At 40.6% G+C, this 121,896-nt stretch overlaps 2 protein-coding genes across 5 annotated transcripts; one reads left to right on the top strand and one right to left on the bottom strand.

Annotated features, from left to right (window-relative positions):
* Positions 1-695: 695 nt before the first annotated feature.
* ANKDD1B (ankyrin repeat and death domain containing 1B) lies at positions 696-52,504 on the top strand. Its single transcript, XM_053918182.1, is given in 21 exon segments — positions 696-925; positions 3,049-3,406; positions 3,408-3,444; positions 8,461-8,580; positions 9,863-9,872; positions 11,095-11,164; positions 16,928-17,026; positions 17,126-17,230; positions 24,264-24,328; positions 24,330-24,357; positions 25,102-25,109; positions 25,334-25,424; positions 30,480-30,578; positions 38,655-38,753; positions 41,165-41,258; positions 41,343-41,347; positions 44,891-44,989; positions 48,931-49,026; positions 49,375-49,576; positions 51,319-51,444; positions 52,437-52,504. Coding segments are annotated over 21 exon segments (2,109 nt in total).
* Positions 45,741-91,669, bottom strand: POC5 (POC5 centriolar protein). 4 transcript variants are annotated; one of them, XM_024563627.3, is made up of 13 exons: positions 91,281-91,669; positions 88,025-88,120; positions 85,775-85,916; positions 83,724-83,810; positions 77,457-77,662; positions 75,850-76,026; positions 73,301-73,405; positions 69,580-69,759; positions 68,275-68,428; positions 62,031-62,293; positions 58,522-58,698; positions 55,417-55,565; positions 45,741-49,791 (listed from the first exon to the last, which is right to left on the bottom strand). In XM_024563627.3, the coding sequence occupies exons 2-12, from the start codon at positions 88,106-88,108 to the stop codon at positions 55,422-55,424; spliced, it is 1,719 nt and encodes a 572-aa protein (XP_024419395.1). In that variant the 5' UTR covers positions 88,109-88,120; positions 91,281-91,669; the 3' UTR covers positions 45,741-49,791; positions 55,417-55,421. The 4 variants fall into 4 exon arrangements, with proteins under 4 accessions (XP_024419395.1, XP_045053836.1, XP_045053835.1 ...); XM_045197901.2 differs by lacking the exon at positions 45,741-49,791 and adding an exon at positions 90,470-90,605 and having other exon boundaries at positions 53,655-55,565; XM_045197900.2 differs by lacking the exon at positions 45,741-49,791 and having other exon boundaries at positions 53,655-55,565.
* Positions 91,670-121,896: the final 30,227 nt, after the last annotated feature.

Here is a 121,896-nt window from a genome sequence, read left to right as displayed (position 1 = left end):
GTATCATTACATCCCTACCGGATTTGCAAAAATGAAAAGGTCCATTGATAATTAAGTTCTGGTGAAGGGGTGGAGCGATGTGAACTCTTACTTTGAAAACAATCACTTTGGAAAACACTTTGCCCTTTTTTAGTAAGTGTGAAGGTGTGTACACTCAATAACGCAGCAACTAGCCTCCTAAATATACACCTTGCTGGTGATTTCCTGTTTGCCCTCCAGATCATTCTTCTCCCTTCAGTACATCCGCCTTATGTTCAGCAAGGTGCCATGGCAACGGGTGGGGGTGCACCGCAGAAGATTTGGGGAGGAAGGACGATGACGTTGAGCATTTATGCCTTCATGTACCTTTATGTTAAGTCCCTTGATCAAAGGTCACGACTTCTTGTAGGTGGCCACAGTCACACTGCATTCTCTGCTGTCTCTCCACATTCTGATAATCCTTTCCTTCCCTTACCTCTTCAGCTAGGAGTGGCAACAGAGGCTTGCTCTTAATAGCCCTGGGGTGCTGCACTCTCCTTTATGATTTCCCCATACCCTGCCCGCACCTGTGTAGATGGTCCCTTTCTTAAACTCATCTTACATTACACTTTTCTTCTGCCAGAACCCTAACAAATACATGTCTTGTGGAAACTAGTGACCATGTCTCCTAGGCAGCAGGTATAAGAATGTTCATGGCAGCCCTGTAAGAGCCGAGAATGGGAAATAAACCAAATATTCAGCAATGGGAAATGGTTAAATGCTATCATTGTATACTCAAACAACAGTTCTACACAGTGGTGGAAATGGAGGACATAGCTAATCAGAATGTGCATGAATATCACGAAGATAATAAACCAAAGAAGCAATTCATAGAAGAATGCAATCGGCATGACTCCATTTATATAAAATTCAAACAGTCAAAGCAATACTATATTGTTTTACAGACGTAATCCATATGAGATTAAATTATAAACAAAAGCAAGTGTGTTAATTGTCCTAATAATTAAAATAATGATTCCCTCTGAGGAACGGTAGGGGAATGTGATCAGGGAATGGCACATGGAGCTTCTAGGATGCTGGCAACATTCTGTTTCTTTTCTTGGGTGGTAATTGCATATATATTCACCTGAAGCTGTACAAATATATTTTACACACTCTTGTTCATATGTGAACTGTACCACAATAAAAAGTGAAAAGAAAAAAGTAGCAGAAACTTCTTTGCTTAGCAAGATATTTTCTCTGTCTCTGTAATCTACTAGTGTTAAGAGAGAAAAAAGTACATTTCACTCTTCTAGGACTTTGCTGAACACAGCAAAAGAGAGCCATCCTACACCAACATTTTGAGTTTTTTTCCTACTACTTCCCCTACTCCTACAGCTTCAATCAACATTTGGTCTGCTTTCCAAAGGACAGCAGTTGACAACTTGACCAAATACTTTGTCACTGCCGAGTAAGTTACCAGCTTTTCAGCCAGTGATATTTGTGTCCGCACTCCCTAAAATTCTCCCTCAAATACCAAGTCTTTTATGCATATTAGGTTTTGTTATTTGCAGCACCCTACTTTCTGTATGAGTCCAGAATTTCACATCAGCTGTGTATTACAAAGACCCAAATCAGAGTCCTTTGTGGTTTTGTTTCTCTATAAAGACACTGAAACATTCTTTGCTGTAGCTTTGCTATATGTGCCCAAAGAGTGGTGTCTATTACTGTCTTACTATTTTTGCCCTGGGAAGAGAGGGTGGTGGCTGATGCAGGCGGCTGTACTCAAGCTGGGCCCTAAGGGATAGGCATTCCAGAAAGAGGGAATTGCATTTCTTTCCTTTTATTAGATAATGGTTTGCTTTATAAATGTTTTATTCCTTGTCCTTTTGGGGTGGCTTAGAAATATTCAGAAGAAGACTCAAAATATGACAGTTAACCTAGAGCTTAAAAGTGCATTTTGAGGAAATATTCCATTTTGAAAACAATACCTGATGCCTGGTGCTGATTTTTTTTTTTTTTAAGTAGTGCTCCATTTAACAGCAGTAATATGTTTAAACATACCTGCCAGGAGTTCGATGAACTTCACAGAGAGGTGGTGTTTACTTCCCTGGAGCACAAATTTTTCTTCCGTTGTGCAATTAAAGAATAATCACTTTTCTTTAAAATATACAGTTGGATTAACAGTTCAAGAAAAACTCAGATGGTAGGGTGAGAATTGGAAACATGATTCCATTTATTAAGCAAACCATAATATTGAACTAATCCCCTTACAAGTGTGAGCTAATTTGGTACACTATCTCCTTGTTGCTGTTTACACAAGGCTCAGGGAGACAGAAGATAATTCAGAGGCAAATGGTGCTAGTCCTTTCCTTCCCACTTCAATCTCTTAAATTTACTATTATTTCAAACTCATACATACATACATACGTATACGTAGGTAAACATACATCACACACACACAAACATGACATACTAACCCCATATCTGCTATTGAATTCTGTCTACTCTGGCGGGGCCTCTTGAAAAGACCTGCTACTTTCCATTCCTTTTGTCAAGCCCTTGTATCAGGTGCTTCATCTCTGGCCTTCCAATTCATCTCTCAGCTTTCATCAGTTGCTTTCCCTTCTCTAAACCGTCTTGTGCATTTTACAGACCGTGCATCCCTAATAGCACTTTCATGTCCGTGTACACATAAAACATTACGTCAGTCCTGGGGCAAATCTAGTTGCATTATGAGGGGCCTCAAATTTTTTTCCCTCCTAGAATACGCAAAACTTCCCACCTGACTGCTGAAACCATCCCACAGGTTTATTTCATTTTGCTGTAATCCGTGGTGCGCACTGTGGAATCAGGGCAGAGATCCGGGTTGACCCTCCGTATTCTACTTCTCTTGCACGTGATTAGAATTTCGGCGAGGCACAGGGCTGGCCAGAAGAGATTGCCGTGTTTCATCAGTTCTTTATTTTATAACCCACCGAGAAAGCGGTAAGACCCAACACGAGGAGTCCCGTAAGTTACAGCTGCATTAAAATGGGACACCGAGGTTGACCGCATCGGGGAAGAAATTGAGTGTCACTTTATTTAAAGAAAATCCCGAAGCGCCTGTAGAAATGGTTTCACGTTGAAGTTCCAGCAGTGCTGGTTGGCAGTCCAGCCTCCACAGCCCTCAACCTTGTACGAAGACTCCCGGGTGGAGCTGGGCGTTTGCTCAGCACGTGCTTCTCCAGGTGGAACCAAGCCCTGCCCCGCGCCGCCCCGCGTGCCGGCGGGCGCGCTGCCCGGAGATCCGCGGGGCCGAGCGCCCCACGTGCGGAGAACCGCGGGCCCGAGCAGCCCGCGCCGCGCTCCCGGGTCGCGGGGCGGCGCCGAGGGCGAAGCTGCGGCCGCGAAGGGGGGTCGGCGAGACGGGAGAGGCCCGCCCGGCGTCCCCACGCAGGAGGGGCCCCCCCCCCGAGGAGGAGGCGGCGGCCGGACCCGAGCTCCGTGAGTCCCGGGGCGGCGTGTGGAGAGCGGGGCGGGCCGGGGTGGGGGGGGCGGAGGGGATGCGGCGGGAGCGCTCGGCGGCCCGCACTCTGCCCCGCACCCTCCGCGGGCCGCGCTTGACTCCCGAATCCACCCCCACCCGGGTCTGGGGCCACGTTTCGCAGGGGGTTTACTTCGGGTTAAACCTGCGCTGTGCGGTGGGACAGACGTGTTGCTCTTCCCGCGTGAGGAAGAGGATGCTTATAGGAGCGACTAAGCCTTTCTACACACAGGGGGCTTTTGTGCTCTCGTCTCATACCCTGACTCACGTACTGGTTTATTGTAGGACCTTCAGTAAGTCACTTAATTTTTCTGTATTTACGTTTTTAAAGCACGGAACGGATCAACTATGCCTCAGGAATACATTTATACTATATACCGAGGCGGGCTGTTGAAGAGTTTCCAAAAATCAAGAATGTTCCTCTTTGGTCCATTGACGTCTTTTTTCCTATTTGTTTTCCTGATGACTTTCCAGAGTTCTTTGTGTGTTCTGAATACAGTTCATTTACCAGATGTGTGACTTCCCCATGTATTCCTCCAGCTTGTCTTTTTTTTTTCTCTTAACAGTACTTTTCTCAGAGCAAAGTTTTAACTTTTGGTGAAGCCCAGTTTATCACTGCTGTCTTTCTTGGTCATGCCGTTGGTGTCACGTCCAAGCCCTGTTATCCTCACCCCAGCCGATGAAATTTTCCTCCTGTGTTTTCTCCTGGGTTTTCCATTTACATCTATTATCCATTTTCAGTTAACTTTTGTATGAGTGTGGAGTTTACATCAAGATTCGTGGGGTTTTTTTTCCATTTGGATGTCCAGTTATTCAAATACATTTTATTGAAATAATTATCCTTTCTCCATTGTCAAGGCCTTCAAATCTTTGTCAAAAATCAGTAAGCCAGCCCTGGCCAGGTAACTCAGTTGGTTGGAACATCCTCCTATACTCCAAGAGGTTGTGGGTTCGATTCCTGGTCAGAGCATAGGCCGCAGGTTCCATCCTTGGCCAGAGGGTGTGTCCCGGGCAAACCAATTGATGTTTTTTCTCTCTCTCCCTTGTTTTCTCTCTAAAATCAGTGAACATATCCTCTGGTGAGGATTTTAAAAAATCTAAAAAAAATTCAAAAGGGCCAGGTCCTGGGAGGGTAGTTCAGTTGGTTAGAGTGTTGTCTGATATCCCAAGGTTGCAGGTTTGATTCCCTGGGCAGGGCACGTACAAGAATCAACCAATGAATGCATAAATAAGTGGAACAACAAATCGTTTCTCTCCCCCTCTCTCTCACCCTTCCTCTCTCTCTCTCTCAAATCAATAAATTAAAAAAAAAAAAAAAAAAGACATGAGCAAGTGGTTTCACATTTTCCCCTCCTAAGTCTCAGTTCCTTATCTGTGAGATGGGAGTGCTAATGCCTACTCCATTAGGTTGTCATTTTAAGAAACCCTAGGGTGCTCCAGCATTTGGAGCTCAAGCGGAGAAGAGCCAGTAAAAGAGACTTGGAAGCAATAGGTGGTGTACCAGAAGCCCGGAGAAGAACATGTATCAAGGGAAGTGTCATCTTCTATGTCAAATCTGCCGTCAGTTCAGTGCACATGATGGAGAAGTGATGAGTATATTTTGACAAATCTTGATCTTGGCCTGACAAGAGCAATTTCAGTAGAGTGATGAGAACAAAGTCTAATTAACATGGGTTGAGATAAGACTGTGAGATGAGGAAGTAGAATCGGAAATTTTAGAACACTTACAAGTTTGGGGGTAACAGGAGGTTGAGAAATGGAGTGGCAGTTGGAAAGCAATGTACAGTTAAGAGATAGGTTTTTTGTTTTTTGGTTTTTTACACTGGAAGTATAACATTGCTGCTGGGTATTTTGAGGTGAATGATTAAGTGATGCAGAGGAGAAAGAAGATAATTTCTAGGAAACTAATACATGAAATAATTGATGAGAAGGGGCAGGATCCAGAGCCCAAGTGGAGGGGCTGGCCTTGGTTAGTCACAGGGGTTTCCATTGACTGCAACAGTAACACAGGCATAGGGTATGGTATAAATGCACATACATGGGTAGACTTACTGGTGAGAAGATGTGTGAATTCCTATCTGATTGCTTATACTTTCTCCATGCACTATTATAAACTGAGAATTAAGTGATGGTAAGGGTGGCCAATAAGGTAAATTAGTAGATTAGGATATTTGAAGAAAAAGAAAAAGGCATGAAGTTTTGGAGAACGGAAGCCTAGGGAAATGTGGTAGGATTGCTGTACTGAGATCCTACTTGAGAGTAGTGGGTAAAAATGTGGGAGTATGTTTGTTATGTGTTGCTTGTTAGTATGTGTGTCAGTCAGGATAGACTAGCTTTCCCTGCAGTAACAAATAACCCCTAAACCTGAGTAAAGGTCTATTTGTGGCTCATACAACATGTCTTATGTGGGTTGGGAGGGTATCTGCTCTACCTAGGCTCTCAGGACCCTGCATGTCAAGAACCTAAAAGGTCTGAAATTTAATCTACTTGAAGGCTAACAAGTTAGCCTACCATGGTATCAGAGATGCTGGCAGAAGACACTTCTGGATACAAAGGATTTATTACCCACAGCAGAAACAGTAGCCAGAGTGCCAGCATTTGTGTCAGTTTTATCAAATTTCCAGGGAGATGCAAAGAGCCCCAAGTATTATAGAAATAATACCTACCTGTGCTTGCAGTGAGTTGTATTACAGGAGGCTCTTGACTTAGGAAACCCAAATCTTTTATAATGGACAGTAAGGATGCCTTACTCTCGCTATTTTTTTTAGGCTGTAAGCAAAGCTGCCCCTCGCTCAGAGGAAGACATTATCTCTCTCTTCCAATGAAGTCCACTATACAGAATCCTTGGGAAGAGAGTCCAGAACAAAGGCAGTCAGTGATTCTGCTTGTAAGATGTGCAGAAGTGCAAGAGACCCATGGAGGATGGTCTCCCAATACCATGCTGATGGAGGCGCCACCACCTTGTAACTTGTCGTCACTTGCTAGGGCTGCCATAACAAACTACCACAGACTAGGTGGCTTAAACTACAACAGTTTACCTCACAGTTCTTCAGGCTCCAAGTCCACGATCAAGATGTGAGCAGGGCTAGTTTCTTCTGCGGACTGTCTCCTTGGCATGTAGATGTTCCTCTTCTCCCCCTGTCGGCACATAGTCATCCCGCGGTTGTGTCTGTGCCAGACTTCTCTTATAAGGATTCTGGTCGTGTTGGATTAGGGCCCATGCTAATGACCTCATTTTTACTTGATTACCTCTGTGAAGAACCTAGCTCCAAATAAAGTCACATTTTGAGGTTCTGGAGGTTAGGACTTACTTCAAAATATGAATTTTGAGGGGACACAATACAGTTATAACACCCCTACATTTAAACGCATGGCTTTCAGGGTTGACAAGACAGGGCAAGAGAGACCTGGAAGGTGACACAGGCTTTTCACTGACTTAGCCCCATAGTGACACACCATCACTTCTGCTCTCAGGTCACTGGGCACACCTCACCCAACTGCATGTAGGCTGGGATGTGTACTCCTCCGTGTGTTCAGGAAGGGTAGGAGAACCAGATTTTGATGAACACGAGCAGTGTCTACCACAGCATGGTTGTGTGCTTTTCTCCAGGATCGTTTAGGTGTTGAAGTGCAAAAATGGGGGAGATAGCAGGTGGGCTTAACCTCAGAATCGGGATTCTGACCAATGTGGTGAGGGGAGTAAAGGTGTTTACATGGAAGTGGTTTCAAAGACAGACTATGGGGTCTAAACTGGGTAAGGAGGGAAGTAAGGACATAAGGGATGAATATGAAATGATGGGAGAACAGTAGATTGGAGGACTTGATGAGGTTGCAGAGTTTCTGGACTGGGGGAACTTGAGCTGAATGGGTGAGCTGGTATTCAGAGAATGGGAATTTTGAAGATGTCAGAGGTAATGTAGGTTTTTGAGGCTGACCAGGTCGGGAATATGACCCTGAAATTGGATGGCTGAGGTCAGATAAATTATTAGAGGCAGGGGAGGCAGGGAACTGAGAAACTGAGGTGCTGGATTAGTCATCTCTGTGAACATGGAAGTCACAGAGTGGTCATAGTAGGGCAGGTAGAAAGGAAAAGAGGGATCTAGGGTAGGAAGAATGAAGATGCCCCCTGGTCTTTGACTGGACTTCATGGTATTCTGAAGAGTCTTCGGCAGATACTAGGGAAACTACGCGGGAACATGTCTACGAAACCTCTCTTAGGGTCCGTCCTTTTTGAAGATGGTCTATTGTTGATTTCACATTGCTCCAATTCTGACTTTATCCTCCGGTGCTGAGGTTGTCCCCCGTGAGCCCGCTCTCTCCCCTACATGACAATAAATAAATGAATCCCCAGTCTTCTCTATGCTAGGTTATGAAACCTACCATCTGAATGTGTATGTGTATGTGATATATAATGTTTATTATAGTAATTGTGAATCTACTTTTATCTCCTTCCATATAAATGAGAATAAAACATGTTCATCTCTTTTAGACTTTGTATATATTTATGTCACGTGCTGCATTTTAAAGTTTTGTTTCAGCAGGCCTGGCATCTGTACAGGGTTCTGCAGACAACAATTTTATCTCTGTATGGAGCATTTGGGCTCCTCCCTGTCTAATCTTATACAAACATTTTACAAACAACATCCCCTGGGAAGTCCTTGGCCACCTTACAACCTCCTGGAGCCAGATATTACATTACCGACTTCAGGGTGGTCCCCGGGAATAATGTTTTGTTTGGGACCAGGAATATTTTTAAGTACGTGAAAACACTTGGACAGCGAGGAGAAAGTGGAATCTTAACAACACAGCTTATAAAATACTGAAGCAGAGTTCCCTTGTTCGGGATGGCAAAATGAGAAAGGCTCAAGGTTGTTGATTCAAGTTTTTAGAGTTAAAAGGCTTACCAAACGATGTTTGCTTTTTCTTCATCCCCCATAAATTCCCTCAGTCGTGCTTGCTCGCTTGCTCTCCGTCAGTATTGCCAAATGAGAGAAGCTTCCAGAGTGCTAAAAGCAGTAATTTGGATCTTATGGAGAAACTGTTTGAAAAGAAGGTTAACAGTGATGCTGTGAACAGTATGAGTGGAAGTCACAAACGTGACAGTGACTGCTCTAAGGGTGGCTTGGATTTACACAGGTCAACAAAATATATTAAAAAGGATTGTGCTGGATGAGGTAAGGGAGATCGCCTTTGTTGGTAATTCGAGTGTTTATGCTAAAAGTGAAATCAAGCATCGGAATAGGCTCCTAGTGTTTTAATTTATCTTAACAGAGGGGAAGTGCACGGGGTGTTTCGGCACATCTGTGCAAAGTCTGTGGGTGGGCAGTAAAGCCAGCTGTCAAGGTTATGGGCCTGGACTTGGTCCTAGTTTATAGTCTGTGGATGACTTTGGCTCCTACATTCTGGGAAGGCAGAACATCTTTTGCTATACAATCTGGGTTGTTTTCTCTCCAGTTATGTCCTTTGTGGTTGGTTCTTCCAAATTTAAAATCTAAAAGAGAATATGTGTTTTCATTCTACTGCTTTTGAAAATGCATCTGCATGTTGGGCAATGGGGCCCTTTCAGAAACCTGGCTCTTAGTTGCTTTTCAAGTGCTTGGCTTGGCAGGGGAAGCCCACTGCTAGAATACGAATTTCCTATGGCTGGGTTTTGTGGGGATTTCCTGACAGCCCCTCAAAGCAGAGCTTATTAAAGTGAACTGGTTGGGGTTGTGTCAGTTGTTGAGGACAACTAGTGGCGTGGTTCGAGATAGGGGCGTCAGAGGTAGATGTAATGCTCAGTGAAACAGAAGTTTTAGGGCCCCTGCCTATATAGCCCTCTTCCAAGGCACTTGAAGGGTTCTAGGATTGTGTTCCCGTAGTTATATGACTTTGTAAAATCTGGAAAAGTGAGAAATTTTAACTACAATCTGTTAAGTTTTCTGACTCTGGTGTTAAAGAGGGCTCCCTAAAGAGTGTAAACTTCAAGTTCCACAAAACCTGAATCTGTCCCAGGTGGCGAGGTCATAGAAACTGAAGTGTTGCATCGTGTGCAGTAGAAGGATGTTTAGCTGTTGTTCATGTGTGTATTTGAAGATGTGTTTATGTGTAAGTGGGAATTTACACATGTATGTGTATATTATGTGCATGTGTGTGCATGTGTGTCTGATGTGTTATGGGTGTATATAGTATTCATTGTCTATAGACATCCTAGAAAGGGTAGAAAAATAGCAAATTTTGCAGCATAACAATTTTAGTAACAAAAAAAGAAAAACATCAAGGAATCAAGGAAGAAAGGGAGAGAAAAGTAAAAACTAAGCAAGGACTTTTGAAGCTATTATTTAGAATGATGGTTGAATAAATAAAGCAATAATCATTTTTCCAAGTAGCAGGAAATAGATTCTTCAGTGTACTTTTATAACCATTTAAAGTTTTCACATACAAGTTGTTGATATTTTAAACCATGTTTTTATGTTAAATTACTTGGAGAAACAGTACCACCTAGAGCACTTTAACTTACACTCAGCATGGCAAGTTATTATAAACTATCAATGAATTGTGTTATGCTTTCTAATGCCATCTCTTTTAGGCCTGTTTACAGCAAATTATTGACATGGTTACTTGTAATATTCCTTAAAATCTGTGATGACAGAGATGAAAAAAATGCAAGTGATTTTATTGAATTATCTTGGATGTTGCTTTGGCTTGCATTTTTATTCAAAGTAAAGTTAATGGGGAATTGTATAAGCCCAAATTTGACATACTAGAACATAGTTCTAGATTGCCAACGATGTCAGGGTAACTAATGTTTTGCCAAACTTAGTTTATCACCAGTTTAGCTACCAAGGAAATCAAATATTTAATTTAAACATTTCTCATATTTTTGCAATAAATTATTTATGTGAAACAAAGGATGGTAAATCCATGCCCAGGCACCTTCTTTGGGAGCAAAAACTGTGTCTAGATTATAGGAAACATGACATGAATTTCACTCATAAGCAAGACACCCATCGATTGGAATGCTTTAGACTGTCTCTGGACGTCTCTAGAGCGCCTGGTGGCTTTCCTCTGAGGCCAAAGATATCCACAGCTTTCTTCTTCGGTGTCTGTTTCATTCTCCTCTCCTCTTCCCTTCGTTTCAGAGCAGTTTGTTTGCTTCAGTAAAATTTGCAGTCCAAAAAATTACAGAAGCAGCAGCTATATATGTATTAAAAATGTAGGAAAAATTTTATTATAACATTGTCAATATATTCTAACCAGAAAATATTTACCATTATTAATGATTGCCTATGGGGAAAATACAACTTTTGCTCCCTAATTGAAATCCATTATATCGTTATCAGCAATGGTAGGTTGTGCAGTGGATGTCAGCTTGGGGCATAGCCTCTGGTGGATTGCGGAATTCTCTGATATTACTAGTAGTAAATGAAGGCAAGATTATGCTAGACCCAATTCTCACTACTTTCAAAGACAAGAGTAAAGAGTGGATAAATAATGAAAAATATAAGCACCTGATAGAAAATTGTGATCATTCAAGACATGGGAATCTTAAAAAGGCTAAATAACAATCAGATGATTGAGAACACAAATTCTGTTTCCTCAGATGAACTGCAGGGCCCTGCACTTTGCAGTGGGGCAAGTCACTTATCTGCAGTGGATTTCTCGCTTAATCTCCAGGCCAGGGTGGGTGTTGCTGATAAGGTTAGGTCTTCCTCCTTTGGTGAAATGGATTGGGACAGAAGGAAGGTATGGGGAAATCTGGACACTTTGGTCACCTTTTCTTCACATACTCACAAAATATTTCCATTGGAGTACTCCTTTCAGAAAGGTCTCTTTGAGAATATACGTATTGTGTGCTCTTTGTTTTCGGTGACTAAGTTCTTTACCCATTACCTATAGGACTTGGGCTCTTACTTATTTTCCCACGTTGACCTTATTGTCACTGCAATAAGGCCTTGTTGGCATGCATTTATAAGAATGCGATGGTTGCCCAGAATATAACTTGGGGAAATGGGAGACAGAAGCTAACCGGCCTCAAGGACTTTGCCCTGTGAACTCTGATAAATAAATGGACTTTTTAAACACATAGTATATGCTAGGCATCAGTCTTGGGTCTTTAATATTTAGCCCCTCAACCTTGAAAGAGAATTGATACCCAAGTTACAGACGAGGAATCTGAGACAGAGAGGTTAAATATCTTGCCCCAAAAATTACATCTAAGAAAGGGTAGAAGCAGTATTTGAACCTGGCTTAACTTCAAGAGACTGTACCAGTAGCCACACATTAGCCTACATCCTGAGGATTTTCCGCTACTTTTTCCAACTTTTTAAAATACTTTACTATGGCACAAGGAAACCATTTGGGCTGTAGAAATTCAACATCATGCTTATCATCTCTAGTTGCAGAAAGAGATGATAGCCTTGGATTTTAGTTAATTCAATGGACTATGGTTCTTAAAGATAAACCATTCAGCAGATTCCCACAGAGCTACTCTATTTTCTCTCTGAAATGACTCTTTTGAGGGTGAGACTCAGCATTGCTCTACGTTCATGTCTTACAGGGCTTGGATTTAGTATGTGCTTAGTAAGTCTTTGGAAGATACATGAATGAAGTCAGTTCAAACCAATTGGTCATTTTGTTAGTTTTGTCGGCAATTATAAACATGATCTAGACTTGATAATGATGAGAATTTCTCCGTCTCACAAGTAGAGCACACCCCTCTCTGTCTATTTTATTGCCCTGGTATTGGTGGGCAAGTAGATTGATCCATACAGAATCAGAATGAAGAACTACCGCTTTTTAAAAATCAGCACCAAAAGCACTCCAATGTTGTAAGCGTAATAAGTTGTACTATGGTAATGGTACTGAAGGAACATGTTTTTTAGGTTATTTGATTATTTTTTAACATTAGCCTACAAAAGATGCTTTGATCATAGACCTGATTGCCAAGAATCTATTCTTATTTTGACATTGAAAAGCTGATATAATAACTTTTTATTTTACTTTAATTTTTAAATTAACATACTTACAATTAACACTCTTTTTGGCATACAGCGCTATGAATTTTAACATATGTATAGCCATTCTAATAACTTTGTATGGGCTTCTTGTTGTGGTTTAATTTATATTTCCTTAATGGGATATTGAGCATCTTTTTTGTAGTATTTACCCTTTGTATGTCTTTTTTGGTGATGTATCTATTCACATCTTTTGAATGATTTTTTAAAATTCAGTTGTTTTCTTATTGTTGAGTTTGAGATTATTTATGTATTTTGGATACAAATCTTTTATCAGATATGTCACTTGCAAATATTTCTTGATATTCTGTAGCTTTTTAGTGTTTTTCAGAGCAAAAACTTTTAATTTTGGTGAGATACAATTTACTTATATTTTTAAAATGAATCTGGATATTGGTGTTATATCTAAGAAACATTTGCCTAACTTAAGGTCATGAAGGTTTTCTTTTTTTTTTTTTCCAAAATTTGTATAGGCATGCTCTTCTTCTAGGGAGCAAACCTCGCCATTCCCTTCCCCTCTTCCCGCTCTTCTTCCCCCACAGGCACAAATCTCCTGAACTCTAAGGGTCCCCATAAAACTTTAACCAGGGGAGCAGTGGGCATTGCAGCTTGTCCTGGGCTAATGCCCTGAACCTGTCCACAAGGCCCTCTTTTCTCCCACTTCCCAGGGAGTTAAGGCAGCCCAGCCTAGGCTCTCTCTTGTTGCTACTTCTACCCCAGGCCCTTCCTTGTTTCACTGTCCCCATCTTCAATAAACATACCTTCATAGTAAAAAACAAGCAAACAAACAAACTTTTATAGCCTTGTGTTTTACATTTAGATCTGTTGTCCATTTTGAGTTAATAAGGTGTGAGGAGTAGCTCCAGGTTCTTGTTTGTTCATTTGTTTGTTTTTTCTTGTGCACGGATGGCCAGTTTCACCAGCACCATTTGATACCAACGCCACTACATTTTCAACCCCTTTACAGTGCTCTTTGGACCTGTCCCACATGCATGCCATTCGGGGGCCAGTCTGAGACCTGGGCAGTGACCTAGCCCCTAGTGCAGTTCTCCAAGCCTTTGTCATGCTGTTTAGGGTCAGGTCCATATATGGGTCAGAGGTGAGGCTAGGAATTCATACACAGCTTAATGGGGCTGCTATCTCAACCTCCCACCTCTCCAAGATTATCCCTCCCTTATTCTCCAGCTCCAGGGCCCCTACCCACGTTTTCTGGTCCTCTGACTAGAGAGCCAACGGTGTAGTCTCCCAGCTCCACTGTATACTTTCCACATTTGGTTCTCTTTTTGAGACTAAGGAGAAAAAGCAATGGGTTCTCCATCCCCACCCTCATCCCCTTTTCTGACCACAATCTCTCTGGTCAGAGAGAAGGATTCCCACTGTCAGAGTTTTAGTTGCTTGTTCAGTCACAGCTTCTGTCCCTCCTACCATAGGGTTGCAGCTTTGGGAATGAGGCTTGCCTGGGGCAGGGCCAGAAGGGAAAAAAGAAACAGTTTCCCTTCCCTTCTCTGTGTAAAGGGTCCCCCTTCTACTCCTTAGACCAGAGAGGGATCCTCTTGGAGCTCTTGCTGTCCATGGCCAGGGTGCAGTTCTGTGATTTGCGCTGCCACGCGTTCAAGGAGGAAGATACAGAAGGCAAAAACAAAAAATCAGGAAGTCCTTACTGTTTATAGTCTGGGTTCTGGTTTTCTTTCCCAATCTACCTGTTACCATTTACTTCTCAGAGTTCTCAAATAGCTGCTCTATGCATTCTGCCCAGAGATTTTAGTCGCATTTGGTGAGAGAGACAGGGTGGAGTATACTTACTACATCTTACCCAGGACTGAAACCACAAATCGTTAACATCTATAAAAGTGAAGAGAATCATACAACAAACACCTGTGTATCCATTGCCCAGGTTGAATAGCATCTTTTCTTTTAAACACCATGTTTCTAATATATTAAATATACTATTGGCTTATGTTAGAATGTAAGTCAATTAATACCAAAATGTTTTTACCACCTTGTTCTCTTTGAGGCTTTTCCCATCTGGAAGCCTCTTGTAACTTACCTTGTGAGATTGAAATGCTGTCAGTAATTTCTGATGTATCGCCATATTCTGCCTTGAAGGTTCACTAAGTTAAGTATTTCTATAACTAGTTTTATTATTCATAGTGACATTACTACATAACTAATAAAATTATTTTTGTAATTCATGCAAGGCCATGTTTGGTCAGATGTGGAAGCTCCCTTATCTGGGCCATGAGCCCCGAGTTTGTCTTGGCAAATAGATCTGTCTTGTAAGTTCCAATACCTGTTTGCAAAGAGTCAACAATTGAAGCCCTTCACCATCAATATTTATTCAGTGACTGTCATGGGTAAGTCTCAGTGCCAACTACTGGGGGTTCAACTATTGATAGATATTAGTTCTTGATACTCAAAGTGTGGTCCTGGGACCAGAAGCACTGGCATTACCTAGGAGCTTCTCAGGAATGCAGACTCTCAGGCCCACCCCTGACTTCTTGAATTAGAATGTGCGATTTAACAAGATCCCCAGGTGATTGTGTCTGAAAGTACCGGCATGAGATACAGTTCTTGTTTTGAGGGGCCGATAATCTACTGAGGGAGCAAGGACCAGGACTGTAAGAGATGTGTGCCATTTAGGACACTGCATAAGGATCAAATGCACAGCCCAGATGCTGAGGACTCCAGGTTCAAAGTGGACAGCATCCCCAAGGCTTGGGAAGAGGCAGCCTAGTAAAAGGAGGCTCTTTCTCCAGATGTGAACAAAGGATCCCAGCTGGAGGGCAGATGATGCTCAGAGAATAATGACAAGCATCTGCTCTCAGAGCTTCTTATTTTTGGGAAACTTCTTAAGTACAAATGTTCCCCAGTGGAAGTTATTGACCTTTTCACCTGTGACAGATTGTACTGAGGACAGGCTGTCAGTGGTGTTGGGCATTTAGCACTTTACAGAGCATCGTGTACCAACCACTAGTGTGATCTGTTACACATGCTCATAGACTGTCTCAGGCATGTCACTTCGGTATCAGAAGACTTATGACGGTTCTCACAGTGGAACCGACATCGGTGAGCAGTGACTCTTTGTCTCCGAGGAATAAGGGCTCCACACTGAATTTATGTTTTCAGAGACTCAGGTTGTTTGCAGCTTGAATTTCTGGCTTTTGGATTTTATGATCAGTGTTTGAAATCTTTATGTGTTTGTGCCTTTGAAATTAGGAATGACCTCTTAGGGAAAATTTGAGCTCCTATCAAAATGTGATTTATCCTCTATCCCAAATATTTCTGGCCTCTTCTTTGACCATATGTGAAATTGGATTTAGTTTTACTGAATATATAGCATTGATTTGTAGAGAAGGCTAACCTCAACTAGTTTTTGTACATTGTCATTCCTTGAGGAAAAGAGTACAGAAGTTGGTAAACATTTTCTTTTTATTGGAATTATAAATATTTAAATAGAGTATATAGGCCTAACTGTGCAGTACATGTCAGCAACAATGTAACATTTTTTTCCAAATATTTTAAATTTACAGTTTGTTGAACACACAGATGTGGAATCTGCAGATGTGGAGGGCCATATATATACATACGTACACATATGAGGGTTTTTCTTGGTCATTGCTTATTTTATAACAATAGGATTATGTTACATTTTATCTGCGCCTTCTTTTCTACATTTTAACAGCCACCTCGTGGAAATTGCTCCAAGTCAACTGTTGCAGCTCTAATTCATTATTTTTAATGGCTTCCTGATGTGTTTCCTAATTCGTTCAGCATTCCCGTGTTGAAGGACTTTAACCTTGCTGCCAGTTTTAAGTGTTAAAATTAATATCCTTGATTATATAACATTAGGCCCTAAAACTTATTTTCATGGGGTAGATTCCCAGGAGTGGGATTGCTGGTCATTTAAAAAATTTAATAGGTTTTGCCAGATTGCTTAAATTATGATGGTATCATTTCCACTGATACCACTTTTGGTACATTTTTCAATTGGTTTAATTGCCTTTTTCTTGTTGATTTGTAGGAGTGCTTCATATATTAGAGAAAGTAACCGTTTATCTTTATTAAGAAACATTTAAAGAATCTATCCTTTGTTTATTGATTTTATCATCAGTCTTTCCTTTTATAACTTCTGGATGAAGACACTGTACATTGCAGTCTAGGTTTTCCCATAATACATGTATTGTTAATGTGCATTTGTGTGTTTGCGATATGGTATATAGGACTTAATTTTGTTTTCTTCCAGATGGAGAGCCACTTGTGCCTGCATCATTTGTTAGATATATTTGCTTTCCCCATAGAACTGAAATATCACCTTTGCTGTATATGAAAGTCTCTCTCTATTTCTTAATTTTCAACAGTGGACTGTCAGGTAGGCTTTTGGTGACTTAAGATTATGTGGTGTGGCTCATCCAAGTGATGGATTCTTTTCTCTCTCTTCTTGGGGAAGCACGGCTTGACAGTAATTCACCTTGCAGCCTGGTCTGGGAGCCTCGAGATCATGCTCATTATGGTTAGAGCTGGAGCAGACCAGAGAGCCAAGAATCAGGTAGGTATGTGGGTCATACCTGGACAGAAGCTCCCACCTCACAGTGCAGGAGGGGGAGGTCCTGAGATTGCTGCGTGATTGTCTCCTGACTTTCTGCAGGATGGAGTGAGTGCCCTCCACTTGGCAGCTCAGAGCAATAATGTGCACATTGTGGAGTACCTCATTCAAGATCTGCTCCTGAAGGGCCTGGACCAGCCCGATGAGGTGTGCTTGCTGAGGTAGCACAGGTGTCACACACACCCCCACCAAATTCTGCTTTCTGCCCCTGCTGGAGATGCCAACATCGCCAGCACAAACCTGCAGCAAGCTCCTCCATCATCCTAGAGGAGCGAGGAGCAGAAGGAAAGTGCAGGTGCTGGTGGTGGCTCTGGCACCTGCATGTGGGGGTGCAGGCAGTAGTAAGGAAGCCCCCAGATTCCTTCTTCCCTCTCTACTCCCTCATGCTGGCAGGGGTGTGGACAGCATCCACCTTGTTTGGTGTTCAGAATGGGTAACCGCATTTTACTCTATTATGCCTGACCTTTTTGGAATGTATTTGACTCAAGGCTCTGCAGCAATGAGCCATGAAATATAATGCAATTTTACCATATTTGTCTATTTTCCTTTTCTTTTCATAGGGAGGTTTATAATAGCAGGTACCACTTTTGAGTATTTATTAGTGAGCTAGGTAGAGAGGAAAGCTACTTACATTCATTTCAGTGAGAGGCTAGAGCCTGGCGCACAGGGATGTTAAACAGTTCATTGCTGAATGAATGAATTATCCTATCAATCTGCACAATAATCCTATAAAGAAGGGAGTATTTTGCCTATTTTTAGAGGTGAGGGAGTTGAGGCTCACTAGGCTAAGGACCTGATCCAAAGTTCCAAAGCTAGAAAGTGACAGAACCAAAAATTGAGTTCAGGTCTGGCTGACCAGTCACTGTGCTGCACTGTCCCCCTTTCCAGGTGACTGTGGGCATTGCCCATGTGCTAGGGATTGTTTTTTCTCTGCAATATCTCTTAGGCTTTTTTCACAGGGCACTGTTCTCCGTGGGATTGGCAGTTGTTTTTTTGAATGGGACCACCATTTCACTGTGCCTCTAGACCATTACTTTCCATAAGTCTCTAGAAGTTAATTAGTAGCATTCATTAAAAAAAACAAACAACTTTTACATTGTTTTCTGACCTCAGACTTAAAGTCAACAATAACAAAAACTACTTCTTCAAATAAAGTCTATAAATTTCTTTTTCGTAAAGATGTTATTTATTTTTAGAAAGAGAGGAGGGAGGGAGAAAGAGAGGGAGAGAAACACTGATGTGTGAAACATTGACTGGTTGCCTCTTGCATGCCCCCAGCTGGGAACCTGGCCCACAGCTCAGGCATGTGCCCCGGGTGGGAATGGAACCAGACTTTTTGGTTTGTAGACTGAAGCTCAATCCACTGAGCCACACCAGCCAGGGCTATAAATTTCTTTTACTTCCTCTGAGTGTGACTAAGTAACTATTATACATTTATAGCTTGGAGGCAGAGACTTGGGCAGTGGTCTGGGCATGTACTAGCTATGTGGCTTTAAGCAAATTCTCCAATTGCTGAAAGCCTCAGTATCTCCATATGTGCACTGAAAAAAATAAAACCTACTTCTGGTAGCATCAAGGGAATGATTGGGGAGGGTAGGTTGACTTCACTATAGTTCTTTTTTGGCAACACCTCCATTCTTTGATATAGAAAGTTGATATTTTGTTAATATTTTGTAGAAATGAGGATGCCGATGAGCTTCATGGTAAGCTATTCTGTCACCCCTTTCCAATCAGATACCACCCCTAAGCCATTCTTACGTAGAAAATGTTGGAGCAGCCACTCACGGGATGCCTAACTGGGTTCATGACTAAAGCACTAAGCAAGGAGCCTGGCACACAGCAAGTGCTCACTAAATGATTGCTGTTATAACAGCTATTACAGGATAAAGTACATGATCTGATTTCCTCAAACTGATACATAGTCAAATAGCATCTAGTGTCAGGGTGAAGAAGTTGGATCATCCCAGTCCAATTGATCCTGAGTAGGGAGGTAGCCTCCGAATAGATTCCATTCAGTTCAGTTCGGCAGATACTTGTTCAGGGCCTGTTATACCTACGACACGGGGCTGTCTTCCCTTTCAGTGGACTCTGGCTGCTTTCATGGGAGACAGCAGTGTGGGGAAGACCAGGCAGGCTGAAAGGGCTCACAGACCAAAGCACGTTTGTGGGGACCCTTCCTTTCTTTTGGGGCTTCTGCCAGCCAGCAACTTTCTTGTCTCTTCAGCTGGTCTGGGTTTGTCCTGTTCCACTCTTCTTCCTTATCCTCTGACTATCTGTTGGGTAAAAGGCCGAGGATTTCTAGCAACAGATTGTGCCAGTCACATGTCCTGCTGAGAGATCTTAAAATAGAGATGGGTTTAGAGACATATGAGGAATGAGCAAATAATGAGCCTACTGGGGCGTCTAGGGAGAGAAGAGTCTCTGAGTTCACTTTTAGTCCTGTGGGAAACCTGGACTGATCAATGCAAAAGGCAAACAGAGTTTCTTCTTCCTCTGAAATCTGTGAGTGGGATCAAGGATGCTGGCATAAGCCAGTAGGAACTGGGAGTTCAGGGTCTATTAATTTCTCGTTAGGTGCTTTGTCAGTGTTCGCTTAAAAGTATCGTGGAGCTCCTGAAACACATATGATAGAAGAGACTGCTCCACCTTCCCAGTTGGCCCTCTGGCCTACTGTCTTATCAACAGAAGCCACTGAGGTCCTGTTTATCTGCCCAGGGTTACTGAAATCTCTCTGTAGCCTGGAGGGGACTCCAAAAGCTAGGAAGGACAGGCCTGCTGTGAGGTCTTTATTAATAAAATGGATTTAACTAGACCAGGAGAGTTTGGGTAGCCTTGTTAAATAGAAGAGATGGAAGGCACTGGAAAATCTTTAAGCTTTCTCCCAACCCTATAGCTCTAGAAATCACAGTAGCCTTTCCAGGTGACAGAGATTAGAGCAGCCAGAAAAAGTTATAGGTAAATTTGGCTACATATTTTGAATCTCCATGTAAACTCCCATCTAGTGATCAAAAATAAGTACTCTGACTCAGGGGGACACAGAAAGGTATGGCCTCAGAGGCCATTCATATATTTTTTGAATATTTACAAGAATTCTGGGGTACAGTGTTAGCTTGGTTTCAGCTGCAGATATATGGAAACTTCTGTTGGTTTAAAGGAATCTACCATGTTTTTTGGACTATAAGACGCACTCCCCCACCCACAAATTTGGGAGGAAAATGGGGGTACGTCTTATAGTCCTAATGTATGTAGCTTGCCTGGCTCGCAGAGGGGCGGGGCAGGGGGGTGGCGATGGTGGAGCATTTTCCCCCCCCCTATTTTCATCTTCTAAAACCTAGGTGCGTCTTATGGTCTGGTGGGTCTTACAGTCCGAAAAATACAGTATATAGGAACTCTCTAGAGATCCCAATGCAAAGAAGCTTTTATTTTTGGAGTGTTGGGAATAATGATCATGAGGGTTTTGAGAAGATATATCTTCTTATGTGAACATGAGAGCAGCATTTAACAGCCTTAGAGTTAGCAAATCTATCGGCTCCAGTGCATAAGGGAAGAACTAACCCCCGCCTGCACCAGGTCCATGGCTTCATACTCATTGCCAGCTCTTTCAGCACTTTCTACCTTATGGCAACATTCTTTTTCCCTCTCAGATCTCTGCTTATTCAGGGACCTGCTGGTTCCCCGCTTCTGTTGGTGTTCTGCTGTGAATTCCCGATCCCAGCGGAAGGGGAAATGTGTGGTGTCCCTGTGCACACAAGGCACTGGGCACTCTGTGCTGGGTTCCACCGGCCTCCTTCCCTCAGAGGCTGCCCAGAGCACCATCTCTGGGATCCCTGTGGGAATGGATGGTCAGTTGGGACTTTGGGTGCCCACTTAATGACTGTAAAAATTTTTGCTGAATTTGGTAACTTGTCAAATTTGATAACCCTGGCAGTAAACTTAAAAATGAAAAATGATTTCTGATAAACATTTGCTACTCCTCAGGTTTATTCACATGCAAAAAAAATTTAAATGAACTGAATTAAAACATACTAGGTTAAATATACATTAAGTGAATAAAAGAAAAAAGGAACAGGAACTCTGGGGCCTCCTTATTTTTGTTAATTAGGAAAGGGAATCAGGATCCTGAGCCGGGAAGGCATTGTGACTTGTCTGGGACCCTGAGTCTGGGGCTCTGACACCAGGCTCCGCTGTTCTCCTGGCTGCGATGTCTTCCTGTCTCCTTGTCTCACGAGTGACAGGCAGTCCTATGAGATTGCACTGGGTAGCAGCCTACCCATTAAAAAGGGTTGGGTGCCTAAAAATGAAATAAGACATGATAGGAAACCGTATTTAAAAACATATTTTTGAAATTCCTGTTGGGTGCCATGTATTTTCCTCATGTTTTGGGTGGGAGAAAAGATTTGTATCTCATTTTACTGTTACTTCATCTTCATGCTATTTCGGATATGTTCATAAGATATGGGGAGTACCTTTCTATTTACTGGAGGAGGTGCTGCCCAATGCAGGAATTGTTGAATAAAGCTAATGACATGTTTAACTTCATTTATTTATTTATTTATTCTTGACACTATTACAGATGTCTCCCTTTTCCCCACCTTTGCTCCCCCCCTCCGGCCTTCGCCACGTTGTTGTCTGTGTCCATGGGCTATGCACGTGTGTGTACATGTTCTTTGGCCGATCTCTTCCGGTCTCCCCCTCTGAGAGCTGTCAGTCTGTCCCGTGTATCCGTGCCTCTGGTCCTGTTTTGTTCGTCAGTTTATTCTGTTCATGAGATTTCACATGTGAGTGAGATCACCTGGTATTGTTTTCTCTGACTGGTTTCTTTGGCTTAGCATAATAATCTCCAGGTACATCCATGCTGTTGCAAACGGCAAGAGTGCCTTTTTTCCATCCATATAGTATTCTATTGTATAAATGTACCACAGCTTTTCTGTCCACTAATCTACTGATGGGCACGTGGGCTGTTTCTAGATCTCGGCTATTGTAAAGAACACTGCTCTGAACACAGATGTGCATAGGTTCTTTCTGATTGGTGTTTTGGGATTCTTAGAATATAGTGCCAGGAGTGGGATCACTGAGTCAAACGGCAGTTCCATTTTTAATTTTTTGAGGAAACTCCATGCTGTTTTCCACAGTAATTTTAACTTTACAAAAAGATATATATTACTTTATGCTATTTTTGGTATGTTTATAAGATATAAATTACTTTTATAATTTGGCTATAACATTTTGTTGTTGTTGATGATAACTTTTTTAAAGGGCATCCAAAGTTTAAAGTAACAACTGTTTTTTTGGCAAGGAAAGATGTTTCATTTGTGATAACCTCCTATTTCCTCCCAGATGAGAATTTCTTTTGGGCGGATATCATTTTGTTTGGATATGCGGAAATGCAAGGCTGCGTAGCAAGGGTGAAAGAATAAGGCCATTTTAAAGTTGAACAGACTCTCTGATACTTCTAGTAGTCCCCAAACTATTAAGTATGTGTTGGAACACTTTCTGTTATGAGTGAAAAAAAAATCAGGTTAATCTAGATTAAGCAATAAAGGTATTTTTTAACTCCTAACTAAAGAGTTTGAGGGTATATCTGGCTGGCTTCAGGCATGGCTGGATCCAGTTCTTCTTCTTCTCCATGGCTTGGCCACCTGTGTGTTGGCATTATTGACAGGTATAGTCTTCACAAGGTGGGAAAGATGGCTGCTAGCAGCCTCAAGTTTATATTCTTCTGGAGATTTTTATGGATTTTAATTCATAAGGAAGAAAATTTCTCACTCATCTAATGCTCACATATAAATCTCAGGAATAACTCTTTTTGGCCTTGCTGGAATCATATGCCCAATCCAGAACCAATCACTGTGACCTGCATGGGTTATGTGATCACTTCATGGGGCAGGTGAGCCCTGGCCATTGACAGCACTTCGAAGGGCTGGGAATGTAGGCTTCACTGGCAGCCTCTCCGGCTTCAAAATGATTTAGTTGAACTTTTTGGTGCCAGTTTGTTCCTCCAGCCTCTACATGTGCATGAATACAGAGCCCGTAGAGCTGATCCCTGTAGACATTATTTTTTCCGTTTATTATATCAGCATTTTTCTTTCCTTTTCCTTCTGGTTACTGGGAAATCATGAGCTGTATCTCAAGTTAACAGTGACCATGATCTTTTCATTACCTCGCCTTAGCAGGAGATCAGATGACAAATCTCAAACTCAGGGACCTTCTTATACAGAGGCTTCTATCTTGTTTTTCATATCTCAAACATCTTGCTAAGCTTTTAGTTAATAACACACCAAGCCGATATGACTTTTCTTTAGTTGAAAAAAATACTTCTGCCTCCCTTTTGCTGCCCCAGCTTCCTTTTTCTCCTTTTAAATATGTTGAGTTAGAAAATTAAAGTTTCTATGGATCTTTTACTTTTGTTGATGACATTTTGGCTGTTACAAATGCAATCTCCATTTGCAATGTGGAAAATTGGAGAAAGTACGATAATCAGAAAATTCTGCACTGAACTTTCCTTCCCCCAAAATCACACCTGAACATCCCTCTTAAGCTGTGTTCTCTCCGTGATGCCTAATTTCTTGATTCCATTTCACATAGACCACTCTCAGGAGTTTTTCTCTTGATTCGTAGTGAATGGTAGAGATAAACATATGAGTAAGCAAGCAAGGCCTGAAAAGGAGCAGTGGCTAAAGGTCCCGTCTGAATGAGCCATGTAGATATTGAGCCCTGGAAAATTTCTGCTTCAAACATTTTTGTCAGAAAGGCAAGGCTTCATGTGTGATATGCAGATGCCTGAGACAGGTCTGGCATATAATAAAATACTTGAGTGAAAGAACTATTCAGTAAACACAGGAAATTGGTAAAATGGCTGCATTTGAAAGGGAAACTTGTCTGGCTATGAGATAGCACGTTCCCAGGTGCTGGGGAGCACCGTTTCTGAGCAGTGCTTCCCCCAAACGATTCTGGGCTGATGGGGAACTCCCAAAGTTTTGGGTGGGGAATAGCTCAGAACTGAATCTGATATAGGGTTAGAGAAATTCTTGCCACTCTCCCCAAGGAGGGCCCCGAATGCTATGACCAGAAGCACCATCTTGGCTTCCGCATCATCCTCAAAATGCTGCCTACCTTGTCAGGTGTCTTGCTTGTTCAATAAGTGTGTAATATACACTGGAGGTTTATGATTGATTTTCAGAAAGGAAGGACACCGTTTCTTTTGGTCGCTGAGAGGGGCCATGTCGAAATGACAGAAAAACTTCTTTGAGCTGCATAATTCAGAAAAGGACAAGGTGAGTTGAACTTTTATTTATTTATTTATTTTTTGACTTTTATTTCTTTAAAGAACATGAGGAAGGGGAATGAGAGTTGGTGTATATTTTGGTGATGGCATTTTGATCATCAGTCGCGTTCATTTTTTTAAAAAAAAGATTTTATTTATTCATTTTAGAGAGAGGGGAAGAGAAAGAGAAAGAGAGGGAGAGAAACATCAATGTGTAGTTGCCTCGAATGAGCCCCCCACTGGGCATGTGGCACATAACCTAGCCATGTGCCCTGACTGGGAATCGAACCTGCAAACTTTTGATATGCAAGCCTGTGCTCAATCCGCTGAGCTACACCAGACGGGGCACCTGTAGAGTTCTTTAGTTGTTACTACAGTCAGAGAAAATCATGGATTCCCCAGTTTGTCAATTTTTGATCCATAAATGGCTGTGAAATTAATAGACTGCCTGGGTTTTCCTTCTGACCGTCTATTCCACTCCTCTCTTTTCTTTCCCTGAAGTCTGTTGGAGGCTCAGCCCCACCTGACTGGGGAGGGAAACCTCTGATGGACATCTATATCTATGTCACATCATTGATTATTTTCTTAGGACAAATTCCAAGATGTGAAACTGTAGGTCAGAGAGTTCTGTACATTTTAAATATTTTGGTGTACATTGCTAGAACTTTCACCAGTTTACCTTCACAGAACTTATATGGAATTACTTTTGTTCTACTTTTTACTACCAAATTAGCATCAAAGGTCAAACAAAAAGTATGGGGAGTTTGTTTTTTTTCTATTAGTTCCAACTGCTGTGTATTTTCATTTAAAACTTTAAAATATTATAAGTTTCACTTAAAACTGTGGATAATGTGGCCCACACCCTGAAACACAGCTTTAACCAAACAAAACCTCCCAGAAGCCCCATTGCAACCTGACCAGAGAAGGGGCATGTTCCCTGCATGGTTTCAGGACGCTGCCTGAGTGTGTCTGTGTTGCAGGAGGAGCACGGCCCTGCACCTTGCAGCAAAGCATGGTCACAGCTCTGTGGTGTGGCTGCTGCTCCCCTAGTAGGAAGAGATGAGTGAGACCAATGAGGTGTGTGGAGGTGCTCATCACAGTTGGGCATGGGGCTCACAAGCGGAAGGGTGGCAGGGGTAACTTTTGAGAAAGGAATGGGAAGAAAACAAAGATGTTCATGCCACAGGGTATAAAATGGGATGCTGAAAGATTCCTACTTTTTTCTTTTAAGTAACCTATAGTAAGTTCCTAAGTAAGGAATTCATTTGTTAATCCATTCATTTATTCACTCATTCATCCCCCAAAAATGTACTATATGTGCTATGCTAGGTAGAGTATATATACTTACTCTAGAAGCCTTTAGGGCAGGAAGGGCATGCCGAAATAATATATTGGACTAAATTAGATAATGCATATCTGTACAGTTTGCTGTGGGGACACTGAGGAAACTGTGTTTCAGAAATCACCCAGGCTTCACAGAGGAGGTAATATATTATCTAGGTCCATTCTAATAGACATTGAGGAGGAGGTTTGAGGGGAATGCAGGCAAGCACAGAGTATTTCAGATAAAGGAACAAGAGCCCCTATAAAGAAACTGATGCTTGAAAGAGCATGGTGTGTCCTGGGGATTACAAGTTCAGTGGGGCACAAATAAAGGACAAGTGGGCCAGGAAAGGTGGGAGCTGAGAGGGCCAAGGCAGAGAGGTGAGGAAAGGCTACACCTACCAGGCAGGGGGTTGGCTTTGACCTGTTGGCAGCAGAAGGGTTTGAAGCAGCAAAGAGGGATGGCATCTATCTTGGGTGTAGGCAGGTTACTAACTGTCATGGTGCCTGGAGAGGTTGCGGGGGTGGGGGCCCCAGTCAGGTGACTGTGCAATGGCTAAAGCAAGAGCTATGGAAACCTCATCGAGGCACTCACGGGCTACAAACAAGATGAGGTGATACGCGGAGGCAGGGGCCACAGGAATTAGGACCAGAGATTAGGGAGAGGGGAGACTTTCTGACCTCCAGCTCTCTGGCTCGGACTGTTGGGATAGTGGGGTACCCATCCCTAAGATGTGGAGCACAGGGGAGGAGCAGGTGAGCAAGGGCTATAATAAAGGTTTAGATGGGTTCACTTTGAAGTACCTGGGGTGGGGGCAGTGGGGTATATTCAGGTGGAGAGCGGTGGGGAGAGGTAAGCCAGGTCTGCGGTTCAGTGGAGAATAGGGAGGTAAAAGCTGGGTCTGAGGCTCCGTGGAGAGGCTGTGGCTGTGGCGGTAGATTGTGTCATTCACTCTGGATAGTCAGTCACTTTTTAACCTTTGGGTCACTGAGTTTTGGGCTGGTTCTCTGGAAACTCAGATGAGTGGCATCTTATTGGACTTTAATGTTCTGATAAATTCTAAACTTGGCACCTCTCCTGAGAGATACTCTAAGGAATATTATATAGTAATCATTTAATTTAAGGCACAGTTGATGGTAAGGCACATCAGTATTTTATATAATACTAAGAAAAAATAATCCTGCCAATTAAACTTGACACAAAAAACTTTCTTGTCTCTTAGGATATATTATACTTATTGAAAGAGTTTTTTAGACTTTTATCTTAGATTTTTTAAATTATGCATATATAAAGGAACAAATAAGGGAGTTAAGTATTTCTGTATTTCACACATAGAGTCCTATTCTTCTAAATCCCATTCTTACTCAGAGTGTTGAGGTCCTTGCTTTTCCAAACAAAATATTGTCCTCTGTGTCATCAAAGGGTGCCCCACTATTGTTTCTGAGATTGTCTTCTAAGCCAGGGACAGCCATTCTGCACATAATGAGCAATGACAGCTGTGTCACCCCTGCTGCCTGGTCAACAGAGTTTGTGAGATGGGCCCTGATCTCAGGTAGGTTAGCATATGAAAGAACATGTGACTTAGAACTGGTGGGGTGTGGTCATAAAAACAGTGGCCGTAGGTAACATAATGGAAACTGAAGGCTATGCAAGTGAGCATGTGTGATGCCTGGGACAGGGGTATTCCCTTTGGGCCAGGGAAGCCCATCAGCCTGGTCTGATGCTTCACTGGACCTGTGCATGCAGAGGGTGAAAGCAGGGCTTTGACTGCTGGTCCTGGCTCCATCACTCTTCCAGAGGGCTGATCTTGGGCATGTTACTTAGGCCCTTTCAGCCTCAATCTCCCCACCTGTAAAATAAGGACCACAGTGTGCTTTAAATGGAAAGGCTGTGGCACACACGTGGTAAGTGTGCAGTGAGTGGTATCTGCTGTTACTGTGGTGTTGTCTGGGGGCAATGAATGGGACTGTGGTTATTGTCGGTTACCAGTGATATGTACTGTTATCACCTTCATTATTTTCTCTGCCAGTTTCTAGGATAATGTAAGCCAGGCTTTTAGCTGAGGACTCTGGCCAAAAATAGAGCCTCCATTTGTTTAGTTTTGTGTGTGTGAGTTCACTTTTTTCTGACCATCTGGCATGATGATCAGGTTTAATTGATTTAACTCAATTAAAGGAGACCCCAGGAACTTGGTCTTTTTGAATGAAAGTCAGGGCCCATGTTTTAGAAACTCAAAACGAACATGAATCACCTTGCGTATGTCATAGGCGTGATTTGTGTTCACAAATCAATATAGAGATCGAGTCCCGCGGTTACAGGATTTAAAGTCTTCGTCGTGCCTGCCCTGTTCTGTTTTAATGCTTTACCAGTGGAATGTGTGCGTTTGGGTTTCATCCACCGAATAGCTATTTTCGACTCAGGGTGCATTGGGGAGAACTCATAACATCCAACAGAGTGTAATCACAGATTATGATAGGGTTCATTTGCACAAAGTGTCTGTTGATATTATTAGCCTTTTGGATAAGGCCCACAGTATTCATCGGGTTTCGGGCTGCCTCTGCTTCTCAATAGAAGCTGTTGCCAGGGCAGCTGGAGTGACCCATGTGAATATGCGCTAGAGCAGCTGTGTCCAAACATTTTCTGGTGGCCAACTCGTACCAGTAAAGAAAGTCTGTGCATGTGCCTATCACATATACATTTATAATTAAATCAATATGTTACAAAACATATGCCAGTATAGGGAACTGTTCCACGCGTGGGAAATGTGGCCCAGCCCCCACTCGGAAAAGCCAGTGGGGAGCGAGGTTCGGCGGGCAGGACCCACACCCATGGATAGATTCTCCTGTGGGTGGGGAATCAGGCCTGCACTGTACCTAGGCTTCTATAAGACTTGCTTTTGCTAAAACTCCCTCACCCTGGATTGAGGCAGCAAATGCTTACTGACTATCTTTAACTTCCTAAAGTCTGAGCTAAACCTCCCAAGTATGGAGTGTAACCAGTTCAACCACTCCCGCGCCCCAGCTGTAATATCCTTCTCTTTGAAGTAATTAGCAGTATTCTGTCCTTTGTTGTCTGTAAAAGGTAATCACCTACAGCGAACCTGTGCATAGTAAATGAAGACCATCCTCATGTAATGTGCCCAGAAAAGCAAGAAAAGCCTGTCCAGGCAGGGGTCGGCTCTCTCTTTTGGGCTCTCTCTAGCCCTCTTGCCCTCTCTCACTTAGAGAGTGGCCATGCCGTCCCTTTTTCTCCACAGGATTTCTGTAGTTCATATGTATTTGTGTATTGCAGCCACCACACAGGATCCTGCTGGCCAGGATCTGTGTCATGCCAGAAATAGACATTTTAAATTTTTGAGATAAGCATAAATATAAATGGCAGTTCTCATGTTTTCCCCACACTCAAGGATTGTCCTGTGAACATCTTATGTATTTTTCTGCCAGTTTCCTTTGAGTTCCTATGCATTTATACATTGTAGTGGCTGCCCCAAATTCATTTAGTTTATTATGTATTTAGTTAGTTTATTTCAATTTTTCTTTGTTATATGCCATCATGAACCTCTTTGTACATACCTTAGTTTAAATTCCTCACTGTTTCTTTTTGGCATATTCTTAGAGGTAGGATTGTTGGATCAAAGATATGAACATTTATTAGGTTCTTAATATGTTAAAGATGTGAATTCTTTCCTTCACGTTTTTGCAAATATTTTTCCACTGGGGTTTGCCTTTTGGCATCTCTTTTCCTGGAAAAATGAGAAGGTAGATTATGAAGAGAAATTCCATTGTAACAGATGGCTGTCCCAGGCACTCAGGTAAGGCAGCCTGGGATACAATTTTTCCATCTTGTTGGAACGGGACTATTGGTTCCACGCTCTTGCATCCCTGTCAGTGTGACTGTTCACAACCAAATAGCTACAAGTGAACCCTTGTGAATGTGTGCTAATGCAGTCTTTAAGGATGTTTTTCTTAGCGTCCAATGGGGGAAATGGTTGGGGAGTGAGGAAGCAATTCTGCATTTCTTCCCAATATTTATAGGAAAGAATCTGCACAAGGAGGGGAAAATATCCAAATAGCTATTATGTGAGACCAGTTCCTTCTTTTCTGTGTTTTGGCCTGCTCTAAACTCCCTTTGTCCTACTAGTGTTTATCATGAATTTCAGGAAACTCAATTACCAAGACAGCATATTACTTTTTGTTTAGTGACATACACCATTTTAAATCAGTTTTAAAGGTTAAAGCTATACTTGGTGCAAGTGTACTTCTATTTTTGTATGTTTCACTGCATCGTAATTCCTTATTTCTGCAATTATCTTTCTTAACAATCTGTTACCATCTGGTGGGCAGGGTCTGTGTCCTGTTTGTCTTTCCAATCCCAATGCTGGTAGTATCTAAGAGGTGTCTAGATAGTAGGTGTCTAATAAATGCTTGCTGGATAAATTGATAAAGGTTAAGAGGACGGATGGTGGAGGGAAAATCTGAAAGGAGGTCGCATAACAGAATAGTTAAGAATGCAGGTTTGGGAGCCAAACAGCTGGACTTGCATCCCAGTTTTACCACTTTTCTGCTGAGGCTCAGTTTACAGATCTGTAAAAAGAGGGTAATATTAATCCTGATCTCATGGGGCTGTTGTGCAATTTAACTGCGCCAAAGCATATAGCCTTGGCAATGTGTGCTGGCACATAGATGCTTAATAAACACTATCCATTATTAAGAGTTATGCACAAAAGATATAGAGAAAGCTCATTGTTTCTCAAGTAATTTCATTCCGTGCCAAGAGGTAATTAATTTTAACATTTTTTCTTTTGTCAGAATGGAGAAACGCCATTCTTCCTAGCTGGTGCAGGCGGCCATGAAGAATGCAGCAAAGTGCTGCGGGCAGCAGGAAGTGATGTCAGCATTCCCAGTAAAGTATGTGGTGCATGCCGCCTTCACTCACACGGTGAGGGGGGACTCGGGGCGCGCTCTGGGCAATCTGGACCTGTGCCGATCCACTCACTGGGCTTTTGTAGAACTCATATTTATAATTTGCTTGGTTTGGGTAAGAATCAATGATTTATATCTAATATTCCCTGGTTAATGTCTCCTCAAAAGCAATGCCATTCTCCCTATTTATTTGGGGAAGGAATAATTAAAAATGGGGCAAAAGGAGCAGATATTTGTTAGTTCTCAAATATGGAGACACTTTTATTCTGCTTTGTTTTCCCCCTAGCAAGTAGTGCATGCCTGGCTTATTCATAGTAGATATTGAAAAAATATAAATATAGTAAAATCCCAGGGCTCAGTCTGGGGCCTGGAGAAGACAGGATGGAGAGGCTTTTTCTAAATACAAAATACTTCGGTGCTCAGATCCTTTGACACCTACCTTCATTTTTTTATTTTTTTAAGATGAGAAAACTTGAATTTAGGAGAGTTAAGAAACTCATCCAGGATCATACAACTAGTTAATGGCAGTGCCGATTTAAGCTCAGTGCCTGAGCTTCTAACCACTGCTATGGCCTTGTCTTTAGATGGTTTTATGTTCTTTTTCTATTTTTCTAATTAATTTAAAATTATAATGACAACAAAAAAATTTTGAAGAGTACCAAAGGATGTATGATAGCAAGTGTCTTATTCCATCTCCACATCTCAATTTCACTGCTTCAGAATTAACATTATTAACATTGACTTAATCTTACACGGAAAATGGGATTAGACACGCACATATACGCACTGGTGCCACGTAAGTGGTAGCCGTATATGTTGTTCTGCACCTTGTTTTTTTGTTTTTTTTTAAGATTTTATTTATTTATTTTTAGAGCGAGGGGGAGGGGGGTGAGAAAGAGAGGGAGAGAAACATTGATGTGAGCGAGAAACATCTCAAATGCACTGGAGACCGAACCTGGAACCCAGGCATGTGCTCTGACCGAGGATTGAACTGGTGACCTTCAGCTTCGTAGGACAATGCCCAACCCACTGGGCCACACCACCCAGGGCCTTGTTTTTGTTTTAACTGCCAATATATCTTGGAGATCTTTCCTTATCAGCACAATGTGTAAACAGTTCTTCTTCAGAAGTGTTAAAGAATAAAGTCCCAACTGATCATGCCTTATACTGTTGTATCTGCTGGCAGGAGTATACATTCGTTTAATCCTCTTGAAAGGCACTTTCCTTTTACCCACCTTGGAGAAATTGTTTTAAGGGAATACTCTAAGAGTGGGGAAAAGCTGCATGCTTTAGAAGAGATGTTAAAGTTTCCTCCAGTAGCCAAGAATTAGGTACAACCTGTAAGTGCAATGAATGGTATTTGAAAGGCTGAATAAAAATTTGCTTCACCTATTTCATGGAAAATTGTATGCCATTAAAAATATTAATGATAAATACTAAATATTATAATATAGAAAACTGCTCATGATAGAACACTAATTGAAAAGAACAGTATATGTTTACACATATATTTTCATCATATACAGTTTATATATACACGGACAGGATTGTGAGAGTGTGAAAAATGCAGATAGTGTAAAGTGAGTCGCGCTGACGTTGCAAGGGCACTTATGCAATAAATGAACACAAAGTTAAGAATTCACAGGGCCCAGGAAATATTCAGAATGCGTACCATCCCGCCCTTCTGGACTTAGTTATTTGGCCCTCAGAGGTGATTTGCTTTGTAATATCTTTTACGAGCTCTCTTCTCTTCACCTGTCTAAGACCACAGGCTCCGTGTTGTCCATGTCTTCGTGGTCTTGGCCTAACGCAGGCAGCCTGAGCCTGGAAATTGGCCTGAGTCTGTTTTTCAGCTCTTTTGTTATCTTGAGGTTTCCCCCTGAGTTCATTAGCATACTCAGGGGATCTACAGCCTCAGCCCCCAATGGCCGTCACACCTGTCTCTGCCCAATCTTGTGAGGACCCCAGGGAAAGAGGATGTGTGAAGCAAGAGGCCAGCCGCATGGACACACCTTACCCAGGGGACACACTAGACTCGTTTTGCTTTCACATCTGTGGTGATTACCGTGTTTGATGGTGGAAGTGCTCCACCTGCTGACATTGATTAGACTTGGTCTCCAGGAGATTGCTTTTGTGTTCCCACCCCCAACCAAGTGGGGTGGCAAAGGGTTGAGTCATTTCTGAGGAGGTAATTGTGGTAGATTATGGATTTAGCTGATGGTGGAGAGTTCCTCCATTAGTGCTGGGTGGAGAGACTGCTCAGACTCTTGGGCAATAGGCTCTCTTCAGGGCCCTACTAACTGCTTGGGTCCAGTGAAGCCATTTGTAGACCAAAAGAATTCATATTTCTGGAGGCCCTATCCTCACATCTTATTAAACCTGTTGAAATTTCCACGCTTTTCAAGTTAAATAATATTTTTTTGCTGAAAATTATTTTTAAAGGATGTTTTTAATTTGTGCTTTCATCATTGCTTGAATATGATAAACTCCCCTAATTTCTGACTGACTGATTTCTTAGACCTCTGTTTGCACTTGGGAATTTCAGGAAGGTGAAAAACTTTAACCTACAAATTGTTTACAAATGTAATGTCTATTTTGTGACTATTATATTTAACTATCAGTGAAATATGAATATGTCATTTAAGTATTTAATTTCTTTTGGTATCTTGGAAACAATTTTTTTTAAAGATTTTAAATATTTCTATGGCTCAAAAAGTCTGTAGGCCCTATGCACTGAGCCTGTAGTACCTTGTGGGTAAAATGCCACAGAATCCCACAGATCGTCCTACTACAGGGCTCCTGGCATTGGGTTCTTCACAAACTTGTTTCCACTTCAGACCTCCTAACTGGGGGCCCTTCTTACCATTCTGATCTCAGTCTAAATGGCACCCTATCCAAGAAGCCTTGCTTGATTACTTGCTGGAAAGTAGTCATCTGGTCCTATTTTACTTGTTACTGTGGCACTTATCACTAGCTGACATTATTTGTTTAATAACATCTGCAGTATAATAAATTTATTCTAAATCTACTGATTTAATGAACGACCAGTCTACAAATCTGTAGATCAATTTGTTGTTCAAGCCCCTGGAATACAATACCAGAGGTTTTGTCAATCTAGTCAAAACCCTGGCACATAATAAATATTCGATAATTTTTTTGTGACATGATTAAGATGATAATATGATTACCCTACACATTTACTAGCTCGTTTATTATCCCAGTATTTCTGTGTTTTGAGAGAAAGAGGTCGGATGGTATGATAGGCAGAAGAATGGTACAAAGATGTCCACGGCCTGATCCTTGGAACCTGTGAGTGTGTTATGGTACATGGCAAAGGGGAATTTAGGTTGCAGATGGAATTTAGGTGGTTCATCATCTGATCTTAAATGAGCTTATCCTGGATTATCCAGCCAAGCCTAGTGTAATCACAAGGGGCCTTTAAAGTGCAAGAGGGAGGTAGGCAAGGTCAGAGGCAGGCAACATGAGAAGGACTCAGTGCACCCATGCCAGCCTAGAAGTTGGAAGGAGGGGGCTATGTGGGTGGCTTCTGTAAACTGGAAAAGGCAACTAAATGGAGTCTTCCGAAAGCCTCCCAAAAGGCCTTCCTTTTAGCCCAGCAAGGCCCATTTCAGACTTCTGATTTCTAACTTCCAACCAAGATGGAGGTGTATATAGATATGCTTTTCTTCCTCCTACAACCAAAAGAAGGACAACAACCAATTTAAAAACAAAACCCCAGAACTGCCAGAAAATCGAACTGTATGGAAGTCCAACAACCAAGGAGTTAAAGAAGAAACATTGATCCAGACTGGTAGGAGGGGTGGAGATGGGCAGCTGGGGTGGAGAGGACACACAGCAAGGCAGTGTCTGGAGGACCGGGTCGGTCGAGGCAGTGGCTAGCAGACCACAAAGTCCCACATTTGCATACGGAAAAGTCAGGAGGATCAACTGGGGAGCAAGACAGACCACGTAACCCAGGGTTCCAGCGTGAGAAAAAGAAAGCCTCAAAACCTCTGGCTGTAAAACTCTGTGGGGGTTGCAGCAGCAGGAGAAACTGCCAGTCTCACAGGAGAGTCCGTTGGAGGGGTCCTTGGGGTCCTAAAATGTACACAAGCCCACCCACCCAGGAATGTGCACCAGAAAGGCACAATTCACTTCTAGGTAGCAGGGGAAGTGACTGAAAGTGGGGAAAGAGCCGAGCAGAGAGGGCATTGTACCCTCTCTGTCCCATACCCCACATATAGCACCACAATGCAGTGAAGTGGGTTGCCCTGCCCTGGTGAATACCTAAGTTTTGGGAACCACCCTGCCTGGTTTCAGAAGCTGTAACCTCCCGTGGCTAAGGCTGAGTCAGACCTTGGGACCATAAACCACTAAGGAGACAAAGCTTATCTCCCGAGCAGGGGCACCACCTCTGCCCACTATACTTTACCCTGTTTGGCCCTGAGCCTGACCAGTTAGTGAATGACGGGTAAGATTCCTCAAGGGAGGGATGAGCTAAGACAGGCATGGTCACAAAGAGGCCCTCAGGGAAGGATTTGGGGGGCTATAGGAAAAGGGGGTGATGGACCCTTGCCCCTCGTCTTTGACATAGCCTGAGTCCTCATTCTGTCTGCAAGAAGTCTCCTAATCTCTTGGCTGCCTTACTTCTCCTGCTCTAGGTAAGCCTGAAACAATGCCAGAGGTGGGTGCGGCCCTGTGCTGGAAAGGGCAGGTTCCCTGGGGAGATCAGGCCTAAGGAAGAATGCATAAAATCCTGTGAAACCTGCTTTGCTAATACCCTCAATTTAAATGATAAGGGTCCAAGCCTGAAATGAGTTTGTTTCCCAAAGTCTTATAGCCCTTTGGCTAACTGACCCTGACTGAGAATAAGTCCTCAGAGTTCCTTGTTTGTTATCTACTGTTGGATCCTTACTGCCTATGATTGATGAGCTTTACCTGTATTCCTGTGCAAATTGAACCCAATAAAACCCCATTGAGGAAAAGGCTCTTGGCCCTTCTCATTTGAGAGATCAGCCACCTTTCCTCCCCAAGCAGATCCGTGGCAGCTGGGGGGGCCCTGTGGGCAGAGCCCCCCCACACCTAAAGGTCTGCCCCTTATGACATAATAGGTGCACCAAGACAAAGAAATATGTCCCAAATGAAAGAACAGATCAAAAGTCCAGAAAAAGACCTACTCAATGAAGAGTTAGCCAACCTATCAGATGCAGAGGTCAAAGAACTGGTGATCAGGGTGCTCACAGAAATGATTGAATGTAGTTGCAAAATAAAGGAAGAAGTGAAGGCTATGCAGAGTGAAATAAAGGAAAATATACAGGGAATCAACAGTGAAGGGAAGGAAACCAGGACTCAAATCTGTGATTTGGAACAAAAGAAAGAAACAATCAACCAGAACAGAATGAAGAAACAAGAATTCAAAAAAATGAGAAGAGGCTTAAGAACCTCTGGGACAACTTTAAATGTTCCAACATCCGAGTCATAGGGGTGCCAGAAGGAGAAGAGGATGAGCAAGAAATTGAAAACTTACTTGGAAAAATAGTTAAGGAAAACTTCCCCAATCTAATGAAGGAAATAGACATGCAAGTCCAGGATGCTCAGAGTCCCAAAGGAGTTGGACCCAAGGAGGAACACACCAAGACACATCATGATTAAATTAACCAAGATTAAAGATAAGGACAGATTCTTAAAAGCAACAAGAGAAAAGGACACAGTTACTTACAAAGGAGTTCCCATAAGACTGTCAGCTGGTTTCTCAAAAGGAACCTTGCAGGCAAGAAGGGGCTGGAAAGAAGTATTCAAAGACATGAAAGGCAAAGACCTATCCAACAAAGCTATCTCTATCCAGCAAAGCTATCATTTAGAATGGAAGGGCAGATAAAGTGCTTCCCAGATAAGGTCCAGTTAAAGGAGTTCATATATGAAATGTTAAAGGGACTTACCTAAGAAAAAGATCAAACCTGTGAACAGTAAAATGACAATAAACTCACAACTATCAACAACTGAATCTCAAAAACAAAAACAAACTAAGCAAACAACTATAATAGGAACAGAATCACAGAAATGGAGATCACGTGGAGGGTTATCAGTGGGGAGGGGGAGGGAGGAGAATGAGGGAAAAGGTACAGGGAATAAGAAGCATAATTGGTAGGTACAAAATAGACAGGGAGAGGTTAAGAGTAGTATGGGAAATGGAGAAGCCAAAGTCATATGTATGACCCATGGACATGAGCTAATGTGGTATGGGGAATGCTGGTGGGAGTGGGGTGCAGGGCAGAGAGGTTAAAGAGGAGAAAAAATTGGGACAACTGTAATAGCATAATCAATAAAATATAATTTTAAAAAAGATTTTATTTATTTATTTTTAGACAGAGGGCAAGGTAGGGAGAAAGAAAGGGAGAGAAACATCAATGTGTTGTTGCTTGTCCCGTGCCCCTACCGGGGACCTGGCCCACAACCCAGGCATGTGTCCTGAATGGGAATCAAACCAGCCACCCTTTGGTTTGCAGACCGTTGCTCAATCCACTGAGCCACACCAACCAGAGCTCAATAAAAAATAATTAAAAAAAAAAGACTTGTGACCTCTAGACCATTAAGGTAATATATTTATACTGTTTAAACCACTAAGTTTGTGGCAATTTGTTATTAACAGCAATAGAAAACTAATATAGGTGGTAATATCATTTTTAACTGAGGAAGACAAAGTGGCCCATACTTGAGAGGCTGGTTATCCAAGGTGATAAAGGGATTTCGTATCAGCTCAACTAGACCCCAGTTGGTCAGAATATGTATTATTCCTGTTAGCCTTTGTTTCACTTATCTATTGCTTCATAACAAACCAACCCCAAAGTGAAGTGGTGTGAAACAATGTACGGGTATTATTACCTTCTGTGGCTCTGAGGGTTGACTGGGCCCAGCTGGGAGATTCTTACTTTAGGTCTGTTATGTGGTTGCAGTCAGATGCCAGCCAGGCCTTTAGTCATTTGAAGCCTTAACTGAGGTGGAGGTCCACAGCAGCTCACTCGCATGCCTGGCAGTCGAGGCCAGCTCTCAGCTGGGGCTCTGGAGCACAGGACCAACATGTGATATCTCCATGTGCCTTGGCCTTCTCACAGCATGGCAACTGGCTTCTGTGAGATAGGGAGCAGAAGCTGCCAGGCCAGGTAGGGGCCCACACGTGGAACTGGCACACTGTCACTTCTGCCATGTTCTATGGGTTAAAGCAGTTACAGGGACCACCCAGATTCAGGGGGTTGAAGAAATAAACTCCATTGCTTGATGGGGGAGTGGCAGGGTCACACTGCAGAAGAGCGTGTGGGGTGGGAGATACTTATGCAGCCTTTTTAGGAAAACATAATATCTTACAGTGTCCTTATTTGGAGGACCTGAAAATACTTTGTAGCAATCTTACAATGAGTTAATCCTAACTATTTGTTGACCTTGTATTATTGCAAGGCACCTGCTTGACCTTTTGGAGGATGGCAGGATCATTAAAAGCAGGCCCTGACTTGAAACACTTTGGCACCTAGCGTGGGCACTGACTGAAGACACCTGAGCACAGGGAGCTGTAGGACACAGATGCTGGCAGTGAAGGAGAGGAGGTGCTAAAGGAGTTGAGAAAGGGGGCCATGAGGGAGCACTGCACGTAGGTAGCAATCATGCTAAGCTAGGGCAAAGGGGAGAGCTGCTAGCACAGAGTCAGGGAGCAGGAGAGCGCTAGGGCTTTTCTTGGGACCAAGTCAGCTATTTTGGCTCAAGGAGGGGGTTTGCAGGGTGTATAGAGACTTGTCTCTAGTCTACTTTGTACTTCCTAGACAAGAAAAACAGATACGGAACTCATGTTTGCCTGAGGTATGTAATACCTAGGACTCTGACTCTTTAATGGGAGGCACTTAGAAGCAACAAAGTGCCCGACCCCCCGCAAATTACTGAAAACACATTGGATTTTCTTTATTAAATAGTTGTACTACTTCATTGTATTATTTGATTGCCATGTGACGAACACCAGAAAGCATGCTGGATTCTAACAGGAATCCCTCCGTGCCCTCTCCACCTGTCTCGCAGCTCAGTGTCAGTGCTTTGCAGATAGCAGCCCAGAGTGGCCATGCATCGCTTGTCAGCTTTCTTCTCAGTGAGAACGTTGATCTGCACCGGAATGGGAAAGTGAGTCTATTCTAATAACTCGGGCTTTGATCCTGGCGCTGGGAGGCGGGCTGTGCTGGGAGATGCTCCTTGCAGATACGCCGTGGGGATGAGGTGTTCACAAAGGAGGAATTCTTTCTGGGAAGGCCAACTGACTTCTTTCGGAGGCTGAGTCTTAATCTTGAGAAATAAAATCCCAGGGTTGAATTTTAGAAAGTCATTGAAGTTCCTGAAAAAAATGAAATCTGTGTGCTTTAAATATTTATATTTGCTGTAATAAAACTTTATCATGTGTCTGGAGCTGCCATTATTCTTGGATTAAATTTATCAGTCTGGGAAAATGATGAAGCTGCTGTCAATAGGAAGGAGAATGATTATTTTTTTCCCCTTCACTGAACAATCTTGTTTTTCTTTTGAAAGTCAATCCTTTATGCTGATTTAGGTTTTCTGAAGTTTGACTTTGGTAAAAGTTTGAAGTTTCTGAAGTTTGAAGTTGGCTTTGGTAAAATGTACAAAAGTTCTCTGTGCTGGAATTAGATGGGAAACATTCCTCTATTTTTCACTCTATTTTCATTTCTCTTGGGAGAATATTATTTCCTCTGATCTTGCTTAGCCATTACTATTTCTTGTATGAACTCAAGAGAAGGGATGTGATTTGAATCACGACTGGTAGTTGTCAGAGAATGGCATCAGGGGAACTGGCCCTGAACTTTCCTGGCTGGTCCAAAGATGCCTCCTGTGTCTCAGGAGGGGCTGGGCCCCAGCAAGGCGGGTGGTCCCAGCAGGAAGGACACTGCCCACTTCCTGGGAGGAGGGATGCCTGCTCTTCCTTCCTCCCTCCCTTCCTTCCTTCCATGCTTAGTGTGTCAAGAGAGAAGGTCTTCCTGAGGGGTCCTGCACAGAAAGCCTTCCCCTCACATTGCCCACTCCAGCCCCATCTGTCTCCTGTTTCCCTTGCTCACCTTCAGACAATATGACTTACATAGCCATGGCATCCTACATGCCCCTTCTTCTCTTCTTCCTCTGTGTGCTGCTGACACACTTGCCAACTCACTATATCTCTCTTCTGTCCATCTACCCCTCTTTCCTGCGGTGGAGCTTGATGCAATGTTGGCATCAGGAAGAACTGGGTTCAAATCCTGTCTCTGCCACTTCCTCACTCCGATGCCTAGTGGAAGTTATTTAACCTCTCTGTACCTCATATACAACTCAGGGAATAGAAAACCTGACTGCTAGGGTTATTATGAATGAAAAGTGGTATTTAATACTGTTGGGGAAGGGGGTATACTAACTACCATTATAAGAACACATTGGGTGCACATAACTGATGTTTATTAACATCTACACCACTGCCTCCATTCTCACCCATGCTCACACACATCTGCCTTCCCTCTCTCCACTCACTTTGCTTTCAGCTCAGAGACTCTTCAGCAGTCGCACTGGATCTTCTGTCCTTGTTCTTTCACACCCGAACCGGCCTCCAATCCCCTCCACTGGATGCCTCTCACCTCACTTTCTCTCACAACTGTGTTCTTCCTCTCCCCTCTCCCTTTCAGCTGCCTTCTCTGCCCTGGAAACATGTTTTCTCTTGTGCCTTCTGGGGCCAGTGGCAGCTGGGTGAGAGTGAGGCAGCAGGAGGCCAATGTGTTCCAGGAGATGGGCACTGCCTCCAAGGGCTGGGTGAGGTGGAGATGAGGGAGAGCGTGGGGGTGTGGCCGGGAAACAGGAGTTTAGCCACAAACAAGGAGGGAAGGGGAGTGGGCTGCAAGGGTGCAGTGAATACATCATGGCTGGACTCCATGTAGGTTGGAGGGCTGAGCACAAGAATGGTGCCCCTGGGTGAGTGGGGAGAGCTTGAGATCAAATCAGTTCAGGAAAATGCTAAATGTGATTGCTGTTTCCTCCTGGTGGCTCTTCCCACTGCACTGTAGCTCTTTGAAGGCACTGAGAAGTCCTGCAGTTATGCCTATGTATTGCTTTCTCATCCTTCGTATTTGAGCTCACATGTCAGTTCTTCAGGAAGGCCTTTACTGACCTCCAGAACGAGGTTGGCCCTCTGCCCACTCCTGCCAATGCTCTCATACTACTCTCTAATTTTCCTTTAAAGTACTTATTATAATTTGTAGTTGCATATTTATATGGTGACTAAGAACAGTTAATATTTGCTTACCCCACTGGACTGGAAGATTTCTGAGAATGGGCCATGTTCACCACTCAGTCCCTAGCCCGGCCCACAGCAGGTGCTCAGTGTATAGTTCTAGAATGGGCGGAGCGCTGGCGAGCAGGTATAGCCTTGTGATGGAAATGACAGCTTAACACTTACCTTCAGTACTCGGGAGAGTATCAGGAAATGTCTGCTGAAATGAGTTGCTTTTGACCTCAATGATGAAGCCAGAATACTTTGTATTTGAAATTTTCATTTCTTTCTGCAGCCTAAGGAGTCCCGTCTTCATTTAGCTGTTATTAACAACCATGTCACCGTAGTAAACAGCTTATTAAGTGCACAGCATGATACTGACATCTCAGGTAAGTCAAGCCAGTCAGCACCTGGAGTATCTATTTTCTTACATGTTTCAATGCAGTGTGTGTTTAGGGGTAGTTTTGATCAAGTTCAGGTGCTTTAAAATTTCCTGGGAGGAATGTGCATGTTCTTTTTCTTCTTCTTCTTTTTTTTTCTGTAACCTGCAAACAAATACTTTGTCTTTTTCAAATGTACAACTGGGATTCAGCCAGTACATTCATTTAACAGGCCCAGCACTTCTGATAAACAATAGTTCAGAGGTAAATTGCCAGAAGCTCTTTAAATCAAAAGCCACTAGCCTTGTATGAAATGGAATTGGGGGGAGCCCTTCACTTCTAGAAGGAAGCTTTATTTCTATATTATATTATAGACAGTAAATGTGTCTTCTTTTAGCCCAGAGGCAAAATCTTGTTGTAAAAAATCACCATGAATTCAATCCACTGGAGCAGAATCATATGCCTCATAGGCGGAATCCATCGCTGGCTGGAAATGGCAATGGTGGAAGAATGAAAAGGATGGTGATGGGCACTCTGCTCCCGGAGTTGGGCTGCCCCTTCCAGGAGCTGTAGGGAGGGACTGGGAAGAGAAACTCTCAGAGAGGAGCCCTTCCAGAATCCTGAGGACAGAGACCTCTGGACTCCTCCTGCCGTTCTCTGCCTCTTCCCAGAGAAGCTTCAGCAGTGCCCTCTGGGTGGGGACCAGCCAGGCCATGTGGCTGGGCCATCCTAACCTGCTGTGTAGCACTCAGCTTCACCTCTGTCCAACCAGAGCACCGACTCAGATCTTTGTAGTCTTCTCCTGTGAGGTCATTTGTGCCTTAAGCTGAATGGAGACTTATTTCCCCTTCGGTCCCTTCCTTCCCCAGGGCCTTCCTCCTCCCCTCGTCGTTTACTATCCCAAAAGTTTGGGGAAAGAAAAACCCCTCATGTTATTAAATATAATCATGTGTGCAACTATGTTAATGCCCCCAGCCTTTCCTAGTGGACAGACTCTTTGCCACATACACAGACAGAACTTGGGTGTGATTTTGGTTTCACCACAGTTGGCTGGATCCAGTCCACAGAAGAATGGTGTGTTAGACTGCCATCCAGTTATAGAGCTAGACTTTATCATTTCAGGTTTTTTGGTAGACCAGGAATATACTCAATGTATAAAAATAAGAAAACATAAATAAGCTGACAACTTATAATTTGTTTGTAATTCCTCCAAAAAGAGAGCTCTTGTTAACATTTCAGTGCATTTTCCTGCCTTCTAGACTTACAGCACCATTGTCACGTGAAATTTTATTGGTGTGTGATGTATCACTCTTGTGTCTCTATTCCATGTCGGTACAGACCTTCGGTAGGTTTGTGAGTGTAATAATGTCTCGGATGATGAGCGCCCTGAGGGGCACAGTGTCAGCCAAAAGTGGGTCTTTAGTACCTGCTTTTCTACTCTGATTATGCTGACATCCTAAGCAAATTGACCCTGTGCTCCGGCTGGAAGAGTATGGGCTAGATGCTATTGCCCAGCTGTGTGACCCTGGGGAAGTCACTTCCTCTGTCAGGTTTGGGGTTGGGCTGTATCATAACCAATGTTCTTTCTGTCCTAATAGTCTAGAAATGCTTCACATGAGCATTACTCTGGATGGGAGGTTATGATGGATGATTTCTTGAGATTTCATGTATTTCGTTGAAACACTGTCATTCTCTTGATAAGAAAATGATTATTCCAGAAAGAAATTAGAAAACTTGTAGTTCTTTATACATTACAATGCAGGAAATTTACAAAATAGAAAATAATAGAGAATGCAATAAAAATAACCTCTAATCCCTCCATCTAGATATTATCATTCTTAACATCATTGATGTATTTTCTTTTTTTTAAAAGATTTTATTTATTTATTTTTAGAGAGTGGAAGGGAGGGAGAAGGAGAGGGGGAGAAACATCAATGTGTGGTTGCCTCTCATGTGCCCCCCTACTGGGGACCTGGCCTGCAACCCAGGCATGTGCCCGAGACTGGGAATCGAACTGGCGACCCTTTGGTTCACAGGCCAGCACTCAATCCACTGAGCCACACCAGCAAGGGCTATTTTCTTATGTATATTGAGTTTTAATATATATATATGCACACACACATGCACACACATATGTGTATATGTGTGCGTGTGTATGTACATATATAAATTCAGCCATGTAAATGAAAAATAAAGACAATTATTGAAGAAGGTATAAGACACAAGAAACAGGGTGACCTGGCTGGTGTAGCTCAGTGGATTGAGTGTGGGCAAACCAAAGGGTCACTGGTTAAATTCCCAGTCAGGGCACATACCTGGGTTGTGGGCCAGGTCCCCAGTGAGGACCACGTGAGAGGCAACCACACAAAGACACAAGAAACATTGTACACAGGACAATGATGCCTCAGTCCCCTTCAAACTAGGCACCTTGGGAGCTCACGCAGTTCTCCCAATCGCCATCAGCTGTCCCGTCATATTTTCCTGAATCTCATCGACAGTCTGAAATCACTTCCCCTTCAAAGGTAATTTAGTTTTGGGAAAAGCTGGAAGTTGCAGGGTGCCAAATCTGGGCTGTAGGGGGCTGAGTCACCTGGGTGATTTGATCTTTCACCAAAACACTCTGCATGAGACGTGATGCATGAGCAGGCGTGTTGTCGTGATGAAACTGTCAATCACCAGTTGTCCATAGCCAAGGCCTTCTGAATCATCCAAATAGTTTCTTTGGAGGAATGTTCAAGCTTAATGCAAAAGTTGATGCATATGTGCTGTTCTACTTGCTGAGTCATTTTCAATGCCATGGCCACACAGTACACATGCTCACTCATCAGCATCTACCGCCCCCACTGACTAGTACAGTGAAGTCGTCATTGTTCACACATGTGCATTCCAGTCCACTCTCCTTGGCTGCCAGGTTACATAGGTGTCACGCAAACTGTTCTTGTCATATTAACAATGGAGTGTGTATATATACACACGGGGCAGGGGGGAGAGATATCTATAGCTCGGCTATATGCAGTGTTGTTTCCTTGTTTCCTAAGGCTTTTAATGTTAAATAAGTATTTTTTCATATTTAAAAATAATCTTTGAAACCAGTTTTTATTGTGGCAAAATACACATGACATACAATTTACCTTTTTAACCATTTGTAAATGTACCTACCGGTCAGTGGCGTTGAGTACATTCATACTGTTGTAGAACTATCACCTCCGCCCATCTTCACTTCTTTGTTTGCCCAAACTGAAACTCTACTTATTAAATAGTAACTGCCCAGCCCCCCTCCCCTCAGCCCTTGGCAATCACCATTCTACTTTCTGTCTCTATGAACTTGATTATTCTAGGTACTTCATATTGAAATAATTTTAAAAAACCTTTTAATAGTTGCCTACTATTCCAGTGTGTGGACACACCATGGTTCATCTAATGAATGTCCTTGTTAAATGTGCAACTTCCTATCAGTTTTTCACTGCCATAAACAATATTGCTATGAATATCCCCTGCACCTACTCAGAAACCTGTGATTTTATCTCTTTTTCCTTATGCCTATATAGGACACCTCTGTTTTCCCTTTGTCTTTTCACTATGCTCATTTTTTCCCCCTTTGTAGTGTATGTGGATTACATTTTTGAAATTTCTCACGGCAGAGGCAGCAAACCCCTTGGCCTGTGGCTGCTGACCTTGGAAATGTGGAACTGGTGGGAACCCTGCTGAAGGCAGGCTGTGGTCTGAAGGTCCTTGATAAGGTAACTTCATGGGTTTCACCCTGTTCCGCTCAGATGGCTGCTAGAACGCCCTGGTGGCTCTCCGCCTTTAGCAGCAGCCTAGCCTGTGAGAAATGGACACACACTGGAGAAAACTTGTGTCTTGAAGCTCAGTAAAACATCCCAATTTTGATTAAGATAGGTCAGTAAGAAATTTAACTGTGAACAATAAAAAATGCATTTTTAAAATGCAAATTATTTAATTTTGTGAAAAGATTATAGATTCATATAGTTCAAAATTTTTTTAAATGCAAATAATTAGTAAAGGTTTGACAGTATAAATTTCCCACTACCTGTGTCCTTGGTTCCCATACTACCCTTGCCATGAAAATCCATTATACATTTCTCTGTTCTTTCCAGAATTTCTCTATACAGAGACAAGCAAACATAGTATATTATATTCTTCTTCCATTCCTCTGTCCTTTTTACACCGTGGTGATATACCTCTACATCCTGTTCTGCATGTAGCTTTTTTGCTTTAACAATATAAAGTGTGGGTCATCCCATATTGGCACTTCATTCTTTTTTACACAACTGCGTAATAGACTGTGGTCTGGACATACTGTTGATTTAACTAATCCTCAGCTGATAGGCATTTAAATTGTTCCTAAGCTCTTACTGGTGTAAAAAGAGCTGTAATGAATAAGTGTACACATGCATGTCTAAACTTGTTTTTTTATTTTAAAAAGTTTTTATATTGTAAAATACACATAACAAAATTTACCATCTTAACTGTTTTTAAGTGTGCAGTTTAGTATTGTTAATTCCATTCACACTATTCTCCAACCAATCTCTAGAACTTTTCATCTTTCAAAATTGAAATTTTGTGAACAACAGCCGCCCATTTTCTCCTCCACGCCACCCCCAGGCCCTGGCGACCGCGATTCGCCTCTGTCTCTAGGTGCCTCATGTAGGTGGAACCATACAGTCTTTGCCCTTATGTGACTGGCTCATTTCACTTAGCTTTATGTCCTCAAGGTTCATTCATGTTGTGCATAGGTCAGAATTTCGTTCCTTTTTAAGGCTGAATGGTATCTATTGTATGCCTAAACCACATTTTATTTTTCCTTCCACGAAGACACATTTGGGTTGCTCTGTCCTCCTGGCTGCTACGTAGACTTGTTTGATGAAATAGTGCCGACACGGCGTTGGAGGGGAGTGAGACGACTACCGTCAGATTCCAGCTTCACTGAACGGTGTAGACGCGGGAGACTGCCGTGTGGCAGCCCTGCGAGGTGCTCACACGTGCCCTGTACTCTTTCAGTCCTCACATCTCCTCTGGGAGGCGGACAGAATAATCCCAGTTTTCAAGACAAGATGTGAGAGATTTAACGACAGTAGGACACACACATAGTAAGAGCCTGGCTTCAAACCCAAAGGCTACTAGCCTTTCCTACAACTGGCGGCAAAGGTGGCTGCTTCCAGAACTTGCAGCTCTTCCTGTCCTTGTCTTCCCCCACACCGTTCATCAGCCCAGCACATCCCTAATTCCTAGGGCAAGCCTGGATCCATCCTACTCTATTTCAGAATCACCTGTTTCATATTTTTAGGATCTGAAGTAGCGACATGCTATTTTACTTAACTCTGTATGTCAGTTTTTAAAATTAACTTTAAATTCTTTTCTGATCATAAAAGTAATACAAACCCTCTGCAGACAATCTGGAAAACATAGAAAATCATTAGGAAAACACAGTAACCCTTAATTCCATCACCTAGGTGGAATCCCACCGGTTAACTTCTAATACCATTTTGCATTAGTATTAGCATTTAGTGTTAGTATTTTCCTGTGCTTTCTTTTTGTACTTTATTCTACTTTTTCAGGAATATATCACAGCCCCAGGGAAGTCTTGTGGGTAGAGAATCTAGATAGCATAGGCAGGGAATTCATGTTGGGTCCCCTGGTGCTTAGTGGACTGGCTATTCCAGTAAATACCATTAATGTTACAACTTAACTTTGTTTTCAGAACAAAAGTCCACAGTTTACTAGACCTCACAATTTGACTTTCCCAGATTTCCATTCTCCTCCTCCCTCCTTCTTCTCAGGGTCTGGAATATAGCTGGTACCAAATACATATTTAATTAATGAATAAAAGCTACTTTTTCTCTCTGCTCCTACAATTTTTACCAAAGATAAGTGACTGTTTCTAAAACTGAATTAAGATCTGAATGGATAAAAGGAGCCAAGATTTGGTGTAAATTTGATTTTCCCAGAAACCTGTTCTCTGGGCCTGAGACTTACGTCACAAGGCCCCCCGAGGGCCTTGTACCCTCAATGGCTTCAGTATTTAGATTCCCACTCCAGCACACACTCCCGGGGAAGGATTCCTGGGAGCCTGGAAACTCTGGCTCCCAGGATGCTGCCTGCCCAAAATAGACTAATTACGACGACGCAAATGGCTTTACAAGCCAGAATTTAAACAGTGTGCGATTAGAGGCTTACTGAACGCCTGCAAAATGCAGTTCTTCCTAATTTCATTACCATCTCTTTTGATTAGAAGCTGATTACATTCAGCCCTAATTTGCAGGCTCACCGCGGTCTTAGTGCCTGGATTAACAGCCAAATCACTTGGGTTGGTGGGAATTGCAAATAGTCGTATATGAGGGAATTATTGGGATACATTTCTGGATCCCTAAGCATAGAAACCTCTGTTCCTAAGGTTGGAACTTCTTTTGGGGTTATGTCTGCCCACTCATTATAATTTTTGTCAGGATTCTTGAACAAATTTTCATGGGTGATTTGCAAAGCAAATGAAAACCACCACCTTCTGCCCAGGAGAAAAATGTACAGATGTCTAGATTGTGTGCTGCATAAAATCCAGGGGAAACATATCCAGGGGACACTGCCTGCAAACCTGTGTATCTGTCTTGACAGAGGTGTGCCTTTTGTAATTTGGGTAAGGTGCCATGTGGGCACCAGGCCACTCACGTCCCACATTATGTCTAGAACAGCCTTTCTCAATCATTCTATTTGGTAAAGATTCCAACCCTCACCCTGGGTTAGAGGCAGTATGCTATAATAGAAAAAAGTTCTAGTGAGGAGTCCAGCAAGCTGAATTCTATTCTATGAATTAGTCGTGTTGTCATGATCGGTATTACTTTTAATAAGATCCAGCCCTTTTCTGTCTTACTACTCTGCCTTCCTCAACACATGGCTTCCACTGCCTGGTCTAGGGTGGCTGTACAAGCTCCTGCCATTGTGCCAGCATTCTGCTCAGGAGGAAGAGGAACGGAAGGAGAATGACACCCTTCTCTTTAAAGATTCTTCCTAGAAGATGCGTGTGCCACTTCCATTTATATACCATTGGCCAGACCTTAGGTCACATACCTTAATGCAAGGGAAGCTAGGAAATGTTTAGAATGGCCAAATGCCCACCTAAAAACCCAGAGGTCTCTTCCTGTAGAGGAAAGGAAGAAAAGGCCATTGAGGGGTGGGGGCATGGCCACTGGCTAAAGCTTCTGCCACAGGTGGAGTCTGCCTTTGAGGAGAAAAATGTACAATCGTGTTGTTTATTTGCTGAGGACACCCCAGTGCAGAGCCAGGAAGACCCCTGAGGGTACTGGGAAATATTCAGGTTCTCATTGATAGACCATGTGTAAAACATTACTTGTTGATGATGGGTCCCTAAGCCCAAACTCTTTCCCTTGACCAGTTGCTACAGCACCAGACACTATCAATATCTACTATTTCTTGGGCAATTTGCACATGTCACGCACTGTCCTAAGGCCATGACGTGCATTGTCACATATGCCTCTTACCACTACACCACGGAGTAGTATTGAGATGGAGAGAGGCTAAGGACTGGCCCAGGTTCACCTGGCAGTGAAGCAGTAGGGTCAACACCTGGGCCCAGGGTGTCTTCTTTTTTAGAGCTCTTAACCACTAGGCAACATCAGCTGACACTTTCATTATTTTTAACTTTTAGCAAGGGAGGATGGCCTTGGCTGTGGCCTCCAGGAGCAGCCACAGCCTCGTCGTGGACATGCTCATAAAAGCAGAGAGGTACTATGCCTGGAGAGAGGTACGGAAGAACGATTTCATTAAAGATGCATTTGCTGTTGTGACATTTCTTTAGCCAAGGTATCACCTCTGTTTCCCTTGGAGGTGGGTAAATAGCAGGTTGAGACAGAAGCAAGGGACATGACACTGACAGTTCCTTACACTTCCTGTGTCAGACAGAGAGTACTCAAGCTTTTTATTTCAGATGTTTGTCTACATTTTGAATGACAAAAATGATCCAATAGCAGGTAGCATTGAAAGCGTGGTCTTGGTTACCACCTTACTAGTTACATCTGAAAATAAATATTCTATAGTAAGGCAATAAGCAGAAAAGGCAGTAAGTCTGAACTCATCTGATACTTTGATTTAGAAGCACAGTGAGAACATCAGGGACCCAACAACCAACTTTCCTCCGACATTCAAGCAAGATCACAGTCAGGAGACCAAGCATATTCGCAGTGTCCTCTGGCTTCTGGCTTACCGTCAGCTGAAGGGCAGCGAGTGGCAGAGTCTGGCCCACTCGTGGAACTTCACAGAGGACCAGATCAGAGCCATCAAGGAACAGTGGTCAGGTGAGCACGGTCTAGGTGATGTGGCAGGAGGCATTCTGTGTTAGGAACAGCAGTCCTTCCTGGGGACAGATCTTCTAAGTGCCAGGGACACAGACTCCGGGCTCCCTCAGAGGATGCCAAGCCATGGACTCATTTCAGCCAGACTAGCTGTCAGGATTAGTGAGGTCACGTCAGCTGGAGTCCTTAGCTTTGCTTCTTAATGATTTGGCCCAAACCTAGAAAATATAGCAAGTTTGTTTGGCATTAGCCAACTAATTAAACACGGAAGGAAACACTTTTCTTGGCAAAACTTTCTACTTTTTCTACCCCAGCACTTCCCACCACGGACGCCATGAGATGTGAATGTGTCCCATGCTAGGGCCAGTTCGCGTTGCTGACTGCTGGGGATCGTAGGTGCAGAAGCACGGCCCGTGGGCGTGTGTGACTTGGACCACAAATTATGGCGTTTTTATGGCTACTTCTAAGGACACATTTCCATGTGAAGAAAATAGATGTTGAATCTTGACTATAGTTTCCAAAAAGAATTCTTTGTTATTTTTCCTTTGTGATTAATTAGACATCTATAGTGTTCTGTGAAGTCTTTAGGAAAGTCGTCTTCTGGAAATCTCTCTTGACCTAAAGAAATGAGTTGGAACTATAGTGAACCCTCAGAGTACTTGCCACCAGGGTAAGGGGAATTTAAAATGTTTTAGTCCAGCGTTACAGAGTGCTTAGAGCACGTTCAGGCCAGGAGAGGGTACATCTGCTAGGTGATCTGGCACATGTTTGAGGGAGTTTATACTCTAGTTGGCCTAACAGTAACATTCACGATCTATTTACAGTGTGACCCAGGTAATGGCACCAGGGAGTTTGTGGACTTTGAGCAAGAGTGACATGTTATTGATGATATTTGAGAAAAATTAGTTTGACAAGGATAAGATTAGGAGTATTCACCTCAGAGTACATTATTTATGCATGCACTTTGCTCTCCCAGAAACACCTGCTCCTCTAACAGTCTGTCCCACAAACTCCCTCCCCGGAGCTCAGGCCCTTCTCTTGTAGCATCTGACTGCTCAGGGGCACACACTCGGTTGAGCTAGGAGCCGGTCATGTGTTTGTAACTGTGAACTCCTGTTTGGAGTGCCAGTGGATTCTCATCTCCACACTCCAGCACCCCTGCCCCCACCACTGCTCAGGGTTCAGGGTCCAGTGAGTATTTGGCCCAGGATTCAGTGCCCCAGATGGTGGGGACCCAGACGTCTATCAGGAACTGGAGTGGCGGGACGGTCCATGCTGGTTGCTCAGCGGTGATGGACAGCAGCAGCAACTGCAGCACCTGGGAGCTTAGTAGACGCGCAGATCCTCACCCCAGACCAGCTGAATCAGAACCTGCATTTTAACAAGATCCGCAGGTGAAATAATGTACTTTGTGTTTGAAAAGCTCCACTTCTCATCGAAATGGTTCCTGACCGCAGGGCAGGGACGCAGCTGTACAATCTTCGTCCGCTCCTTGGGGCTAGGTCAAGCGCAGTAGGTGCATGGGAAGTGCTGGGGTCAGTCTGAACATTGGTCACCCAGAAGCAGCCCCAGTGAGGCCAACTGGAAGGACTCTAATCCACTGGGCCCTGACCTTAACATTAATCAGAAAAGGAGTGAATTGGCAACCACAGCCAGATAGAAAACTCAGAATTGAGATCACAGCAATAAAAAGAGACATCATCAGCAGGTGACGTTTGGCCTCTGGCCTTTTGTGTGTGGCACAGGGAAGGACAGCTTCCGCGAACATGGCTGCAGGGCTCTGCTCATCCGGCTGCATGGGACCCTGATGACGCAGGACACGCCAGTCAAGCACTAGTATGAAGAGCTGGTACGTGCAGGTTTCCCAGAACCAGTCGGTAAGTGGCAGTTTTCAATAAACAGACACTCCTGCTCCCTAAAATGTTAGGGGACCCTTGACAGAAATACAACTACCCTGAACAGCAACAGTCCCAGTTGGGTGATCCCTGTGGCTCAGAATAGGCAGCTTCTCCTTTGGCTAGTGACCCAATTGGTACTTGTTTTTTTTTAGCCCTGTGGTTCTCAGTGTCTACCTCAGTGTCAACTGGGTACTTGAACAAGTATAGGGGTCTTTTTGTCTATGTGTCGGTGTGGGCAGGGGTGAGAGGGTGGGGAAGGTGACGGGAGACAGAACGCTGGACCTACGTATCAGGTTGTACGTTCTGTACAACTAAGAATTGTCTCGCTCCAAATGCTATTTGGTCCCTGTTTGGGAAACTGCAAGTCAGTGTACTTAAAAATGGTGTCTAGGTTGAAACAAAAGAGCAGACAGGCTGTTGCTTTGCCAGCTGAGGTTACTGCTAAAAAATCACTGTCAAAGACTGTATTGTCAGGGAAGATGCTTTGAAAACTTACCAGTAAATTGGGTGTTGTTATAACTTGCATGTAATAACCACTCAAGCAAAATGCAGCAGCAGCTGCCATTATTCCCATGATGCAGCTTTACCTGAAGCTGAGAATATAAATGCGTGAATGGATAAAGCCTACCTTCTATGACATTATCCTCATCGGACTGGGGTTGTTCCCTCAACCTTACATTTATTCGTTCCTGGGAAAGAGTCTCCATAAGAATTCCCAGGGGGTGAGTAGAGGCAGCTCTCTGAAGTGGTGAAGGGCGTGAGCTCTGGACTTGTACCTGCACTCCAACGCTAATAGGCTGTGTGGTCTTGAGAAGTTGTGCCAGTGTGCCAGTGTTCTCGTTTATTAACCAGCAAAAGAAGCTGTCTGTGACAAAGGGCTGTTGTGGGGTTAAGTGCATAATACTGCCTGCATGGTAAGTGCTTAATAAATGTTAGCCATTAATAATAAATGTTACACTATTTTTTTCCTGAAAAGATCTGTCAATTCAAAAGCGAAACTGACTCAGAGCCCAAGAACTGTGCAGTTTCATAAATGCCTAGAGAAATTGCATTTAAATGATTTTCCACTCGGCATCCAGTCCTTTTAAATTTAGTTCTTTAATGCCATTAAGCTCCTCTAGCAGTAGAATTGATTTTCCTTTCCACTATGAAGATGCTGGTAGCAGGATCCTTTAACAGATGAAAAAATGGTATTATACTTTCCAACCACTGAGAAGTCGAAATTTGGGGGTTTTGCTTAAGGCAAGTTGTGTAAGATTTTCCCCATTTCTTTCATTTGCTGCAACATGCGTGCTAGCACAACGTAGGGGTTTGTACATTATGCTTAAAAAAACGTGATGGGGGCAGCACCATAGCATGTGGGAAAACCCGGGGTTTTAAGATTTTTGAGTCATGGTTTTGCTACTTATTATTTTCGAACCTTTGGGCATTCTAATATTCAAATCCCCAAATTTTCAGTTTCCTTCTCTACAAAATGGGAGAAATGCCTACCCTAGCAGTTTGCCAAGGATGAAGGGACAATGCCTGTGAAATGTGTCACCTCATGCCCATAGTGTTGAAATCATTAACTACTATTTCTTTTGTAAGAGAAATTGGCTTTAGAAATTTATAGTTGCTGTTGGCTTTAAATATACATATGTGTAATATTTTATTTAAAAAAGGCTAAAGCATATATACCAATATTTTTTCTCTCTTGGGGATTTAATTATAGGTGATTTTATTTTCTTTGTACTTCTTGATCCTTTCCAATTTTTTTCACAATGACATGTATTATTTTTATGATCTGAGAAAGTTATTAAATATGAAATCAAGTATGAATTTATGTCAGCATATATGCACCTATTCATCAAAATTTAAGGCCCTTCGTTCTCAAATTCTGACTCTAGGTCTATAAGGCCAGAAATAATATCGTGAGCGATTTCAGCCCAGTTCTTCTATCATGAATTATAGTTCTACATTTTGGGCCCACTTAACATTCTGAGTGTTTAAAACAGGTAACATGTTCACATGATCCCCAAAAGTTTTTAACAAAGGTATTCAGTGAAAAGTCTTGTCTCCCTATGTGCTTCAACCTGGCCAGTTTCTAGTGACTTTGCTAATCCTCTCCCCCCCACCCCAAATCTGGTAACCTCTTTATATAAAAATAAATATGAATACATACTCTTATTGTACAAAGTGTTTTAATCATTGAATTTAAGTTAACGTCGGCTAACACTAATTACTTGATGCTTTAGACAATATATAGTTTTCAGAGCTCAGGTAAAGTTTAAAGATACTTATAATACTCTTAATTAGTGTTCATAAAATTGCCTTCAGTTTGTCCACATGGTTACGGCTTGCATACTGAAAACCGTTCGTAATTGTAATGTAGGTCCTTCAAAAAGCAGAGCCCAAAGCCCAAGCTTATGTGCCACTGCCTTTTTCAGGAGTGCAAATCCAAGGAAACCGGAGAGAAGGGAAAGGGGTGATATGGGGAAGGAGGGAGAGCCAAGACCAGGGTGAATTACTAAATTGGCCACCAGATGGTGTCAAGCACAACTGATTTGACCTTGACGACACTCTCTTCCAAGAGATGAGAGGCAGGATGGCTGTGCATCTCAGGACAGTGCACATAGGGGAGAGAGGAACCGATCTGTTTACAATGGCGGAGCCCGCCCATCTCTCATGACTGGCCTGGGAGTGGAGGAAGCCCCGGGGAGGAGAATGCCCTCTGTACAGGCAGCGGACGAGGTGCTGTTGGTTTGTGTGTATCCATGAGCTGTTCGCCACAGGAGTAGCTGGGCCAGAGCCCAGGACAAGTGTCACGTGAGAAGGATCTAATGTTCTTTAAGACATGGCCAGGTACTCCTAATAATTCACAAAAGCCTTGCTTTGCCCCTTTAGAGAATGGGATATTTGCCTATCTCACGTATTCTCTGATGTCCTGTTGACAATGTAAGGCAGTAAGAAGAACTGTTTCCTGTAGTACTATTAGAGCATACAGCTAGGTCATGTTCAAAATGGAAGAGACTTCAGATTATTAAATACATCCATTTCTGTGAAAAATATGAAAATTGAGGTCCTAGACAGGTCCTCCAGACTCTACTTGTTTTTATGTAACCCTTAAGTACTTCGACCCAGGCAGCCAGCAATCAAACCATTAGAAGCCTGGTCCCGTTCTGGCTCAGTTTCGCCCAGCTGGTTTCCTCCTCATGGTCAACCAGTGAAAAGTCTCTACAGGCTTGGAAGAGTTGCTGCGTTGGCCAGGGCTACACTACCGCAGGACAGGACGCTGTGTGGACGTTCGGAGAGAACAACCTGAGTTCAAAACTATAGTTTCAAAAGAGGCGAGGAGGACTATCAGAAATTGGTTCACTCTAAAAGGAAGTTTTCTTCTGATGTTTTTGTGCTGGTAAATTTTTCCCTTTTAACATTAAAAATTATTCATAGATATTGCTATTTCTCCCTATTTTAATTACTAGAGTACTAGAAATATGCAGATAAATATACTACAGTCACAAAAAAAATTTGTGATGAAAATATCGTTACTCTTGGTCTTTATCTTTTTCACTTAAAGATAAAAATACCTTAGTTTCTAATAGTTTTAATAATTTTTAAAGTACACTTTTGAAAAGTTTACTTGGTAACACTGGAAATGATGCATCTTGGAATAATATAGAGAACAGAATTTAAATACTTTGATGATATAATCAGCCACAGGCTGAATCTATTAAAAAATATAGTCCAGTTTCTTTTTAATTTAAAAAAGTTTTACTTAATTGCTTAAATTAAAAAATAACATTAAAATAATCCTACATATAGTTACAAATGACAGTGTGGCTTGAAAAAGTCTCTTGTGATTTTGAAAAGAGAAGCATCATGTACCCACGATGGGAAAATGTGCAACTAAAGACTTCCAATCCTTGGTATGCCCAGAGGACTTAAAAGACCCTAATATGAACATACTCATTTTAGTCAACCACTTTGATGGAATGAACGCTCGCGAGAGACTGAGTATGAGTTGATCTGGTTCCGAGAGATTTGGAAGCCAAAGTAGTACTTTCGGGATGAACAGTCCGGGGATATTTTGCTGCAGCAGCTTGAGGAATGGTTTGCTGAAAAGATAAAAATCTGTTTTAATAATCCCATAAAGTTATACATATTAAATATCATCTTTATCATTAAATATCATATCATTTTATCATCTACAATTTAACCCAACAATCGTTAAGTGTCAGTGGATTTAAGCAATGAATCGGATGAAGCAGCCATTGAAACAAACAAGATGTGGTCCTTTTCTGTAAGGAACCCACACCAGTTAGGGTGACTGCGCAAGAGGAGCCATGGGAGCCATCCATTCCTTAAGGAGGACTCACGTGAGTGGAATCTTGTCACGTTTACAGAAGCCGAAGTATAGAAAGGGACTTTGTGGTGTTTGGAAGAAGAGTACGCCCAAAGCTCTCCTCTCTACTCATTCTATCCAACTTCCTCCCCCTTGTATCCAACTGTTAATATGTGGAGTCCAATCCTGGGGAACACGTGGGAAGCCCTGCAGAAGTCCAGTCTGGTCCTTGCTTCAAACCAGCATAAAGCAGGTCCCTCATATTTCACCTGGTTCGCCTGGGAGTTGACTAAATGTTTTATGATCACACATGAGGCAGTCTTCCCAGAGGCCTGGTGCTCCCTTAATGTGGACCACAACTTTCTACACAAAGAAATAACTAGATGTTGAGCACTTATGTTGAGAGGATGTGTACACTACGTCCATGCTCAGAGGAACATCTTAGACATGAGCACTGAAGCATTAAAGTCAGGGCATATCTGCCTTCACCTGTACGTGTAACATGTTAAAGTTCATACTATGTTCATAAGTATACGCTACATGCATACACATGCATAAAAGGTACACGTATAAGATTTTCCTGTATTACATCCAAAACAGCTTCTTAGTAGGCAGTAGTGGAGTTTGTTATGCAGATGAGTCACTCAGTCCACCTCACCGACTAGCACATGCAGATTCTGATCAGGTCTTCTACTTAGAAAAGTCATCTCAAATACTTGTAAAATTATAAATTTGATGAAAACATTCACTATATATTTCAAAAGCTCTATGATACAGCTATGCAGGTCTTCATTTCAGATTCTGCTTAAGAATAAAAGTTCCTTTTTAATAAAATGGAAAAATAACCTTAAAGTATTTTATGTAAATGTTTCTTTGTACATAAATAACTGGGTAATCATTACAAATGGAAGATATTCTTGCCACTAGTATGAAATTTTAGTTGCTAACCCCCTAATCTGACCCTGTTGAAAGAGGTGTTTTTCCCTGAGGAGGGCGGGCGGGAGGAACATGGAAGAAGTAGACCATGTGACCACTGGTAGCACAACCTACAAAAATCCGACCTACAAAAATCCGGAAGGAAGTAGCCCCAGGACAAGCAGCCACGCAGCGGGTGGGGCACAGTGTCAGAGATTTGATTACTGGTTTATTAGACATAAGTGTTTCTGGTAGTTCCAGATCTTGATTCCTGGGAAAATGAAAAATTTTACAGAGGCCTGCCATCATGTCTGTCACTTAATCCAAATTGGGCAACGATGGGAGCAGCGTGTGGCTTTCTGATTCATGGCCAGTTGCTGGAGAAGTGCTGCGCGATAAGCAAAGGGCAGTTTGGGAGATAAACATCAGAAACAGGTTGTTAAGTCTTCAGTTTTGCTCCTTATTTCTCTTCTGTAAAATATGAATTTCTATTATTAAAGCAAAAGGTTGTCTAAATTAAACATAAACACATGTGTGTTCTCTGTGAGCCTTGTCTTAGTGGACATCTTTATATACGTCATAAGTGCTGACAAAAACAGAAATGTGTTCATGTCTTCTCATTTCTGATTATCTCATGTATTAAACAATACATAGAGATGTCATCTAAGGACTTTCAGAGTCCATCCAGTTTATGAAGGCTGTGCCACCCTCTGACTTTGTGCCTCCTTGTCGGTCTTCCACCTCACTGTGGTCATACTTCACCTGAGACTAAATATAAATAATCAGTCCCGCTTCTCTGGATTTAATCTAGTGACCAGAGAAAAAAGGATTTAAAATCATTCCATATGTCTTTTTTACTAATCCTCTGACAGACAAGCGGGCAGGATGTTGTCTAATATTGAGAATTTATATAGAAGGCCGTTCTCTTTTAAAATCAGTCCTGTTTCTCTTTAGGGATATGTTCTTGCAACTTTTAAAAATTAAACTTTTTGAGATAATTATTGATTACATACAGCTATAAGAAATAATACAGAGGTATTCCTGTATCCTTCTCTAGTAATTTTTATTAAATTAAATTTGCTTATAGTTTCCAGTTTACAAAGTGCCTTTCTACATCTAATTTAATTTTCACATTAACCCTAAGTTCTGACAATAAACCCTAGGAGCTAAGTACTCTCATCACTCCCGTTTTACACAGGAGAAAACAGAGGCTCCCATGTTTTACTTGTTTTCTATATGACCGCAAGGGCAACAAGTAACACAGCTGGGGCACTAACTTAGGCTCTTTTTGTTTATTTTTGCTTAAATTCCATGTACTTTATGGCACATGGATGTATTATAATTTGAAATTTTTTCCAAACTAGAAATACTCTGACAATTGCATTGAAAAAGGGGAAGAAAACTTTTTTTAAAAGGAGCAAAAATTAAAGTAGGGAAGCATTTCTTGTGATCGAAAACCTGCTACATGAACAGCTAGTTAATGAATCGACCATTTTTCCTTCTTTTTTAACTTAATGAGTAATCATTTATATATTTACCCTTCTGACCACTGACATACTGGATTACTTTTTGTATTTGATCATTTTTACACTGTTGAGAAGAAACAAATGTTTTTGAAATAATTTCCTAAAAGAAAAAAGTCAGATTCAGAGCAGGTGTGATAATTCTAAGTATAGAAAGACGTTAACAGTAAAAGGCAGGATAAGAACTGGTCATCATGAATGTTGATCTCCTCAGCATGTCATTTAAGTGTTTATTAGTGTATAAATCTCAGGAAAACGATTTTGACGAAAGGTCATTAAATGTGGACTCACCACCGTGACTGGATGATGTTTTTCCACAACAACCGAGCTCATGGGAGGAGAAACTCCCATTATAGCTAAACTGCTGCTAATTCTGTGTTTTGAAGCGAAGTCACATCTCCCCGTGATGCGGGCCGTAATTGTCCTTCCGGCTTTCTGCTGTGCAGATGTCACAACTCTGGGTACGTGCTAAAGAAGCAAAGAAATAACCCAGTTGGTAGAAAATCCATAGCCAAATTTAGAGTACTGTTGGTTCTATAACTTACGAAGAAAATATACAGGCACTTAAAATAACTGTATATTCAACCAACTTTAACATGGAAAATATAAAAACTTAAAACAATGAGACAAAAATTAAAACATAAAAACATAAAACTGAGCACCGCAAAACTTTAACTTTGGTACACCAACTATTTTATAGGACTTCATAAAGTTTTTAAAGGGATTTTATTTAGAAATAATTACAGATTTATAGGAAGTTGCCAAGGTGTAAAGAGATCCTGTGTATTCTTCACCTTGATAATTGTGATGTTAAAACCAGGAAGCTAACATTGCATAATGCGTGGGTAGAGATCTGTGTCACTTTATTACATGTGTGGATTCCTGTAACTGTCATGGCAATCAAGAACTATCACACAGGACTGTCCCATCCCCGCAGATCTCCCTCCTGCACCCTCAGTGGTCTCCGTCTCCCTTCCCCCGCCACCCCCAGCCCTGGGCCACTGTTTTATGAACTGTTTTATGAACTCTTCTGGTCCTTTTGCATAACTAATACCATCCTTAAGCAATGCTTTGTGTTCTGCCTTTTTTCTTAGAGTTGTTAGTATACTTTTTTCCATGAATAGAGAACTGCTATGATTTTTGAGAGGTTTTAAAACCAACAAACTACAGTTTATCTAATTATCTCAGTTCTAGCAACGTTTTGTAAAAAAAGAATTCCCATTTTCTAATGAGATCTTCTGTAGTATATACTGCAAAACAATGCAACGACCAGATCAAAAGGTAACACACAGTAGCTTTTACAGGTTTTGTAGCTTCCTGCTAGACAATGCTCCGTAAAAAGTTGTATTTACATCAGGAGCAATACCTATGCGTACTCACTTTTCCCCCTCTGTCAACTAATCACATTAGCTGGGCCCAAAGCAAAAGGAATAAGAAAAGAAAGGAAACTGAAGTATTCTACTTCTGTTACTAATTGTGTCCACAGCCAAGTTACTCTCTCTAAGCCTCAAGCTTGTCATTTACAAAATGGAAGAGCAGCAGTAACGGCCTAATGATACCCTTTCATATTCATTCAGATGAAGAGAAAGTTAGACGGGAAACTTTACTAACTAGCTTAAAAATCCAACTAAAATCCCTCAGTTATGTATCTCAAATGGCCTTAGAAAAGGCAAAGCACCATCTATTGTTCAAACTCATGAACTGCAATTCATTTGCTTGTATGACTGCCTAATGTATTTTTTGAAAAATGTTTCCACCACAAAATTCTGACATTTAACTTATTGAGGATGTATGCAGAAAGGAAAGACTTTTACAAATGAGGAGATTATTTCACTAGAATGACTATCCTTTCTCCAGTTATTTGTTTCCCAAATCACACTCTTCCCTTTAGCTACTGGATATACTGGGGAAGACTGGAAAACATTATGAATGTTCACAGAAAGCCTCTGTGATTAAAATGGGGAGAACAGTAACTAGGCCTGGATCACAAATCTCTCTTCTTTTCCTGTTCCTAACAATGTCGACTTCACATTAGTCATCCAACTAGTACCCAGGGTGGGGGAAAAATAGGTTTACAATTGTGAGTGCACAAAACAGAGCTCATTCTTGTATTATTATTTATCGCATTAAATACAAACAACTGTAAATGCTACTTTTGTTATTTTGGTTCTTTTTAAAAACAAGAAGACATATTGAGGTGAATCCGAGTATTATACTTATATAAGGAAGGACAAAACTAGCCTTATACTTTGATCTGTGATTCTCTTCTCTCCCTAGCCTTAAAGGCTATACGTTTGTGAATGAAATTGAATGTGAATTTGTTTCTGAAGGAGTAGAATGTAGTTGGAGGGGTGGGGTTGAAGAAGGGCCGTTTTTCAAGTTTCAAAGACTTCAAAATTAACTCAAGTGATCAAATTGTGTTTAAAAGTTAGTAACAAAAAGGGTGGTAAGTACACTCATTCATTCAATTCTTCCCATGCATTTTCAGATTTATATATAGATGCAGATGTATAAATGGTATAGTCATATTTTAAGGGAATTTTGAAAAATCTAGCTCATGTGTATTATCTGAATATGCAACGTGAATGACAAACCAGAAATTTAAATGTTTATTTAAATGAGATCATCTGTATAGAATCACAAGTCAAAGTGCATAATCATGAAAAATAAACACAGCTGAACATATTTGGGGTTGAATTTTGGTGTCTTATTTCTAAGTCAAAGCTCCCTCACACATTCAAATTTCTCTTAACATTTTTTTAAACTTCTTTCAATCAAGAGCAAACATGATAAAGAGCAGATTTCAATATATTTTCCCCTTAAGTTAGTAGTTCCCAAAAGGCAGCTGGAATGCTAATGATGACCAATAGCCTGGCTGACTCTGAGCAAAGGCGCCTTCTGATGGCCCGCGAGGGGACTGTAAGACCTAAGACCTATTCTACCACTACCTTTCCTCCTGTGTAAGTGGTCAGGCGGGGAAGAAGAGGGAGACAAGCACATCAAAACCATCTCAGGATCTTTACAAAATTACATGCCTTTGAGCCGAGCTAGAGGAGGGAAGGGTATAGTGTTTTTAAAAAAAGCCCTGCAGAAGTGAGTCTGATATGCTTGCCTTGTCTCCCTACACCTTGCTCTGAGAAACACTGCAGATACAGGCTTAGCACCAGGAGGATGAGGAGTCAGAAGCACGAGGTGCCCTCTCTGCAATTCTTACCGTGTTAACCGCGTGGTTCTTTTCACTGCGGGTCAGTTCTCGCACGATTACTCCACCCCCCCCGAGAACACTCTTCCCCGCTAAGCATTTTGTAATGGTGATTCTAGGAACACTGTTCGTATTTTCACTTCATTCATGAATTAAAAATTAAAGCCTAATCAAATCAAGATGGTGTTACTATAGAGTGGTACTATTAATACCATGCCTGCATCCAGGAAAAGGGAAAGCTGCAGCTGAACAGCAAATATACAAAAGAGTCATTACCTCGTAAGTTCTTTAATATAACAAATTTTTTTTTTAATTAAAAAAACCTCTAAATTAAATCTATTTTTCCCAAGTAGTTTTGGCAAATGTAAAATGAAAAAGTTAGTTTTGTTCAATTATTACTACTGTAATAGGACTTTTAATAGCCCTTACAAATTAAATGTTTTAGCCACTTTGTACATCAATTACTTTCTGTGACTTAGCCTGAAACCATACAGGCGTTTTTCTCCATGAGGAAGTATGTTCTAATTTCAAAACATCCAATATACAAACACGTCAGGAATGCTCTCCCAGCACAGGCACCCGCATGGACTGCACTGACCATTTCTTCCGGTGCAGCAGGAGCGGTAGGTCCGGCACCAAGAGGCGCAGAAACAGGCAGGTGGGTGTAGGAAGCGGAAGCAGCCCCGGTGGAAGTGATGGAGGCCACAGTGCTGGTCACTCCCATGGTGGCTGCTGATGAGGATGGTGCTGGTGCAACTGCTGATGGGATCGGAGGAGCCGAAGGGTCCAAATGAACAGGATGCTCTTTTCCTTGAACACCAGGACCATACTCTTCCTTTTTATTATTTGTGAAGTCTGTCCCTATAAATCACAAATTAATTCCATTAAAATTCTTCCAAGATTGCTTTTACACTCCCCCCAACAATAAAAATACATAATAGGTAGGGTGCAGGGAGGAGGGGGATAAAGGGAATAAGAAAAAAAAATAGAAAAAAAACCCATAATAGCTACAATTTGTTTTTTTTTTCAATTTTGATATAGTTTATAGATTACACTATTACAGTTGTCCCATTTTTTTCTCCCCTTTATTCCCCTCTGCCCTGTACCTCCCCTACCACCATCATTCCCCCACTTTAGTTCATGTCCATGGGTCATACATATAAGTTCTTTGGCTTCTCCTTTTCCCATACTATTCTTAACCTCCCCCTGTCTATTTTTTACCTACCATTTATGCTTCTTATTCCCTGTACCTTTCCCCCCATTCTCCCCCTGCCCCCTTCCAGTTGATAACCCTCCATGTGATGTCCATTTCTGTGATTCTGTTCCTGTTCTAATTGTTTGCTTAGTTCGTTTTTGTTTTTTTTGGTTCAGTTATTGATAGTTGTGAGTTTGTTGTCATTTTACTGTTTGCATATTTTATCTTCTTTTTTTTAGGTAAGTCCCTTTAACATTACATATAATAAGGGCTGGGTGATGATGAACTCCTTGAACTTGACCTTATCTGGGAAGCACTTTATCTGCCCTTCCATTCTAAATGATAGCTTTGCTGATACAGTCATCATGGATGTAGGTCCTTGCCTTTCATGACTTTGAATACTTCTTTCCAGCCCCTTCTTGCCTACAAGGTTTCTTTTGAGAAATCAGCTGGTGGTATGGGCACTCCTTTGTAAGTACCTGTGTCCTTTTCTGTTGCTGCTTTTAAGATTCTCTCCTTATCTTTCATCTTGGGTAATTAATTATGATGTGCCTTGGTGTGTGCTTCCTTGGGACTCTCTGAGCTTCCTGGACTTCCTAGAAGTCTATTTCCTTTGCCATATTAGGGAAGTTTTCCTTCATTATGTTTTCCAAGTAAGTGTTCAATTTCTTGCTCTTCCTCTTCTCCTTCTGGCACCCTTATGACTTAGATGTTGGAATGTTTAAAGTTGTCATGTAGGTTCCTAAGCTTCTCATTTTTTTGAATTCTTGGTTTTTCATTCTGTTTCAGTTGAATGTTTATTTCTTCCTTCTGCTCCAAATTGTTGATTTGAGTCCTGATTTCCTTCCCTTCACTGTTGGTTCCCTGTATATTTTCCTTTAATTCACTTTTCATAGCCTTCACTTTTTCCTCTATTTTGCAACCATACTCAACCATTCCTGTGAGCATCCTGATTACCAGTGTTTTGAACTGTGCATCTGATAGGTTGGCTATCTCTTCATCACTTAGTTGTATTTTTTCTGGAGCTTTGACCTGTTCTTTCATTTGGGCCATATTTTTTTTTTGTCTTGGAGCACCTGTTATGTAGTAAGGGGTGGAGCCTTAGGTGTTCACCAGGGCGGGGCAACCCATGTCACTGCGTTGTGACCCTGTATGTGGGGGAGGGGTCTGACAGGGAACAGTGCCGCCTGCTCAGCTCTCTGCTGACTTTCAGTCACTTCCTCTGCTACCCACAAACAAATTGGGCCCTTCAGGTGCTGATTCCCAGGTGGGTGGTCTTGTGTATATTCTAGGCCCCTGCAGGTCTCTCCAACAAACTCTCCTGTGAGGCTGGGAGTTTCTTGTGCTGCCTCAACCCCCACAGGTGTTTTCAGTCAGAGGCTTTGAGGCTTTATTTTCCAGTGCTGGAGCCCTGGGTTGTGTAGTCTGTCTCGCTCCCCAATTGTTCCTCCCGATTTATCTGCACTCGAATGTGGGACCGCTTGCTCCACCAGCTGCCGCCTTGTTGTGAGTCCTCTCCTCCTTCGCTGCCTGTCTCTGCCCCTCCTACCGGCCTGGATGAGTATTTCTTCTTTAACCCTTGGTTGTCAGACTTCCATACAGTTTGATTTTCTGGCACTTCTGGCTATTTTTAGTTTTTACATTTGTTGTCCTTCTTTTGGTTGTGCGAGGAGGCAAGTGTATTTACCTACCTCCATCTTGGCCTGAAATCCCTACAACTTGGTGTTAATAGAAATGTAGAAATTTGTCATAGTTGGATACAATATTCAGCTACCAGTTTGTCAGTATTAACTGGTTAATGTCAGCATTAACCACTAAAGACTTCAGACCACTTCCTTCAACATGTAAAAGCTAATGAATGACTTGCTCTGACTTAAAAGATAAAAATAAATTACGTGCTCAGCCAGTACCTCAGCTGAGTAAAGTGTACAGCTATCAAAACCATTACAATAATAAGATCACAGGAACCTAAGGACTATGCTCTTTTGCATTATTTCATGCAACTATCCTGTTAAATGGCCTGGTAGTTAGATCTTTAGAATAATTTTGTATCGCCATACCCTCTTTTCTCCTTCCACTGCTCCTCTCCTAACCAAAACAATGTATTTTTATTTTTGAATTTTCAGCAAACAGTAAATCAGTAAGTGAATTTTGACATTGTAAAAGAAACAAGCTCTTGGAGGTAGATCATGTAAGCCATGAATTAAGAGCAGATTTTGCACAATTAACTGATTTTTGCGAAAGACATGTCACCGTATCTCCTTAGATTGAGGGGGTGAATATCAGCTTCCTCAGGCTAGGGTGAAGAGTACTTTTTAGAGTTTTACCTCCCGGTATTAAAACTTGGTTAAAATTTCTAAAACTCTATCTATGTGATGCCAAGGACCAGGGTGAGGATTTCACAGTTCAGTCACTGAGATGTTTCAGACTATCTGAATAGAGTGTGTAACCCTGGGGATAAATAGTTTCCTATGTTGTTCTCTTTCCATCTACAAATTTGGGCTTTGGAATAAGTCCTTTTCCTTAGACTAAATGTGTATAAAATATGTAAACTTTATTAACAAAGTTTAATGAGGATTATAATGCGAAGGTCTTTGGAAATCATTTGATGAAAAGAACTAATTCAATAAAAGATACTGCTTTTACTTTGAAAACACACACACACACACACACACACTGAGTTTTAACATGTTTTTGACAGAAAGTGATTCTGACTGTCACTTTTAGGTGGGTGGTAGACTTCGCATGAGACATGGGACGAATGCACAGGTCATGTCTGGCCAAGGGACTCCCTGGAAGAAAGGCAGGTGACCAATCTCACTGATGTGGGCGGATGTATGCAGTTCCTGTTTGTGAGATAACTGCAAGTTTTCACCATTATTCTTACTTTAACTGCCATAAATTGAGATACACTGCAGATGACAGCAGAAAATCAGGACAAATAAAAAAATCAAATACTAGTTTTGTTCTAACAAGACAGATACATTAGGAACATTGCATTATTAAAAACTGCATTATGCCCTGGCTGGGTGGCTCAGTTGGTTGGAGCACTGTCCCATACACCAAAAGGTACAGGTTCGATTCCTGGTCAGGGCACATTGCAGGTTGTATCCCTGGTTGGGGTATGGGAGGCAAGTGGTCGATGCTTCTCTCTCACACTGATGTTTGTTTCTCTCTCTCTGCCCCCTTCCTCTCTCTCTAAGATCAATAAACATATCCTTGGGGGATGGTTAAAAATTTTTTTTAATAAAAAAACTGCATTATAAAAAGCAATTGTCTTAAAAGAAGAAAAGGGGCCAAATGTAATTTTTTTCTTGTGAGAATTAATAGCTGTCTTTAAAATGCCACAAAACCTAAACATCACAGAGCAAATCCATCATTAGATTATGAAGGGGGACCCTCAAAGCCCTGGAATTTATTTATAAAACATTGTGTATTTATTCTTACACGTTTAAACTTCAGTCATCTTCAAAGTACTCTCTATTTGATGTATGACACCTATTGAGACTTTTTTTTACTGCTCAAAATGGTTTTTGAATTAATCAATTTTATGCCTTTTAGTGCTTCTGCCATTTTTTCATTTCACTTCTTCCATATCAGGAAAACATTTCCCTTTGAGGACTTTTTTCATCCGGGAAAACAACAAAAAAAGTCTCTCGGGGTGAGATCAGGTGAATGAATAGGGAGCGTGGGGCACAGGGATCATGCCATTTTGGTCAAAAACTGCTGAACACTCAGCATAGTGTGGGGAATTGTACTTGTAAATCAGGTATCATGACATGGGCAAACATTAAAAGAATCTTCAAAAAAAATCACTGAAGCCAAACACAGCCTCTCACAACAACACCAGCTGGTACACTGATACAGAGGAGTTCCTAGAACATTCACCTGGCGGGGGAAGCCTCCATTACTAGGAGCCTGCCCTTTAGAAGATAATTCCCGGTTTTTTTGGTCTCGCCTTGTACATTGAACTTTTGCCTTTGATGGCTCCACCAACACTTGCTTACTCTGTGTCTTTTTATTCCTGTTATATCTATCCCTCACTGTTAAGATAAAGCACAAGGCCACTCAAAACAGCTGGTTCCCAGAACTTGGCATTAGCTGCAGAAGACGGTAAACGTGAATTCAATAGGAGCAAAACAAATCATGTTGGGTAATTATCAGAATACATTTTCTCTGAATCCTGTTATGAATGTTTGCCTGTAGGAGACAGCTGTATTTATTTAAGATGTTCAGTTTATAAAAGTGGCAAAATACTTTGTCATAAGTTAATTGATAATCTTCATAAATAGACTATGAAAGACAGATTTAAGAAATTTACATACAAGAAGTTCTAGTAATAATTTGTCACCTTACTTGTAAAGCCCAATATCTCCTCTAAGTAGATAATTAAATTTTCAATGTAATACATATAACTTGGTAATAATTAGAACTGAAAGCAGACTGTCCTATTATTGGAGATAGTGAGTTTGTTTTCAGCATTGATAATTAAAAGACCATTTATTACAGAAATCAAGCACACTTTGGGGTATCAGCAAGATAAACTATTTAGCCTTGATAATCTATAATTCTAAGTTTCTAATTACATACGGGCCACACAGTCAAACTATTTCAGAGAGAAAACAATTTGCCTGAACCCACTGCCACCCACAATGTGAACAATTTAAATGATAAAAGTTTGTTGATGCACAAAAATGAGGCACAACAAGCACAGAGGAGTTATTCCCTGGAATGAAATGTTAATGCTGTTACAAAATGAAATAGTTTCATTGATAAGTTAACCATGAGTCTCAAATAGGATTTACTATAATACTGCAAAAATACTCATGTGTTTGCATGAAGCCCGGGAGGCCAGCTTGAATGAGTGAAGACTACAGTAACCATGTCACGGCTTCCATCTTACAGGCCAAGTATTTTTTGTCTTTGAAAGTGTTTTCAAGTGTATTTCACTGTATTCCCACGAGAACCCCCTATTAAGAAGGTAAAAAGGTAAATTATCTTCTTTATGCAGAGAGGAAAACTAAAACCCAGTAAGGAAAATAGGGCTAATTGTAAACTGGTGGCAAAGGGTCCTTGTCATACGCTCTTCCAAGCCATGGTGCTGAGACTGACACCAACAACTCTGGTCCGAGCCAATATATGGGCTTTTCTTGAAATGAAATTATTATTATTATTTTTTTACCTCTCTAGACAGTCCTGTGTTTATAACTATTGAAACTGAGTTTTAGTTGAGGTTTCTCTTAAACTGGAAAACAAGCAATATTTAAAAACAGGATACCATGACTAGTAATAGTCCAAGGAATTTGGTTACTTAGGAAAAAAACAATAGAAGTTTTGAACTTAAAGGCATTATAATTATTAAAGAGCCTTAAAAATGTTACACATTCAAAGCATTATGGTAACATTGAACCTAAATACTTAAGAGTTGACAGTTTCCTTGTTCATATCTAAGATATTATAAGTAACCCCATGTGAGTGAATTTTCATGACATTTAAAACTGGAAATGGGACGACACTATGAAGTTAAAAATAGAGTGCCTAGATGAGACAGAGCTGTTGCAGAAAATTACCACCGTGGGCCATACCAGTCACTGAAATCCCCATTCCTTTCTGAAAGCAGGCAGAGAATCAGAAGTAAGGCACTAACCTGTCTCACTTCTGTTCTGAAATATTGTCATGGCTTCAAGATTTAATGCACAAACACCCCGCATGAAAGCTTTCTTCATGGAATCTTCAAAGTGCTCTTTTTCATGCTGCATTCTTTGGATTTCAGCTTTTGCATTTTCCAAAGCTCCAGATAACTAAAATTAGGAGATTTTTTTCAAAAAAAAGAAAAAGATTCATGACACATGGAAGAATATTATTTATTGTTAAAAAATAAACACTCTGTGAAGGTATTTTTAGGTGAAATACTAAATACAATTACCCACATACCTCTTCTGCTATGTGTCTCAATTTCTTTTGTCTCTGTCAACAAACCATTTTCATTTCTAACCATAAAGTCAAAGTTCAAGCAAGGGGAATTCCATACCAGTCCCACTGAAGGTTGCTGATGTGTTTCAATTATACAAAAAGATGAGCCATTTCTTACTGTAAGTCTTTTATGTAGGATGTTAAACAAAATACATTAAGGGCCACAGACAGCCCTCACCACTTTAGAAAAACAATAACTAAATGCCTGCAATATTAACAGAATTTTTAAAAACTAAATGTTACTATAGAATTTAAAGTGCAAAGTGCTATTAGTTACAACACACTTTCCCATAGACCTCATCTAAAGACTCTATTTTCTGCATGTTATTTTCAATTGCAGAAAATTATCTGTATTATGACATTGACTTTTAATATTAAGAACTCGTACTACAATGATGATTTTTTTCCTTGTTATTATTTGATTTCAAGAGGCCTGCTGCATTCTCCAGTATGTTTTTTTATTTCATTTTGAGTTTTAAATGTATTCCCATGAAAACAATGTTAATTTTATTATTAAAAGTCAATGGGAAAATAATTCCAATTTATATACAACTGCTTTAAATCAACCTAATATGAACAAAGTTTATTTAAATTAACAAGAGGATAAATATTTTTGTTTTTTGGTCTCTATTCTTGGCTAAATAAAAGCCGAAGAAGAGCATAAGAAAGTCTACTTCTTAGAGATGTAAGGATCTACAGGTGATTTACATTTTCAAGAGACAGGTACACGTGTACATACAAGAAATTCAACACAAGTTTGGAGGCCATAAGAGTTAGAACATTTGAAAGAATGTCTGTAAGTCTGACTTATTAGTGTTGTTCTTTCCCAGACAGTCAAGTGGTCTCATCTGAAGATATACTGCATTAAATAGAATTGGAGAACTAGGTCACGCTGCCTAACTACAGACTAACTGTGAGTGATGCTACCCATCTTTATTTCTATTAAAGGAAAGTGAAAATTATAAAGAAAATGTTTTACCATAGCAACTTTGGTTTCATAATCATTGGAAATCTGGACACAAACTTCTTCAGCTCTCGCTTGACAAGCTCGCTCCACCACATCTTTCCACTTCTTCTGCACTGTGGAACGCCAGGCTTTCCAGACTTTCTTCAGTAAAGTTCTTTGGAAGTACTGGTCGGCTAGTTTACCTTCATAAACCTAAATGAAAGTGATACAACCTTAAAACACAGTGTACTGGAAAATGTATTAACTGTAATAAGAAGAAATGTAACAGCGTGGTAAGCATTGTACCTACATTATCATTCAATCCTGTGTAATTATTCTTATCTGCAGAAAGGAGAACAGGCTTAGCACGGTGAAGTAATCTATCTGCCCAGGGCACACGAAAAGCGGTCCAGGCTTTATCCCAGAGCCTAAACTCTTTTGTATCCATTATATCATTTTAAGTAACTAATAAAGTTAGGGAAACAACAGCAACAATGACAAAAGACAAGTGAAAGGAAATGAGTAACTTGCCAACTGCCATCTTACTTCTGAATCTGCCTGGCCTTGAGCTGAAAGCAGGCAAGGAGAACAGCAGAGTGGCTGGAAGGCAGGAAGCAGACTGTGGCTTCAGGTGGCACTGCTTTCTCTTAGGTTTTAGTAGCCACAACCATTAGCAAGATTAACTTTATTTATATACTTTGCATCATACATAGTGCCACACTGATCCAAACAGGAATGTATGCCATTCTTTTTATCAATGAATTTAAATTCTTTTGAAGTAGTTCCAACTTTCAATTTTCTTACATTTGAAAAGCTATTAAAAAACTGATGGTATCCTCAACTATTTTAGCTAACATTTAAACATAATATATTCTCATTATTGTTATTGATAAATATTGTTATTCTCATTATTAAGTTATTGATAAATAACTTTCAAAATATGGTATAAATACTCATTTTAAATAGCTCTTTTCAGTTTAATGTAAATTTAATCTGTTAAAATTAATAAAAAACAAAAGCACTAAGAAGTATGCTTAAAGAAAAATATCATATTTTATAATAGAAATATCTTTTCCTCAAATATTAACCTCTTAGAACTAAATGCATAGTGATCACTTGATGGCTCACTATTACATGAAAGATTTATATATATATACATATATATTTTCTTTTTCTCTCTCTCTACACTGTTGAGCCTTTATACTGTCTAGGATATATACATACTCATACTTTCCATTTTTTTAAAAATTTAAAAATTTTTATTGATTATCCTATTATAATTGTCCCAATTTTGCTCCCTTTGCCCCCCTCTACCCAGTACCCCCCACTCCCTCAGGTGATCCCCACACCATCGTTCATGTCCATGGGTCATGTGTATAAGTTCTCTGGCTACTCCATTTCCTACACTGTACTTTACATCCCCCTGGCTATTCTATAACTACCTGTTTGTACTTCTTAATCCCCCCACCTCTTCACCCATCCCCCCACACCGCCCTTCCATCTGGCAACCATCACTATTTCTATAATTCTCTGTTCCTGTTTGCTTAGTTTGTTTTTTAGATTCAATTGTTGATAGATTTGTATTTTTTGCCATTTCTTTTTCACAGTTTTGATCTTCTTTTTCTTAAATAAATCCCTTTTAACATTTCACATAATAATGGTTTGGTGATGATGAACTCCTTTAGTTTTTTCTTGTCTGGGAAGCCATTTATCTGCACTCTGATTCTAAATGATAGCTTTGCTAGGTAGAGTAATCTTGGCCACAGGTCCCTGCTTTTCATGACTTTGAGTATTTCTTGCCAATCCCTTCTGGTCTGCAAAATTTCTTTTGAAAAATCAGCTGACAGTCTTATGGGAACTTCCCTATAGGTGACTTCTTTCCTCTTGCTGCTTTTAAGATTCTCTCTTTATCTTTAATCTTTGGAATTTAATTTCTTTTTTCTTCTTGTTGTTCTGATTGGTTGATTTTTTGCTTTCTCATGTTCCAAATCATTGATTTGATTCTTGGCTTCATCTACTCTACTGTTGTTTCCCTGTAAATTGTTCTTCATTTCAATTAGTGTATCCATTGTTTCTGAGTGGACCTTTATCATGCGGCAGAGGTCCTCACTAAGTTCCTTCAGCATCCTTATAACCAGTATTTTGAACTCTGCATCTGATAGACTGCTTATCTACATTTTGTTTAGTTCTTTTTCTGGAGTTTTGATCTGTTCTTTCATTTGGGCCATGTTTCTTTGTCTCCTCTTTTGGAAGCCTCCCTGTTTCTGTTTCTATGTATTAGGCAGAGCTGCTAAGACTCCTTGCCTGGGGCCACTTAGCAAGAGGTTCGGGGGCTGGGGGGAATACCGAGGCCTGCTGTTGCTTGTCTAATAGGATTTAGGAAGTTGTGAAGCCTGAGCCAAGACCTATCAATCACATGGAAAAGCCACTGTTAATGGCTATAAGTTGGGTGGGATGGAGTCTCAGGGGATCCCTAGGGCAGGGCAAACAGTGTCAGCCAGTTTGATAGAGTCTCAGATATGGCACCTGCCTGCCAGCTCTGTGGCTCCGTGTGGGGAGAGCTCAGAACAGGGACAATGGCCTCTGCTGTCCTTTCTGTTTGAGAGAAAGCTGTCCCCCAAGCTCCCGCCTTGATGCCCGACACTTCAGTTTCCCCCTGTATGCCACTGGTACCTTTTAAGCTGCTACTCCAGTGCTGGAGCTCAGAGGGAACGAGTCTGAGTAAGTTCATGTGTGGGTTCTTTAAGGGAAACTGCTTGGGACTCCAGAAATTTCTTCCACTCACTCAATCTGCCCTGGTTTTTGCAGCCAGAAGTTATGGGGACTTTTCATCCTGGCACTGGAACCCTGGGCTGGGCTAGGGTTGGGACTCCTTGCTCCTGAGATATTCCTCCCAAATTTTTATCTACCATACGTGGACGTGATATCATCCCGTTCCCATCTCTGCCTCTCCTACCAGTCTGGATGGATGTAGTTTCTTTAATTCTGTAGTTGTCAGACTTCCATTCTACTTGATTTCTGACGGTTCTGAGTGATGGCCATTCTATATTTTAGTTGTAATTTGATGTGGTTGTGCAAGGAGGCAAGCCATATTTACCTATGCCTCCATCCTGACTTGAAGTCCATACTCATACTTTTCAACTTTTGACACAATAAATTATTATTCTCAGTTTATATTTACTCTGATATATTGATTCAGCTCATATTTGATTAAAATAATGTTCAAATTTAAATTATGTACAAACTGAGTATAATAATTAAAAAGCTATACAGACATGGCTTTCTTTAATTCTTACTCTAAGGCAAGTCTACACAACATTTATACAATTTTATAATGTATAATATAGTATTGCCTCTTCTTGAGAGACTGTATTCAGGCATTTTAGAAGTAGAAACAATACAGGAAGCGTATGATATGTTAAAGATTGTAAATTTTTTCTCCACATAACCTCATCTGAGTGAAATCTGTTAAAGGCATTCCATTACCAGGGTATTTGTAATTTAGGTACAATTCCTATTGATGTATTATGAAGTAGGAAATGATATATCAATAGATCTATAAAATAAGAGCTATGGTTTTCCAAACTATACTGAATCATATTCCTCTAAAATCAGAGCTTACATTAAATTATAAATTCATTTTACTTACTAGAAAATAAAGCCTTCTTTAACTTTTTTTCTAATATACGATCCTGAACACTTTCGAGTTCAGGAGTCTAATATTTGTCAGTCGTCCTTTCATTTTTATACTCACATCCTGTCTGCATTTGACATGGCCAATTCGCCAGTGGAAGAACGTTCTCATCAACTCTATCCTTTCCTTTTGCTTGCCTATGGCATGAGACAAGCTGGAAATCACCTGTAAGCAGCATTTAAACCAATTATTCTGATGTTATAATAACAGCAACTGGTAAAGCGATTTTTCTCATACATCAAAAAATGCTAGAGAATACTTATGGATCACTACTATATTCATCCAGTTAACCTCATTATTATCTTTAAAAAACTAAGAAACTTCCCAACATGAATATATTATATATCAATGAATGAAGGAAAACAAAAAAGAAATCTCATGTGTATCTTGGTAATCCCCCCCAAATTTCTATATACACAAAAATGGTAATGGAAAAACCATACAATAAAAATATTAAAAAATACATTAAAAAATAAAAATAAATGAGTTTAAATTAAAATAGGGGAAAAAAGAATGAACACCAGTGGGGCAAAAGTACTTTTATAGTTGTTCGTATGGAAAATAACACAATAATTAAAAAATAATACAAGAATAAACTCTGTGCTTCATGTACTCACAATTGTAAATCTACTTTTTCCCAACTCTGTATGGTCACTGACATTTTATTTTAGAAAAACAACTATCCATTGAAAGTTTTGCTACATTCACAAAGAAGTCTATTGACTAGAATTGAAGGCAGAGGCCAAATTTTAAACATCTCTGTATTCCCTAAAATACCTTTAGTACCTTTATTAAGATGTTTCTCAACTGTTTAATGATTTTGTTCTGGATTCAATAAACTCATAAAAGCAAATAATTGTTACACTTTGATGTACTTCTTCACTGATATTATTCTTGTTCTTTTTAATAAAAAGCTATGGAATCTTTTAAATCCTAAGATAATACTCACTGTTATAAAGAACCGAGTAACTGAAATATGTATCTGAAAAAAGGCCACATTAAAAAAATTTTGTAAACTGGACTCATTTACTCAGAGACATTTATTCTGGTTCTTTAAATAATCTTCCTTTTTTAAAACTGTTATTCTATTACACTTGTCCCAACTTTCCCCCCTATGCCCTCCTCCGCCCATCCCACCTCCTGCTCCCACAGTCCATTCCCACACTGCTGTCCATGTCTGTGGGCCATTCATACTGTTCTCTGACTAGTCCCTTCCCCTTCTTTCCATCCTTGTCCCCTCCCTCCCTCCCCTCCGGTAGCTGTCAGTCTGTTCCATGTCTCTGTGCCTGTGATTTTATTTTATTCATTAGTTTATTTTGTTCATTAGTTTCCTCTTATAGGTGAGATCATATGGTATTTGTCTTTCACCACCTGGCTTATTTCACTTAGCATCCACACTGTCGCAAAAGGTAGGAGCTCATTCTTTAACTCTGCTGTGTAGTATTCCATTGTGTAAATTTTCAAAAATGGAAAAGGGCACACATTCTTACATATTGTTAACATTCTTTTCTTAAGCTGTATGTTGGCACATGGCTATTCACTTTATTCATTTTCAAAAATTTCACATATATGTACAACTCTTTATGTGTGATACTTTAAAATTTAAAAATTAAACTTCAAATATTAAAAAACCTTAGGATAGAGTTTTGAGGGTAACAGAGAAAATGACTGACATTAATATCTATTGTTTCAAAAAAGCAAACTATGAAAAAGTTCAATTTTATATTGCACCTTGTAATACCGATAGAAATGTATGTTTTGTTTTTTATTTTGAAAACCCCATAATCTTTGTCTAGTTAATTAGAATAGTGAGGGCTGCATCTGCAGACAAACAACTGAAATCTTTGCTGTGAGTCCCTCTTCTCTGAAAGCCACCAGCCATCCTCCTGGGGGCAGCCACAGGTTTGTTGCCCATGAGCTTTGGTTAGTTGCTGTCTGGAGGCACAAAATTAGCGGACACCTGAACCTGACTCTCAAGTTCTTAACAGGCTAACAGAAAATGAAATAAAAGGTGCTGTTTGTTGCCTCGACTCCTGTGGCTCAGTTGGTTGGAGCATCGTCCTGTACCAAAGGGTTGTGGGTCCGAACCCCAGTCCATCAGGGAGGCAACCAACTGATGTTTCTTTCTCTCCCTTCCCCTCTCTCTAAAAGCAATGAAAAAAAAAATGTCCTTGGGTGAGGATAAAAAGCAAGTGCTGTTTATCAATAAAAGAAGAAAAGACTTCATCTGTGAATAAAAACATATCACAGAAGTGAGATACTTAATATGACCCTTAAAAAGGATGGTTTAAAATGTGGATAATGCTGGTTCCCTAAAGTTCTCTTAAGGGCCGTCAGGAAGAAAAAAATTAGTGTTCGCACATTTAGCGTGCACTCTTAAAACTTCAAGCACACTGAAGTTGATTTCAAAGATAATAAAAAAATGGTACAACCATGGCATGTTTAATAGGAAGAATAAATCATATATCTATGCACCTATTTTTCTACCCGTTTCTGAAGCGATCCTCCCTTTGTATTTTGCATGACCTAGAAAAACCATTTCCTGGCATATATTATTTAATAAGACATTTACTGAATCTTAGTTAAAAAGAAATATAAAAAAAGAACACCTCATCTTTCCTCCCAATAGAGATTTCATAGGCTTTTTGCAGCTCCTTCAAGCTGTTGATCTGGTTGCACAGTTGTTTTAAATGTGCTGCATGTCTTTCTTTCTCTTTTTTCATTTCCATACGATGCCAGTCAATAAAATTTAATCTCCATTTTGTTAGTTCAGATATGATGTTTGTCTGAAAAGTAAAGATACTAATAACTAAGCAGTTTGTTCCTTAATAGTGAGTCTTAAAATTACACTAAAATTTCAAAAACAGTTTTTAAAAAATCAGAACAAGCAATTAAGATGAGAGCTACTTTTTAAAAAATAAAATCACTAATGAAAATGTTTACAAGTTCAACAGTTACAGCTCCTCTTAGTTCACGTTCACCATACTACGGTTATGAAATTTTTCCTATTTAAATAGGAAATTTTTCCTATTTCCTATTTCCTATTTTCCTATTTTCCTACTTTGTATGAAATCTCGTAATTTAAAAAAAATCCAGGTCTCAGTCCCTAATAAACAGGCCCTTTGTTTATTCAAGGACGTAAATGTCCATATTAAGATGGATCAAGAAAAAAGGAATGCAGGGACTATGCCCTACACTGAGCCATAGGACTGGGGAGTTATTTAGGTAGGGAAGGAGGGCAGTGGGAACCACGGGACTGATGCTTTCTTCCCCCAAATCATTTCTCACAATGGCCACTTTAACAAACTGCTAAGTCTCATCCATTTTCACCCTACTGACTGGCCTAAGTAAAAAGATCGAGTAAACATGTTATCTGAATACAGAACAATTTAATTGGTTGGTGGTACCCAACTGCAGTTGACTGACACCAGGGTTGGAAGTATGAAACCTCTTCCCTTGGGGAAAATGGCAGAAACAATACGAAAAGATTTTATCTGGAATTTATAGTTCAAATAACTAAGAAATATAGATGCCACAGAACTATCATGACCATTATTTATCCACTCATATGAATACTCAGCTTTGTTTTCTCAAACTGCTTCAGAAAAATGATTATTTTCTTAATTATATTTAAATAGCAAAAAAGCCCCTGCCATTTCTATAATACTTTGTTTTACTTAAAGGCCACTAACATCACCAAAATAAGAATCAATTTGTATAGATATATCAGTTATATATTGTGGTGCTATGAGAGTGGCTATACAGTGAATATATGTTGCTAAAATTGGATTTTGTTTCATATAAAAGGAGACATTTCCATAAGTCGTAGCTACAATATAGTAAAGGTGCAATGAGTGCCTCAGTCGCACACAGGCTGAGTCTTTCAAAACCTCTGAGTAATTCAGTAGAATGTTCAAAGCTGTTCCAGCAACTATTTAAAACTATGCTATTCAAAGTACGTTCTCTGAACCAGCAGCATCCCCTGAGAGCTTATTAGAAATGCATCTCAGGCCCTCGCCAAGGCCAAAGGCTGCAGCTCAGCAGCACTCCCAGGTGGTTATACGGACATTAAAGACTGAGCGGCTCAGATTTAAGACACTGCCTTGATCTTATAGAACTAATGATAAAAAAAAAAAAAAAAAAAACCTTTTAATTCAAAGAAAAGAAAAACAGTGGGATCAAGAGCAAAACTGTTATACTAATTCAACAACAATACCTTAAGGCCTGAACTCCAAAGATCCAGTACATTTTCCACCTTCTGAAGGTTTTCATCAGAAACCAGACGGTCACCCAGAAATAGTTCATGAACACCTGCAGGACTAGGATTAGACCCTGCTGAGGAAGAGTCGCCTAAAAGATTCGAACTGAAAAAATCTGTGACTGGGTGAGAAGACTTCCTTGGTGATGACACTGGTGATGACCCTAGAATTTTAAAAAAAGTTGTAGTGGTCAAGGCAAATTCAAAGCAACCCAAATTGGTCAGGACTTATATTGCAAGACTAGAAGATGTTGGTTACAACAGAGGCTGAGAAAAATGCAGAGAAACAACATTTCAGAATAATCTGGCTATTTAGAAAGTTTTTTTTTTTTTAATTTTTTATTTCATTTTAGAGAGAGGGGGAGGGAGAGAGAAAGAGAGAGATAGAAACATCGATTGGCTGCCGTCTGCAAGGGCCCCAACAAGGGCAGGACACAGAGCCCACAACCCAGGCATGTACCCTGACTGGGAATTGAACCAGCAACTTTTAGATTTGCAAAAGGAGGCCTAACCAACTGAGCGATGCTGGCCAGGGCTAATCTGGCTATTTTTGAACACTCTTTCAACGCTTTTGCCCATTTCATGATGGGTGATTTATGAGAGCACCTGTCCACACCACACTAGGTGTTCAGTAGTTTTTGACCAAAATGGCATGACCCTGTGCCCCACACTCCCTATTTACCCAATCCTGCCCTGAGCAATTTTTTGTTTCCCCAAATGAAAAAAAGTCCTCAAAGGGAAACATTTTGCTGATGTGGATAAGGTGAAAAAAAACCCCCCACAAATGAGAGAAGCACTAAAAGGCATCAAAATTGATGAATTCAATAAGTATTTGGAACAGTTGAAAAAATGTCTCAATAGGTGTATTGCATCAAATGGAGAGTACCTTAAAGGTGACTGAAGTTTAAACATGTAAGAATAAATACACAATACAGTATTTTATAAGTAAATTCTGGGTTTTTCGGGGGTCTCCCCTCATATATCTTCTTCCAGCCTGACCTGACTCCATTATCATCTGTGTAATCATATCAACATGTTCCAAGTGCTTTGTATGTTTCTGTAATAAAAATGTTATAAGGATTAGCTCTTATAATACATGCTATCCTAAGAGAAGGGTATTATTATCTCCATTTTACTGATGAGGAAACTGAGGTTCAGAAAGGGTTAAATAATTGACCAAGGTCAGAGTGGTTGTACGTAGGCCATTATTACTTTATGTCAAACACTGGGGTGGGTTTTAACACTACTGAATTCAATCCTATGAGCAGAAAAGACAACAGTAATGTACTTCATCAGATACTCAACTGTAAGACACCCTTTTTGCCTCTGACACATAGATGAAAAATATAATATTTATATACTTATATAAAATACACACACACACTTCCATTCCCTGCCCATATACATGGGGGATGGGAATAAGGGTGAGAGCTAGAGTGAGAAAGAGAACTGGCATCTGTCTTTAAAAAGTACAGAATAGAAAAGTTACTGTTTTATCACACATGTATGTTGGAATTCGAGATGATTCATCATCATTTCTCACATATCACAGTTTTGTTATGAGGTTCCTACAACTAAAACTGAAGGTTTTTTCTCTCATCCTTACAAAACAACTCAAACAAAGATAAATCTACTACACAACTTGTTACTTCAAAGAAAATCTTTCAGGACTTTTTAAAAAAATGATTAGGAAAATCATTACCTAATATATATGTTTTGCATAAAAAATACATCAACAGATGTTTCAAGCTAGTTAAACGAAGGACCACTACCTAGGCACTTCCAGTCAGGATGGCTACAGAGGTGAACACAGCTTGCCTTGTTTAACCACATCAAAATTACAACTAAAATACAGAACATCAGAACCATCAGAAATCAAGTTGAATGGAAGTCTGACCACTACAGGATTAAATAACCACATCCATTCAGACTGGTAGGAGGGGTGGAGATGTGGAGCAGGCTGGTTCCACAACCATGTGTGGTTGATAAAAATTTAGGAGGGATACCTTAGGACCAAGGAGTCCCAACTCCATACCAGGGACCCCAGCCCACAGTTCCAGTGCCAGGAAGAAAAGTCCCCACAACTTCTGTCTGCAAAAACCAGGGCAGATTGAGTCAGTGGAAGAAACTTCTAGAGCCCCAAGCAGCTCCTCTTAAAGAACCCACACAGGAACTTACTCAGACTCACTCCCTCTGAGCTCCAGCACTGGGGTAGCAGCTTGAAAGGCACCAGTGGCATGTGAGAGGAACTGAAGTGTCTGGCATCAAGGTGAGAACTGGGGGACAGTTTTTTCCCCAGACATAAGGGAGGGCAGAGGCCATTGTCCCTGTTCTGAGCTCTCCCCACACAGAGCTGCAGAGCTGGCAGGCAGGTGACATATCTGAGACTCCACCAAGCTGGCTGACACTGTTTGCCCCTCTCTGGGAACCTCTTGAGACCCTGTCCCACCCAACTTACAGGCCCATCCAAACTGGTAATCATGACTTTTCCACATGAATGGTTGGTCTTGGATCAAGCTTCAAAACTTCCTAAATCCTATAAAACAAGCAACAGCAGGCCTCAGTATGCTCCCAGTCCCTGTACCTCTTGCTAAGTGGCCCCAGGCCTGGCTGTAGCAGCAGCCAGCTGAGATTCACAACTTGGCTTTGCCTAGAAATCTCCAAGACCAGCACAAGTAGCAGCCATCGCAGATTGCTTTATAGTGACCTTGGCCTGTACCACCCAGGAAACCCTATAGACTTTTCAACCATTGGACACCTGCCTACCATGTCAGAGCACCACCACTCTGCCTCTGCACAGCTGATCCTCCACAAAGGGCAGAGGTTGGTGGTCAGTGGTCACAGCCAGTCCTTGCAGTTGACTGGCCTGGGTAAATCCCTCCCATCAACCTACCAACAGCAATCACGGCTCAACTAAAGAGAAGGGTGTACTCAGCCCGGATGAAGGGCACACCTCAAATACACAGCTGGGGTGATAGGGGAGGCCGTGCCACTGGGCCCTACAGGACACCTACTACATTAGGCCACACTACCAAGACACGGAGTCCTAACAGCTCTACCTAATACACAGAAACAAAAACAGGGAGGCTGCCAAAATGAGGAGATGAAGAAACATGGCCCAAATGAAAGAACAGATCAAAACTCCACAAAAAGAACTAAAAGAAATGGAGATAAGCAATCTATCAGATGCAGAGTTCAAAGCACTGGTTATAAGGATGCTTAAGGAACTTAGGACCTCAACAAGATAAAAAAGATCCAGTCAGAAATGAAGGATACACTACTTGAAATAAAGAACAATTTACAGGCAAACAACAGTAGAGTGGATGAAGATGAAAATTAAATCAACGATTTGGAATATAAAGAAGCAAAAAAGAACCAATCAGAACAAGAAGAAAAAAGAATGCAAAAAAAAAAAAAATGAGGATAGTGTAAGCAGCCTCTGGGAAAACTTCAAGCATTCCACTATTTGTATCATAGGGGTGCCAGTAGGAGAAGAGAAGAGCAAGAAACTGGAAATCTATTGGAAAAAATAATGGAAGAAAACTGCCTTAATTTGGTGAAAGAAATAGACATGCAAGTCCAGGAAGCACAGAGAGTCCCAAACAAGATGAATGCAAAGAGGCCCACTGCAAGACACATCATAGATGAAATTCCAAAGGTTAAAGATAAAGAGAACATCTTAAAAGCAGCAAGAGGAAAAAAGTTAGTTACCTACAGGGGAGTTCTCATAAGACTGTTGGCTAATTTCTCAAAAGAAACTTTGCAGGCTTGAAGCCATTGGCAAGAAAATCTCAAAGTCATGAAAAGCAGAGACCTACAGCCAAGACTGCTGTACCCAGCAAAGATATCATTTAGAATGAAGGGCAGATAAAGAGCTTCCCAGACAATAAAAAAACTAAAGGAGTTCATCTTCACCAAACCATTATTATATGAAATGTTAAACGGGTTTATTTAAGAAAAATAAGTTCAAAACTATGAACAAGAAAATGGCAAAAAATACAAATCTATTAACAATTGAATCTAAAAAACAAACTAAGCAAACAAGAAGAACAGAGACAGCATCATGGATAGATACAGCGAGTGTTTTGATGGTTGCCATATGGGAGGGGAGTGTGGGTGAATGGGTGGAAAGGGGATTAAGTAAAATTGGTAGTTACTGAATAGCCAGGGGGGTGTAAAGTACAGTAAAGGAAATGGAGTAGCCAAAGAACTTATATGCATGGCTCACGGACATGAACGATGGTGTGGGGACTGCCTGAGGGATTGGGGGGTCCTGGGTAGAGGGGGGCAAAAGGAAAAATTGGGACAACTATAATAGCAAAGTCAATAAAATATAATTTAAAAACAAATAAAATGAATAAAAGAAACACTACCTATATATTCTGAAGGTGGTTTAGGAACTCAATAAGATGGAATGACAAAGTACATGAATTGTCTCTTCTAGTAGATTTTACCAACTAGATTTGCATTCATGGGAAAAGCAATAGGCTCTGCTTTTTTTAATTCTTTCTTTCTTTTTAAACCCTTACCTGAGGATATGTGTTTTAGAGAGGAAAGCAGAAAGTGGGGGAGGAGGGGCTGGGGTCAGAGGGAGAGAGGGAGGGACAGAGAAAGAGAGAGAAGGAGAGGGAGGGAGAAATATTGATGTGCTGGAGAAACATCGATATGTTGTCTCCCAGATGTGCCCCGACCAGGGATGGAACTCACAATCTAGGTTATGTACCCCGACTGGGGATTGAACAGCAACATTTTGGTGTGTGGGATGCTGCTCCACCCACAGAGCCTACTTGGCCCCAGGCTTTTATTTATTTATTTATTTTTAAATATTCACCTTAAAAAAAATAGAAGCATGTAACTTAAGAACTTGGGCTCTTTCAGAAAGCAGCCTGAGGTGACCTCTGACCTCTGAACTATTAGCGAAAATAGTTTGCTAATCACTTAACCTAGAAAATCCTACAAAGTCACGCAAACCAAGACATTCAAATCTTTGAGTTCACTTTAAGAACACTTGTGAAACTGCCCAGGCCATCAATGGTATGCATATCCGAAAAGTCACCAAGCATCTGAAGAATGTCACTTTCCAGAAGCAATGTGTGGCATTCTGTTGATACAATGGTAGAGTTGGTAGGGGTGCCCAGGCCAAATAGTGGGGATGGACACAGGGTCAGTGGATCAAAGAGTACTAAATTTTTGCTGCACATACTTACAAATGCAGAGAGTAATGCTGACCTTAAGGGTTTAGACGTAGATTCTCTGGTCATTGAGCACATTCAGGTGAACAAAGCTCCCAAGATGGGGCACAGAACTGAGAGCTCCCGGGCAGATTAGCCCACACATGAGCTCTCCCCACCACACTGAGATGACCCTCCCTCACTGAAAGCGGACGTTGCACAGAAAAACTTAGAAGGCCCCTCAGAGATTACATTGCCCAAGCCCTCTATTTACAAGTGAAGAAATTAAAGGATAGAGGCATTTTTTATATAGTGGCTTAAATGACCCCTAAGTTAAATAACATTGAATCACATAGTATGAAAAGTGTTCTATTTTTATTATATTAATTACTCTATGTCAAAGAAAGTTTCAAACTGGTGCTAGAAAGCTTTTAAAACCACTGTAACACTTGCTAATCTCTAAACAAAGAAAGAGCAGACTTCAGGTTGAACATACCACCAACTGTATTCAACAGAATTTTAATAACTTTGTTTCAGATTCACTTATTTTTACCATTGCTTTCTATTTATGACAAATGTATATTTGTTTAATGTTACCAATAATAATATATGTGAATTTTTCTTTTAAAATAAGTTTAAGGTAAAAATAAACATATCTGAAGAAAAGCACGTGAATGATAGAACAGGTGGTGTAAAGGTAGGATGAAAACCACGAAGCTGGTACACTTAATTGGGAAATGATGCATGGGTTTAGGAAAAAATTTAAATTGGTCAAACTATCTGGTATCCCATTGAACCTTTAAAAAGATTTGCCCTTAATCTAGCAGATTTAAGAAAGGATGTCACACACTATAATACATAAACCTGTCTTAACTGTATTATTTTGAATCTTGTGAAATTATTTTAATATTACCCAATAAAGGAGCAACAATAGCATTTTAAAATCCTGCCAATAAGTAGTATGCTAAAATTATTCCTCTTACTACATAGATGATATTCATCAAACCACAAAGTGTTGATATTAATAAAAAAATGAGCTAAGGGAAACTCGTACCTTCTGTCTTTGGATGACATACAATATTTACATCACATCCTTTTCCTACTTCCATCCTTGCTTCTCTCTCTGCAGGGCTATTTCCTACTGAAAAGAAAAAGGTGTTTTTAAAAACTTAAACCAAAGCACTCTTAAATAAAATGCCTGATCACATACACCTAATTTAAGAAGGCGAGGTACATTAAGTAAAATTTTAGAACAAGGAATATACAACATGCTGGGGTCACAGAAACGTTATAACAAAGAACAAGGATAAAGAAAAGACTCTCCAACTAGAAGAGGTGTTGTTATGTCATTAATAAGCTCAATTTCACCCACCAAATATGGTGAAAGAGAATGCAGTCTACTATGGCAGTCAAGTCACACTAAGAGAACCAGTGGGTGAATGACATTAGAACTTAGAGAAGACTATGCTACCTAACAACACTGATATTTCCAGGGGCCTGCTGCCTTTCATTAGCTGCAATCAAACTAAAGTGATACTGCTTCCCCTCAAAACAGGGGCTTCCTTACTTCCATCTCAGGAACCTTTAGTCAATACATGGTGAAAAGGAAACCAGGAAAAACCTCACAAGAATGACTTTGCCAACTGACACACCTCGCTTACACCAAGCAGTGGCAGTACTATGAGTAAAGAGAATGGGATGGTAAATTTGCACAGTCCATTCTAACCAAGTCTATGTGTGAAGCAGGATCATCTAAATTCACTGAAGGTTGTGTGCTCAGGTCCCCAGTCCTTTTTGATAAAGGCAAAGCATAAAGGAATACTATCTTCATGCTAGAAAGAGCAGGGTCTTAAATCCCAAATGGTACCTGGAAAGGTTGCAGAGCTGGAGCAAGGGAAGGTCTCCTGCATTCTGTCACTGGGAACAACAGTACAGTAGTACCGTAGCCAACGGAAAAGAAAGCAAGTGTTTGGCGACCGACTTGGGGGCAGAGGTTTAGAAGGTAACACGGTTGCCTACGTACATTTGTAAGAACGTACACAGAACTCTGGGTTTGCTCAGCACAGACTCCATCTTGAGGTGCCATTGTAATCAAAACATTGTCAAGATCACTGATATTGAATGAATAAATCTAAGGGTCATATCTCTTCAAGATCAATACAATTTGGGTAGAAAATATTCAGTATTAGAGTGTTTCAGTGGTAGAGTAAATATATTTAGTTTACAATTGTGGTCTGTTTGTTGACTCAATGCAGTAGGCCAAAGATGGGGAAGCAAGGAAAACTCCACGTTTATAGAGGGAGAAGGACCACAGACACCAGGGCTGAGACTTACCAGAAACCCAGGAGCCTGTTGACACAGCTGTGCCATCTGCCTTCAAGGAGGGAACCATAGAGTTATACCTATTGTTGTTTAACTGCCCGTTATCAGGGCTGTTTTACGAGGGCTTTCTGTACCCATATTCAGAGCAAGGTGTTTGGGATCCTGTACTTTACTGAATAAGGAACACATAAGTAAAAGGAGTGTCACCCTCCTCTTTCAACCTTTTACTCATCTACCAACACACATCCTGGTTTGCATTAGCTCTCAACTCTGTCACTGACATAGTCCCAAGATGGGTTCACGTTTGTGATGATAATCCAAACAGTCCTTTGTGCTCACACAAAGACCGCTGACAAAGCTCCCACACATGGTTCATAAACTTAAGGGCTTCTGAGGGCCACCTATGGACCACCTTTAATTTGAGGGATTGGGCATTTATTTTCCAAGATAATAATGGCAAACCATTATTATCATTATATTATTGCAATGGCTATCATTGCAGCAAGTACTGAGACACAACATACTCCATTAGGAGACATGCAATGTTGCTTTAACTTCATTACTTTTCATGAAAGTAATAGTCAAAAGCAGCTCATAAAAATCCAGCTGTCCTATAAGAGCCAAGAATAACATATTAAAATGTAAAATGTTTCCCCAAATAACAGTGACACACACTGTTGACTGAGAAGAATCACTGGAGAGGCATTCTTACAATCGTACATCAATAACATTAATAAGCTCAAACAACATCTGAAATTAGATATATTGAAAAATATACATCACCTTGATTATGAAGAATATCATCAATTATAGTAGGAAATCTAACATCTGTCACCACTTCTCCCTTAGAATGAGATGGCTGTGAAGCACGTGATTCAATATTTGGAGTCACTATAGCATAACGAAGCAGCTCTTCATACTCTTCCTATGAGAAACCAATAATAAATAATGTTTTATAGCACTGTTGCAATGGACACTCAGACAAAAGAACAACAAAGGTGGTACATATTTACTGTGTATAAAAGTGTATAGCTATTTTATTTTTAACATCATTTTTGGTATTTACATTTTGAAATGTTTTCAATAATGGAACATGGGTAGGCGTTCAACTGGAGTCAAGAACCAGTAGGGTCATACGTTGACCCTACTAAGGTTACTAAGAAACAGAATCTTAGTTGGGCTGACATTCTAAGCTGATAACCAACAACACAAAATGGTTTCTGGCACGTCTAGAACATCCTTCCCTGTCCCTCTATTAAATTCTACTCTAGAGATTTATTCTTTTGATGTAAAGCTTTGTTTCCTGACAACAACAACTTGACATCTTACAGGGTATTGACATTTTAGTAATAAAGTGTTCTAGACCCAACAATTACAATGTACAGGTTTTTCCCCACCGCCAACAAGCAATTCTTGGACATCAGTTGGGAGTCTTATAATTCAACTCAATCCCGACACTATCCACCAAGACAGCATCAGATCACACAGGTCAAGGGCTCAGTCCCACAGGACTACTCACCCCACCCCCGACTTCAGATCACCAGTGCTTTTAACACACCAACTGTGTATCGATGGTTCCAATGATGCCTTCCTCAGGTTCATCTAATTTCCTAGAGTGGCTCAGAGAACTCAAAACATTTTACTAGATTACCAGTATATTATAAAAGGATATAATGCAGGAACAGCCAGATAGAACTGAGGCATAGGGCAAGGTGTGGGGAAGGGGCATGGACCTTCCATGCCCTCTCCTAGCATGCCAGTCACCTAGCACCTCCACGTGCTCACAACCAAGAAGCTCCCTCAATTCTCTTTTTTGGGTTTCTATGGAGGCTCCATTTCGTAGGCATGATTGATTAAATCATGGCCATTGGTGACTGAACTCAATTTCCAGACCCCCTCTCTTCCCGGGAGGTTGGGGGTTAGGGGGAAGGACTGAAAGTTCCAACTGTCTAATCACATGGTTGGTTCCTCTGGCATCCAGCCCCACCTTGAGGTGAGGGTTTGAAAATCACCTGATAACAAAAGGCACCTTTGTCATTCTCATTCCTTAAGAAATTCCAGTGGTTTTAGGAACTCTGTGCCAGAAATCAGGATGAAGATCAAATCAAATATACATTTCTTATTATAAATCATAACATCACAAGTATACATGAGTTAATTGGTTCCTTCTTGAAAGAAGTTTGGACAAAGCAGAGACGAAGGGTACAGGAAAGCACTGTCACCTAAAAAGACAGCACTAAGTGGGAGAGCTACCATCCAAAGGGAAGGCAAGGATAAAACATCTGTCACAATTCACATGTTTTTACTTGTAAGTAACCACAGATATTTTAAAAATAGCTTTCCATTTTCTGAATCTGTAATTTCAATTAAAGGAACACATTTGTTTCATAAAATATTTTTCTAAAGCTTTTCTCATATTATACAGTGTCAATAAGAACTTACTCAACGTAACATAATGTCCAGCTTTTTTCCTCTTAAGTGATATAAATATAAAACTCAAGATATACCATGTCAGTATTCTCTCAAAATCTACTCCAGAAATCTGAATCCATATTTTTGATGATAAAACATTTAGAAATAAAACATTTCATGTAAAATCCACACCTTCTGTAGTCATTTATGTGTCACTGTCCAGACCCTGGGGAGCAGAACATGCTAAATGTTGTGGCGACTGGGACCTAGAGCAGAGCACTAAGGAAGCCCGGCGCCAGAACTCTGGATGGTGCGGTACTGTATTAATTGGCATTAAAGTGAAAGCAGCATTCACAAAAGATGGCTCCAGCTTTTCCTCCTTGTGTGGTCTGAAGCCTTTGTACAGAGTGAAAATAATTATTCTCTGAAAGGTCAAAATGATGTAAGGTATTTCCCAAAGCTCGTAAAGTAATCTCAAAGTTTGATATATATTATACATTATATACACATGATAATTATAAATGTAGGTGGCATGAATGAATGGAAAAGGTATCCCTGGTTTTCCCTCCTATCATTACTTGTTGAAAAGAAGCCAAGACACATTTAGACACGTCTGCCTACCTGAAGGTCTGAAGAGACTGAGCTGCCTCGGTTGGAGTCACTCTGCGTACCTGGAAGGGAGCACTTCTCCTCATCTGATGACATTCTGCACAAGTGCTATAAAACATAAGTAAACTTTAGTTTTTCCCCCTCAATATTTAAACTAAAATAAAATGTTTTATACAGAGAGGGAATCCACCCTAACCTATAGACAATAATTGTGACATGTTAAAATCATTCAGCATATTGAGTGACCATAGACAAAACCAGTGGGTAAGAAAAAATAGTTAAAGACTCAATTCCCAAGATTAGTGAGTGTACAAGGTAGCAAAGGAGATGAGACAAATGCGCGAAAGGTTAGAGAAAAGTGGAGGCTCCTCAGAGAAATCTGCAGTCCAGCCCATTGAGAATAAATAATAGACTGTGATCTATTCAACTATGCGCGACAACCCGAGTGCTGTGCGCTTTCTTTGAAGATACAGAGCCAAGGAGAATGAACGATCTGTGCTAATTCCCTTCTTGGGAAACTTATCTTTTGGGAGTAGTATTTTAAGAAAAGCAAACCTATACAAAACAACAGATTCTAATATACACACAGAAAAATTATTGACAGCCTTAACAACAACAACAAAAAAAGTACTTTAAGGAGCAAATAAATAAATTATTTAAAAGACAAGTAGTGAGTATTCAAACTGTCTGAGTACTAGTAACAGGTAAGACATTGGTGAGGAAGTAGGATGAAGAGTCCTCAAGGATTCTACAATCTATGGAGAGGGCCAGCAACCGATGAAAAAAGTGCTGTTAGGTCCTAAAACAACAGAGGTGGAAGGAAGGGAGGTAGGAGTAGCCACTGCTCCTGGGGTGAGATCATGAGGGTGTGAAGCAGTAGAAATGGACCCAGAGAGAATTTTAATACAGAAAGAACCCGGGTGTTGAGACCTGAAAGACAGATAAAAGAGATCAGGATACGCCAGGCAGTAGAGCAGCATAAGCAGAGACACAGAGGCATGGACATGTGTGCTAGGAACGTAAGTAGTTTATAAGGCAGAAGCAAAGGGTGCAAAGCAAGGCTTAGCTAAAGATGAAACAGGCACACATTAGGAACAGCCAGATTATGGAAAATCATGAGTATGTCATGTTAAAAAGTTTGCTCTTTATTTTAAAGAAGGTATTAAAATGTTTTCTATGAGTGATAACCAGATCATGCTTGTCTTTTAGAAAGCGCACTCTGCCAACTTTCAGGATGAATTGGAGAGTTGGGGTCCTGAAAAACGAGAGATCAATTGAGAGCTGAATGCAGGAGTCCAAGAAGCAAGCGTTCCCTCTGGCAGTAATCCAGGAGATAAATGAGGCCCTGAATGTAGGAGTCAGCAGTGGGAAGTGGATGGGGGTATGACTATGAGACAGCTGTGTTATGGCAATGAGAATGACAGATCATGATCAATAATTGGTTAAGGAATTAAAGGGGGGAATTGTTGACGGCTTCCAGATGTCTGGCTTGAGTAACTAGATGAATGATAGTGCCATTCACCAAGGTGAAAAATGCAGGATGAAGAACAGGTCGGGAGGAAGAACTGTGGGTTCAGTATCAGATGTTTTGGGTGTGAGGTACTTATGAGGCACTGAGGTGAAGCTGCAAGTATGCAGTCTGTGGCCCCACCCATTATGCTGTGCACCACTCCACAGACTGCCATCAACAATGGGTGCAATGTGAATGGTGCTTCTTGGAGTTAAGCAGTGGGGGAGCCCTGCACTGGAACTTTAGGTTGGAGATACAGTTTGAAGAATTGTCAGCCAATGGGAAATGCTGAAAAAAGAAGAGGGTAAGATTACCTATGAAAAGGAGTGTGAGAAAGAGCTCTTACTCTGAAGGCCATATACCCAAATTGTATGCAGTATTTTTTAGTATAAATGCACACATGTATTTTTCTAGGAGGAGGATCCCTAGCTTTCAATATGTGTTTAGAGGGAACTATACCCCTAATAGAGTTAAGGATCACCACCATAGTGAGAAGAGATTAAAGCCAGAAGCACTAACATTTAAAGGGGGAAGAGAATAGCCAGCAAAGAAGACTAAAAAGGAAGCAGACTGGTAGAACTTTCAGAAAGAAGGGCACCACAATAGCTTTGAGAAGGGAGAAGTGAGAATCACATGCCAAAGAAAGATGACACGTGGAGAGAGTCCCTTGAATTCAGCAATCAGGAAGTTGCTGTGATATTTGCTTGAACAATTTCAGTGGAAAGTAGAGCAGGTCTCAACCACAGTGGGCTAAAAAATAAGTGAGAGAGGAGTAAATTGAAGGAGAAAGTGCTATATAGAAGAAACATGGGTTGGGGCTAGATTGTGGAAAGGATACTTCAACTTTATTCAACGGGTATCACTGAGTATACACATGATAAGTAAACTAAATCTCAGCATGACTGTCTTTAGTTAAGCCAATTAGGGAGGATAAAATAAGCACATACATCTCAGCAAGGAATGGCTGCTTCTCAGGACTTCAAATCCACCACTGTGGTAAGTTGGTCCATTTGTTTTCATTCATTTCTTCCTTTAGGATGTGTCTGCTGACCAGTTAGGTATAGGAGTAGGGGTGGGGTGAGGCTGATTATTAAAACAAACAAACAACTGAAAAGTATGAGTGGACTTAAAAAGTTTTTAAATATAGATACTGCAGACACAAAACAACTATTACACTTTTGGAAAATACGGTCTAAATCTTCCAGCTGTCCTACTCTGATGCCAACAAGGTAAGACAATGTATTTGAAACTCCACAAAGTAGCATTTTCCTTAGTGCTTCTAGGGTCAAAAACAAAGGAGGAAACTGAAGCTTGCTTTACTATGTGGTGGATGTATTATCGGTTCACTAAATTTTCATTATTCTCTAACCCAAAACATCAGAAACCAGGAGATAAAAAGTTCTGAGTGTTTCTCTGTTGCCAGAAAAATTAAATTATATCTTGGTAACGACCTGGCTGATGGGGAAACAGGGTTCCGGGAATTCAAAAGTAACCCCTAAGAGGCAGAGATAGAGTGAATTAAGGTGCAAGCTGGCGGCAGGGTGACGTCCCTGCGCCCATTCATGGACCCTACCTGCAGACAAGAAAAGAGGGCGCAAGAGCCGTTTCCCACGCCAAGGACTAGAAGCAGAGGGCCAAAACAGTTGCGAGTAAGCAAAGGGGGTAGTTCTCTGGGATCACCTTCCTACCCACCCCTGTTTTAATCAAATCCTTACTTAAAAGCAATAAAGCGTTACACATGGTTATTCTTCCCCTTACGTTTTAAACGACCAAAGCCTTTGGTGACAGCAACTGCTATACTCCAGGCACTCCTTCCTCCTGTCTTCTCTTCTCGACGCTTCCGAGAGGAAAAGCTCTCGACCTTGCCGCCCCGCAGAACAGCAGGAAGGCCCGCGTCTGGGGGAAGATGCCCCCAGCCCCGTCCTGTATGAGCCTCGGGAGCGAAAATCCGGGCCAAGGAACTTTAAATCCCACTCCACTGCCTCCGCCAGGGGTGCAGGGTCGCCGGGGGCGCAGCTACCGACCGTTGCGGCTCTCCACGAACCCAGACTTCTCCGTCCGCGTCTCCTCGCCGCGTCACCGCTAAAACCACAGCCAGTACAGAGGCTTCCTTAGCAGCAAGCTGACAGTTTCAAACTGCAGAAAGGAATTAAGGACGGCCCTGAGCATTGGTCTCGAGCTTCAGCAACCTGCTGTGTGATTGGCCAGAGAGCCGAGGGCGGGGTTCTAGACCCCGGCGGGGAGAAACCGAAATTAGGTTACCAAGGAGAGCCCCGCCCCCTGCGCCCGCCGGTTCCTCAGGAGGCGGGGCTTAAGGAGCGTTGCCCAGCTTCTGGGAGAGCATGCTCAGTTCTGTTCTGCGGCTGCAGACTGGGAGGGGACTTCTGATAAGAAGGGGTTTGGTCCTGCTGAGCGGGGCTGTAGTTAGCAGGGTTGAATGTTGTCTTTCCACAATACCAAGTCTTTGCGTGTGGTGCTCATGCATAAAAGTCACCTGAGTCTACAGGTGCTTTACAAAAGGATCACTTGGATGTATGCTTTTTTAAAGTACAGATTCCTCACCACTTCCCCCTAACCCCCACCCCTTGCCATTCCTTCAGTTTTGAGCAGGGCCAGGGAATGTGAATTTTTAACTATGTTCTGGAAACTGTACTCAGCTCACTTAATTCTCAGATTATCCCTGTGACGGAGATGCTATTTCCATCGTCAGTTTACAGATATGAAAACTGAAGCCTAGAGAGGTTATGTGACTTGCCTATGATCACATGGCTAATAAGAGCAGAACTGGTATTCTTGTTGAGGCAATCTGGGCTCCGGAGTCCGTGTTCTTATCACTCAATGTGTTCTGTTGGGGACAGTGAAACCGTTATGGATTGGACGGTGTCCTCAAAAAAGAGTATGTTCAAGTCCTAACCTCTACTACCTGTGATTGTGACCATACTTGAAAGTAGGGTCATTATAAATGTAATCAAGTTAAATTAGATCATACCGTATTGGGGTGAACCTAAATTCAATAACTAATGTCCTTATGGAAGCAAATTTAGACACAAAAAGAGATACAGGGGAGAAGATGGAGGCAGAGATTGGAGTGATGTCTCTATAAACTAGGAAACATAGAGGATGCCAGCAACCACTAGCAGCTAGAAGAGGCAGAAAGATCTTGGTGAGAGCTTTCAGAAAGACAGCATGGCTCTGCCCGTACTTTGCTTTTGGACTTCCAGACTCCAGAACTGAGAATACATTTGTGGTGTTTAAGCCACCCAGTTTGTGGTAATTTGCTATGGCATCCCTACGAAATAAATGCAGTGGCTCAGACCTTGATATAAGAAAGTGTTCATTGTATTTGGATGATGAATAAAAATCTTAGTGAGGGGCAGAGTGGCACAGGATAAGGCTACAGATAGAGATGGGGACCTATGTTAAGGATTTGAGATTTTATTTAGAGTTCAATGAGATGTTTTTCGATGTTCTGGAAAGAGATGAAAACAACTTTAACTAAAGGGATGACAAGGGTAAGTGTCACTTTGATTCATATTACTTTGACCTCAAAGTAGACTGGGAAACGTAGTTTAACTAGGCAGCTATTCACCCAGCTTCAATTTTTTTATTATAGAAGGAGAGAATAAATGTTTATTGATAGATAAATGGATATATACTTATGTATCTATGTATGTATGTATCTATTTATCTATCATCCATCAATCAAAAGAACATTGTAGATTACTTTGGGGCAAGTGACTCACCATGCATGTCTCCAAACAGATCTATAGCTGGATTTAGAATCCCTTCATACAGTGAGAACCAAAAAGATGGATTCCTTGCACACCTTTAACTGTGGCAGAGCAGAGGAAGAAAGACTGTCACTGAGCAAAGACACAGGTTGTTGTAGGCATCATGGCTGCAGCCAACAGTGCTGTGCAAGGATGGGTATTTGTAGTGGAGTAAGAGCTTGTTCAGAATATTTTGTTTGATGTCCTGGATTCTATAGTTGCATTTTGTGCTTCCTGATTCTTTTATTGCAGAAGGGACTTATTTTTTAGTCCTCATCATCAGCCTTCTGTTCTTCCTAATGAAAAAGACTCATCCCTGAACCTTTCTGTTACCATCCTCTGGCCATATAAAAATCTTCTTACCCTTAGCATTTCTTTCCCCTGATAAAGCAGTCTGGGACTAGCTGTGAGGTAGGATTAATTCGTTTTTCAGAGAACAATGTTACTGAGTCCCACTGATGTTTGAGTCCTATACAGATGCTGTATTTCGAGTCTTTGGGGCTTCTGAGGGTGGCTTTGCACATCAGGGTAACTTATCTCTGAGAGAAAGAGCAGACCCTTAGATTGTGGGGTGCTTAACCCAAAATGTATTACACAATATACTAGGCCATTTCACATATTCTGCTATTAGTTGTTACAAAATTCTACATAATTAAACCATGGCACCAGAAATACATTCACAGTAAAAATTCGATAATGTGCAGGATATTGTGATGTGCTACTATTATTACATATTACAATACTGTATTGTACATTTATCTCAAAAGTTTAAGAATTTTTAGAATGAATTTTTCCCTTCAGAATTTTTATTAGTAAGATAGCAAATTCATAAAACCACATTAATTGAAGGTTATGTCTAGTCTACAAACATTTAGAAGAGAAATGACATTAAAAATGAGATTTTGAAATCCCCAAGTGTCATATATATCTATTAAGATATATAATATATGTAATCCAAATACTATGTAAAGCAATCTCTATCATATAACTTTTAAAATATATAGATTTTGTTAACATGAAAAAACAAAAAGTTCTTTTTAAAAGTTAATAGAATTTATAGAATTAATAGAATTTATATTTAAAAAGTAGTTTGTGTTGGGTATTATTCAATTTACATGAATCACTATTTTCCCAAAATGAGTGGGTATGTGTTTAAGACTATTGTAATGAAAATTCAAGTCATTGATTTATTTCTATGACACAGAACACTTACAAAATTTATGCAAACACTCCAGAAATCTAAGAAAAACATATGCCAAGAGCACACTCTTCTGTGAAATCAAAATTTAACTTCAAGATTGCAAAATAAACTGATACCTCTGTCTAGAATATAATTCAAATAATTGAAATGGTATTTGAAGATATTGACATCTACAGTATAAACGCATTAATTTTATTAGAATGAGGGGATGAAACTGATTTGCTGAATTTCTAAGAATCAACACCCAAGCATCTATTAAAAACACTTTAAAAGCAAACAGTTATTAATTCATTTATGGCCAGTGAATATGCAATTGTATTAACAATATAAATATATTATCTAAATTATTTTAAATTATAATTTTAATAAAATTATGAAAACTCTATATGGGAGGGTTTTTGTCTTTTTTTGAGGCAAAGGGGATTTAAAGAGACCTTAATGGAAGTATTGCTATCAAATACTATCATTTAGAAATTGCTTTTTAGGAAAAGCAAAATTTAACTGTCGGTTTTTCAATTTAAATAATTTTCACCCTTCTAATAGTAGAATTCTAATCACAAGTGACTGTGAAAATTGTAAATTTTCTCTTGTACACTTTGCTGATGATCAAATAAGATCATAAAATACGACTCTCTTTTTTTAACTAGAAGTTTTATTATTTTAGTATTTCTGGTATGCATATTTTCTCATCCTCTTCAGTTCTCTGACCATAAAACCCCAAATCTCCTTCTAGGCCTGTCCCAAATACAGCTCCTCTAAGAAGTCTGTTTTTGCTTTGTTTCGTCTTGTTTCGGTATCTTTCTTGTGATCTCGTACCCATGCGTGCACTTTGTGTGCTTAACTCAAACTCTATTCTGCTGCAGGGACTGTCTTCCTCATATTGGGTCACCTGTGGGACCAAGCACAAACCTTATCTGCAGTGGCCCTTTAATAAACACTTGCTGAATTAAAAATGCTGAATACTTATGGCGTTCCCCTTCCTCTATGAAACGATTTGTGTTTGCCGTTGATGCAAACCTCTCTCCTGGCTTTCTGTAGGCCTGCACATTGCTCCAGAATGGAGCTGAACCCGTGGTATGACTCAGCAATGCAGGGTCTGAGTGTGGTCCCTGCCCTAGTAGTTTCCACAGAATGGAAGTAAGTTTGTCTCAGCACACCAGGTGGCAGTGTGACCCACGCCTGCATAGCCCCCAAGGCAGGCGTATGAGAAAAAACAAGGCAGTGATTCTACAAAGAAAACATTAGAAAATAATATGACACAAAGTGGCTAAATGAACTTAATTTTCTGTATTTTAATCAGACTTCAAGACTCATGTGATGTATATAATCGCTGCTGATAAGGAACAGTGAAAAAAGTTTTATTATTTGCACTGTCAGCAGGTACACAGAGAGAGTAAATATGTGTCCTGGCAGACCAGAGTCGACTTCTGCATTTATATAAAGGAGTAGAGGGGATCATATTGAAAGCTAGTGTTGTTATACTATTTTGTAAATACGAGAGTAACTTTAAAGGCACAATTATTCTTTAGAATGCAAGTGGTCAACCTATCTTACCTATAAAAAATTAAGATATTAATCTGATTCTCAAGAAACAGTATTTTTGGGGTTATAAAATGATTAGATTTTGGTGCAGGTGAATTACTTGTGCAAAATGTTTTCTGAGCTTTTAAATACCATTATTGTCTTAAAGTTGGGACTATAGCTGAAGTTCCTCTGAATCTGGAATATGATGAAATAAGGGGTAATTGAATTATTCTGGTATTGGTACCATATTCCTCTATGAAGAACACTGTGCAGTACTTGGTAAATATCATCATTTCCACATTTCAGTTGGTTTTCTGAGTATTTGATGGTACCCTAAGATAGAAGAAGTGAAGGAGGAGCTCAATAGTTGGAAAATTTTAGTTTTAGGTAATAGTTAATAAGTTTAGTAGTTAATGCACGTAAAAAGCTAGTGTTTTAGAAACTGAAGGTACAGCCCACCCTGACTCCAGGAGACCACGAGCAATTCAATCTTTGTGCTCCAGAAGAGACCATAAGCAATGAAGATGGTATCTGAGCCATTGTGTTCCAGGGAGAGGCATCCTGCTGCCCAGGACACAAGACCCAGACAGAAAAACACTGGTCAATGGATTAAAGGACGTTAGGGAAATTGCCAAACTGCAGTTCCAAATCCCTTTCCTACACTTTTTCCTCCTTATGAAAAGGCTGGCTTGAGAGGAAATGTAAGACAGTCTGTTAAGGTACCTAACCTGCTGTCTCCGTAGGTTGCCAGCCATCTGGATAAAGCACCCATAAAGATTCAATCCCTGTCTCTGCTTATTGGTTCTGGTAGTGACAGACAGCATGGACACCAACTTTTCCTGTTTCAGAAGCACTCACTAAGAGAGAGAAATCTCTCCCTGTGAACATTTGTCTTGTGAACATTTCCGATTGTCCATCACCCTTTAAACACTCTTTAATGTTTGGGAAATGTCTTGTCTTATGAGTTTCACTTCTGCAGGTTGAAGCAGAAAATTGGCTTTTCCGGGTTCCTTTGCAGCAAGGGCACAGGTGTTTGGCCTGGATTTCACCAATCAGATGCCCTTGCATCTGACTTTGGATGAAAGAAGCGAGCAATGGAAGAAAGAAGGCATGCAAAATTTGTCCGTGGAAATCATGACAACAGTAGTATTGGGCTCTTCAGGGGCATCAGTGCCAGAGTTTCTGGCATCTGCTCCTGAGCATCACCAGTGTGAGCTGGGGAGCATCTGTGCAAGTCCTGGCAGAGGTGCTGACCAGTGGCCGCAGGGCTGTGGGAGCTGTAGTGGCTCCTGCAGGAGTAACTGAACATTGTTGACCAGAACTCCATTTTACCTCTCATTACAGAATTGCTCTTTATTTTGGGTAACACTTCCATGAGAAGATAAGAAATAGTTGCTGAGAAGAGTGGAGCAGAGGGTTAACTAGGGCAATGTTGGTAGCACCATGGGCTGCCTGGAGTTAGTGGTCATGAGTTTAAAATGAGTCCAGCCATCCTAGTTGTGTAGTTTTCTCCAACCCCACTCAGCTGATTAGATGAAAGTGTGAAGTAGGCGAGTGATTTAACCTGGGATACCATTTAGCCAATTGAAGTGAGGAGCAAGAATGATGAGGGATGCATGGGAGTGATTCTAAAGATAGACAATGGAACCTAAGTGGGGTAGGGGAGGAAGGGAGGGCATGAAGTAGGAGGAGAGTGAAAAGTTGGAGGGCCCACTAGGGTCAAAGAATGGTAGCACTGGTAATACGCAGACTGAGGGAGAGGAAGAGGTGGTGGTCAGAAAATGGAATAATAGTGTTGGGAACCGCCTTGCCTGGTTTCAGAAGCTGTAACCCTCCATGGCTAAGGCTGAGTAAAGAGACTTTGGGACCTTAAACCACCAAGGAGACAAAGCTTATCTTTCTGGCCGGGGCGCTGCCTCTGCCCCCTTTTACTTCACCCTGCTTGGCCCGGGGCAGATGACTGGTTAGCCAATGACAGGTAAGATTCCTCAAGGGAGGGATGACCTAAGACAGGCATGGTCTCGAAGGGGCCCTTAGGGAAGGATTTGGGGGGCTATAGAAAAAGGGGGTGATGGACCCTCATCCCTTGGCTTTGACATAGCCTGAGTCCCCATTCTGTCTGCAAGAAGTCTCCTAATCTCTTGGCTGCCTTACTTCCCCTGCCTGACTTAAGCCTGAAACAATGCCGAAGGGCAGTGCAGATCTGGGCAGGAACAGGCAGTTCCCCAGGCAATGAGGCCTAAGGAAGAATGCATAAAATCCTGTGAAACCTGCTTTGCTAAGAATGTCCTCAATTTTTTGATAAGGGTCCAAGCATGAAATTAGTTTGTTTCCCAAAATTTTATAGCCCTTTAGCTAACTGACCCTGACTCAGAATAAGTCCTCAGAGTTCTTTGTATGTTATCTATCGTTTCATCCTTACTGCCTGACAATGATTGATGAGCTTTACCTGTATTCCTGTGCAAAGTGAACCCAATGAAAGCCCACTGAGGAACAGGCTCCTGGTCCTTTTCCTTTGAGAGATCAGCCACCTCTCTTCCCCAAGCAGATCATGTCTTGGATGGACGGGGGGCGGAGGGTGGGGGTGTGCTCTGTGGGTGGAGCACCCCCCCAAATTGAAATTGATATTTATATTTTTTAATAAAAAAGGTTGTTTATTCATCACTTTTCAATAACACCCTTTCTTTAAATCAATTTTAATGTAAAATTTATAATAATGAAACTCACATATTTTAAGTACATAGGTTCATGACTTGTCAATTATATCTACCTATGTAACTGCAATCAAAATCAAGATATAGAAGATTGCATTTTTCATAGTTCACTCGTGCCACTTGGCAGTTAACCTCCCTGCCATGGACTGAATGTTTGTTTCCCCTCACCAACTTCACATGTTGAAATCCTAACCTTTAGTGTGATAGTACTATGAGGTGGGGCCTTCCTCATAAATGGCATTAGTGTACTTACAAAAAGAGACAAGAGAGCGAGCTAGCCTTCCTCCACCATGTGAGACACAGAGAGAAGACAGCTGTCTATGAACTGGGAAGCAGACTTTCACCAGGCATTGAATCTGCTAGCTTCTTGTCTTGGACTTCCGAGCCTCCAGAACTGTGAGAAATAAATGTTTGCCATTTAAGTCACCCAGTCTATGGTATTTTTGTTATAGCGTCCCCAACGGACTAAACACTTCCCCACCCCCACTTTAAAGGAACACTGGTCTGGTTTTTAAAAGTCACTATAGATGAGTTTTAAGTTATTCTAGAATTTCATGTAGGTGGAATCATATAGTATGCACTTTTTTTACCCTGGCCACTTTTACCCAGTGTAAAGTTTGTGAAATTCATCATGTTACTGTGTTTCTAAGTAATTTGTTCTTTTTTAATGTCGAATGCTATTTCATTGTATAAATATTCAACAATTTATTTATTCACCTATGGATAGATTATTTGGGCTGTTTCTAGCTAGGGCTGTTATTAACATCCCTATACAAGTTGTTTAATGGGCATATGTTTTCATTCTTGGGTAAATACCAGAAACTTTAGTTGCTGTTACGTATCATCTGTTTTTATATTTGTTGGGTATGCTTTGCTTTGCTAATGTTTTACTTAGGATTTTCCTGTCTATACTCACAGGGCTAAGGGAAGTCACCACAACTATCAGTCAAAGAGGGAAACATTTACTCCTTTGCTGGAAGGTGAAGGCAAAATGAACCCTTTGGCTTGTTACCTGTGTTGGAAGCATCATAGCAACAGTCTGCTGATCCTAAACAATGGATAAAGGGGGGGAAAGAGGGAAGGGCCATCAGGGAACATGTATAAAGGACACCTAGACAAAGCCGAAGGGCAGTAGGATTGAGGGTGGGAGGTGGGGATGGCTGGGGTGGGTGGGAGTGGTGAAAAAACCCAAAATGAGGTAATGGATATTTAACTAGACTTACTGTGATGATCATTTTGTAATATATACAAATATTGAATCATTATATTGTATACCTAAAACTAATATGTTAATTATAGCTCAATAAAAATAAAAATAATAAAATAAAATAAATAAGAAAAAAAAAGCAATGGCAAATGGAATCGGAGTGCATATAAGCCAGGTGGAATCATCCACCAGCACAGGAAGGAAGGCATAAAAAGTAAATATGGGGTCATGGCAATAAGGAAAAATGCGGAAATGCAGGGGCCACACAACTCCCTCCTCGTAACTAAATAAACTTGCCCTGTACTCTTCCCAATCTCTGCTCTTTGGAGATCCATGCACATATATTCTTAGGCAACCAATCCTTAAGCAGCTTGTGTTTCCTGAATTGAAATTGCTCTGCCGTTCTGAATAAACTCAATTTCTTTGTTCTCAAAATGCAAGTCTACAAATCACAGGGCTGAGAGTAGGGGCCATTCTTAAAAAAAAAAGCATGGACGGTGAGCGACTCCCCAAAGGGCCACCACATTTTGGGGAGGCAGGCTGCTTTCAGTTGTAGCAGGGTAACCACTAAAGCACTGCACCTGAAGGTGGGTCCAGAGGGAAGCGGCCCCCTGGCTCCGTGGAATTACAGCTTTGGACACCTGGGTCAGAGAACCTCTTCCTTAAGTGTTAAGTGATTCTGGAGGGTTATTGATTTAAAGACTGTCAAATTCAGCAAAGTAAGATTTATTTATTCCATAGTAAATAATTCAATTGGCAATTTCAGGTTTATAACTAATTTATGGGAGCTTTTCTTTCTTGTATACTTTTTAAATACCCAAGTGAACTTCTGGCATGTACTAAGGCAATCAGTAGATTCTTAAGAAAGCAATCAATATTCCAAAAAGTTCCATCACAAAATTAGGCATTAAGATAATTGAGGTAACAGACAAAGAACACGTTGTTTACTTCACTAATTTCACTTCTTTCCTGACAATGAATTTTTATGAGCTGCTTGGACCGTTAAGGTGATTGACATTTTAAAGTCCATGATTATTTGGGACAGGAGTACAATATTGAAGGCTTTTGTTTGTATATTTATATTGACTATCTATGAGCAATTATAAGTGAAATAACTTCCATTTTTTAATTGCACATTTAGTATAATATTAGCCAAACATCACTTAAATGCATACTTATTATACAGCATGGGGCAAAACTAGGTTTACAATTGTTCATATGGAAAATAATACAATAATTAATAAATAATAGCACAAAAATAAACTGTTCCCTGTACTCACACTGTAAGCCTACTTTTGCCCCGCCCTGTGTGTGAAACACAAGTGATTTGTGAGTTGGCTTTAAAATATTAAATGAAGAAATGGAGGGAAAAGGAACTTAGAGCATAATATAAATGGCTTATATGACTTTGAGGGGAAGGACATGTTAGAATAAGTTTTCTGAACACCTAAAACTTATACCTTCAAGAGCTGCCTTTTTTCTTTTTAACTAATGAAGTACTTTAAAAAAAAATGTATTGTTTGAATTCCTGCCATATTAAGCAGAACATATAGAATATAACTTATGCATTCTGTAGGTGACAATTACATGTCAGTTCACCAAGAGGTGCTGCCCTTGAGGTTTATTGAAGTGCAGACACGAAGGACAAGATCAGAAAATAGGCAACAAAGCAGCTCGAGGCCATGTATTAAAGGATGGGGCCACATATTAATGCCTCCTTTCTCCCCCCACTCCCCTCCTTACCACACCCATTTGCTTCTAATCTTCTATTTATTTACAAACAGGAAGACTGGGGCTTGGTACAAGGAACCAGATAACCTTCGTTATTCCCTCACTAACTTAATTTTATGTTCTTGTGCATTTTGGTTTTGCACTGAGGTCGAAGGGTAACTCCAAAAGCTTTCATGTGGATGTCAAGTGGGTATGTTCATAGGCCTTTTTCTCTTATTTTTGTGCTGTAGGTCTTCCAGTTTATCAAAGTGACCATAGAGGGACTTCTGGAGACATGGCACATTATTGGACTAAGGTCTGTGTTCTTCACAAACTTGCAGTTATAAGACAAATAACTTATGAGGATTTAATGTATGGCATGGTGATTAGAGTTCACAGTAATATATTATATACTTGAAATTTGCCAAGGGAGTGGGTCTGGAGTGTTCTCACCACACACTCAAACGCACACACACTTGTAGCTATGTGAGGTGGTGGGTGTGGTAACTAACTTGATTGTGGTAATTATTTCACAATGAACACATATTAAGTCACATTGTATACCTAAATATATGCAATTCTTATTTGTTAATTATACCTTAATAAAGCTGGAGAAAAAAAGATCTGTATCCTTCAAAGTAAGGAAAAGCATGAATGGCCCACTGAAGACACGATTTTTTCACTCTGTCTCTTGTCCCAGAAGCAGATCCTGAGATAAGGATTCAACTAAGCAGCGATTTCTTGAATAAAATCATTTTGTTCAATGTTGTTTTGCTTTAACATTTTGTGAAATGCTATAGGAACGTAACTTGTTTCTATCAATTAGTCTATGGTAAAGTTGGTTTCTTTATGCTTCTTTCACTCAAAGTTGCTGGACCTTTGCACAACGTTACCTAAGGACTTAGTTCTTTTGGCAGGTGAAGGAAATACAAGCAGGGAAGCGGAGCTCGAGAGAAGGAAGGGAAGGCAGCCCAGAGCGTGAGTTACGGAAATTCAGTCCACTGGGCACTCCGGCCGACGCGCAGCACCCACCCTGCGGAGTCCCTAGACCAGCCCCAGGCCAGCCCCCACGAGTCAGTGCAGAATGTGGACCGGGCGTTAGGACTTCCGCACTTTCCGCGGGCGTGCATACGTGCCTGCGTGCGTGCGTGCGTGCACAGCGTGCCTGTGTGGTTGGGCGATGGGTGCGGAGGTGTCCAAAGGAAGCTCTCAGGTAAAGAAATACTGCCCTGGTAAGGTGGAGGAGAAACTGAGGCATATTAAAAATTTTAAGAATTTACTTGAGCACAAATCGCTACAATTGGCCAGTGCCAGACTCAAAATGGTGAGGAGCGTTGCGTGGCAGGGGCGCTGAGAGAGATGTTTATAGAGAAAAGGTGGAAACAGTAAGAAAAGTACTGATGGGCCAGGCCTCAGGTGGCAAACACAAGGCCCATGGACCGAATCCAGCCCTCCACCTTGTTTCTACCCAAGTTCAGGAGTAGTTCCACTTACACAGTCCTAAAATTATATTCGGCCCTTTGAAGGCAACTGGGAGGCTGATGTGACCCCCGCCCCCCCCCCCCCCCCGTGAAAATGAGTTTGACAACCCTGGGCTAGGCTACAGCTTAAAACCTTGTGTGCTGTGTGTGATTGCTTGTCCTTAGGTTTTCGTTTCATAACCTTGAGGCCTTAACACAGCCATCATCTCGGTCTAATGGTATCCTTGTTAAATTAATTAAACAGTCTGCTTATATTGAAGTGGCCCTGTCAGGGGATTCAATAGGGAGCTATTAGTGTCCATTGCAGCTGGAGACCTTGACAGCAGAATGGCCCCTAGTCTCAGCCCTGTGATTTGTAGACTTGCGCTTTGAGAACAAATTGTCCACCTAAATACAGAGGCAAAGGAGGCAGATGACCAGAAATTGAGATCATTCAGAGTGGCAGAGGAATGTTAATTCAGGAAACACAAGCTACAGGGGAATCGGGGGAAGGTTTGGGGTGGACTCTATTTATGGACAAGGAATATAAAGTGGGGTAGTTCGGCCAGCACCCGCACAGTGAGTTCATTGTCTTGAGGACAGGGAGAGATTCTTGGCCAAAGTTTATTGGGCAGGAGATAAGTTTCTGGTCTTCTGTGAATCAGGTAAGTCTCTTAGTTATTAAGTTTCATTTTCCTCAGGGTGCCTGCATGAGATTCTCCTGCTCATATCCTCTAGTTCTATTTTAGACTAAAATCCTTTCACAAAATTAAGAGGCAGATATGTGTTTCCTTTCATTCTACGGGTGAATGTTTCTTTATTGTTCTATTGATACAATGTTCCTAGAAGAAAAGCTCAATCACTATTAAGTAGATTCATCATGTAGCCTTTTCTGATTTATTTCCTGAATAAGACAATGAATTGCCTAACTCTACTTTCCCTGCCTCCACTTGTATAATAATTCACTGCCAATTGTAATTTCTTCTCTCTTGAGTAGTTAGGTGGGGTGGGATGAAGAAGTGTTTGACTTTCTAGTGTCACTTTACTCCTTTAAATCAGACCGTTCTTAAAATTATAGAGTAATGATTCTGAAAAATACAAATAAAGCACTGCCTATTTATAAAAACCGTACCGTTTATAAGATGCTCTTCTGTGGGTGGGAACAGAGAGTCCATTAAACAGAGATCCTGTCTTATGTTGCAGTGGGAAGCTCTTTTTTTGGCCAACTCTTTTTCTTGTGGATCCATCTCTCTCCAACTTTGTTTGACCATGTGTCCATGTCTGTCATGAGGTCTTACACATCCACATACCCTTTCCATGGCTGGTATATGGCGATGATTAATTTTATGTGTCAACCCAACTGGGCCACCAGGTGCCCAGATTAAACATGATTTTTGGGTGTGTCTGTGAGGGTGTTTCTGGGTAAGATTAGCATTTGAATCCATAGATTCAGTGAAGTAGGTGGCCCTTCCCAGTGTGGGTGGGCATCATCCAGTCTTCTATTGTTGAGGGCCTGAATAGAACAAAAAGTGGAAGAAGGGAGGATTTATTCCTTTCTTGCTTGCCTGCTTGAGCCAGGTCATTGTCAGTCTTCTGCTCTTGAACTGGGATTTATGCCATCAGTTCCCCTGGTGCTCAGGGCTCTGGACTCAAATTAAAATTATACCACTGGCTTTTCTGGTCTCCAACTTGCAGATTTGCGGCTTCTCAGCCTCCATCATAATGTGAGCTAATTCCTCATAATAAATCTCCCTCTATATGATATCTATAGCCATATACCATAAAGACATAAGTATCACATATTTATCTTGGTATCTGTTGTTAATTGGTTCTGGATCTCATGACAGGTGCCAGCACCACGAATGGTGCCCTGGCCAGTGTGGCCCCGTGGATTGAGTGCCAGTCTGTGAAACGAAAGGATGCTGATTTGACTCCCAGCACATGCCTGGGTTATGGCCCAGGTCCCCAGTCGGGAATGTGTGCGAATCAACTGATTAATGTATCTCTCATACACTGATGTTTCTCTCCTTCTCTTTGTCCTTCCCTTCTCCTCTCTTTAAAAGAAAAGTACATAAATAAATAAAATCTTTTTAAAAAAACCCTACAAGCGGCAAGTAAGTGATAAGTGATGAAGCATTTTCTCTCGCAGGGCAGCAACATGACTCATACAAGTTCTAGCAAGTGTGATGGGTCCTGAGCAAGTGCCGAGTGCTGAAACACTTTCTTCTTGTCGAAATGCGACGAGTACAGGATTTGACAGGTTCTGAAACTGACAGGTACTGAGGTATGACTGTGTATGTGGCTATATGTGTGTGTGTGTGTGTATGCTTATGACATATAGCATATATACAATGGTTCTGTTTCTACGAAGAATCCTAAGACAGCATGTGACCAGGGCTGCACTAATCTCCGTGCACTATTTGGTTGGGCATACAAACTGCAATGCTGACAGACCAACGGTCTCTTTCTGCCTTATTTGCTAATCTGAGATAATATGAAACCAGGCATGATTGTGGTCACTATCTTGACTGCTTAGGTGGAGAGATTGCATGCAGAATGAAGCCAGTTAGGGGCAGGTAGTGGAGACAAAAGGTCCTGAGACGTTAGTCCCCGGATCTGCCTATGCTTGAGCTCAGTGTCAGGGCCTGCTGAGTAAATTTTTCTGAGCTAATATATATTTTTTTGGTTTAGTTTAAGTTAGGGTTCTAGCACCCGCTATAGAAAGAGTTCTGACTAATACATACTCAGAACTGGAAAGAAACTGAAGATTCAAATTAGAAAATGTTCGTATCAGAAAAAATTTTTTGGAGAAACTTAGCTTGATGATTTAAAAAACCTCCTTAAACACAATAAAACTGATTTAATATCAACTAAGAAGATGTTTTTAAGAACCAGAGTGTGTGTAAAATTATGACCTCTTGCATTTCCACACCCCTGAGAGAAGAGTGGCTATCATTTATGTTTCCTTGTAGAAGAGAAAATTATTCCTGGATATGTTTGTCTCCTGGCCTCCAATTCCAAGTAAGCTTGTGAAAGTTGGCAAGTGAATAAGTGTGTGTGTGTGTGTGTGTATTCTTTTATGATTTTAATTCTTACGTACAAGTTTATTTCCAGGGCTGAGGGTTAGTGTATGAGGTGAAAAGCAGTTGTTGGTATGCAATATTACGATATACAGTAAATCAGATGGTATTTGCACGTTCTTTAAGAACTGGTCAGAAAACCATTTCTGGCCTTGGAAACCTGAAAGACCTATTTTTGGGGTTGTGAGTTTTATGGCAAATCCCTGCTCTCTCCTAATCACCAGGACCTCTCACTCCCACCAAGCAATGATCTCAGCTATAGATGCCTTACCTTCAAAGCAACCCTTAGTTGTCCAACAAAAACAAGTGATTAATAGAGAGGCAGTGGGCCAGGGGCCTCTCAGCGCAGCAGTGCACAGCTGTGTGTTATGCCGCATAACGTACCCATGGAAGCAGCTGGGGCTGTAAACAAAAACAAGGAGGGTCACATGATTATTGGGACAAATCATCTGTTTTCAAACTTTTTGTTTTCAGGACCCCTTATACATTACTGAAAAACCCAAAGGACTTTTGTTTATGTGGGCTACATCTATTTATATTTACCATATTAGAAGTTAGATCAGAAAAACCTGTAAGTTTTAGGAAGCTTACAATACTTTATAAGTATTGCGTTCCCAGTATTCTAATTTATGTAGAAAGATTAGAGTTTGTAATCAGCAACAAACACTGTGTTCTTTTTCTTAAAGTAACTGGAATGTGAAGTGAAAATGTCTCCCAATACCCAAATCTGAATAACCATTCCTTGTCAGTGTTTTTTCAAGACAACATTGTGTTCCATGAAAACGTGTCTAGTTTGTCTTGCAACTTAAATACATAGTTGTTTTCCTTGAGCCATTGTACTTTGGTATACAGAAGTGCTTTATGAGTACTTCTCATGTCATAAAATAGAATGTTAAAAAGAAATATACTCAAGGGTTGATAACTAACAATTCTCAGTGCTTTATCAAGGGTGTTCTTAAGTGCAGCTGTTTTTTTTTTAAGTGGAGCATGTGGCAATGAAGAATACAATAACACTAGAGTAGTTTGGTGCCACTGCCTTGATTGGTGCTACGGTGCCAGAAGTTTTACCCACGTTGCTTTGCACTGTCAGTGTAAATATCAATATAGTGAAGAAGACAGCTATCATCTTAGTAGTGTTATGGAAATAGTTTTGACCTTGTGGGTTCCTCGAAAGGATTTGGGAATCCCCAGGGGTTGGCAGATCATATTTTGAGAATTGCTGTTTAAAAATGCTAACATTTCATTATTCAGAAACAGACTTAATGAGTACCTATTACTACCAGGCACCTCTGAGGGCATGGGATGTGCCAGTGGACAAGACAAGATCTCTCCCTTTTTTAGAGGTTATTTTCTAGCAGCAGTGGTGACAGACAAGACAATAGATACAATAAATAGGTAAATTTGGAGATGTATTAGGAGATAATAAGTGCTATGGAAAAATAAAAATTAGAGCAAGGTAAGGGTGATTAGGAATGCTCATAGGTCACAAGTAGCAGGTTGAAATGTTAGAGTGGTCAGGATAGGCCTCATTGCAAAAGTGGTATTTGAGCCAAGTCTTAAAGCTTTGAGATGAAGGAGTTAGCCATGTGGTTGGTTGTCTGGTGGAGGAGCATTTTAATCAAGGGAACAACCATATAAAGACTTTAAAGTGGGAGTATGCCTGGCATGGTCAAAAAAGCACCAGGAAGTCAGTGAGAAGGTAGTGGAGGATTTGAATGTTAAAGTCCTAGCATAAGTAGCTAGAGACAGAATGGAGGGTGCAGATCATGTAGAGAAGTGGGAGCTACTGAAGGGTTTTTAGTGGAAGGGTGACCTGATCTCTTTTATGCTTTTGAAAGGTTATTTTTATTGCTTTGTTGAGGATAGACTATACAGGACAAGGAAGGGATATGGAGATTAATTAAGAGGCATGTGTAGTAAAGTGATGAAAGATAATAGTTGGTTAGGCCAGAGTGGTAGATGTGGAACTGGTGAGAAAGGAGAATCAGAATTCCTGAATGGTTTTGATGTGGGGTGTAAAAGAAAGAGACAAGTCAAATGTAATTTCAAAATTTTCGGCCTTAGTAACTGAAAAGAGTGTATCCCATACAAAAATTACCTCAAAATTTATCATCAGTCTAAGTGTAAAGTTCCAATATTTTTAGAAGAAAATCTTCATGACCTATATGGGTAGGCAAAGAGTTCTTAACCATGACATCAAAAGCATGATTCATAAAAAAAAAAACCTAAAACATTGGACTTCATCAAAATTAAAAATATTTGCTCTCTGAAAGATACCATTAAGAAAATGAAAATAGTTACAGTATGGGAAAAATTATTGCAAATCACATATACCACAAAGGATTTGTACCCAGAATATATACAAAAAACTTTAAAAAATTCAACAGTAAGAAAACAAAGGATCCTATTTAAAAATAAGAGAAGGATTTTAACAGATACTTTTAAAAAGGGATGGCAAATAAGCACATGAAAAGATGCTTAAATCATTAGCCATTAGGGAAATGCAAATTGAAATCACAATGAGCTACATTGTACCTATTAGAATGCCTAAAACAAAAATAGACAGTAGCAAGTGCTGGTGAGGACAAGGGGCAATTGGGTCTCCTACATTGTTGACAGAAATGTAGAATGGCATGATTACTTTGGAAAACAGCTTCATGGTTTCTTATAAAGTTAAGTGTCTACTCATAAAACCTAGAAATCCCAATCTTTGATATTCACCCCAGAGAAATCAAAACATATTCAACAAAAACCTGCACATGAATATTCATAGGTTTTATTTGTAATAGGGAAAAACTAGAAACAATTCCAATGTTGTTCACCAAGTGAATGGGTAAACAAACTGCAGGATTTCTACGTTAAAGAATACTGGCTCTCCGATTAAAAAATGGGCAAGAGACTTGAACAGACACTTCTCCAAGGAGGATGTACAGAGGGTTCAGAGACATATGAAAAGATGCTCAGCATCACTAGCCATCAGAGAGATGCAAATTAAAACCACAATGAGATACCACCTCACACTGGTCAGAATGGCATTCATAAACAAATCAACAAACAAATGTTGGAGAGGACGCGGAGAAAAAGGAACCCTAGTGCACTGTTGGTGGGAATGCAGACTGGTGAGGCCACTGTGGAAAACAGTATGGAATTTCCTCAGAAAATTAAAAATGGAACTGCCTTTTGATCTGGCAGTTCCACTGCTGGGATTATACCATAAGAGCCCTGAAACACCAGTCCAAAAGAACCTATGCACCTCAATGTTCACAGCAGCACAATTTACAATAGCCAAGTGCTGGAAGCAACCTAAGTGCCCATCAGCAAATGAGTGGATCTAAAAACTATGGTACATTTACACAATGGAGCGCTACACAGCAGAGAGAAAGAAGGAGCTTATACCCTTTGCAACAGCAGGATGGAACTGGAGAGCATTATGCTAAGTAAAAAAAGCCAGGCGGTGAGGGACAAATACCATATGATGTCACCTTTAACTGGAACATAATCAACAAAAGAAAAAAAGCAAACAAAATATAACCAGAGACATTGAAATTAAGAACAATCTGACAGTAACCAGAGGGGAGCTGGGCGGGGGGGAACAGTGGGGAGAAGGGTTTTCAGGAACTACAACAAAGGACACATGGACAAAACCAAGGGGGAGGATGGAACCAAGGGAGGGAGGTGGGTTTGGCTGGGGTGGGGGGAGGGGTGGGGACAAAATGCAGACAACTGTAATTGAACAACCATAAAGTAATTAAAAAAAAAATGTTGACTTAAAAAAAAAAGAACCTAGATCCTTTCATTCTTATTTAAAACCTTTTCCAGTGTAGTATAATACCAAATGCATAATACTGTTGTTCAATTACAGTTATCCCCATTCCCCCCCCATTATTCTCCCCTGCCCTACCCACCCCCACCTCCCACATTCAATCCTCCCCCACAGATGCACACATCATCATCATAAACTAGAAGAAACCATGTAAGGATAGACTAAGCATAAAAGCAAAAGAAAATACAAAGAAAAAGTTCAACAAATTTAATCACATAATACAAATTTCTATATTTTAATGAATAAAATATAAAGGTAAAAAAACTGGAGGAAATATTTGCAATGTATATGAGAGTTAATATATTAATATGTAAAGAAGTTCCATCCATCAATCAAAAAAGACAAAAATATCAAAAGACACAAAGACAAAGAATATGAACAGGTAACTTATAAAAGGACTGTTCAGATTTTCTATTTCTGCTTATATCAGAACTAGATGTCAGTTTTAGTAAATTGTGTTTTACTAGGAATTAGATTTCACTTATTTTTTTCCATTCACTGTGCTAAATATTTATAATCTCGTATCTTTTCAATGTCTGTAAGATTTAAAGTGATGTCCCATTTTTGATACCTGATATCGGTAATTTATAGCTTCTCTCTTTTTTCTTGAACAATCTTTCTAGCACAGAACCAGCTTTCATTTATGTTGACCCTTTTTACTATATGCTTGTTCTATTTCCTTTATATTTATTATATCTGACTTTTTTTTTCCTTTGGGTTTAGTTTGCTCTTCTTCCAACTTCTTGTGATAGATGCCTAGATCATTGATTTTCACCCTTCTTGTTTCCTAATATGAATTAGGGATTATGAACTTCCTTCTAAACAAGGCTGCATCCCTAAACTTATAAAATAGCTACAACAGTTTGCCTAGTCATGAAGCTAAAATCAGTTAATTAAGTGAATTAATTTTTAATAACAATGATAATGGAAAAATAGTAGCAAGGAGATAGAATTTTGGATTAGAGATAAAATAGGCTGGGGAGAGATTGACCATAAATGAGCATAAATTTCAGGAAACTAAAAAAAGAAGATAATGAGAATTGTATTCCTAAAGGTGAATCAAATTTTATCTCTATTTTGCCATTAGGGAAAGTAATCTCACAACAGATGTTTCATCTTATTTTAATGAAACTAATGTTCATTTCTCCCAAAGCATTGAGATTACCATACATGATCCCTGAAAGGTAGCGGGGATGGGGAGAACAGGTTGCAAAGTCATTGATCATGATTGAATAGATGAAGGACCGGAGGGGCATTTTTACTAATATATTGTAAAATTTTACTGTAATTGATAAAGTGCAGAGGAAGAGAGAGAAACATCCACAATAACTGAAAGAGATTGATATCTACCAGTAAATCCGGCTACTGATGGAACAGAGCTCCATCAAGTCACACACATGAACACACACATGCACATACACATGCACACCAAAGAGTTCTGAGAAAAGGGAAATAGTAAACTTGGAACTATCATCTTCCCAGAGTCCTTTCTATTTTTTCATGTTTTCTGATAGTAGAGAATCCCAAGGCTCAGTCCTGATTCTTCTTTTCTTCTTGATCTACACTCTTGCCTTAGTTAGCTTACCCAGTCTCCTAAGTTGCAGAGATTTTATATATCACCTCCCAGTGTATTTCTCGTTCAGATTCCTCTCCCAAACTCCAGATGTGTGCACATACGCGTGTGCAGCAGACATCTCCAATTTATAATGTCCCAAACTGAACTCCTCATCTTCTCTAAAATCTGCTTTACTGCAGCCTTTTACATCCCAGTTAATGGAAATGGTGTTTTTTCTTTTTATTTTGAAATAGTGTTTGGCTCATTAGAAGTTTCAAAAATAGTACGGATTTCATGTGAATATTTCATCTACCTTTCCCCCAAAATGACCTCTTACGTAATAAGGGAGTTGTCACTGGTACAATACCAATCACTAAATAAAGAACTTATTTGGATTTCACCAGTTTTTATGTGTATTCTTTTTTCCTTTGGTATACACTTCTATCAAATATTATCACAAGTTTAGATGTTGGTAAACAGCAGTAGATAAAATAAGTATATAGAACTGTTTCATTACCCTAAAGATACTTCCTCATGCTACTTATTTTTTTTTCAGTCAGAATTTGCTTATCATCATGTAGGTCATGCTACTTATTCAAAGTCACATCCTTCTCACTACAGCCCTAACCCCTAGCAACCACTGATCAACCGCTGATCTGTTCCATCACTATAATTTTGTCATATCAAGAATGTTTATATAATGGAATTATATAGTATGTACACTTTTGAGATTGACTTTTGACTTCCAGCCAAGATGGAGGTGTAGGTAGATACTCTTTGCTTCTTTGCATGATCAAAGGAGGATAACAACTAATTTTAAAACAACAACAACAACAACAACAACTGCCAGAAAATTGAACTGTATGGAAGTCCAACAACCAAGGAGTTAAAGTAACATTCATCCAGACTGGTAGGAGGGACGGAGATGGGAAACTGGGTCACAAAGGACACGTGGCAAGGCGGTGGCTCCAGGACCAGTGCAGATGAGGCAGCAGTGTGCAGATAAGCTGCTCCCAGATAAGCTGATCAACTGGGGAGTGGGACAAACCACTCAACCCCGGGTTCCAGCACAGGAAAATAAAGCCTCAAAACCACTGGCTGTAAAAACCTGTGAGGGTTGCGGCAGCAGGAGAAACTCCTGATCTCACAGGAGAGTCTGTTGGAGGGGCACACAGGACTCTAGAATGTACACAAACCCACCCACCTAGGAATCTGTACCAGAAAGGACACAATGTGCTTATGGGAAGCAAAGGAAGTGACTGAGAGCAGGGAGAGAGCCGAGCAAGCGCCATTGTTCCTCCTCTGACCCCACCTCCACATACAGTGCCACAACCCACTGAAGTGGGTTATGCCACCCTGGCGAATACCTAAGGCTCTGTCCCTTACAATATAATAGGTGTGCCAAGACTAAGAAATATGGCCCAAGTGAAAGAACAGATCAAATCTCCAGAAAAAAGAACTAAGCGACGAGGAGATAGCCAACCTATCAGATGCAGTGTTCAAAACAATGGTAATCAGAATGCTCAGAGAAATGATTGAGTACAGATGCAAAATACAGGAAGAAATGCAAAGTGAAATAAAGAGAAATATACTGGGAACCAACAGTGAAGGGAAGGAAACTGGGACTTGAATCAAAGATTTGGAACAGAAGGAAGAAACAAGAATTCTAAAAAATGAGGAGAGGCTTAGGAAACTCTGGGACAACTTTAAGCACTCAAACATCTGAATCATAGGGATGCCAGAAGGAGAAGAGGAACAGCAAAAAATCGAAAACTTATTTAAACAAATAATGAAGGAGAACTTCCCCAATCTGGTGAAGGAAATAGACTCCAGGAAGTCCAGGAAGCTCAGAGAGTCCCAAAGAAGTTGGACCCAAGGAAGCACACACCAACACACATCATAATTACATTAGCCAAGATCTATGGTAAGGGGAGAATCTTAAAAGCAGCAAGAGAAAAGGAGACAGTTACCTACAAAGGAGTTCCGATAAGACTATCAGCTGATTTCTCAAAAGAAACCTTATAGGCAAGAAGGGGCTGGGAAGAAGTATTCCAAGTCATGAGAGGCAAGGGCCTACATCGAAGATTACCCTATCCAGCAAAGCTATCATTTATAATGGAAGGGCAAATGAAGTGCTTCCCAGATAAGGTCAAGTGAAAGGAGTTCATCATCACCAAGCCCTTATTATAAGAAATGTTAAACATACTTATCTAAGAAAAAGAAGATCATAACTATGAATATTAAAATGACAACAAACTCACAACTATTAACAACTGAACCTAAAAAAACAAAAACAAACTAAGCAAACAACTAGAACAGGAAGAGAGTAACAGAAATGGAGATCACATGGAGGATTATCAGCAGGTAGGGGGTGGGGAGCTAATGGGAGAGGAAGGTAGAGGGAATGAGAAGCATAATTGGTAGGCACAGAATAGGGAGAGGTTAAGAATAGTATGGGAAATGGAGAAACCAGAGAACTTGTATGTATGACCCATGGACATGAACTAAAGGAGGAGGGAATACTTGAGGGAGTGGGGTGGAGGGGAAAAAGGAGGAAAAAAATGGGACAACTGTAATAGCATAACCAATAAAGTATACTTTAAAAGAAACAAAAACAAAGAGATTGACTTTTTTTTCACCCAGCATAATACTCTTGACATCCATCCATGTATTCCATTTCTTTTCTTTCTGAGCCAGTATTTTTTAATTATTATTTTGTTCAATTACACTTTGCATTTAACCCCCACCACTCCCCCCCCAAGTCAAACCCGCCTCCCTCCCTTGCTTCCACCCCCCCGCCCCCCGCTTGGTTTTGTCCATGTGTCCTTTATAGTTGTTCCTGAAAACCCTTTCCCCCATTATCCCTTTGGTTCACAGGCTGGCGCTCAATCCACTGAGCCACACCAGCCAGGGCCATTCTACCTGTTTGAAGAATGCAGTAGGCACAACAAATAGCTCTTGGGTAACTGTAATCAGCAATGTAGCCTTCTTTCTCTGGGCCATAGGTTGACATTTAGTTCTTCAGCTGCAGTTTTGTGCTGTTATTTATTTTTTTTCTCTCCATTTGATTCATTCTGAGTCATGAGGAGCACACTCTTCATTGTGATGGGGTGCACTGCTTTACTTGTTCTGCACCATTAAATGCTTGCTTGAATCTATCAGAAATAGTTTGAAGAGTCACAAAACAAGAAATAAGGAGAGAGTGTATGTGAGGGTTCTGCCTGGGAGGACTTGGATTAGGAGAAATGAAATTAATGAAGAGAATTTTCTGTTGTGTTCCAAAAGTAATGTACTAATGTGCTGATGGGCAGCTAAATCTGTGTCATGATTCTTAAGCAACCAAAGAGCCATTTAACAACGGCATTCTCTCCTGATGAAAGATTCCATTTGAGCATGCCAGGGTTCTGGGGAGGGGTTAGTGGTGGAGGTCACCTTAGAGGCAGAATAGCATTACCATTGTCAAATGTCTTTGGTTATTAGTCTTCCCTAATATATTTACTTGTAATCCCTCAGTGGGGAATTGAAGGTTATCATCTCAGTCACACTGAAGGGACATGATTTTTCAGGGCGTGGGAAGCTTCTGTTCATTAAGAGCCTGCTGTAAGTGAGCATAGCTTGAAAAAATTTAATCTGAACAAAAGTGGCCCTGTACTCAATGAAAATTACTTCCAAGGAGATAAGGGTAGTATATACCCTGAGGATATTAAAAGCTACAATGGAATGGACTTGTGGTACATTTCTATTCTTTCCTCCTTTCTGTGCTTAATATAATCATTTCAAATATAAGCATAGTATGTGTAGATTATGGAGACAATGAATCAAAAACTCTTTGTACTCTTTCATCTTAAAACGTTAAATCCAATCGATTTACTGTAGGTGTAATAATTCCATTCAGAAGAGAAGAATCATAGCACCAGTAAAATGATAGAAAAATGTAATTTGTTGCATTACTGGCAAGCAGTTGGAACAAAATGTATTGTAGTTTAGGAACCATTCTGTGAGCTTTTTATTAAGAAATACACAAAATGGAAGGACATGGGGAATAACAGCTTTTTATTGGCATTAATCCTATTACCTGAGAGACCTTCTATAGTTGTAAGTTATAAGAAAGCATATTTGTCCCCAAAAATGTGTGGTTTGCAGAAAAATCCATTTCCAGTACTTCGGAATTCAGCTCACATAGCTTTCTTGTAGGCTGTAAGGAGGTTCAAGCTGTTCTAAAATGATCATCACGATCCATTACACTTTGTTCCCTGTAGCTTTTGCCCCCAGTTACATGTGATACTGTAATTGCATAAGAATTTAAAAATACATGCTGATTTTATGTATGGAAGGATTATAGTTTTGTTTGTTCAAAGCATTCTTCAATATACCATCCAGAATGTAGCGTGAACAATCTGAGGCAGAGGTAACATTTCAAAAGGTGATGTATCAAATTACCTTAGGAGAAAAATACTTGAGATTGTGGTTTGGTTTCCATGTGGGGAAACAGAAAATTCAAGCCAGTAATTTAAGCCCCAAAGATTTACTGTAAATATCTATATCACAGAAGCAAAATTATTTTTTCCTAAGTATACATTTAAATAATTTTATCTTCGATTGGAGATTATGTTGATTCCATTTCTAATAAATGATAAAAGGTACCATATATAATATTTTAGGTGATACTGGGAATATAATTATTCACTTTTTTGGATGTTTCAGATTATATCTTAAGATCTAATTTGAAAGGATTAGAAAATAATGAAGAGAAAATGTGTAGTTTCATCCTAGTTTATCCCTCAAACTAGGGAAAACTCAACATTTCTCCCAGGAACCAACTCCTGCTCCTTTTGATCAATATTGCTTCTTGTCTTTCAGTCACTCATTCTTCTTTGAGACCTTTCATTCATTCTTTCTCCATGCAATCAGTTACAAACTCCTACAAAGTCTTTCCTTGTAAGTCTGCTCTCCTCCATAGAATCTCAAATTTTATCTCTTTGAAGAAAGCCCATATAGTCCAGTTTTTTTCAAAACTTTTTAAGTAGCAGAAAGTTTTCTCCAGGTGATACTCCAATTAACTATTATGATGATGACAGCAATAACTATTACTGTTACTACTACTAAATCTGCTTTGGTCCATTCTTGTTGGCTTGCTGTCACCTTCAAAGATGCTTTATTTAATCTCAAGGATTCCTTGGAGTGGAAAAAAAGAGACATCCAGAGTTTAAGTGCCTTGTCCAAGATCATTAAGCCAGTTAGTACAAAGCTGGGACTAGAAGTCAAGTATATGTTTATTGCCCTTTTGGCTCCATTGCCCATACCATCACTATTACCACTTGAGACTTGGTTTATTGCAATATGCTCTTAGCACTCTCCAATCTTTACTCTTACACTTTCCCATTTATGAAACGTAAGATATTTTGTATCTCTCCTCTGTACACAAGCTCCTGTGGCTTTCCATTGCTTACAAAATCAAGCTTCAGTCTAAGTTCATTTCAGGCTTTTTATAATCTGAACTTTTTCTTACATTGTTTTCAAATTCAATATCACTGTGCCAGGCTGGTGTTTTCTTCACTGATCCATGAATCACCTCCAAGTAATTCCTTACTTTCTTCCCTCTACTTAGAATGCTGGTTTTCCTTTCACTCTATCTTTTAAGGCTCAGATGAAGATCCTTGAAGCCTGTTCTAATTATACCAGTTCACAATTATCCCTTTTGTCTTTTGAAGAACTATATTCTGTACCATTTTTTTGGCTTTTAAATTTCACACGGGTAAGAATATGTATTGTCTTTTCAATAAAAATATAAGTTCTGCTAGGACACGGACTGTGGCTTATTTTGCACTTAATACTGACACTGTGTTGGGTGAAAATCAGCTGTATTTTGCGAGTGAGTTAAATTGGACTGGTGTGATGAAAACTATCCCTGCTCTCGACCCCGCACAAGGATCCCTGGCAAAAGTTTTCATGTAGCTGATGATGTGTTTCCTCCAGTGGACTCTCATTCACTTCCTTTCCCACCATAAAATATTAGATCTAATATTTCCTATTTGATTTTATTTTGTAATTATGCCATCAGCCTAATCATTAAACAAATCTCGTAGAATATGAACAGATGTTAATGATAATAATTACATAAATGTTTTATTGCAAATACCTTAAACTTGACTGGAGCTATGAATATAATTCCTTTTCAGAAATTAGTAAGAATCATGTCAAAAGCCATACTTCCTCCTGGAGCAGGGGTTGTCCATGCCTCTCTCGTATCCAGGTGACGAGCTTGGCATGGCTCCATGCTTTATCTACACAGGTATCTACAATTATAATTCAGAAGGTGCGGTTATTTGAAATGGAAAATGGAGTCAGAATTCTGATTGGTTATTGCTTGACAATGAAGAGTAACTTTTCTAATTAGGTTATATGATGAGTATTTTCAATATACCTTTGTTATTACCTTTTTTAAAAACTATGTAAGCTGCAGATTTAACTCAATTTATTGAAAACATTAACAACATTGAATATAACTAATGATTTACTAGTTTTCCCAACCTGTTATGAGTCTATTAGGCTAAAAAAGATGCTTCTAAATAAAAGAGTAAGCAGTATAATTAATAGTTACTTGATCAGTCTTAGAAAAGTCTTTTTGATGAATTTCCCCAAAATTGAAAAATTGATGTTTTTAACAATGGGTAATCACTCACAATTCAGGATGATGTTCACTTCTGTGCTTTCAACAAAATTGAGGAGGATCTAGTTGCATTGTTAGCTGATGGGTCACAAAAATAGTATTTGAAGATGTAGCACTGGGTGGTTTGGCATGTAAAGTGGGAATAGTTAAAAGAATTAAATGACGTTGTTTCATTGAAAAATTCACTCTAATGTCATCTGTTTATATATGAACAAAGATTCTCAGAGTTCACAAAAAAAACCCCACATTAGAATTGATGCTGAACACAGTCTCATTATAGGAATAAATGATATTAATCCACAAAAACATGGTATCCAGGGTGAGCAGATATTGAGGGTGTGAAGTTCTTGCTAAAGTGACTTAGCAGGGTTCTTGTTAAAACTTGATTTTACATGGTAGTGCACAGATGGGCCCAGGAGAGGGCTTAGGATTCTGTGTAAAGTTTAATCAAGCAAAGAATCTTTGTCAATAGGTTTGCAGAAGTGATTCAGTATTTGTTGAATGGATGAAGGAATGATACAGCTTTTAAAAAAATAGTTTATTCTTAATAGGTGTGTGTGGTCACAGGTACTTGTAGGGCATTATTATTAATTTAAGGAGGAAGAACTTCTATATTCATGAAGGATGTCAATAAAACCTTACAAATAGTTACATGAATCAAATAAGATTATGTACAAAAAAAGACTTTAAGAGGGTTAAAGTCAATATTCAAATGTTGACTATTTCATGTAAACTCTCTGCATCATTTGGTTTCTTGGATAAGCAGTCACCAAGATAGGCTCAGATGTGCAGATTCATTGAGGGAGATGCCAGTGAAAGATAAAAGGGAGAGAGAGCAGCAGTGATGGAGAGAGCTGCAGGCTCTGATGCAAGTCTGATGCCTGTGAAGAAGAGGGAGACGGAAGTAGGACTGGAGAAGGAGAGTCTCAGACTGCAGTGCAGTTCTAGGAATGTGTAAGCCAGATGAACGGAGAGTTCTCCAGCCTGTCTCCTGTTGGAGTTTCACATCCTACAGGATATACTGCTCTAGTGCCAACCTCCCCACTTCACCTCCTACCCCCTGCCCCTTGCACAGTGAAGACTCAGGAGCATGGCTGGTCTTAGTGCAGACGTGGTGATGGATCCAGAGGGATGCAGTTGGGGCTGTCAGTCCATTCTGCTCCTGCCAACAGGAGACCTGAGCAGTGCATTCTCATGGCTCCCCCACGCAGAAGTGTAGAGGAGTGTCATCGGTGCTACCATATTCTCTTTTATCTATCAGATCACTGTACACAGGACTGGGGACAGCCCATTCTCTAGTTTCCAGTTTGTAATTCATAGGGGGTATTTTTCTTTGACAAAGGCTGAATTGTTCAGTTAACACCACCAAGCTTCCAGGTGTACCTGCTGTTTGCTGTCAGCTCATTGCATATTCTAGTCAATATGGATCTCATTTCTTTGCAGACCCCAGTCCATTTACGAGTCCACGGAACTGATGGGTTGGTCCTTGGTTTTTTCAGTGTTGGGTTAGCGAATCAAAAAAAGAAATGCGGAATAAGGGCACACCTTTAGCAAATAGTCCTTCATTGTTGTAAAGCTGTCTGGATTAGCCACTTACAAATTTTATAACAAGTAATAAGAATTCAAAGGTACAGAAATATGGTAACATTTAATTATAAAAGCACCTCCAATTCCAATAGCTGGTGCCATTACTTGGGGGTGGTTTTCTCTTTGCAGAAGTGCAGAGACCCAGGGGTTATTCGTGGCACTCATGAAGGCCAGAGAAGACCAGCTCCTGGCTTTTCCTTGGGGCTCCACCTGTGCTCAGTAGTTAGAACTGCACCATCAGTTCCATTTGTCTCTAGGGAAGTTTTGTTAATGGTTCTGCTACTATCTGTTGTTAAGTCACCCTTGGAGGAACAGTTTCAAGTGTGGTCACCATGGTGATGCCACATAGGTCACTTTGTACTCTTGCATGACCCAGACTTCACAGACAGAGATTTTAGGCCCAGCTCTGCAGTCTCTGTTGGAGATATATAATTATGAATCAATCACATAGAGCATTAATACTAATCTAATGTTAAAATAGCATTGAGTGGTAAAAAAATCTTTCACATTTCCACCCTCTCTTGTTATCTTCCTCAGGGCAGCATGATTTTGAGTGGTTATATAATTGCATGATTGTTTTGCTGGCTGTTCCTTTTTTCTTCTTTCTCTCCTGATTCTTTACTTTGTTTAGACCTTTGAAGGCCTTTATGAAGTAGAGTATTGATTAGGAAATGCAAAGAATATATGTTTTCTATCTATAGTAACCCCCTATTTTTATTATCAAAGGAATATAAGAGCATTTGGTCAAGACAGAATCAATGGTGAAAGGAGTCCAAAGGTCATAAACAAACAAACAAACAAATCCCTAAGGACCTTGTACACGCTATGTATGGTGTGCTTTTTAAAGGGCAAGATCAGGAATCTCTCCTGATTTCTCTTTTGTTTTACAAATTGCCATGGTAAAAGGAGAGGAATCCAACTGGGAGAGAACTAGAACTTACTGTAATATTTAAAGCTTATAAAATTCATGTGAACATTTATTTCTGACTTGGACATTGACTGGTCCCTCCTATGTGATGGATACTATCTGTCTAAAAAGGTCTTCTAGCATCTTCCCTGTTCTCCCAGGGCTCTAGAGATTGTGGTTGAGGGGCAATAGGTTCTTGCATCTGTAACACTTTTTAGTTTCATCCATACAATATCTGGCACCAAGAACAAAAACTATATCTTGGGGGTTTTGGGGAGTATTTAATGGTGTCAGGCAGGACTTGCAGAGGCTCAAAGAGGAGCCTTCCCTTTTCACCTGCTCTTTTAGCATGCAAGAATGGTGACACCTGCAGAAAACCTGTGCTCCAGTGACAGAGAGGGAGAGAGTGAGGGAGGGAGAGAGACCCCCCTACCACAGCCACACAATATTGTAGAGCTAACTAGAGGGAAACAGAGCCCTCATGCTAATCAATGGTAATGACTCGATCCTCAATGACTATGCACACACAAGTTCATGGACAAAGAGTGAGAGCTATCTGTGACCAGACACAAGGGGATCTGAGGAAAGGAGACATCACAGCATGGTGGAAAATTGGGAAGAGGGACAAGTACAACAGGGTTCATGGTAGAGCATTGAGACAGCAGCACCCCATATACTGCTTCCTGGGCCTTCTGGGTGAGACAGTTTCTTGAACTGTGTTCTATAGAACATTAGCTCTGCAAGATATTAAGATAGGGCATACCAAAAAGTGGGTTCCTTGGTCAAATAAACTAGAGAAATGCTACCTACCATATACTCCCATGTGGAGATAGCTATAGGAAGTAAAGAAAATGGTCTAACTTTATTTAAACCCAGTGTTTCTCAAATTTTTCAAATACAGAACCTTATTTTTGTTTGTTCATTTCGATACTTATTTATTATTAACATCTCATAGAAAGCATGTCCTGATGAATATAGTATGGAAATGCCATGTTAATGGTTATTAGTTGTGAAGTGTGGAGGAGTGAGAATTGGCTATTGGAACCCAATGAATGAATGGCCTGTCAAGTTCTTGTACGTATATGTATATCCAGCCCTAGGTGTGCATCAGGATCATGGGATGGAGCTTGTAAAAAAAAATGCCCACTCCAGACCTCACTCCTAGT

Source organism: Desmodus rotundus, chromosome 1 (genome assembly GCF_022682495.2).
Source record: "Desmodus rotundus isolate HL8 chromosome 1, HLdesRot8A.1, whole genome shotgun sequence".
Classification (NCBI taxonomy): domain Eukaryota; kingdom Metazoa; phylum Chordata; class Mammalia; order Chiroptera; family Phyllostomidae; genus Desmodus; species Desmodus rotundus.
The sequence above is the reverse complement of the archived record's forward strand: the minus strand, read 5'-3'. Positions and strand labels throughout refer to the sequence as shown.

What these genes read in the sequence shown, in the direction of transcription:
- POC5 (XM_024563627.3), bottom strand. Translation starts at nt 88,108, where the DNA reads ATGTCATCAGATGAGGAGAAGTGCTCCCTTCCAGGTACGCAGAGTGAC. An exon ending in CAGTCTCTTCAGACCTTCAG is followed by an intron (nt 85,917 to 88,024) that starts GTAGGCAGACGT and finishes GGTTTCTCATAG; the next exon opens with GAAGAGTATGAAGAGCTGCT. An exon ending in ATGAAACCAAAGTTGCTATG is followed by an intron (nt 68,429 to 69,579) that starts GTAAAACATTTT and finishes TCCTAATTTTAG; the next exon opens with TTATCTGGAGCTTTGGAAAA.